Source organism: Cygnus atratus, chromosome 5, assembly GCF_013377495.2.
Source record: "Cygnus atratus isolate AKBS03 ecotype Queensland, Australia chromosome 5, CAtr_DNAZoo_HiC_assembly, whole genome shotgun sequence".
NCBI lineage: Eukaryota > Metazoa > Chordata > Aves > Anseriformes > Anatidae > Cygnus > Cygnus atratus.
Genome location: NC_066366.1, coordinates 12,257,517 through 12,401,695, shown reverse-complemented (window position 1 = coordinate 12,401,695; position 144,179 = coordinate 12,257,517). Strand labels below are relative to the sequence as shown.

General features: G+C 36.5%; 1 protein-coding gene and 1 long non-coding RNA gene across 4 annotated transcripts; both read right to left on the bottom strand.

Moving 5' to 3' along the window:
• Nucleotides 1-5,473: 5,473 nt before the first annotated feature.
• Nucleotides 5,474-21,962, bottom strand: LOC118249767 (uncharacterized). Its single transcript, XR_004779203.2, has 3 exons — nt 21,868-21,962; nt 7,452-7,581; nt 5,474-5,573 (listed from the first exon to the last, which is right to left on the bottom strand). It is a non-coding gene; the product is annotated as an uncharacterized LOC118249767 (long non-coding RNA).
• Nucleotides 21,963-32,489: 10,527 nt separating this feature from the next.
• FUT8 (fucosyltransferase 8) lies at nt 32,490-131,331 on the bottom strand. Of its 3 annotated transcripts, none has more exons than XM_035550088.2 (11): nt 130,900-131,331; nt 113,414-113,494; nt 91,351-91,778; nt 81,961-82,076; nt 81,648-81,813; nt 76,965-77,079; nt 67,931-68,168; nt 52,409-52,655; nt 51,180-51,356; nt 45,275-45,425; nt 32,490-40,930 (listed from the first exon to the last, which is right to left on the bottom strand). In XM_035550088.2, exons 3-11 carry the CDS (start codon nt 91,551-91,553, stop codon nt 40,613-40,615), a joined length of 1,731 nt encoding a protein of 576 aa, XP_035405981.1. In that variant the 5' UTR covers nt 91,554-91,778; nt 113,414-113,494; nt 130,900-131,331; the 3' UTR covers nt 32,490-40,612. The 3 variants fall into 3 exon arrangements, with proteins under 3 accessions (XP_035405981.1, XP_035405982.1, XP_050566788.1); XM_035550089.2 differs by having other exon boundaries at nt 32,496-40,930; nt 113,418-113,494; nt 130,900-131,284; XM_050710831.1 differs by lacking the exon at nt 130,900-131,331 and adding an exon at nt 113,619-113,754 and having other exon boundaries at nt 32,496-40,930; nt 113,418-113,494.
• Nucleotides 131,332-144,179: the final 12,848 nt, after the last annotated feature.

Sequence of the window (144,179 nt, the reverse complement as noted above, 5' to 3'; positions counted from 1 at the left end):
GAACCTCTATTGCCAGTTACACTGTATGCACCATCCCCTGCTCCTACTAACTTTTTTTTTTTTTTTGAACCTGGATTTACCAAGAAACATTCAGCATTTTTCCAAAAGCACACAATGCGTTCTGGGTTAAACTAAAAATAAAAACTAGGGGTCATAATATCACCTCATAAAAATTTGTGAGGACTGGACTACTTTATGTGATTACATTTAACAAATAAAATCATTTGAAAGGAGCATCCATCTCTCTCAGAAGTTTAACTGGAACAAGACCCTGCTGTGCATTCACTATATTACCGTTTTGGCTATTGTAAATTTACTGTTTGGTTTAGAATAGGTCGCTGTGGATACACTGGGCATTTTTCTTTTTTCCCTTTTCAAAGAAAGAAATCTGACATCAATGTATTAATAAAGGCAGAATAATCATGTAATCAACTCCGTATTATGAAGTGACCTTGAAATCATGACAAAGGCTCAGCCACAACCATCGGAGTCATATGGCGTGCTAGAGGAGGGACTGTTCCTTGGCACACATAAAACAGCTTCCAAAGCATGCATCTACATAGCCCAACTTGATTATGGGGACTGTAAATCTACTTACACCTCACCAGAATGGCATGATCTGCTGATTCTCTCTTGCAGTAGTGAAAAGATGCAACACTGGTTTCACAACATTTATAGTGCTCTATGTTCCTAGGCCAAGTATGAATCAGCAACGAAGCCCTGCGATGTGGAAAACAGTGTCAAAACAGGACTTTGGTTTGGTCTGGTTTTTTTTGTGTGTGTGTTTTTTTTTGTTTTGTTTTGTTTTTTTAACAACTGTGATACTCTTAACAGACAGCAACTGCATGCACACCCTTGGTTATCACTGGAACACTCACACTGTAATATTCACAGCTCAACTTAAAATAGAAACATTTTCTTCATTCCTGTCTCAAAAAAGTATCATTTTTTTGTAACAACAGATGTCAAGATGTTGCCTGCGTACACACTATGCCAGTGCCTGTGGTAAATATGTGAGCAATTTCAGCACCCAGAAACAGAGCTTCCAATAGTTCCCTGAATATAAATATCAAACATTCCCCCACCTCAGCCTTCCCCACACCTTCCGAGAATTAATGTCAGCTTCACTCCTTTCAAGCAATACTAAAGCCTCCAGCACCCTATTTGTCCTTCAGAACTATCTCACAGCTTCCTCAATGCAGCATGCTGCTAACACCGTATTGTCTGACCCCACACTGATCTTGTTTTTTATCATGGCTAACTTAGCTCAGAGAAAATGGTTTCTGGCCTAAGAGAACATTTAAGCACTTATGGATCATAACAGTAGAAAAATAGAGAAAGAGGCTGTACCTCTGTTGACCAGAGAGTTCTGCCCCAAATGTAATTTTACCTCCTCGAGATGAAAGAGAAAGAGAAATACTCTGAAATTATACAAACTGAGTAGTATATGGCTTCCAGTACATTCTTATTACTTTTCCAGAAAAAAAAATCGAGTTATTATTCCAGGAACTGGCCAAACTCATCACATTCTACTACCATACCCCTGTATTTTCATTTGAAGAGTTGTTTCTTCTTCATTTCCAATCTCTGTTTTTTAAACGACTGCTGTGGAACATAGCAGAAATGGATGTCCGTCCATAAGGATGGGGAGTGAAGTGAGTTTAGTGAGAAAATCTTCCCCATTCCCCGTGGGATGAATATCAGCATAGAATTGGAAGACAAAGATATTTTAGCAACTTCTGTTTTGTAATTAGGGAGAAGGAAATTTCTTTTCCTTTATTTCATTCTCAGAGCAGCACTGTAGTAATCATCTTCCCCTGTTTCTTTTTTTCCTGGAACTGCAGCATCATACAAGCCCAGCAGGGCAAACTGTTCTTGTGAAAAACTGTTTTTTCCTCTGATCTCTGACAATCTAAAATGGATGGATTAAATGTTGATCCTCTGATTTTCCTTTTCCCTTGTCTCCATGCATACATTTTGCTCTTGCTAGCTTGCTGACCAGTCTTCAAATATATTGCCTGAATGGCTCCATTCCATTAGGAAACTGACATCTCTTGCTTTGCAGTGTTATTAATATCAGTCCTTGAAAGCATTTAACCAATGACAATCTAACATTAGCTCACAATGGGATTTAAAGACATTATGGTTCATTAATTTATGGTTTAATGCTGGCTTCTTCCAATCTGTTGTCCTTTCTCATTACAAATGGCAAAACAACAAGCTATGAAGCCTACAGAGTCCTGCACAAAATGCTTGCATAAGTGCTTCATTTATTTACCAGTATGATTTATATATACAAATTCTGCCTGTTTTGCAAGTCAGTTGCCACAGAATAACTGCTGGACTTCTAATAGATACTATTTTTACTTCACTTTTCCTTGTCTTGCCTTTTCTCTTTCTGCACAGGCAATTTACGTATTATATTTTCCTCTCCCATCATTTCCCAATAAAATATGAGAAACATAACTGATATCAATCAAACTCAACTGAATAAATGCAATAATATTATTTAAACCTTTTGAAAGAAGACCTTCCTGAGCAGAAGGACGGGTTAGTAGTTACAACTGATTTAAGAAATGCAGGCAGAATGATGTTCAATTCTGTCATAACCCTAGCTCTTTGCAAAATTAGATCAATGTAATTGGGTTTTCATTGTTCAAAGAAAATAGAAGGAACAAAAAATATGTCAAAATGTCCTGTTTGGAAATTGGAATAAAATATTTCACGTCTTCATTTTCTGTTCTGACCTTTCCAGTATTGCCTCCTGGTAAGCAGGAAAGTGGCTGTGCTGAACAGGTCCAGGGAACCTTGGTAGACACTGTGCTTAACAGTGTGCCCTGGCAGCAAAGAAAGCCAACAGCACCCCTGGGCTCTACTAACAGCAGTGCAGATGGTGGATCAAAGGAAGCGATTATCTGCCTCTGTTATGCACGTCAGAGCACATCTACAGTGCTGATTCCAGCTGTAGTTCCACAGAACGGGAAAAATAACATGTTCAGCAAAGGGCTACCAAGATTGTTGGGGAATGCAGCACTTGTCCTGTGAGGAGAGGGTGAGCGAGCTGGGCTTGTTCAGCTGGAGAAGAGGAGAGACTGACCTTCAAGAGACCTACTAACAGCCTGCCTGCACCTACACGAACTTACAGGAAGGACAACCAGACTCTTCACAGCACTGCATGGTGCAATGGGCATAAACTGGGACAAGAGATTCAGACTGGATATAAGGAGAAACCTTTTTCCAGGAGGGCGGGCAGGCAGCAGAACAAGCTGCCCAGAGAGGCTGTGCTGTCTCCATCCTTTGCGGTTTTCAAGACTCAGCAACCCCATAACCGACCCTGCTCTGACCAGAAGGTTGGTCTAGAGGCCTCCTCTGCTGCCTTGCGTTCTGAATTGTCCTACAATATTACAAACAAAAGTGAATTCTCTTCCCAAATTCTGTTACATGCACTACACTGGTAAAACTCTGGAAAAACAGGACCTGGCACTAGGAATGAATTTCTCTGATAGATCAGTAAGATATTAGTATTCCAAGGTCAGAAAAAGGATGGATCTATCCTTGTCTCCAAAGTGTCCTTTTTTCTCTTGATATCTTCAGTAAGTTTTGTGTACAATTGCTGTATTTGAGCTTTGGGGACCGAAACACTCTACTTTTTCCAACTTTGCAGTGTTTGAATTCTGGGATTAGTATTTTTTGTATTATAAAAGGTAACAGGCAATGCCAGAGATTATTGTACAGCCTGACTTTAACCCCATGCTGGCTAAGATATTAGAATGTTAATTAAGTATTAGCAATGACAGCCATAGGCTCACAGACAGAACAAACCCCCTGCATTAAGATGCTTACTTAAACATAGCCAAGACTTTTAAACTTTAACATAAAACAAACAAAAAAAACCTCCATGGTTACTTATAAATACATTTTAAATATATTTTGTATTTAAATAGGCCCCTGAATTGTTATGATGTGAATCAGTCCTGCCAAAATTAAGATCCCATTTTGATTGGAGGAATGAGTTTATTCAGCAAAATTTAGAGGTGAAAAAACAAACCAGTGGTAATGTGGTTACACATTAGTGCAACTCTGTACCATTCATAAAGTGCTAATTCTGCTTAAACCTTACTTAAGTTGCTCTACCGGATATCAATAAAATGCACTGCCTAATGGAAATGCTTTTTTCTAATAAAGGGAAGCAAAATATATTTGTGGACAACTTGGGGCAATCTCTTAGGACTGCCAGTACCTTAGCAAGAATGGTCTCTAATACAGGTTTCATTGCCTTTACTACTATTTTTTTTGCATTTATCATCTCCCGTTCTGATTGAAATACACTTGTAATGAATAATTTATAGCATTACATATTTACTCTCCCAGAATATGCAAATCATAACTGTGTCTATATCAATAATAAAATGGGTAATCAGATACACTAAAAAAAGATATATAGCAAATGCTTACAGAGATTCACCAAAATTACCAGCTATCCATTCTTTCATCACCATCTTGTACTGCTCATCACAGACCACTCTAATCCTTGAAAAGCCACTGAGCTACTCAGAGCCGTCACTGTGGATTCTGTGACCAAGCCAATCTCCTTTAAAGTCTATGAACATAGCAAAGAGAGCCCTTTATTTATTTTTTTTAGAAAGGCCTGCCCGTACAGAGAAGCCTGAGAATAGACTACAACTAAGGCACTAAGAAACAGGCTATCTTCTCTTCCCCTTAAACAGCTATACAGCACTTGTTTTTTTTTCTTTGTGATGACTGAAGGCTAGTTTCTATGAAAAAGATATGATCACAGAAGACCAAGAACAAAAACCAGTATTTTTAATATTTTTAATATTTAATATTTTAAATATTTAATATTAATATTTAGTATTAATAAAAATACTGGTTTTTAAATAAAAACCAAACTGTGTTTGCTAGCATACATAAGATGCCTGCAGGCAGGCAGGCATGAAGAACCCAGTCATGGAAAAGCATGGTCAGGTCTGCAGTGATCAACCATTCCTAGGCTTCCCAACAAATGGGTAAAACAACCAATATACACTGTAGTCTACAATAACAATAGCGCATATTACCATACAGAAATTCATTATCTATCTCAGCTCAGACAACAGAAGTCTAAAATGTTCTGGGGAAGTTCTGGGTCATGATTTTTTTTTCTTTTTAAAGGTAGAAGTATCGGTTTTGACTTGAAAATAATTAATAATAAAATTAAGTGCACATAAAACTTCAACAAAGAAGAAAAAAATCATCATTCAGTTTCATCTTTTTAAAATGTCACAAGAATTAATACCTTGCATTTTTCTAGCACCTCCTATTCACAAAGTACTTAGCGCTGGTGAAGATAAATATATTAAATCTTGTATTTTATTTGTGGGTTAAATATCTTACAAGTACAAATTCTAAAGAAAACTCATGGGTTGTTAATGCTTATCTAAGGTGTCTGCAGCAAAGTAAGGAACAGCACTCACAGATTCTGATTCCCCATCCTGAGCTCTTCTTTCCAGGTCATTCTGACTGAAATTCAGTTTCGGTGCAATATGGAAAATGTTCAATGCAGACATTCTCTGCTTTACAGAAAGAAGGAGAAATAATTAAATGGACAATGAGTTGTTCCACTAGAAAAATCAACAGATCTAGCCATCTGCCTCCAACCTCCCAACTGCTATAAGAGGAAGCAGCAAGTTCTATGACCTTTCTGCTGGCTTCCCACAATGAGAAGTTCAGATTACCCCTTCTTTCAAGTGCAGTGAATTACTGAACATATACTTCCTAACCCCTCATACTTTACTTGAATGAATGAATAAATGAAAAAAATGGAGTCAGTCATTTATGATTTCATTTAAGTGACACTGGAGAATTAAAAGTCAGAAAAAAAATCAGAGGAGAAAATAAACAGTAATAAAGGGAGTATGAAGAGGACAGAAGAGTTTGACTTTCTTTTCATCTGTGATCCTTACACAAGCAGCATTGACTTAAATGCTCTTAGATCATTTTTTGTTAACGAATTTACATGCAAGATGCAACAGAGTTAAAGGTGATAATTAATTTCCAACCTTAAGATCATGCTAATAGCGACTTTCTGTCCACACAGTAGTCCTTGATTTCTTACTCCCCTCTGGGACGGATCATTAGGTTTGAAATGCCCAATGCCACTTTCAGAACTCTTATACTTTTGAACCCATTTTTACAAGAGGAAATGTTAACAGTCTGCCACCAAAGACAACTGGGTACCAAAGTAAAACCCAGAACTGCATGGTCAGGTGCAGATTAAAATCTTGAAGCAGCTGCCTTAAGGAGTACACAAAAAAACACTCATTTTTAAAGCAATGCTTACTGATTTTTGTGCTGTACCTACACATCTGGGGAGGGGAATAATGTGATCATAAAGTCCATTTACGCTCATGAAAATTTTTCTTTAAAGCAAACTACATGAACTGCTAAAGAGATACCGTATTTATACAAGAAATAAAGCAAGAAAAATCTGCAAGCTCCTCTGCTACACAGAAAAAGAAAAGTTCACACAAAGCAGGCGAAGAAGAAGAGAGGAAATAAAAAAGAAGATGGGGAAAGGAAAGAGACTGTCTGAAAAGGCATTAAAAAAGAAAAAGAAAAAGAAAACATAGTAATAGTTTGAAAAAAGAACCTCAAGGAAGAGGAAAAGTAACTTCTGGAATTAACCTTACCCATGGGTAATTTGTCTTAGAGGAAGCTGGTGTGAAGCAGCTCAGTTAGGAATCTCAATGAACAGATGGGAGCTACTCTGGTTTTCAGGAGTAAGGGTGAATAGAAGTAGGTAAAATCATTCAGATACCCTTCTCGTAAAATTCAGATACTTTCTGAAGAGGAAATCTGAACTCTCCATTCTTTTTCTAACCAGTTTAACTCCTTAAACAACTCATTGTGGGATAATGAGAGACTCAATAAAGAGTCTGAATGTCCCCCAAGAGGCTTGTAGGAACTCATCTAGTTTTACCTCCAATTCCTAATTCTCTCAATTTCTTAAAGTTTGGGAAATATACTCAGGCCATTCTTTCCTCAAATAGAGCAGCTGAAACAATATTTTCCTTGTTACAGGAGATCTGGGCAGACTGCAGAGACTTGCTAAATAATGGTTCTGTTAAGGCTGCATTTCAGATTAAAGTAATTTCAATTGTACATTTAAAGACTTTAATGAATGGATTTAAAATGTGTTCAAATATGTAAGTATAATTTAAACAGTAAATTCCAACCTACAAAAACTGTATTGAAACTTGGAGACATTTAGCAGGAAAATAAATGACTTGTTTAAAGTTCCAAAGATAACTCCTAAATTAAACCTTTTCCCCTCAGTTTTCATTTCATTGCGCCTCTTTCATTTCAGATGACAATCTTATTCCACATGTGCATGTGCCCTGTTCTGCTCTCTACCTCCACAAGATAGCCGCATTCAAAGTCTCTCTTCCTACCTGTAAGGTGTTCAGTGACCATGCTAGATGTTGCCGTGTTCCAGGACAAATCCAGGGCCAAGAGTCCACAAGAACAGCTCACTACCAACTGGAAAGTTCATCTGTACAGAAGTCAGAGGACTGCAACCAACTGCCAAAGAATAAAAGACATCACAGAATTACCATTTTCTGCTCCAGCTGCTAGGTGCAGATCTGTAACCTTCCATCTCTCAGGAAACATGTTACAGAGTGTGCATTTAAAAAAACAACCCAGTTTTCCTTCTAAATGCCCTATGAGAATAGGAACAAATTGCATGCATGATTTCTCTCCCCTGACCCCTAAAGGATTAGAGAGAAGCATCTGTGCCTGACAATCCTGTTATCTAGTTTATTGTGAAGGGATATTAGTTTTGACTGGATTATTATCATTGTGTCTAGAGCAGAACAGGCTACCATCCCTGTGAATTTTAGCTCTGGTCAAGGAAACACAAATGAAATGATTAGCCATGGTTCCAGGAAGTTACTGTACTGCAAAAAATAAAGTCTCAATGGAGTTAAACTGGTGTGTAAGTCTCACACTAACTCGTCATACAGGGGGCGTTTTTACCCTCAAACAAGTTTCATTCATCTGATTAAGGGTGTATCTGGTTTTAGCCACGCTTCAGATGCATTTTAGTTTTGGTCAGTTACTTAATAACATTGAGGATTTTTCTCAGTTAAGGGACCTATTCATAAAAAAATCTGATATATAACAAAGATCGAGTGAATTTGTCTTTATAGAAGGCAAATCCTTAAATTTGACCTTTAATCAGAGGATATAAAGATGTCTTACCAGGGCAGCTGAGAATTATTATCCACAGACAACATTTGGAGAAGCTAAGGTGCAGAGTCTGTAATGATTTTTTTCTTATCATGTTTCAAGTCACTGGAAAAGCAGAAACTAAGCAGCAGTATCCTGAAATTCAAGAGTTTTATATCAGATATAGTAATATACTGCTTCTTTGTTCTCTGTGTGGTCTGCACTTTGGAGCAGAATAAGGACTAATGTATATAATCACCTTGATGTGGTCTAACAGGTTACTGTGACTCAACTGAACCACACTGTGTGCATTTACATTTATTCTGCTCTCACCATGAGCAAAATCTGATTCAGTTTAAGGTTCCTTCATTGCTGACTAAATAAAATTAAATTTGCTTTTTGTTTGCCACAGGCTAAGCACGAACTCATAAACAAATCAGGCACTATGCAGTAACTTGCTAAATCACAGCAATTTGGTCACTAGGATAAACTCTCATTTTGATAAGGAAAATCATGATAATCTCACTTTGTTCAAGACCTAAAGACCTTCCCTGGTAGAAGTCTATACTTGTACACTGATACCATTATTTATGTTGACTGATCACTGATTATGTTGACTGATCACTGATGGATCGCTATTTTGATCACTGATGTGTAGCCTTTCAAATATATATATAATAGGCACACATAATATACATATCTACAATGTTTAATATGTTCATCAACACATCATTGGAATTGGAGTTCTCAGATTTTTTATGCCCCTGTATCTTGCAGCTTTGTAACTCAGGTAGCTATTCCTGCAGAAGCTAAATATCAAGGCTGGGGGCAACAACAAAAGGACCTGAATCTTCAGAAAATTTATATAGCAGACAGATTTTTGCTCTTTCCTCCCTGTCCTGTGCGTCCACTCAATTTTCCCTTCTGGAATTCTATTTATTTGTTTATTAACTAAAGGATATCGAGAGAGTAATGTGCTATGTTCTAACTGGTTAATCTTCACCTTCAATAAAAAATGCCTACTACCCATAGTTTCAAACTGTAGAAGAGTGTCTACAGACAAGCCATAGAAATCCTGTTTCTTGAGCTCTAGACAGGACAAGGAACAAGTTTTATAGCACATAACTGCTGGGGCTCCACAAGATAGACGGAATAGGATGCAGGCCTCTGTTCTCATCTTTATGACAGGGTGAGTGGATTATTTCAGTTAGATGACGCATTCCACGAGCAAACACAAACACAGAACAGATGTCAAAAGAAAACACATTTCTTTTCATGCAGAAACAGCAGATGGAAGCCTGCATTACAAAGCCTGCAAGGTAGGGCATTCATTTAATATCGGCTCATACTTCCTGATCATGCTTATGCTTACTTTGTATCACCTCATCTGGTGTTTTTCTTACATTTTCTTGCTTGGAACCAGAAAGAGTATTTTGATGTGATAATCTTCTAGAGACAAACCCCCCACCAAATAGTTTCCCATCACTTTAATTAATGGACACCACACTGTCTGGGTTCCCAACAGTCACAGTTTCTATTTATTGGGAAACCTTTAACTCTCAGTGAGGAGGATCATTATCTGATACTCTACAAGTGAAGTGTCTGATGAGAAGAGCATGATTAATCAGAAAGTATTCTGAACAGCTAGACTTTTGGTGACAGGCCCATAATCAAAGAGGCATTAAGAATGTGCATGAAAGCAATTTTGTGATTAACACATACATGATTCTGGCCACTGCTGCATGGAAAACAAAGTGCTGAGAAGGACAAGCAGACAAAAAGTGAACAAAATCTCTTCTTTCCACAATTTTGCAAATGAGATCTGAACTGAGTAGGAATAAAACTGCAGTCACCTACTCTCTTCAGCCTGCAAGAACTAGCTACACAAGCTAGTAAATAACAAACTTTGTTTTCCCATATCCAATACTGACACTCCTTGCTCATTCCCTTATGGCCTACAATGTGTCATGTAGTAAGATTTCAAGAGAAGTTTTATGTTTAGCTGCAAGAAAAGCTAGGCTAGGCATAGCAAACCAGCATTTATTAGAGTCAGCCTGCCAAAATGGGTCTGCTAAGATCTTCTCACCAAATGACAAAAAAGACACCTCACTGTGGTAACTTCCTGATTTTTCTGTTACCTGTTTTCTTTACTCATTTTTGTCAATTAATTAAGATGGCAGCTTGTCTTGCTGTCTTCTAGGCTGCCTAATAGAGAATCATGATCAAGTATTGATTCTATTAATTTGTCAGGGACACCTAAAAGATTTCCAGAAGGTAAATATTCCTGGTATCCTCACTTCAAAGGCTCCTTTTATAACAAAGAAACACAGTAAAGGATCAAAACCTGAAAGATTTGACTTATTTTAGATCATTGGTCTCCTGTGTTCTTTATCATCCCTAAAACTCTTGCTACAATATTGCAACAAGAGAAGTATGCATTTATTTGATCACTAACCTTATCAAAATATCTGAAGGTACAAAGGAGTTATTGCAAAGCTATGCTAAAGTATGAATTTTTACACTTCCACAGTAAATAGAATATGGTTTCGTCCTTTTTAAGCTACCTTAGGATGTAAGAACATGCAAACAAGTAGCTTGCTGTGAAGTAATAAGTGTCCTTAAAGTTTCCATCTTAACTAACATCACACTAACATTTTGTGTGCCACAGTCTGAGAAGGGGACATTTGGAAATACCTATTACAGATGCTTCTACTCTTGAATTAATAGATCTATGCCTACAGGCAAAAGTATCTTGAAAATTATTTGAGACAGACTCTCCACTGCTGTAATCCTTGCACAGCCCTTCACACTAGCATAGAGTGGGTATGAAATACAGCAGCATTTTTCAGCCACTTTGTCCTCATTTTGCACAGATGTAAATGACTGCAAAGGTGCAGAGCAATGGAGAATCTGGCACTTTATAAATATTAATTAGCAAAGAATTACACTGCCCCTTTGTGGTGCTAAACATTATCATTCCCATTTTATAAATGGTGCTGCAGTCACTGAACAAGGTTAATTTAGTAGTGCACAATGGCATAAGACAATGACTGAGCCAGGAATAGAATAAAGGCATCTCAGAGCTACTTGGTAGTACTATGAGCCATACAGTTCCACTTCTGTGCATTTGCATTTTTTGGTTTGCCTGTCTTACTGTGTCTGTTCCCCAAAACAGCTTAAATGACATCATATTGCTGTCTCTTTACCTGGGGAAAATATGTGAGATTCCCTGCAGCTAAAAGCTGTCAGTGTCACAGCACAGCACAATCAGCCAGGGATGGTTTCCCCTGGGACAAGAGGCATGACAGCCAACAAGCAAAACTAGCAGCTCTAAGGGGCTTTTTGTTGACAGAAGGTTAGTTTTAAAATAAGTATTATCATGTTAATTGTGATATTTCCATTGACTCTCCAACTTTAAAAGTCATTAGAACACAGCCTCCACAATCTAATGACTAAGATGCATTATAAATAGCAGGTATCTCAAAAGATTCAGAGGGTTGATGGAGCACACAAAAACCTTGATATTTTGATGAATCTTGGATTTTTGCAACTGGCAATACAAGTCAAGATCTCCTGCATGCTAGGCAGAAATACTGGTTTTGTTTTGTGCTGTGAGGTACAATTTTGCTAATGCCTTCCTGGAGTAAGTGTCAGGACTGTCCAGCATTTCACATTTCAAGCACTCCCAGTTAATATCCATTTGAAGAGTGCTTGGTCCTGTATTGAATTGATCTGTATGTCTCTCTGAGCTGATGACAGACACTGATGTTTTGACTTAGACAAACACATTGTCAATTGCTTTGCACCTTTTATAGTCAGTGCTCCTGGACAAACAAGATTCAACTTTTATAAAATAAAAATGGTTATGTTTTAAATATATGCAAAGAGAGTACAAATTACTATACAATGTGTGTTTTTATTCTCTGTATCAGTCAGCAGCACTATGCCCCCTGTATTACAGAAGATGGTATGCGAGTGCCAGTGACTAATGTTTTAAGGGCAATACTGTCCTGTGGAAAAATACATCAGCACATTCACAGCACTGTAATACACAGAAAGACTTTGGGCTGTCACCTTTTCAAATGCAACAGACTCTATTGTACAAACACTACTGGTTTCAGGATTACAAAACCTGACAGCTTTTCCTTGACCACTAATGGGCACAAAGACTCTAGTATAATTATTATCAAATTATTTATTTGATACAGGCCCTTTTTCTTTAATAAAGATATTAAAACAACAACAAGAAAACACTGGCTGCAGATCCACATAATGTGAAAAAAAAAGACAGTCCTTGCCTTCTCCGAGAAGCAGAAACAAGCAGATGGTGACCTCAGTATTAATGGCTCATAGCAGGCAAAATTCCCATTGGCACAGAGGGGTCTGTGACATTGTGAAGAGCACAGAGCATCTCATAAACCCAGTGCTGAGCACCACAACAGCATCCTTCCCACCATGCTTATGGGAAATTCAGCAGCCCAGTGATCTAGATGTTCATGTTTTCCACTCCAAGATCCCATTCCTCTGTCTCTTTCTTGTTTCAGTTTCTGAATGTGGGTATGTCTCCTTTTCTACACACAAACACACACTCAGAGCCTCAACAAATGCTTAGCAGCAAGAACAATCCAGGGCTACGGCTGAACAGATCTAATTTATATCAGTATTTGACCCAAAAGCAAACTGAGTACTGTGGACTCTACACTTCAGTCTAATACTATGTTGAAGCTGAGAAACACAGCAAACAATGAGAATCAAATGCTACAAAACTTTAGCTGCAAGACCAGTTGTTCTCTGGATACCCGGTACCCTGAGCTGGTGGAAGGGGATGGGGAACAGGATGTGGCCCTCACTATCCACGAGGAAATGGTTGGCGACCTGCTACAGCACTTGGATGTAGCAAGTCGATGGGGCCGGATGGGATCCACCTGAGGGTACTGAGAGAACTGGCGGAGGAGCTGGCCAAGCCGCTTTCCATAATTTATCGGCAGTCCTGGCTATCAGGAGAGGTCCCAGTTGACTGGCGGCTAGCAAACGTGACGCCCATCTACAAGAAGGGCCGGAGGGTAGACCCGGGGAACTATAGGCCTGTTAGTTTGACATCAGTGCCAGGGAAGCTCATGGAGCAGATTATCTTGAATGTCGTCACGCGGCACTTGAAGGGCAACCAGGCGATCAGGCCCAGTCAGCATGGGTTTATGAAAGGTAGGTCCTGCTTGACGAACCTGATCTCCTTCTATGACCAAGTGACGCGCTTGGTGGATGAGGGGAAGGCTGTGTATGTGATCTACCTTGACTTCAGTAAGGCTTTTGACACTGTTTCCCACAACATTCTCCTCAAGAAACTGGCTGCTCGTGGCTTGGACTGGCGTACGCTTTGTTGGGTTAAAAACTGGCTGGATGGCCGGGCCCAAAGAGTTGTGGTGAATGGAGCCAAATCCAGTTGGAGGCCAGTTACTAGTGGAGTCCCCCAGGGCTCAGTGCTGGGGCCAGTCCTCTTTAATATCTTTATCGATGACCTGGATGAGGGGATCAAGTGCACCCTCAGTAAGTTTGCAGACGACACCAAGTTAGGTGCGTATGTCGATCTGCTCGAGGGAAGGAAGGCTCTGCAGGAGGATCTGGATAGGCTGGACTGATGGGCTGAGGTCAGCTGTATGAATTTCAACAAGGCCAAGTGCCGGGTCCTGCATCTGGGGCGCAACAACCCCAAGCAGCGCTACAGGCTGGGAGATGAGTGGTTGGAAAGCTGCCTGGCCGAGAAGGACCTGGGAGTACTGGTTGATAGGCAGCTGAATATGAGCCAGCAGTGTGCTCTGGTGGCCAAGAAGGCCAACAGCATCCTGGCTTGTATAAGAAGCAGCGTGGCCAGCAGGTCTAGGGAGGTGATTGTCCCCCTGTACTCGGCTCCGGTGAGGCCGCACCTCGAGTACTGTGTTCAGTTTTGGGCCCCTCGCTACAAGAAGGACATCGAGGTGCTCGAGAGAGTCCAGAGAAGGGCAACAAAGCTGGTGTGGGGTCTGGAGAACAAGTCTTACGAGGAGCAGCTGAGGGAGCTGGGATTGTTCAGCCTGGAGAAGAGGAGGCTCAGGGGCGACCTTATCGCTCTCTACAGTTACCTTAAAGGAGGCTGTAGAGAGGTGGGGGTTGGTCTGTTCTCCCACGTGCCTGGTGACAGGACGAGGGGGAATGGGCGAAAGTTGTGCCAGGGGAGGTTTAGGTTGGATATTAGGAAGAACTTCTTTACTGAAAGGGTTGTTAGGCATTGGAATAGGCTGCCCAGGGAAGTGGTTGAGTCGCCATCCCTGGAGGTCTTTAAAAGACATTTAGATGTAGCCCTTAGTGATATGGTTTAGTGGAGGTCTTGTTAGTGTTAGGACAGAGGTTGGACTAGATGATCTTGGAGGTCTCTTCCAACCTAGACGATTCTGTGATTCTGTGATTCTGTGAAAACCAATACATTTAACTGTAAGCAATGCACTTTTGGAAATGCAGCATTGCTTCTCAAAAATGAACTCCCTTGACTGTAATTGCTGTTAATAGAAGCAGCCACCTCTCAACAGAATATATATTTTTAATGTTGAATGAGTTGTGACAGGACCTCCTTAACTGCCTACTGACATGTCAAGGAAAGGACTAATAATGATGTCCTCCCCCTTCTTCATTCTTAAGCTTTCCATTACAAATACAAAATATTCAAACATTATGAGCATCTTCTCCTGCCTCCCCTAAATGTCATAACATCAGTGTTACTAATACAGTGTAAACATGGTTTTGTGCTTCTGAATTTGGTGCTGGTGTTGGACAACTAGTATGAATAAACTCAGTGAGAAACCAAAAAGTAAGGAAAGGGAATTTTATTTCAGTCAAAACTCATTTTACTGACTCACAGTCATTCTCTCATAGATTTATCTCATTCTTTTAAGCTCATTCTTTCATATTCACAAGCACCAAGTAGTCTGGCCATGACGAACAAGGACAGCAGTTGTCATGTCTTTATAACATCTTCCAGGTCCTTCTTGGATTGGAGATCATGGTCATAATGTTTGGATGTGCCTTTTATATCCTTGGCTTATAGCTTGTCAACCTTAAGACTGACAATGACTGTGAAATACTCTCTTAATTTTGGCCCACCTCTCTGAATCAATAAACAACAGTGATGATTTACTCACTGCCTTTTGTTTCTTTATTATGGGGGTTTATAGCTTTAATTTTTTATCTTCCTGCCATATTTTCTTTAGATGAGAAAAGCCCAGTAAATACATGCTTATAGGTGAGGAAGAAACTTTTCTGAAAGGTCCTATGAAGGGAGTTTTGCAGAGAACAGCAAACACTAACTGGCTCACCACACAATGAGCCCAGAAGCTCAGGAATAGTACATGAATTGAAAGCAGCTAGGCCATGAAGGATTCTCCTGCTAATTTTTTTTATTTGTTAGTAGTTAGAAATGGCAGTCTTTATGCTGATGCAGTTCCCAAGCACTAGGGCCAGATGCACTGAACACTTGTAGTTCTGAGACCACCTGCCAGCAAAGGAATAGAACTATTGTTTGCTGAACAAGGCAAGGGCACCTGCTGATAAGATGCACCGCTGCATAACAAGCAACCACCCACACATTGCCTACAGCCCTAAATAATGTTATGATCTAAAAAACTACGATGAGTTTTTCATGCAGATTGTCTCACTTGTGTGCAATTGTGCACGTCTATGAATGAAACCAGTGTGAGTGTGAAAACTCAGAGCTGAGCAACAAGAACTGGAACAAGCTGGGGAAAAATTCACTATAGTCCTAAGTGACAAGATAAATACTTCTCTAGTCCTATATATGGCTGAGAAACCTACCCTTAAGACACTGGACCCCATTTCCTTTCACGATCTACACATCCTGGCAAATTTTGTGAAGCAGAGGAAGGGCCCTGCTGCCCACAATCATGCAAACTCAACTTTTGTTCCTTAGGTCTCTTCCTATTTGCACCGTAAAGAAAAGAACTGCATGTTTCAAAAAAGCTGAGTCATCACACGCTTTACAGAGTTAAGCACATAAGTAGAAGAGTAGCTAAGAAAAATATAGATGCCAGAAAAGAAAAAATATGCATTTTCTGTAGGGGCTAATGAAATAAGATGCAATGTTGGTATAGAAGGAAGCACTTAGCTGCTAAACATTTCACTTTCAGGAAATTACTGTCAGTTATACCATCATGCCAAAACCACCAGCAAGCCACACCAACGATCAGCTGAGGGTGTCCTTTACAGACAGGAACTATGAAGATAAATATTCAGAAAAGCTTGGTTGGAGCTTTGACCTGAATCTGCCTTGACCTTTTTCTACAGCAAGATAATCTAAGAGACAAAAGACTTAAACTGAAGGAGTGACAGGTTTTATAAATACTTGTAAAATACAAGTAACCAAGTTTTCAAAGTGTAAAAAAAAACCTCAAAGTGAATACATCAGACAAATAGAAATTAAAACAGTTTCATAAACAACTCTCCCCTCTGCCCATTGTGTCCCTAGAGACAGATTCTTGCTCGTAGGCATAGCTTTGGATAACTAAGTAACTTTCTGAACTGCACTGAACTTTGCCAGTCTCCTCTGATCCCAAGGAAGTTCATTCTGTTATCTCAGAGACCTGCTGTCTGCTCCTCTGAGCAGTCTCACAGTCCTTGTAGGCTGCAGCCTCCCAGAACCACACTGGGACTCTGCTCCTGCTATACCTTACAGCCCTGGAACCAGCTCCCCGAAACAGGCCCTGTAGCTCCCCAAAGATACACCCACCCCCCTGCTGTCATTTCCGAGGGCTCTCCTTTTATGATTACTTCTTGAAGGGATACAGCATGCAACTGAGAACACTCACCCAAAACAAATACCATCTGTCACATCTGGGAATTTTAATTTGTGTATGCATTGACCTGAGACAAGCTCTGTAGGCAAGAACTGAACTAGATGCAGTAATAAATTTGCTTCCCCTAAGCCAGTTCCTTCAGATCTCCTAGTAAATACAAGAAGAACACAGTTTCCGCAGACCTAATATTCTACAATAGGGTGAGTTATTTTTGGAGCAAGCAGTCATATAGGCTTTGATGGAAGTAATGGGGCCTGGACGTCCCCATCCATCCCCTTACAAAGGCAAAGTTACACCACAGTTACTCTAGAAATATTATCATGTTCCACATTGATAATATGATGGAGAATATACTATGTTAATCATATAACAGGCAAACATGTATTGGTGCATTGAGAATGTCCCTGTGACATGGTCTGACAAACAAATGGTCTTGTCACATAGCCAAATCTGCACCCATCACCTGAACTGCAGTTGTAGGGTGGCTGTCATGTCACCTATCAGTTGTGTGATGGGGATGGGAGAAGGATAGACAGCAGGACAGAAGGGTAGACTGAGGAACTGGAGGAAGCCTGGGAGGAAACCTATCATGAGTTCTGCTCCCAAATACAATGGAAGATACCATTGTTTTGGAGGAGTTGGGATGAGGATGCCAGTTCTATTTTTTTGGAAGTTGTAGATGAGGGTATACCTAAATAGTCCTTAAATTAGAAGCCTAAACCTTAGGCACACTCTACTCCAGCCTCTGGGCAACAATGAGCGACTTGACCAGGTTGGCCTAAAATCTGTATCTATGGTTGCATGAGTTTGAATCTCTTTCCAGATGGAATCTCCCCTTTTTTCTAGGGAACCATACCCTGATTTCACACAACAGAACTGAATTACAAAGGGATAGCAACTTCTGTTATCGGTCACGTTACTGGCATCTGAAATGTCTTCAGCAAACAATCCAATCAAAGCTTTAGCAATCGGTCAAAACTTTTTCAACAACTGTGGGCATCTGGATTTTCTTTCACTCTTAAAAAAAAAAAGGAAAAAAAAAGAACAAAAAAAGAAAGAAAAAAGAAAGAAAAAGTAGCAGTAGTAAAATAAAAAGGTGGCTGACAGGACTCACGCAGGAAATTCCATGGAGAGGATTCACAATAGAACCCCGGTGGACAGTAGAAAAGCAAGGCCATTCAAAAATGCCAGCAAAGTAATAGCTCCAGCAAATGATCTGCAAGTCTCGAATATGAGGAAATTGATGATGGTGTCAACTTTCTGTTCTAAAATAAAGGTATGGGAATATGCCAGTAATGCAGATGCAAAGGGGAACTGCATCTTGAATTGAGAAGGGAGACTAGCCTGTATTTCCTCTACTGAGACAGATGCCTAGGACAGTACTTTTTTCCAGCTATTTTTTTTTTCTTTTTCAGTAAAATTATTTGCGTGGTAGGACACAGGTTATGACTCTCCTCAGATACAGAATATTCAATAAAACATCATAGTAACATCTGTAAGTCAGAAGAAATGAGGGCCAGAACTCTAGTCAGCTGATTAAATATTTCGTATTTGCCATTCTCAGCACTTTAAACTGCCACAACATACTCTGAGAAGTCTCTTTAACTACTCAATAGAGCGGTTTCATCGCCTATCACTCCCCAAATATTTCTACTTAAAAGTGTGCTCACCTCTATCACCTGATAATCACCACATCAGTTAGATAAGGCCCGGGTAGCTAATGCCATTCCTCTTACAGTAACAACCCTATCAACACTCAGACGTAGTAGACAGATTTTAGCTGCTAGTTTGTCAAAACATTTCCACGACCAGCTACAAGTGATGAGCTTTTAGGTGGGAAAAGTTGGGAGAAAAGTCACCTAAAATTCAGGTGCTGCATCAAACAAACTTTTAACATGACAGCCATAGGATGATACTGAGCCAGCCTGCAGCTTGCATCACAAATGATGATAGCTGAGTTTGATAGTCTGACAAGCAGCTCCACAGGAATCTTTCTTTACTATGGATTGTGACCAGTTTGTGTTAGTCAATAATTAGAAGAGAAGTAAAGGAACCCTTCCATCAACCACAAAGCTAAGAACAGCTGAGCAAATGCAAAAAAAAGAACAGAGTGATTCTCAGAGGGAAAAAATAATATTTTCATAGCATTGTACCTGAAACACATCTGAAGTTTAAAAATAAGCATCACTGAAACCTACAGGCTATTTAGTCTTCTTTTCTTTTTGTTAAAATTCAGTGTATTGTGATAAAAACCAACCACAGCAGAGGAAATGCTTTATTAGTGTTCCTCTTCTAACAAGTATGTGCATATTAACTATTTAAGAGCTCAGAAAAATAGTGAGACTTATCAGTTTTGATCATGATACGCTATTTGTCAATTTTTAATTAATTGTAATTTTCCATTATATTTTTTCTGACTCTAAACAACCATGAATATGAATCCACAATACTCTACAGCAAACCAAGCACCTCCTCTTAGAGATACACATAATTACCGTATCAGGTGACAAATGTTACAACTATATTGGTATTACAGCCAGAAGTGGTACAAATGTCCCTGCAGCTAAGACTGCTTTTCTCTTGTTGCCCTTTATATTGAACAGGAAGTCAAAGAAACTCTAAGACTCTGTACCTCTGGCAATGAAAAATTATTGACTCATCCAGCAATTTCTTAAAACTCCAGCAAATTCTCAGTACAGAAATCAGGCAGGTGATGTGGCTATCCAGCTTTCATTAATCTGCCCTCTGGCATGTGTCAGTGTTCCGAGAGATTTTTGTATTATGTTTTAATAATGCCTTTCAAGACATATTGAATGTGTAAGTAATTTTTCACTGAAGGACATTTGTGTGGTAGTCCCTAGACATGGGCTAATTATTTTTCCTTGTGTATTTTTTAAAGAATAACCAGCTTCAGCAATGCAAGAGTCATATTTTGACATCACTCAGACTCATGTTATTAGATTTGTTTGATCTTTAGAGGATAGCAAACAACAAATTTAGAAATTTAAATGAACCAACTCCACTAAGTTATTATGCCTATGTTCATTCACCTACAAATTCCAAAGTTATAATGAATAAGAAACAGGGTTGAATTGGATAGAAAAAGAAGCTAGCTCCCTCAGTTGAAACTCCAGAGAGTATATTCAGGGTAATGTTATTTTTTATTTCCACAGTTGCTTCTTTAATAAAGTATCTCAAAATAGTGAAATATCACTGAGAGTAGAGGGGAGATGGAGAGAGGAATCTGTCCACAGTATCTCCAGGGGGGTACATATGCTATTTTTAGCCCAGCTTTGGACTTCTCTAACTTTAATGTAACATCTATTTTTGTCCTCTTTCTGTATCATTAACTGGGTCCTGCCAGAAGAACCTTAATAGCATTGTTTAGAAATGTTCCAGTCCCATGATTTTCTTTATTAGAACCTCTGCCCTCTGCAGAATTATTGACGTAATTCTAATTAGCTTGCAATGCTTACAGTTAGAGAACCTATAGTTGCACAAGTTAAAAAAAAATCCTGGATATAATCACTCTAAAGATTAATACGGACTCAGTATTAATTCTCACTATGTCTGCTCATTTCCAATATAAATTGTATTTGCTATGAAGAAAGGAGAAGTGTGAAATCACTAAAACTGTGCCAATTCAAATGTCTATGGCACACACAAATAAAGCACCAGATAGCCCTGACAAATTCCAATGTTTCAGAGACGACATCTATTTTATTTCTGCTATTGCATGGGCAATTTGCCTAGTTCATGTAGTAAAGAAAAAGCAGGTCAGTTTTTATAGTGTGAGAATCACCTGAAGAAAGGAATAATCATTTAGCACATCTGCCAAGAAGAAGCACCAGAAAGAAGGATTTTGATGATCTATTTCATTTACTCTTCAATTATATTTTCTTTAACAGATGCACTGCAGGACAAAAGTATTCTGTCAATCCACTGTAGATTAAAATCAACAAATCAAATGGACCATGAATTCTCTTCTGCTTTCTTTGTAGATTTTGAGGAACTATTTAGCTACATCTAAGTCTTTGCTGCCTATCTTCTAAACATGTTTTGTCCTTCTTCATAAATAAAACAGCAAACAAACTTTGTGCTTACTTAACAGAAGTATGTCAGGCCAGACCAGGACAGACAGAATGTTTATTGCGCAGAACTGTGTCGTTTTTAATTTTGCTAATGTCTAGACACAGCTAAATGAAACAGCACATAACCTACCCAACCTGACAGCCTTTCAGGATCTCAGGCAGATGTATCCTAGCAACTATGACAACTGATACTACTTCTGTCCTTCCTCTCCATATTCTTTATGATCAAATCTTTGAAGAAACTTGTTTCTAGAGTTCTCCTCTTTTTCCTCTGCTACAGATTTACTGTGTTGAACAAAAAAATCAGTGAATGATTTTGTTTTGTTTAAATATATGATCTGAAGACTGAATTAGGAGAACACTTGATTTTCTGGCTTCCATTCCTCTATGCAGTAGAAAGCAAAAGTTTCAAAAGATTTTCACTTCCCAATACCTAATTTCCCGATACTGTTAGCAAAGCACTGTATCCTATCTAATCTTGTTAAGCTAATGCTATTGGTTGACAGTTCTGAGCAAGCAGCTCTTAGCCACCTGGAAGGATTTGTTTATCAATGAGACACTCAAACTAAGTAACACTCAATCAGCTGCTCAGTCAAAATTTGCTTTGGAAATGAGAGGATTAAAAAACAACAACAACAAAAAAGCATTACTCAGAGAGTGCTTACTCTCATAGCTTCACAAAGTACACACAATTTGACGTATAGACTTACCTCCATCATCCATTGTCTTGCTTTCTGTAGTTCAAACTGCATTATCAGGTACAGGTTCCTTCCCATTCACTTCTCATATAGGCACGTCTGTCTCAGCTCCATCATTTTATCTTTCTCTCTGGTGATATTCATCTTATCTGATCTTTCTTGAAAAAGAAATGGCCAAATGTTATCTTTTATGTTCAATCTGAAAATATGCCCTAGGAACCCCATAGAAAAGGAGCTCTGGAAAAAAAAAAACACACATTACCTTATTTTCAGATAACTTAGTCTCGAAAAACTCTCATCTACATATCTTTGTTTATATGACATGAAATGTAACATTACGTATATATGTGACTTATTAATCTTCTCCTCTCACATAGAGAGCACTAAAAGCCCTCCAAAATAGCCCCTTTCTGTATGACTCTGGTAACAGTAGTCAGAAGATGTACTTGATCTCTGTCCCATCAATTAAAGTCCTATTGGACAGGTATTCGTTATGCAGCCCTGTGAACCATACAAAGATCTGAAAATGACAATGGAATTGGAATAAAGGTGTATAAAGTGTTTATGGTGCATTCTGGAGGGAAATCTTTCACTGTTGCATTTAAAGAACAAATTGCACATCTTGCCTTCTTAATGGGGTGGGTACAGACATTGTGCTGATTGGCATATCTACTCAGCCTCATGCATTTGTAAGGGCATCTGAAAAGATAGTCCTAAATTCAGCTCTTATTGAAAGTACTGAGAGGGTTAACCTATACGCCAACACATGCAGCATGGGGAAAAAATACAAGAAATTAAATATCTGTGTACAGTTTCAAGGTCCTTTCTATATCATGCAAACTCTAATTTTGTAAACTACGTGACTCAGAAAACATTTACATTACAAACACGGAAAGGGGAAAGATTTGTAACAAAAACAGAATATCACTAACTTTCAAGACAATAAACTTCAATAGGTCAGAAATATTTTGGCACTATCACACTATCTTGAGTATTTACGAGAGCTTTTGTTTAAGTTTCAGACTGTTGGAATCAACAAGGTACTTTTTTGATTCTTTTTTCAATTCACTGTCAATTTCTAGCTGACTTTGGGAAAAAAATGAACAGATTTGTAACAGAAACAGAAGATGTATCAGGCACAGGTAGATAATGAGCACTGCTCTTCTTTCTGCACTTCATTAAATTTTCACATTTATTAGTGTCTCAGATGGAATAGGATCAACTCTGATACAGACAGAACAAACTGTCTCCTGTTAGGTGGCTACTACAGATGCTTTACATCCTCCAAGACTGAAAAACAAAGTAGTTGCAGTCAGTCTCAATAGCACTGATGAAAGTGACATTTGCTCAGAGGACAGCTATTCATTAAGCTATGGATACAAAAATCAGGGGAATTATAAAACCAAAGGTTAATATTTTAATGCTTAATCTCAAGAATGGCACATTAATAGGAATTCAAGAAAATTAAAATAAGAACAACAACAAAACTTTCTTCTCAAATCAATCTAATGCATGAAGCATTCCCATTCTCAAACTTAGGGTAAGAAAAGCATCTCTCAGCACAGCTGAAAACCACTGCTGCGACTGTCTTATATGTACAAAATGGCAGAAGAGCTGTACTTGTTCAGCATTTTAGCTCCTATACAAGCATAAGGGATCTAATCTTATTTATTACCTTTGATTACAAGATTCTTAGCAAAGAAAAGTAAATTATATTTGATTTTACTTAGAGGTATTTATCTGGAAAGGTTTGTCTGCACTTCACATCAGAAGCAACCTTGCAAGTACCTTTAACACTTTCAGTGGGATACACAATAGAAAATCCCTACATTTTTTCCCCAGAAAAGCAGCTGAAAGAACATACAGAAAAAAAGCTTACATGAAAATCTAACTTCACTCAACATATTCCTGTTGCTATTAATAAAGCCAGGACTTCACTCACTGATGTATCAAAAGTTGTAATACCTGTATATGACAATGCGTATTATCCACATTCTGAGCTGTGTGACAGAAAGAAAAAAAAAAGTATGCATCCAGTCAACCTTCACAGCATCTGTTTCAAAATCAGAGACAAATGCAAATTTGCCTAAATTAGTGTAAATAGCATTTTCTACTAAGCCTCTCCCTAATATGTTTTCTTTGCTTAGATTCCATCAGGCATTTCACAGGAATCTTTCATTGTTACTAGTGGGTTCAGTATGATCAAGTAGGTAAATATTAGGAATCATGACCACTTAGCCACTGCTTACACTCTATATTCATCAACACTGATATCAACAACTGCATTTGAAGATTAAAGGTGCTAGACACCAACACTCACTGGTGACCCAGTGACCACACCTACCTTCTCAGAATTCTGCCTGAAAGTTGCAGCCTCATTCTTCTGTGATTTGAAGCTGTGGATCATTAGAAAAAAAATTGACTATGCTGCTGCAAGTGTTTCACTGAACACAGTTGTTAATGAATAACATAGAAATATTACAGCTTATGTGACCACATTTAATTTTTCAGTAAATTTCTACCATTTCAAACTACCAGCATTTATTATTTATACTCATTAAAAATTTAAGCTCCTGATATTTATTTTATCTGAGGTTTGATTACTTGCAAATTTTCACAATAATATATGACCCTAGATCACAGCTTTAAGTGCTCACTTTTGTTTCGTTTATCTTAATTCTCAGGACTTCCTTTCCTGTCTCCAACTTCTCTATGAACCCAACAGGTTTTCCTGAGGCTATATTTTCCTCTTCCTAAATTTTCACACTGCTCTTTGAAAATATTCTATACAGTTCTAATACTGAAAACATAGCAAATAAGTTATATAGAATCATGTACTCACTAGCTCAGGTCAACATATGTCTAGACTACTTTCCTTCTGAAAAGCAGTAAACCCTCCAACTCAACTGTGACTCTTTTTCCTAGAAATATATTACAGAATCGCAGAATCACAGAATCATCTAGGTTGGAAGAGACCTCCAAGATCATCTAGTCCAACCTCTGACCTAACACTGTTATTTTATCCATATTGCCTCTTCCCTTAGGACAGATATTTTAAACACAGAGCAATGTTCCACTTAGTTTATTGCCCCTTTTTTGCTTTATTTTAAATGTAAATTTAAAGCCACTGACATTGTTCTCAACAGCTGTTAGCAGCCTTCCTGGCCTGTTTCTGAAGACCTTCAAGATTGTTAAGGTCTCTCTTATACCCACACAGGTAAGCTTCAATATACATCTCTTGGTTAGGGAAGAAAATCTTTTTACTTAAAAAAAAAAATCTGTTATTTTTTTTTTCCTTCATACTCAAAACACTGAGTAGGTTGCTTTCTATACTCTACACTTAGTCTTGTCTGCAGTTTTATTTATGAAAAGTCACTAGATAAAAATAATCCTTTCATCCTATTTCCAGCGTATAATCAGCTTTGTGTACCAGTCTCAATAATTAAAGTAGTAGCTTAACCTTTTTTTCCACTATTATCAGTTTTGCAGTGTCCATCCAGTTTTAAGAGAAAAATCCTGTTCTAGAATGAAGTACAAACGTGGAAGAAGATTCTACTCAATCCAAATTAAAGCATCAACTAAACAGTCTTAACTCCACCCTTACAATTTATTTGATATGGAGGCAGTTGTCACAAATAAACTGAGTTGGGTAATTTTCCACTTTTGGAACAGAATATTCACTTAGGATTCCTTCACAGGACACAATGCTGTTTGCTGAGTTCATCTGCTAAGATGTTATTTTCCTTTCTAGTGAAAAAAAAAAAAAAGTAAACAAAAGCTTTCCCTGTGGTTTTGATATGCAAATAACCTATCCTTTCCAGAATATAATAGCTTGCCAGCAGAATAGGCTAAAATTCTGAACTGACTTCAATAAGGCTCCCCATTCTAGATGATAAGCATATTTAATGAGTGTTTAAACACTATTAGATAGGCATTTTTGGATGGTCCAGAAAGCTTTTCTTATGTTTGATAGCCATTAGGAGTTTAAAAATAAAAAGTGTCTCACACTAGTCTTAGTCTTCAAGAGTGTTCTCAAAAGAACAACTAGCCAGATCTTGAATGTATCAAGTGCATTACAATTATGACTTCAGTGTTGGACAGATATGTTTAATCTAGGGTTAAGCTGAATGAAGGCTTAATTAGGTTATGAGGAGTTTCACTTTACTATGGTTAGATCGCTGCTGTTATCCTCAATGGTGTATTAAAACTATCTGAAATATGTCTAACTATATTGCACTTAAGTATAGACAGTGGACCATTGAGATACAGATATGCATGACAATCAGGACTTTTCTTATAGCTTTACCATCTTATGACACTTATGGATTAAGGCACAATTAAAGCAAAATTCAATTAATTTGTAATTACTCAGCAATAATGACTTTTTTTTTTCTCTGAACATCTGTCAGAAAATGTTTTCATCTTCACTGAACATTAGTCAAACACCTGTTTCTCTGAGCTGTGATGCTGTGGGGAACCATTCTCCAACACGGGGGTTAATATGTGCTGAAATGGGAATAACTATGTGTGTTTTTACGGACAAGGAAGAATGTGCTAATACAAGAAAACAGCTAACACTTCTTGGAAGCTGAAACATACACATAAATTTCTCTTTCAAACTAAATGAGGTGAGCCACATCAAGCCATCTCAAAATAAGTATCAAGGACCAACAGTAACATTTTTTATCTAAAAGAAAGTTTATCTTCACATTTCATAGTTCTTCCTCTTTTTTTTTTTTTTTTGACTTGTTTCATTTTCTATAAAATCAGGACACAAGTATGTCCGAGTAGTAAAAATACTTTCTGCTTTTTCTTGGTTATTATTTGAGACATTCAATTCAGCTCAGACTTCCTATTCTCAATTCTAATTTATAAATGCTACCTCACTTTTATAAGAAATAGTGACTTATTTAGATTAAAAATAGATAAAATGTACATGACTAAACTTACAAAATATTAACATTTTTGTTAATTAAAAACTTTTAAACCTATTAATGTCATTAAGTGGTGAAACAGTATGAACTCAGACTTGAGTTTCACGTATTTTAAGGCTTATATTATACACTAGCAGGTTGGAAGCTAAGAGCCAGTCTGCCACTGCTCTAACCTAAATGATGTCAGGGCTAAGGCAAACAGAAATCATCACCTGATGGCTTTTTTTTTTAGTGAGTAATACTTAGGTCAATTCATATTAGCCTCCGTTCATAAGATATATGCTCAAATTAAGCTCATTTCCTAGCAGTTATAGCCTTATCAGTGTCAATTTCTAGAGACCAATATGGATCCTGAAAACAGAGAAACAGAGAACCACAGTATGCATAAATGATAATACAGTTGAGTAAATGATACTGGAAAAGTGGTGAATCACTCTGAATATGAGTGTGTGATAAACTGATGAAAGAAATTAACAAGCTGTAATAGATAGTTGGTACCCTATTTACCAACAGGAACAGCTCAGCATACATAGAGGTTATATATACTCCATGTCATAAAACACAATGTATTTTTGTCAGTTTTATTCACAATAAATTTACAGGTTACTTCAGCCACATTTACTCCCAGTCATCAGAGTTTGATGCACACTCTCTTTGTGCTTAAAAGGTACGGACAGTTAAGTGACCGACCCCTTTCTTCATTTGAGTGAGTCTGCAGAACACTAGAAATTTACTGTAGACCTCTTAATTATGCATGAAAAACCCAAGGCCTGCATTAAATACAGGGCTATATTTCAACTAAGGAGTGAAGATATATTATCTGAACATAGTCTTCCATCATGAGACTAATGCTAGAATCATGTATGCACAAGTTACTCATTTAACCATACAAAAAACATGTATCTTGTTTTTCCCCTCAAGACACAAGAATATATAGATTGGTGCTGGATGTGAGGGTTTTATTGTACAACTAAGCGAACTGCCAGCTGAGTTGCATTTAGTACATCTCCCACAAACTTCGATAAAGATTAAACTCATTTTTACATCCAAGTGGTTAAATTCTCAAAGAGATAATAGCTTGAGTCACACTAATATGCATTGTTTATCCTGCTGAGCCAGAGAACAAATTCTGTGACTTCACTCAGTGATAAGAAGACCGTATTGCAGTAACAGCTACAGCTAGCTCCTCGCTGATACTGATGTAGTACTAGAATCACTGTGATTAGTCTAAGCAATGACTGAAACTAAACTAAACAAGTCCAGAATCTTGAGACCTGTACTTCAGGTGTCCATGGCACCTTATGACAGCATTACTTCTACTTTAATAACAAGGGAGAAAGAATATTGCTTTTCAAGCAAATAATTGAGCAGTTCCCAAGTTCCAGCAAGATCAAAACAGAAAACTACAGGGATCTCGGAACCAAAAGGATCAGGGCTAATGAGCATCCATTATTTACACTGTCATATAGACACAGACATCTAAAGTGGTCACCATTGTTTATGAATACCTGGACAATAAGGGAACAAATCCTAAGATGAATGAATCAAGGCTTCTCTCAAAAGCAGTCAGTCTCCTCTAACAACATTCTCCCAAAATAGAAAGCCTAAATATAAAATAGACAGAATGATATATAAGTGGAAATTCTAGAACTAGCAAAGATGGATAAATAACCCTAAAGTCAGTGATGTCTAAAAAAAAAAAAAAATGTAACTATGAATTTGGGAACTATGTATTTGGTGAAAAGCACTGCTAACCTATATTGTGAGGAAAAGAACTGACAGAGGACACGTTTGCTCCTCTGGCCCTAAACTCTCAAATATAGCAACTGTAAGAGCTGCTGCAGTCCAAAAGTGTCGTAGCCGATAACTAAAACATCCACAACACTGATCACACACTGAAGAGTAGAATATGCACGTTAAGACAGCTACTAAAAGAAGAGAAGCTGCACAACTCTCTCAATATCAAAACCTTAATAATTAAAAAAACAAAACAAAACAAAACAAAACAAAAAACCAACCACATACCTGTATGGAAGCTTATGTTTTCCAGGTGTATTGCCACATGAGCAATGACTGGGGCTGGGCATGCATTCCTGCACCTAAAGTCAGAGAATTGAGACCCTTCAGTTCATAAATATACTTCTGCCATTTATGCACAGTGAGTGTAAAGGAAACATACAACTCTTATTTTTTCTCCATTATAGACTTCATGAGGTATACAGAAATCTAAAGCTAAGGGGAAAGCTGGATAAAAGTGGAATACATACAGGAACAGCCTGTCACAAAGGTAAAGCTGTTAGATAGAGACAATTAACTTTTCTCTTTCTTAAAGTGGTTATTCCTAATTAATTGTCATTTTCTCTCAACCAACAAATGACTAAGAAATGAGGTAAGAAATCAGTCCTTTTTAGTACTGACTGAAGGAATAACTAACTAGAAAACATACCCAGAACAACAGTTGTTCCAAATGCTTTGTAAAAAGTCTATACAGAAGTCTATGTTACTTTCTTGTATGCGTCAATAAGTGAAATTGGTGAAAACATTTGAATGTGCTGTGATTATATTCAGCATTGGTATTTCTGATCATTCGTAGGATTACGCTCTACTGCACACCTGGGATACATACTTTGAAAATTTCTGGTGCATACTACAGAACTTGTCAGCCTCTCACAAGAGACAAATTTTGAATAGCTTAATTCAAAACCAACTAAAGATTATGGCCACTATGTGTACATTTATCATTGTTTTTAGGGGCTTTAGTTATGACTTAATGGAAACCTTGTAATGATGAAACACAGAGTATATACACAAGTGTATTGGGAGTCTGATAACAACTTTCAAATATCTATTCTAGCCATTTCAGTCTTAAAATCATACAGATATAAAGAATTAAGAAAGACAATACATGCATAAAACACATGGCAAAGTTCAAATTCTTTTAGAAATTTCACGAAAGAGTATAAAGACAAAGGATACTGCCTTGTAAAGGACAAAAGACTCTAATTGCTGGCAAGTGCATACCAAGTAAGTTCCAGGAAAGGCCCAAAGCTTGCAAAGAAAACTACAGCCATCACCAGCAGTAGCTGTAATTTAAAATTATAACAGTAATAATAAAGATTCCTTTCATGTCTATTTACATATTTAAGGTTTTTTTTTGTAGATTTCTTCCTGGTACTCAGACTAACCTTTTACTGAGTATGGTCTGTCTCAGTCAGCAATGCATACAAAAGCAATGTTTACATACAGATGAAAAAGGTTAGAATATGAAACTAATACTATGTCTTCAGTCAAAAAAAATCACTCTACTTGAAGGATATGGGAAGGAAACTGGCAGCAAATCTGAACAGCCCTGGGAACTGAGCTTGTCCTGTCTATATACAGAGTAACAGAACAAGCAGTGCTTTACTCAATTTTTTGACTAGTCTCAGAAACAGAGAATTGTAAGGAATGCATACATCAACACACCTGATTTGGAATCAAAAAGGCATCCTCATGAAAACAGATTCCAATCATCTTTGAAAAAAAAAGATTTGTCTTCTTTCAGTGCAAACAGATACTTAGCTAAGTCATACTACTGTTGAAAATAATCATCATTGATCTAGGCAATTTCCATTTGTGCTTCCTGGAAAAATGTCTACTGCAATTGCAAAAATGCTAGAGATACTTAACTTCAATATTGACATTGTAAACCTATGATGCATGCATCGATTCCAGAGCATTAATATTACTGTATATAGAAAGAAAAAGCATTTGGAAATTTGGAAAACTCATTTTTGCTTATGTAGCAGACTGGTTACATTACTGTACATAATAATAATTTTAGGAAATTCTAAGTAATATTATAATAATATAATTCTGTAATAATATTAGGAGATTCTGAAATGTTATGATAATTGTTAAGAATTATGAAGAAACAGAAGATCAGAGTACCATAAAATTAATAGATCCTCATCCATATAGTAATCAATGGGCACAACACAACGTACTGTCCTGATGTACACTTTGAAACCTAAATATTCCCAAGACAGACATTTTGCAGACTGCAGAGCAGCAACTTTTTTCTGAACTCAGTATGATGCTCTTTGTCTATTTTGGGGAGTTTCCCCAGAGCAATTTGTGTGGCTGCTATATAAGACCAAACTATGTTTTGAACCTTTCTGTAATAATTGATTTTATTATTTATTTATTTGGTCATTTAGTCTGTGACATGATAAACAAGTGACAGACATCAAACTAAGACAAGAGGGAAACCTGTTGCTACTCATAGCTACTTTTCATTAATAATGATGTGACAGTTAAATGGACAATGATTTCACAAATTATTCTTTAGCCCTACTGCTATGCAGTGAACAGTCATACACCTTGCACATCCTGTAAGTGAAATTAAAATGATTAATTAACATGACATATCAATCTATTGCCTTATGCATAGAACGCTGATCCTACTCTTTCCAGATACATATACTTAAAACTCTATCACTCATGTTATATACCACACAACAGTAATGATCTGAAGACCTCAAGATACAAAAATATTAAATGCAATAACAGAACATCAACAGGCTCATTTTCTATTATGATTTAAAATGTCTTGAGATAAAACTTCATATAGTTGTTCTGATATGTAGTCTGCATATCGAAGAGTCTGTTCAGTTCAGCAGATGAAAATTAATGCCGACTCCTCAAAGATAAGAAGCAACTCAGACAAGCTAGATAAAACAACAGGGGAAAACCAGGAAAAATTATAATCCTGTTTATTTCTTACTCTGGCATTCAGAGTAATCTTTCATGCAGTTCTACTTTTAGGACTTTAATGGGATTTCTATTTTTTAATATGTTTGTATTAGAATCTACTGCTTTTAGAAAGGTTTCCCTCCTTCTATAAGCCTTTTTGTCTATTATTTATTGTTTCAGAATGAAGAATTGCTGACTTCTGAGCAATAACAAAATATTTTTTTTGCTTCTGAGAGCTTAAAATTAAAAATGTGATATATAAAAGATAAAATCTGATGAAAAAACAGATGCATTGATAATTTAATTGCCTTTAGTTCTGCTTTCATTTTTTATACATATGCAAGATTGTTTTATTTTTAGAGATTTGACTGAATAGAGTAGAAGAGCATTCTACGTATAAGACAGAGACAGGGAAGAAATCTGCTGGAAACAAAGAAATCAAGTTGGCACCACTGGTAGAGAAGTTGCTGTAGAAGAAATTGCATAAATGAAGAGATGAATGAACATTGTTGTGCCTTGTACTAACAGCACGCTTAGAAAACTCATTTGCAACTGCCTTTTAAGCACAGACAACATTATTGCCCTGTACTTCTGCAACTGTAAGATAAAATTTAAAGCAAAGTAAAGCTGGATAAAATAGACTTAGGCAAAATAGTGATAATGTTTGTAGGAAAAACCATATTATGTAGAATTAGCTCAAACTACTTTTCGAGTACTCCATATGTCCACTGTCAAAGGGGTCACCAATCTCTCAGAGAGCAAAAACAGCCAGAAATACCTGCAGAGACTGTAAACTTACTTTCAGTGCCAAGAACTCCAAATTGTTGGAGATAGATCCTACTATTTGCCACAGAAAAGAAGAAAAAAGCTATGTTGTGGTTTTCTAGGTCAGCAAGGCAAACTACAGGTACCTCAGAAATAAAATATGAGACTTGAATCAGCAAGACTTTTTTTTTTTTTTTTTTTAACTCGTGTATGTCTTTATCAGAAGACAAAGGCTTCAAGGGAGACTTTCATGGGAGATCAAAATCAACTAAGCAATGCAGCAATGGAAAAAGGAAAATCTAGACTGGTTCACTATAGAGGTAGTAGAGCAGAGCGCATGCATTGACAGGATGGATCTTGTCAGGAAAGAATAGTATGTTCTGAAACTGATACCCATCCATCATGAAGTCATGATGGAATAATGTGTGTCTTTTAAATGAATCCTGAAGGGACAGACCAGGAAGATATGAACAAGATCTCCAGTCAACATCATCAGCAGATAAAGCTAAGACACCTTCATGCCAAGCCAACCATTACTTTGGTCGCATCCAGTGGAAAGTGTCTCTGCAGGGGGTTGCAACTAAGTGATCCTTAAGAGTCCCTTCCAATCCATATCATTCTATGATCCTCTTCATCTTCCAGAGGTTTCTTCTAGACTCTTCAACAGATTTTATCCCTTCCTATTACACACAGCTGTCTGCAATGGTGTAAGCACTTGTCTCTCCACAGAATATTAATGCAACAAGTTAACTTGAGAACAAAAAAGGGCATGAGTAAGCTCTAGCCAGTTCAACAAAATGTGACAAAATGTGACAAAAGCCTATTATTCCATTGGTTCTTACCCTGACTCTCCTATATACAATTTTAAAAGCACAGAAATGAATGGTATACTTCCATGTTGACTTTCAAAGCTCTCACTAATATACATCAATCCAATGAGCATTGGCATAAATTAATCTATTTCAGTTCACACTGAAATACGTTCACAGCATACAGTAAGTTTCTAAGATCCAAGAGAAGGAATGAGAGCAAAGTACACAAGATAATTTCTTAAACCACTGTCCTGTTTCAGAACCGAACATATAAATACGCTAACAATAACAAATATCACCACCATGTAGGAAGGAGCTAAGACTACGTTCCTGAATCTGACATCTGACATTTGGGCTTGTGGTTTGGTTTAAGAATTTCTTTTCATGCACATAACAGTAAATAATCAATATAAACATCTACAGAAAATATTGATGCAACAGAAATAAAAGCAATCATTACAAAATCAAATTGAACTGAGCATTATTGATGAAATGTTTAGCTCATCTTATGACTATTATTACTGTATTGTCTAGGGATCCTACTGAATGACAAGGATCCCATTGTGACAAGAGCACTGGAAACAAAAAAAAAAGGCAGGGGGAGGAGGGGGGAAAATCCTGGATCATAAATCCTATAACCTAAACACTGGACAAAAGGAATGAGCAACACACTCAGAAGCATAAGAATATAAGCTAATAATACGAATTGGCATAATAAAAAGCAGTCATAACATGCTAGCAGCTTCAGAGAAACACATTCTGAACAGGTAGATACATCCTGTACATATAATTTATTTTACATTTAGAAAACATTCTTTGTCTTATATAAGCAAAAGAAACATTAAGCAAAGGAATCCATCAGTCCTCAATCTATTATGCAAAGGTTCATTAGTTGTAGCCTCTGTATAATATCTAGTGACACCCAGCTTAAAAAATGGTCAAGCCAACCTAACAGGATTTGTTTACCTTTACTGAATAATTGAAATATAGTCATAAGCAAAAAATCATTTTAAAAAACTTCAGTGCAAAATGAACTCCATCTGAAGCAAGGAGAATTGTTATTTGGCAGCTTAGTCCCACAAATCTGAACTTATTCCTTTAGTATAACAATTTTATTCTTAAGTGAAATCAAGTAGAAGTTAAAAAGTGACCACAGATTTAAAAGTATAAATTCAACAAACATCATTCTGCAGCAACAAGCTGAAGCAGTGAGGCAAACCTACTGCCATCACTAGTCAGTTCCTTTCCAGTATCTTAGTTGGACATAACAGATGCCAGATTCCTTCTCATCCATGAAGAAGGAAGTAGGGTATCCTGCTTTTTGGTCTCCTTCTACTCCTCCAGGTTGCTACTGTTTGGAAAGATATCAGCAAACACATTAGGCTTCGAGACAGATCTTTTGTAGACAACTGAACTGGACAGCAGTTTCCACATTCAGTGCATTCTCACAGCTAAATATGTAATATTCTTGTGGCTCTACTTGCAGTTGAGTCATCGAGAATTGTGCAGCTCTTTATAGCAAAAAAAAAAAAAAAAAGCCAAGGAAAGAGAGCAGGAAGACTAAAATGATGGGGAATGCTATGAGAAGACATATTTCATATGGTCAAGAAGTTTGCCACGGTGTGAGTAGCAAATCTTATTAAACAAGGAACTTCTACACTTTATACCTAATAAATGTTTAGAATGCTTACATCTGATTATGGAGTTTTCTCTTTGATTCCTTGAATATACCATTTCAGGAAAATAGGAAAATGCATCTTGTAAGAAAACAAAAACAAACACAGAAAAGAAGACAAAAACAAAAACTGAAAGAAATATAAATTACATTTTTATGAAAAATCAAATATTTTTTGATGTCCCTTGCTTTTCTGGTCCTGTAATGATCACTAACAACTAGCAAATAAATCAAAAGCCACTAAGCAGAAAGCTTTTAAAAATGTTCATACAAACATTTGACCAGGCTCAGATGCAAGTAGGCAGCAGGGCTAATGGAAGAGCATAAAAATGTCACAGTCTTCAGAAAACATCGATCAAGAAGATTCTGTGAAAATGCTGGGACTGGTAGATGTTTTTAGGACAATTAGAGGAAATGGGGTAAAGTTCTTCAAGAAAGTATAGGATAGTCGGGACTTTGTCTCAGTGTGTTCCGTATAACCTTTCATAAATAAATTTAAAAATAATATTCTTAATCGGTAGAAAGGGGAAAAATCATGCAAAATTGAAAGTAAAACTTGCATGTTACAGCAATTATATAACATGGACTGTATAGCCCAGCAGAGATGACTCCTTCCCTCAGCTGTCTTCTTAGGAGTAAGCCTAAGAGCATGGAGTTAATTTTAAGCAATGGTAAAGACATTTTTGTGCAAATTATTGGCATGCCTTTGTATTAATCCAACGTTGCTTCAAGTGAAGTGGCAATAGGATTCTGCTGACAAGTAAGTTAAGTCAAAGGAAATAAACATGCAAAATAAAGGTTCTACTAAATAGCAAACAGCATCAGCACTGTTAAGTATTTGTACACAGTACCAAAAGTGGCAAAGACCAGCACTTTTTACTGCAAACACATTGTGGAAAGGATTCTCAGTTTTCTGTAGTAATGCTGAAAGACCTCTGCCTCATATACTTTGATTCTGAAATAATCTCGTACACAATGAATGCAACCAGTGATGCAGGCAGACACTAACAATTTTTTTGCAGGCTTGGGAATTTTATACCATCTTCTTACTCGTCTCATGCAATGTCATATTTCATGCCTTTTAGAAACGAACAGAATGCTATGAAGTCTAGCCCAGCCTGTTTATGGTTGGCATTTATACATAACTTTTTTTCCTTCAGTCTTGCTCCATAAAAACTTGTAGATACATATAGGGGACCTTAACATAAGTCTGCGGTCTGCAAAGAGAATTCTAGTGGTGCTTTAGGCAAATGTAATTTTTGTGAGTTTTAAATGCAGTTTTAATTCAACACAATAAGTGAACCAAATAAAGTTTATGCCCTTTGGCAGCCTTCCCCAAAGACTCCATCAACCCCAATAAGGAACAAAAATGTAATACAGTAACAGCCAAAGACCAGAGTATGACTACCACAATGTTTATAAACATGACTGGGAGTTGTATTAGGCAAAATCAAAAAAGGACTGCAAATTGTAAGTATTTCTGGCAAGGAGCAGAATGATTCTGCTGGCAGAGGTCCTTAACCCAGAACTGAAATGTTTACTTGTATACTGTGGTTTTATTAAACTAATTCAGCAACTTAGAAGTATAATATCATGCCTTCTTGTTAGATTTTCTCCTTCCCTAAAGAAAGGAGAATTCCCTAAATGCTTTTTACCTGGATTCTTCAAACACTCAAGAGATTACATTGCAAAGAATCTTATGACCTGGAAAAACAAAAGTTCAATTCATTGTTTTGAAGAAGTTCCAAATGGCAGATGTTACTCCATTGGCATGAAGGAATATCTTCCTCCCCTTATCAAGGAGAATTTGTAAAGAAAATTTTCTATTTTATATTCTATTATGTTCTTAGCTCAGAAGCTGAGACCCACATTTTTTAATTGCAAACCAAAGAAACAAAATCCTCTCCTGAAAATTAAATATGTTTCAGTTCCAGAGAAAATTTTTAGATTATGAATCTCTCCATAAAAAAACATATCATCGTTACTCGTCTCTGAAAAATTAATAAAGAAGTTAAATCTTTCGGGAAATTGCAAGTTTCCTTAAAATTCCATGGTAGAAGGGGTAGACAAAACATTTCTCAGAAGATAAATATTTCAAAATTTTGAAATAAAATATCACCCTTCAAAAACAAATCCAAAACACTTTGCAATTCACCAGAACAGCATGTTAGTAGAGGAGGTTTGTGAATTCCATGCATCTGACTGTAGGCTTGACAGAAAATCAAGAACAGAACTCAGGGTGGTGTAATTGTAGCAGCAAACTGATGATGACCCCAGTCTCCAGGTGTACCAAGGTCACAGAAGACTAGTTAACTGAACTACTCAGAAGAGATTTGTTAGCTCAGCTAGTGAGAAGCATTTAGAATTTTCAGTTTACAGAGACTACATTTACCTAGAAAATAAGTTATTACAAAGAATGTAAGAATGATAATGTAAAAGAGCAAAGAACGAAACAATAGCTTGCTGTTTTTTTGCTGTTTTTTCTGTTGTTGTTGTTTGTTTTTATGAAAACAACACGCACACACTCACACATGCACAAATGCTTCTTAAAGAAGAAAAATTTAATTAAACATTAGCTCACTTAAGAGAGTATAAGGGCTGTCTTCTACGGATGTCAGACTTGGTGGTTTGGTATGAGATAAAAATTACATGACTGGATTGCTGCAGAGCTACAAAGTGAACGGAACGAACAAGATGTGTAAATGCTTGCTTGCAACCATTCTGGCTGGTATCTTAATGAGTTTACAACTTTCAAAAATTCAGTCTTCTTTCAGGTATCTAAGAATTATATATATATATTTGTTTCCTGCTATTTCATTTTTCAGTGAGCTACAATAAAAATTTTGAGGTTTCATTTTCATTTACCCATGGATCCTTTCATATTACCTCAATCTCAGTGTCACTGAGAATCAAGTTCACTTTTAATGTCCCACGGTCCCAGGATTCCAAGACATCACTAACCAGTTGTCTTAAAGGAAACATCTCTAGAAACAGAAGCATCTAGCAAGCAGCCTATTGCTAAGTTTCTTCCTCTGAGAAGTACTCCATTGTAAGCACTAGAGAATCATACAACCCAGGGGAATAAGGTCACAGTATCTACGTCAATACATTTCTTAATTATTAACAGTAATTTTATAATTTCATACTATTTCACTATCATTTTCTCAAGACAAAGAGATAATTATTCACTAGATATTCAGAATATGTAAGGACACACAGGTACCTTGCCAATAATTTGTCACCTTCGTAGTTAGCTAAGCAATTGACAAATTAATTTGGGTAGTTCCTCTACAGCATCAGTGTTTTCATTTCTCTGGTTATTACATCAGAAGATCTGCTCTTGCCTCTGGGTTCATCTTAGATGTTCTGCTATTTATATTTTTCAGTGATATTTTCAATTGACTTACCTGACTAGAGAGGATTTTTTCATATGTTAATTCATTTATGAATACTATTTCTGCATTACTGTCAAAGAAATGAGCTGGGAATTATGATGTCTGAAGCTGTAATTAAAAAGCTTCAAAATAAAACGCTTTGAAAATCTAAAACCATCAAACATATATCGTAATATTTGTGTGGAAATAATTAAAAATTAGATTTCCCAAAGATAAAATGTTTTTATGTAACCATTGAGGAATAAATGTTTTTGGTTTTAGATTTTTTTTCAAGCTAAAAAGGAAAGTAACAATGGATTTATATGTACCATTCAAATTTAAGGAAAAAAAAAGTTGTAAATTAGCTTACAGTTGTGCCTCTGAAAAAACACAAGTTTGGCTTAAGCTAGTGGAAAATTTGTCAGAATCACTTAGACAGGAAACTAACATCAAACAGCTTCCTCAGTAGTTCCAAAATACAGAAATAGTAGTTAACTCTAGCCAGCTTCAGTCACAAAAAAAATCAACTTTAGCATTTCTTCCCCACTTTTTTTCATTTGCCTTTATTCTTCAATCTGTCTTTAAAAACATTCATTGTCTATTCTCATTTTTACTAAAATTCTTATGTAATACTAGCAACAGGCAACTTATCTTTTTCTTGACAGCAGTATTCAACTTTGATTTTGTTGTTCTTTTTCAAGACACACAATAGTCTTTCACTTGAGGAACACATACCTGGAAGGGTTCTACAGGATCTGTCCTGAAAATAATATCACAGAGAACTAATTGGTTAATTCCATTATATACCAATCAAATTCTACCTAACTCACCACTATTTCAATTAGAAAACTATTGCAAAACTTCACACCTCCAGGGATTTCCTTCTTTTCAGCCTAGAATTTATTCATGGCCAAGTGCATCTGCTTGTTCTTGTGTCAAAATTGTCCTTTACCAATTCATAAATATAATTAAATATCTTTTTAACTTTTGCTTAAGGTCAACCAGACACATTTTTTAAAGCGTGGCATTTTTTTCAGTCCCTGAATAGTAAACATATTTTGCACTTCCAGTATTCCAGATCTGATTGCACTACAACCTGTAAAATGCCATTAATATTCTTTCTATTTGGAAATACTCTCTTAATATCTTGTACATTTATATATATACACGCACATACAAACCCCTCAAATCTGCAAATCTGTTTGTAAAATTATTTTTTTTTAAATTATCTCTCTTCTTAATAAAGAGCAGACTAGCAACAAATTTCAAAACACTAAGAATTACTAACAATTTAATGTCATGCAAAAAAAAAATTATCCTTGTTTATATTTTACTGGAATCTACTATTTTCTGGGTAAACTGTTGGATTTTTTGAGTAACAATCCGGTGAAAATTGCATCTACTGATTCTTCTGAAATTACATCTAAATTGGTGGGATTTATAAATAGGAGAACTTGGAACATTTTTGCTTAAAAGCAACTAGATTCAATGCCAAAATGATACATAGCTATCTATAATACCATGAAAAAAAAATCAGAAGAAAAACAGAGAGGGCAAAAGAACAATCCTAGAGAGTAGATGTAAGACATTGCGCCACTGAAATGATCCTGCTGAAACCCATTGACAACCACAGTACTGCTAGCTGTTGTTGTACTACATGCATACTTAAACATTTGATGAAACTCCAGCTCAGCTACTTTTTCCTTCTCTGTTTTTTTTTATTTTTCATTTTTTTATTTTTAAATCAAAGGCAATGTCCAAAAACATTCAGTACTAAAGAATTTGTTTATGGCATTGTTTTACAAAAATTCCTAACAGACAGTGACTATTTTATTGTTGGATGTATCCTTTATTTTATTAATGATGAGAAGTAATCAGTGGAATGCTAAAAATAAACTTGTAAAGAAACCTAGTCTGAAATTTGAATCTGAAGCAAATTCGGTGGTCACGGTAACACCAGTTGAAGATTGACTTTTGCCCATTAGTGAAATAGGCATGGCTCTTTTAAAAAGGTCACAAATCTTTCAAATATAGGCACCATGTTTTAAATTTTGCACATACAAAATATGTTCATGTCACTCAAATTACACGATGTGGCAGTGTTATAAGTCTGAGCATTATTGTCAATTAATAGCAGAGGAAAGAGCCCAAAGCTCATGTAAGACTACTGACTGGGACAAATCTTGAAAAGAGACAAAAGGTATAAAACAACAGTTTTCCTGTTGTATGTGGTTTTGTGTGTGCATGTGTGAGAGCGCATATAACAAAAAATGTTTAGAAGTAAGTTCAGATAATAGCCCATCCATTTGTTCTCAGCTTCTTTTCCAGTTTCATTACCAAAGGCTTTGATTTTAACTGCATGTTAAAATGCAAATTCAAATCCCATATAAACCATTTGTTAGTATGTTGACTGGTTTGAACCAATTAGAAGTGAGAATCACTGTCGAATGTCTTCATTTTATTCTATTTGTCAGCCTCTGGGTACGTAGGGTATTTGACTGTCTCAATTTTTTCCTTAACTTTATAAGATGGGTACAGGCCTGTTCTTCCTAATTTCCTATTGATGCCTTTTGAATAACCATCCCAGTGATTTCCAGCTACTCCAATTATATCTCCAGGTTCCATAGGAATTTCATCAGCAGTTCGTGGATGATGAGCATAAATAGCAATCTGGTTGTGGGCGTTCTGTCCCCCAAAGTAGTAGATATCGTCCAGTGAGTGGAAATATGCTGAAGCATCTGGATGCAATGTCTGCATAATTTCATAGGCAACTCGACAAACCTTGGAAATAAAAACAGAAGAGAAGTCATAAATATTGTGTGTGTGTCTACAATGCATCACGGAAGCCAGTAATCAATGTGTAACAACTACATTTCACAAAATGAAGATAAAGGTTTGGAATGTTCAGTGTCTTTAAAAAAAAGATAATTGAAAATATCATGTATTTGATAACAAGAGGCATACAATTTTGAATAAGTATTCTTGAGATCAGATTTAGCAAATAAATACTTACAATGGTCTACTTTTCTGTAAAAATTGAGAACATTCGTACGAACACTAGCCCTTCTGTCTTTTAAAATGAATGATGCGTAGCCAAATGTAAAAGCAAATTTGTTTTCATTTTCTACCAGCAATAAAAAAGCTTATTTTACTTCTTGTTGAACCTTCAGCACTTGCATTTTCAAAATTTACTCTGCAATAATGGAGCTTTACATTTATGGGGGAGTTGTTTGTTTCTTTAAGGAAACTCCAATTTTCACAAACAGTTCCAGGAGCCCATGGCTTTAAAATGCTGTTAGTATTTAGAATAACAGTAAAGTTATGACTGCTGGCAACTTGGAAGAGAGCTAAATGAAACAATTCCACTAAGATGATGACGTTGGTAAGGAGGCAGATGCATTTTGAAGTTCACTTACGTAACATTTTATAAAGGGAATTTTCTTCAGACTGAAAACATCTCCCAACATCAGAACCATGTTGTGTACCTCAGAGTTGCCAGAAACATAGAAGACTGCCACTACATTAAATGAAGCCCTTTACAACAACATTGGTCAGAAAGCTCTACTTTGTCAGATGTCTGATTTGATTACTGTGATCTGACTTTTAATCTAGATTATATCTTTCTCTGATTTTGTGTAATTAAATCTTTTTTAGTTTAATATAAAACCTGACAAACTAACAGTACTGTAGACTTCTTCAATATGAAGAATCATTTAAACTTTTTCTTGACTTCCAATCTGTAAATATAGTAAAGCCTTTTTTCCTTTTTCTTTTCTCCATCTGAAGATAAGGTGAATAGGGCTTTGCTTTTATCCCTCTTCATCTGATCTTTGAAATAACTTTTCAGAAGTAGCTTTCAGAAGATCAGGCAAAGTTAATTATTTTGAAGTACTTGTTATACCCCGTAATATAGAAAAAAATTTGAATACTATTACACTGGTAAGAGGTTATTTTATAGCTTCTGTGGTTGTTTTTTATGTTTCGTTCTCTGCATGTGTATGCACCCCATGATGAGAAAACACACACGCACTGTGAAAGATTCTAAATCTTTTCAGTATAAGTGCTTTTTAGTCAGTGTTAAGTGTCCTGCATACCTGACAAAACATGCAACATTTCTTCTCAGCAATTACTTCCTTTGTAGCCCTGAACCTAGATAACTAAGCTGGAAGCTGTTGATGGTAGTAGACAAAGAATCCACATGCAGAAATATAGTTAAAGCTAAGTAAGCCAGCCTCCTATTTTTATTCATAGATTTACTTGTTTTGCAGCCTGTATACTTATACGTACAATGCAAAACACAAAGACTAATAAGTCCTGGAAGGAAAAGAGATTATCAGGAAAAATAAGTCAGGCAGACAGAGCTACAATTTCATCTAAATGAAGACTGAAGAGACAAAAAAGCTATTTGTTTTAATGTGCAATCTTAATTCTGCAGCTGTGTTATGATTTGTGTGTGTTACTGCCATGTGGCTTTTCTATACATTTCAATTAGCGCGACATTACTGAAACAGTGCCAAGGTAGGTTATTTCCCTGGATTCCACGTCATTTGACAGGCCTAATTTCTTTAGCAACAATATTTTAATGGAACCTCTATTCTTTTGTTTATATCAGTATTCATTTAGTTTTGGTAACACAAAAAAATTAATATAGGATTAAACCCTTTAGGAAGTCTCCTATTTGAGTATACTGTAATTTTCTATTAATGCCTCTATAGTGAAGATTTTGACTCTTCCCTCCACCCCAGAATAGAAAAAGGAAAAAAGTCAGCATAGATTAGACAGTCCAACATCACACTGGAAATAAATTAGACTATGTTCTCATCCTTACTTTCTCTTCATAAAGATTGGATACAGGACAGTCATTACTAGCATGATTTTGCTAACATTCAAGCCAAAGTGACTGCCAAATTGTTTATTTCATTGATGCAAGGACAGTGACAGTAGGTAAAATGTTACAGACCAAGCTTTAATTCCACAGAACTGAAATCTTTCTCAACAGCAAAAAAAAAAAAAAAAAAAAATCCAACAGATCTTAGAAAAGCACAATATAAGAAAATACTGTAGATGGTAATATTTTGGACATACACCAATGCCAGTCCAATGCTGGACTTGTGCATATCCAGCAAAATTGGCGCAAAATGATTTTTGAGGAGTTTGAATTACTAAAGCAGAAATTGCATAGAATAAATGACAGAAATGGTTAGACCCAATTCACTGTTCTAGTTATTGAGAGTTACAGTCTAATACAGTATTTCCCAGGCTTTAGCAGAATTTTCTACATTTCTAGAAAACCAAATATGTCATCCAACAAACGTGTCTACTATTAAATGCAGGGAGATGGAGAACGAGGATGGCACTCAAGGATACTGTGTACCCCAAAGGTACCCTCAACATCGGGTTATAAAACCAGATGACCTCCAGAGGTCCCCAACAACCCTGATCACTTTAACTATACTAATGTAGTTCAGCATATATTCTTCTTTAGAAAAGATCCCATGAGTGACAAATCAATTACAATATATTGTCGATTTGTACCTATATGTCGACATGTTTCTTCTATGTTTATAGACAGTGTTTCATTTAAAAAGTGGAAAACTTTTACTTCAAAACAGCTATCTGAACATAGTACTAGCAGAGAATGTTTTAGATTTCTTATTAAGAAAAGGTTTTATCCAAGAGCGCATAATTCTTCTTTCAGAATATGAACTACCTATATACTGAAGCATATAGAGCATTTAAGACATATATAGCCCTAAGTTTTAGTTGACAATCACCTCTTACACTGATATGCATTCAGTGGAGATACTTCACCTAAATCAAACGTTTTTATAGAATTGGATGGTTCCTTACAGGATTTTCTTTGTGAAGATTTTTACTTTGGAGCTTATTCATGTCTTGCCCTGAAGTAGCTTACATCAGTAACCTTCTAAATATGTTAAAAAAAAAAAAAAGCCATTTTTTTTGCAGGGTGTGGTGAACAGTGAAAAAAATGCCTCCATAAGTGTGACTGAGGGGGGCTTTTCTATTTCTTTTCTGGTTTTACTCTCTTCTTGCCATAGTAATGCAATTAAGAATTTTGGCTGTCAAGATCAATATATTGCTCTATTGATCGTATCTTAGTATTAATATAACGTTTGTTATCTAATTTTCATTACAGCGCAGAAGACAATTTACATTTGAGGCTACAGAAAGTTTTGTTTTGAAGTGATTTTTAATTTTCAATTTTGTGCCCACTTCCACATAATGGTACAATTGTATGCAATCACAATCTATCACCATCTATAGTAGAATGCTTTCCTAACCAGAGTGCTATCTAGGAGCATACACGATGAAGGTAGATTAAAAATGTTCACTCTGATTTCGATATTTTGCCATAACTGAAGCAGGTGTGTCACCACACCTGACAGAAAATATGCCTTCTCTGGTATTTGGTGCTTTATTTTTGTTGTTTTTTGTTTGCTTTGTTGTGTTTATTTTTTTAAAAAACTTCAAACAGCTTTTAAAAACATATTTTCATGATACATGAAATTAATATACAGTATGACATCATAAAGAAGATGCCAACAGTGACAATATGATGTAGTTTTCCAATGGACTCCAACTTGCTTCATCGGACCACTCAAGAAAACTTACAGCATATAATTATCTGCAACAAGAAGTTTCTATAGCCTGCAGTGGTTAGAATTCACATTTACTGTCCTCCCACCAAATTGCCAGAAATTAGACACTGAAGAGAAATCAAATGTCTCCTTTCTTCATTCTTTGCCATTCCTGCTATCAACTGAGGCAACAGCAGATGCGTTTAAGTTGTAGCAGAGTGCCATGAACTACAGAAATGGATGGATACAAGTTATATATTGACTTTATGCAAAGTTTAGAAGTGTTAAACATTTTAAAGTATTTTTACTTCATTCAAATGCCTTGTTAAAGCCAGTAATTTCAATTGAAGAGAAGTAATCAACCAGTGCTTACAATCATCTAAATGTTCACATACTATAAAAAGTCTTTAACACTGCCATGAAATTTTCATACGAGATCACTGAGAACAAGATAACAGAAGCGTGAAGAAAATTAAGATTTAGAACTGGTATATATAACCTATACTGTATTTGTATTGCAGTTTACCTGGGATGAAAATGTACAGACAAGGAAGTCTGCTTGAGACAAAAAGTGGATATCCAGAATAACGCCTCTCAGGGAGTTTTCAGTGTATCGATTATGAAGTCCTGCTGACCAAGATATGGAGTTATCACTGATAAATTCATAATTTGGATACCTGTGAAAATATAATACACTGTTAACAGACGAGGTTTTTTTTGTTCTTGTTGTTAATAAGTATCGTAAGTGCTGCAAGATAAGGTTGTTAATCTGTTTTAAGTGAGTCTATGTTTTATGCTCTACTATATTACTGCTGCCTCCATGCACACCCTCTATGTATCCAGAAAATTAAATAAAAATATACTGCAAGTCTGAGATATGAGTCTGCAAAAAAAGTGTACAAATATCAGCAAGTATATGCTGTATTCTGTTAATCGTATCGATTTTACACAAAATATACTGAGATAATTTAGCTTTTTCTTCTACTAAATGGAATATAGGACAATCTTTGCTAAACTACATTTTTGTTTATTAATATACTTTCTATTAGATACTGGTTATAATACTGTGCAAGGAAATCAGTCACCTCCAAAAGGACATATTAAATAAATGAATCTAAACTAAACTAAAAAGGAAATTGCTTTTCATAGTTATTAAGGCTGTCCGGAGAACAGATTTTATACTTTACTAGTCAAAAGGAAACATAAGAAACATAAACCTTCATATTAATACACCTTTCTTGAAGTATTAAACAAATTAGTAATACTTCAAGTAAAAATATTTATTTGAAATTATATATAATATATATATATATGGTTTTAAAAAGTAAAATAAGTTTCTAATATTTAACAATGACTTTGAAAGAAATAAAGTGCTTTTTGAAAACACTGAAAAAGAACGGTCTTTCTCAGAATGTTTTCACACTTTACCGGGGAACTGAAATAAAACTGCGTAAAGTAGTGTGGATTAATTAAATTTTAACTCAGTCAGTCACCAAAAGTAAGTTTTACATGAAAAATTCCAGGTAGATGTAACGAAGATGATAATTACTCTGCTGTTACACAAATTTATTTCAATCATGAAGTGCAAATTGCATGACTAACCTACCAACTACATGTTTCGACTACAGGGCTGATTATAAAAAATTTAAATAAGATGTAGTTTTCAAATTTATCACGTCATAGCAATTACAAAGCAATATATTACATAAGATAGTAAGGTCGCTAATACTACATTTGTAAGAATTAATAGTTATTAAAGTGTCTAATAGAGAAAATCAGAATACAGAACAGGCCCCAGTGCTACAGCAACCATAACTTAGACTTCTAGGTAGACTTTTCAAAGCCTGATAGAACTGTGCTGAACATCTCAGAATAATGGGGTTTACACACAGAGTTCTTGAAACGTTACCGAAGTTAACACACATTTATACACAACAGTGTAACATGCAGACATGGACACATGGTAGACATAATTATGACAGCCTCTTGTACAAATATGTCTAATCTATTCCATTTTCATGCTCAAACTATGGGAAAACTGTTTTCAAAAACTGAACAGGTAAATATCGTAGGCCTTTCCACCAAACATTCACTAGCTATGACTATCAAATCAGGAAATTAATTGCAAAAGGCAATTATAAAGGTTTGTGCAAAGCTTTCATATCTAGGATTAAATAATTTGATGAGTAATATGAATTCATCTTTATAGTAACTTTAATAGAATTTTATCTTCCCAAGAGAAATACCTGCTCTAAAAATTAATGTATCTACAGTAAATTTATTTCTTGAACAACCTATTTCTTACTAGCAAGATGTCAGTCCAGTAACTTAACAAATAATGACTTGGAAAAAAAAAAGTATCATATTCACTGTCTTTTATTCTGTTGTCAGAAGTACAAGCAGGATGCACAAAATAATCCCACCCATAACATAGTTTCCCTCCCAAAATATAGTCTCCCCTCCCTAGCGAAGGACTCCTTTATCAGGTAGCTTAGTGATAGGACAAGGAAAAGTTGTTTTAATCTAAAAGAGGGTAGATACAGATATTAGGAAGAAATTCTTTACTATGACGGTGGTGAGGCAATGGTACATACTGCCTATTTAAAATCATAAAATGGTTTGGGTTAGTATATCTCTTCTTCATATCTAAAAATCATATCTAATTCTTCTAAAGCTACCTAACAGATTCTTGATAGCTATATACAGTCCAGGCAGGACATTTTTTCTAGTTAAAAAAAGAAAGAAATCAGAGAAGGCTGGGAAAGGCATTGTTTAAAGACATTGCTTCCTGCAACTAGCAGCCTCAGATAACTATACAAATCAACCAGTTTTATCAGAGCATTTCAAGTTCCCATTGGTTTCAGAAGCTGGTCAACTAGTTCTGTAAATATAGCTTACTGCTAAACTGTGCAATAGGTGCAAACCAAGGAAAGTCTCAGGGTCCTTTTCTCAAATTGCTAGGACTGAAGATATATCCAGAACAGACAATGCATTTTTTTCCCTCCAAAAAGACAGTGTGAGCATGTATGCATATGCACGCGTGTAAACAGATGGATAAAAAAAGAATGTGTTTGTCCAGGTCTTGCCCTAAAAAGAATTGGAAAATGTACAAGCTGTTGAACAAACATAAGAACTCTGAAGCACCGCTAAATTCTACATACTGGATGTAGTGCAACTTGGTCATGAGGGGAGGGGGCATGGAGTTGCAACAGCTAGGCTACAGATATTATACAAGGAGAAAAGACATTTAACTTGCTATTTTGGAAGTAAAGCAGCAACAAAACAGAGTGAAAATAAAGCTTTCATAAGAGCTGAAAAAACTCACTGGAGATAGAAATTACTCCAAAAACTGAAAAAAACAAATTACAGATGACATTACAGGTAAACATACAGAAGAGAAGAATTTAATTTGCTGTATTTTAGTGCTTATTTGGATGAGAAGGAGATGTAAACAGTTTCATATATAAACCAGAAAGATATTGAATATTCCTTATTATTTTGTAGGCGTGTTCAGCTGCACTATTTCGAACACACTACCTTAAAGAGAGAAGGTGCTGTCAATAATAATACAGACTAGAAATACATAGAAAATTAAAGAGTTTGCATTTGAAAACTTTTAGATCAGCCAAAGAACAAGCAATTTACAGCATCCCTAACATACCACTATCCATGAGAAATGCCATGACCTCTGCTTACCAGAGGTATTTAATTCCATAATCATTACGGCTCCTCTCTAATCACGTTCTACGTCATGGTGTTTTGCTTTTTTTTTTTTGGTTGGGTGTTCTGGGATTATTATTATTTTTTTTTTTTAAATCAAGACACACATGCACACAAAAAAACAAAACACAAAGAAACACTCTACTCCTACAAACCGATACTACTGACTCCACTGTCTTTACTACTTGTACTTGCAGTGGGCAGACATCTGGCTGCAAGTCAGAATATTAATGTTTTCATGACTATCAATACTTTGAAATACTTATCTTAATAGAAAGAAAATGCCTATCCATGTGTATGGTAGCTAAATTTTCATTAAATGCCAACACTGTTTGATGGTCAATCACTCTCACGTAAAGAGAATTTCTATTACTTACCAATACTACTGCACCAAATAATAAACACAACGTAAGTTATTGAAGTACAGTGTGACAGTTGTTTCGACCAAAGCAACATGACTAGAACTTTTTTTTTTGGTCAAGCATCAAGTAATTTGTAGCTTTCTTCCCAAGTAAAGGAAAAAAATGGTTCATTATTCCCAAAGCTGGACCTTAACCTGAGTTCAGATATCCTTAAATGATGAAGTACCAAATTGGATCCTGCCTTCTATCACAGGAGGTTTCAGATGTCTTCTGCTCTATTGCAAACAGCTGTTGCATGCAAGAAACTTGGAAAATTATGTTTCAGTGTAAACTACATCGCAATGAAACCTCAGCAAGAATACACACAAAAGAAAAATCTTCACAGTTTACAGACTCTATGACTTACTAAAAGAATACAAAAGAAATGCTATACTAATAGGCTATATCTATTCATATTTCAATAAGAATGTGATTTAGAATGTACCTTGAACTACCATAAAAACTGCAATACTTCATAAAATTCAGTACTGTTTTACTAAGTCACAATTCTACTACTAGGTTTTGTTTCTACAGAGGGCTTGGAACAATATGATTGCATTGGTAGTACATCTTATTATTATTCACAGAGCTAAACAGTGCTAACAATTTAAAGTTGAACAACAAAAAAATATGCATAACTAAGACTGTCAATGCAATATCGAGTTTTGTTATGTTACAAACAGTAATTAAAATTATTTAGGAAAACGTAATTCATTAAATATTACAACCTCAACCTTGTATTGCCTGTCTTTCCATTGTTCAGATACGTATTTTAAATTTTATGCTATCATAATTGTTTCTGCTGCTGTTCTTGTTTCCACATATACAAAAAAGGAAGGATTAGAATGCCATCATCTGTGGAGTTGTACGTGTTCATTTAATTTTTTCAAAACTCCATTAATTTTAAACAGCTGCCTTTTAGAAATAAAAGAAAAATAGAAGTAGCACATCTAAAATACAAAGGTTTGCAATGCTGTAGATAATTCCTCTATTACAAAATAACATTTTCTGCTTACCTTGTATATGCCAAAGAAGATTCGTAATCCAGTATGTTATCTTAAATATTTTTCCAAGCATGTCTAACAAGAATAAAACGGTTCAAAACCTGCCATTTTCAAGTTATCTTAATTTAAAAATTTTTAATTTCCTTGCTTAAAAGAAAAAAAAAATCACATATTCTTTTGCTCAAGAGACAAAAAGTTTGAAAATAGAAATTGGTGCTATTTAGTAGACAGACAAATAAATAGCACCCAAAAGGAAAACATATTAATCTGTACTCAGTAACAAATATGTTTAAACTCAGTGGATCTGAAGTTCATCCTAGTTTCCACAGTCAGGGCAGTAAGCATTTGTGAAATCGTTTATATGCCATGAACATCTCAAGGAACATTATTATTCCATATGCATCTGCTTTCTTTTACTAAACAGTAGGTTTTACCGTCTCAGTAACACCTGGAAAAACATGCAACTTAACAATAAGCTTGTACAGGAAAATATAGGCCATGTTTGGATGCATAGTATACATTTCCAGGTTTAAAGAGTTAAATTTGCTACAATAGACAGGGATGTCATATAGCTAGGACAAGTTGTTACAGCCATGTTCTAAAGAGATAGAAGAGGACAGAAAACAAAAAAAAGGGACCAAGACAGTTGTACAGATCAAGAAACCCACATACATTTAAGAACAAACTTTACATTTATTCAATGGGTAGTGTGAAAAAAACATGTCTAATAGTTAGTGAATATAGAAACCTTTCCAAAGAGTTTTGAGGATTTTTTCAACTAACTTTTAAAGATTTATTTGGCAACTAGAATCATGGAATAACCCGAGTTAGAAAGGAACCACAGGGATGATTGAGTCCAACTCGCAGACCAACTGTTCACAGAAAGGTATTGTTTGGACAGATGAAACTTCTTAATACATTAACTAGTTTGAAACATTATTCCAAAACAGCTTCTTTTTAATACGTATGTTCTATTAGAAGTTTGATGTGTTTATTATTTATATTAATACATTAAAATTGTATTTTATTTTTACTTCCCTTTTAGACCATTGGGTTGTTTTTAGATAGTCATTCTAGGTGAAGTCTAGAATTAAGCTTTATATTTAAACGTACTTGGGAAAAAAATCATCCAAAAAAGAATTTCTAAGAGAAAAATCAGAAACTCTAGAAGCTGAAATGCAATCTTAACTGTATAAATGACAGGAAAAATAATGATACCAAGATCTGTGCCGACAATAGCTGGAAACTGTAAATTGTAATTGTAACCAGAAGAAACAAACTGTAATATATACATAATTCATCTTACTTGGATTTGGCCTCTTGCAACAATGAAGGGTCATCCGTAGCCAAATACACTCTTTTTTTATCAACATGCATTCTGCGAGCAAGAAGTTCAAACCGCTCTTCAACATGCACCATATATTCTTCAATGGGATGAAATGCTGCTTCTGTTCCTACTTTGTCTGTCCTTCGAACATGAACACTGGGAAAGAGCAGAAATTAGGCATTATTAACTGCAAAATCTGAAACGTATCTGAAAATTTTTAACATGAAGTTCAGTGTCAGCCACCTCTTGGAAGCAACATAATTATCTTGTAAAGAAGGCAAAGGATAACTGAAAGAAAGGAATGAAGACGACTTAATTAAAACATACAGGGTGTAATTGTTCAATACAGGTAACAATCAAAATTGGAATATTTGTGTCATGAGTATATTGGGACACTGACTACAAGGCAGGGATTGAATGAAGGTAGTTAAAACATCTTCCTCATATGCATGAAACCTAAGAAGTCTTCAAGATCTGCCAGTAGCCTACCAAGTCTATGGTCAAACACAAGTAGAAGAACTAACACTTGGATAGAACTCCTACAAAAAAAAAAAAAAAAAAGGATTGAAGGAAAAATATGATAAAGTAAGCATTAGCAAAATTTTTCATGCTACATGACAGTAAACTCTCTCTTCCATAAGCTGTTCTTTATTGACCATAGGTGCTTTCCTGCTCCCCACGTCTTCCCCTACAGTCCTTTCCAATCCAAAGCTGCTGCTAACAACACTTAAAACACTATCAGGAAAGGCACATACCACATTCAGTTGCAGCCAACAATAAAATTAGGTGTGTATGGTGGCATGTAAAATGTAGGCTTAGCCTTTTTCCCTCAATTATAAGAGCTATGGTCACTTGAAAAGAAGACATAGATGAAAAAGTATCTACAATACAAACTGTAAGGCAACTCCATGAATGAAATTCTGTATTACATTTCTAAATATCAAAGGATGCTTAAACAAACCTTCTATTGAGTCTCCTTTTATACACCGCTTTCCGACTACAGGTCTAGAAGTACGCTTTGAAGAAATACTTGTGATCAACTTATATAACACACAGTTAAAAAACAATTACTTCATCTAGAAAGCACCCTCTGTCTCCTCAAAACACTTGAGGCTCTTGGACAACCATCATAAAACAATTCCTTATGAACAGGAATAACTATATATATATATCAAAGCACAGGCAATTGAACAGAAAATAATACCCACCCAATTACTGGATGCTTGAAACCAAGTTTCCTTGTAGCTTCCTCTATTTCTTTTTCTAACCAAGGCTGTGGACGAATCAAGTATTTGACAAACTGTGAGACCCACCACACTGCAGGATCCCCATGTACACGAATTAGCCTATCAGCCAGGTCTTCAGGGATAGCCAATGGTAAATAAGGTGGCCGTGGGTGCAAGCTGTCAACAATGGGAAGTTCCACCACCTGAACATCCTTATCATTAGCCTCACCTGTTTTAAAATACATACAAGGATGAAGTCATTTAGTTTACTTCATTAATAAGCTCTACTATTGACTTGTAACATCCCAAACATATCAGGTAAACAGTAGCTTCACCTTCAAAAAGACTACCAAGCCCTTTCTCTACTTTTTCAAAATCAACATTAGAAGAAACACAGTTTCAGACTAGAGTTATGTATAAACTGTATCTAGCAATCTATCCCAATAGAACAGTGTTGAAGGTCTTTGAATTCTTAGCAGCTGGTAATAAATAAAATATAAGTAGCACTTCTGTTCATATATTCATACTTTTTGTTTCATATATATATGACCACGGCATTACTGTGTGCTAAGGCTTACTTGGACGTAACTTGTTATTTAAAACGCTTAAATTCAGTTTCAGGGGGAAAAAAACAACAACAAAATACCTTTAGGCATAAGAAACTGTTTAAAAAAATAACAACTATATAGCACTGCTCTTTTTTTAATGAGTATTTTTTGCTTACCTTCAACTTTTTGAATACATTTTAACATAGCAAATCTCAGCATTTCAGACGTCATTAGAAGCACTGAATTAGCTATTCTACTGACAGAGAGACAATTCTTGTCTTGAAGAACTTAAACTATGAGTGTAAGTAGCAAACTACATAGATCAAGGAAAATATCCAAGCACTATAAAAGTATGTGATTTACTTAAAGATAAGAATTTGTTATCTTTAAAATACCAACTAAAACAGAACATACAGACATTTTAGATGGGACTTTCATTCAAGGCTAGATTGCCCTTAAACATTTTTAAATTAGTTTTTACAAATTACTCCAACGTAAGTATCTACATAACTGATAATTCAAAGGCATTTTCATATACTGAAATAAATAATGTCAATAAATGGCAACATAATATAACGCATTACATTTTTGCATTGAACGTTTCAGATAAAACTTCTCCTCAGTTCATTTCATCTAAAAGAATATTTTCATTTCTTGCAGTGGTTCCTGGCAAAGATGGTTCGTTCTCTGCTTAAGTGCTTACCATCCAGGAAAGAAAACTGTTTTACATATAAGCAAATCAAACTCACTTAACTGCAGATGACCAAGTAAACCTATTGGCTGACAAAATCAATTCAGTGCAAAGATAATGAGTCTCATTATTTTAAGAACAGTTAGATATCACTACGGTTACAAAACTTTTGTATGCACTAAGTCATTCCAGTACATTTGTGACAAAGTCCCAGAAATAAGACAATTGCATGATTAAGTCATACATTTTCTGGACATTACACTAATACAGGAGGGCTTACCAAAACTAGTCAAGATTCAGAAGTAATTCTCTGAGAAACACTTATTTAAATAAGGGCCTTATTTGTAATGTTTAGGTATACTTGCAATCAATTTTTAATAGATTTGGAAAATTTGTCTTTATAAATGTTAATAAAACATCACTGTGCTGCATGACACCACTATGAAGGCATCTTTTAGAATAATTTCCCACAGAATATGTACTGCAGGTATGGATGATACTTCTTAATTCAAGAAGGCAATTCATATTTTTAATATGTATTATATCACGCTTACAGGAAAACATTTAGTAAAAACATTGACCATTTGAGTTTGCTTATAATTAGATAGATGATAGTTCAGCAGTACATCTTCAGAAAGCTGCAATAAATAAATTTAGCCTGAAGCCATGGAAGTGCTAAATCTGGTGCTTCTGCAGCACTCTAAACAAAACTTTCAATGTTTGTAGGAAGATGCCTAATAGGCAAGATTATTATAAATCTAGAGCTCGTCTTACCCGATCTTCAACATTAATGATACAGTAAATAAACTAAACTCGCATTAATAGGTAAGCATATACATTAAAAAACATTCAGAAGCCTTGTTGATTGATACAAATTGTAGCTGTTCTGAAGACCGAAGTTGGATTAAAATGATCTACTTAAACAAAAATTTCACTAGTTTTAGATATGCATTCTCTAAATCTTAAAATATTCATTCTTCTACTTGCAAGTTGAAATCAGTTAAATAATGCATCATGCCATAAAAGGTAATAATCTGTCTTTTTCTCATGTTGATAGTTCAAATCACAGAATCATGTCAATCACAGGCCAATCCAGTCCAACTTCCTACTCAGTTCAAGACCAACTTTGACATTTGATCACAGAATCATAGAATTACTTAGTTTGGAAGACACCTCTGGAGTTGTTAATAGGTCACCTACATTTCAGTAGTCCTTCTAGCTACTTTTTACAATGTGATTCATTTTGCTTTTATAGCTGCCAAAATTTTCCCCTATAATTCTAATTATAGCTTATCTAATTTTCATGTGATTCAAGGTGTTATTTCTCAGTTTGTATTTACCCACATAATTGTCCTCCAAATTTCTGTGACTTAATCAATTTTTCCTTTCCTGGATAACCAAAAGATCACGTCTTTGTAATAATCACAAAGTACTACAATATTTATATTACTCTTATCATAACATAATACTCTGGAGGAAAACTGAGGACTTTGAGGTTGTGGAGTCTTCTTCTCTGGAGATATTCAAATCCCGCCCAGATAACATCCTATGCAACGTGCTCTAGGTGATCCTGCTTGGCAGGGGTGTTGGACTTGATGATCTTCAAAGGCCCCTTCCAAACTCAGCCATTCTGTGATTCTGACTTGTAAAGAAATTTGATTTTATTTAAAGAACCCATGCCAGTTGAACCATCTAGTTCTTCTTCACCATTTTTTCATATGTTAACAACAGATCAGTAATACACAGTTTCAGCTTGCAGGAGTCCCACTGATTACTTTTTAAATACTGAAATCCACTGTGTTTGTTACATGAAGCATAACACTTCACCACAATATCCCAACGTGCCTTAATTGCTTACTTTATAGCTCACAGGACTTTTTGTGATTTGACATAAACTTACTGCCTGTATGCTTTTCAGTTTTAGTATTAGTTTTCCTAACCTAAATCCCATTTAGATCCTTTTGTATATTTGTATATTTTATACCGATTTCTTTGACGACTAAAAAATGTTGGTTTGGCTCAAAATTTGTCATACATTCCGACTTGCTTCCATCTGAATAGCAGCTCAGATCTGTATTTGGATGGACGTTTTTGTTGGGTGTAAATTACTTTCCATTGGAAAATGTTGTCCTTATTCCAAGTAACAATCAATACTATTGGTTAACAGAAAAGACTGTTTGAGCACTTTATACATTCTCCCATTATCTCAAAATTCATCATCTACTTCCACAGTAGTCTTTCAAGAAGCAGCACTTAAAAGTATGCTATGAACATTGTGCTAAGGACATTTATGTTGTTTAAATGAGAATTTCAATTTAATTTGAGTTTGTGTTGCTAGAATCAAAACCAACCAAACTCTGATAAAAATGGAATAGCTTCACTGCTTTCCTGTTTTTATAATAAAGATTTCTTTGAGGTGATATCAACTTGCATAGGACTCTAATCACAGCTCTTCTTAAGTAGCAACCTGAAAGACCTGCTGCCAATTTGAATCCTCAGTCTGAGGGAGCAATTCTAAATTCATATAAGAGGTGTCAGAGTGCTAGGAATGCTGTTCAGATTATCATAAGATAATATGGTGAGAGGGACTGTGCTGAATTCTCACAAGGCTCCTCATTGTCTTACAGGCTACTGCAATGTACTGCAAAGACAGCAGGTTCATGGTTCATCAACTTCAATGATATTTTAATGTTTTTTGTTGCAAAACAGACAAAAACATATCTAATAGAAACTACACAATGTTCTGGTGTGTTCTGCTATTTATGAATCATCAACTAGTTCAGAAGAAAGGAAATGTATCCTTCTTTTATCTGTTCTATGCTGCAGACTACATCTCCTATAACTCTCTTTTGGACATTTCCAAACATTATTATGAGAGTCACCAATTAAGAACTTTATGCCATGTTTGAATTATAAAGTGGAATTAAAATGAAATAACGAATCCTATTTTGTCATAGTACAAGTTGTATTTTTATTTGCTTTATTTCTAAGATTTTGCATTGCACATTTTTAATAAGAAGTTTTTGAAATTGGATTCCACTTACCAATTTTTTAAATTATTCTTTATCTAACCAAACATTTCTAAGCATGCAGGTCTTGAATAAATTTGGTGCAATTCAGTTTTAAAGAAACTGAAAATAGTCTTTTTTTTTCAGGACTTATATGCCATATGGGTAGTGTTGTGCTATTTGTCATCCCAAGTAGCTGATTCCTGATAGCTTCAATAGGGAATAAACCCAAATGCTTTCAAATATACCAACATATGTTTTATTACTTTTTTCAACCCAGAACTTGCAAGGCTTTTCCTGCATGCTTTCCTTTCCTCTCCTCTCCTCTCTTTGCACAACTCCTGCAACTACCCGCAGGGGCTCCGATGTCTCGTACCAATCTCTGTACCACTTGCCTGTTGAAAAGTGACATTTGTGATCAGTCTGTCACTGCTTCTTACTTGCTTGTTGGTCTGAATATTGGCTTCTGTGGCTGCATGCACATACCCAGGCTACCTATTTTGAAGACCCTTAATGGATCTTAACAAAACCTATTGCTTTCTGTCAAATTTAGCTAAAATTGGTCCAATATTCAGAAGTTGTAGGAAGTTAGAAGAAGAAAGTAGCAAATAGGAAGGTACAGCATGATGACAAAACATTTGCTCTCTCAGGAAACAGCTAAAAAAATTCTCTGCCAAGGATACTAGTTTATCAGTTTTACCAAAAGGAAAATCTTTGCTAGTTGACTAATTTCTGCTCCAGCAAAGTATTTACTTCCAGAGCTCTTAAACTACCAGTATGTCTTGTAACATAAGATCCATTCATTGACTTTCAATAGTATTTATTTTCCCATGTCATTTTGGTTCTTTGAAAATCCCACATATAACCAAAAATGCAACATAAACAGTGATCTTACTGTCCTAATAACTAACAAGATTTTGTTGTATGTTGTCTCTCTTGGACCTAATGAAAACATGAACTGGGCATGCACATTTCTGCCTCTGAAATAGCAAGCAAAACTAAAGCAGCAGTACCTATTAATTGCCTTTAGGGCCTCCATTCCGATACGCTCAGATGGACTATGTTATGAGGAACTATATTTTCAAATCACTCTTATCACTTACATATTAGAAGCTGTTTTGGCCATCGCCATGTCACTTTGAGAGAATATGATAAGGTAAAGATTTTCCCTTCCACACTTGTTTAGATACCTAGCATGCCAACTGAAAAGTTTACAGATGAAGACTGTGATTCCACAAATTGACTTCAAATATCAGTGAGTTAAGGTGTTTTCAGTGGACAATCAAACTAAGTAGAACCCAAGAAGCTTAAGAGTAATTTATTTTCCCTTTATCTTTATATATTCAAACTGCTTTTGAACCATGTCCCATTTCTTCTAAACAGCCTATATGAAAATGGTACCTATCCAAGAAGTGTTCAAGCTCACTGACTACTGGAAAATGTGATAAAAATATATTTGCAAAGGCAAATATATATTTACAATGCAAAGGTTGTTTTGACATGTTATACAGGTTTATTCATTCACCCAAACAGTTGACGGAGCTGACAATTTAAAGGTAAGATCTTACACAGGGATAGCTGAAATGACTTAGAAAAACATATAGAAAAGATCTCTACAGAAATATTGACAAAAACTGATTTCAGATTTAATTTGAAGTAATTCCACTGAAGACGATTGAGTCTAATGTTAATTACTATATAACCGAAAGTACTTCCAAATACTTTCTTTGCATATTAGCTTGTCTTTTCTGGAATAGATGATAAACAGCGTTCTTTTCTAATAATCTTTTAACAGCTGCAGGGACTTATCTGCAGGGACTGATCTCTGTCATGCATATGCTAACTGGACGTGCATACAAGTCTGTAACATTTTTAAGTAGGCAAAAAAACAAAACAACCAATATTTTAGGGGACCTGTAAGTTCTCAACAGGTCATGAAAATGGGGTTTAATATCTGGAGTTGGCTGCCCAGGAATCTAGCGGCTAAGTGCTCCCTATTTAGAAAAGACATTTATTGCCTTTTTGAGCTAATGGTTTATAACTTCAGCCTACAATCTTGTTTTGTCCTACATTTAAACACTTGGAACACTCCCTGAGAGCATATCTTCCAATGAATTAGTAAAAATGCCTTCATGTGCAAGTCCAGACGGAACATAACCCTCAAGGTGTACATAGACAAAAAGATGTTTTAGCTGATCATAAATAAAACAGTAGAGAATAAAACTGCTATAGTGTTGGAAATTCATAGCAGTGAGGCACACTTCACCTCAACAGTGTAGCTGAAAGAAACTGATAGAAATGGGGACACATTCTACTTCCATAGTGTGCTAACGTAAAAGGGAGGAAAATAAAGAGAGTAATTCTGTAATAATGGAAAAGGAAATTTCTCTGGTCTTCAGTCATAAAGTGTATGCCTATTTTCAAGTGGTCTGAAGACAGAATTTTGCATTTCCCAAAAAAAGTAAGGGAAAAATGTAATGGAAGAATCAATAACAAGGAATATAACTCCCATTTAAGTACAACATTTTTCTCCACAACTACTATAGTAAAAAAGTATCATTAATTTGCACACTACTAGAAGCTTTTATAAAAAAATAATACCGCTTGTTAGAGCAGTTAAGGGCACTTGCAAAGAAAATAACTATGTTTTTGAGATTTGTCTTGGGATTTATGCAATAGCAGGTAAAGGAAAATAGGTTCTAATGATTTTTCTTCAAAACATGTTAGATGGTATCCAGTAGATATTTAATACCAAAATGATGAGATTCTAATAAAGCTGTGTTGTTTTTTTCCCTAGGAATATTAAATGAATACTGTTTCACATGAAATGTTAACAAAATAATGTACTTGCTATGTAGGTAGAAGATCAATGCACCTTTTTCTCTTGAAATGATTTCTCTTGAATGATTTTCTCTTGGAGAAGTGGCCAGTCACTTCTGATCCTTTTTTGCTCTTATTTAGTTGTCGTACCTACAGCTAAACTTCCCCTGTATCTAAAAAATGTTGACAAGTAGTATACCAAAAAAACAAGCCATATAAGCCAAATATCTTAAACAGGGCAGGGGTTTTAAGGTCAGAGTAATCCTAATTGCAAAGTTGTGCATAAAAATGTGTTGGAAAACTATCCTCAGTCTGAAAAGTTTTCCTAGACTGACAAAATAGCAAGTGAAGAACCACACAAAGTGAATTTTAACCTAAAAAAATAATGTTGAATAATGGCTAAAGACTGCAGCAATAAAGATGGCTGGGGCTTAAAAATATCACGTAGTGAAGTGCTGCTACTGTAGTACAGGTTGCAGCAACTGAAGAGAATATCTATACTAATATTTAATTTTAAAAAACATCTTTTTATCTTTTCTTCCTTAAAGAATGTATTTCATTCTTGATATTCTTACTGTGTTCATGTCTAAAAAAACTGACACTAACAACATTCATTGCTGTATCATCTTCCCAGCAGAGGTAAGAAATTCACACGACAGAAGCAGCTTGATACACACTCTTCAATTTTTAGTGTCTTGTTCATCTTTGAAGTGCCCTGACATTTTTTTAACAGAAGGGAACATATATATATATATATTTACTGTTGACAATAAATACATAATAGAATAACATTTAAAGGACAAATGGAGTAACACTGAATTAATTATGACTTGCTTAAGGAGATAACTAATACCTATATGTTGATACTCAAACCATTTAAGCTTATGTGACATCATGCAGGCATTTTCTGACTGTGGCACTTCCACTCCTTTTGCCTGGAGTCCCTTCAAAGCAAAAGTCCATCTAAATATTTCTGTTTCATTCTTACTCTCAGTTCTCTGAACAGAACAATGCTGTTCTTTTTCAAAAACTGTTTCTATATATAACTACTTGATCCTACTTCCACTCCAGGCATAGAAATCACTTTTGCGAGTATCTTCATTTCTCTGCAATGTTTGCAATGTATGCCAATCTACTAAACAGCAGGATGGGACTACAACCATCAATAATGTTGCCATATACTATATTTAAAAATTAAGCCAAGTTAAATGTTTTCATGTTGATTTCACTAGGTATAGAATTACTCACCCTACTAATATTTTCAGCTGTGTCTATCTGAATGGTCTCAATTTTGATTGCAAGATTTTGAAGTCTATTTTACTATCTGCCTGGAAAATAGGCTGGAAAATCTGCCTGACAACAAGGCTTTTAGGAGCTTCTGTAACAGAAACAATAATAAAGACACCAATTTCCAATTTTCAGACAATAACCTATCTTAAATAAATTTAGTTTCTTTACACTTTTTTTTTTTTACCATCCCCCATCAAACCAAAAAAAAAAATAGCATGGGTATTACAGTAATATCCTTTAGATGAAATATATATTTAGATGAAATTTAAACATTTGTTATTGCTGTTGTTTTCTTTTGTTTTTGACAGACATTTTCATATCAAGCGAAAGATTATAACAAGAACTTACAAATAATTTATAAAGGATAATGTTCTTTTGGGCTTCAGTTTAACTTATTTTAGAGCTAAAAGGAAGCCTTGACTCTTTACTTCTGCTGCAATGAACAGGTGATCTATATAAGTAAACCCTTCATAAAGAAGGACAAAGGGGAAAAAATATCCTCCAATATATTTACCGGGGGCATTTTTTACTACAAATTGATATTGGAGCAGAGTTCCATTATATTACCAGTTATTTTCTCAATGATTTTCTTAACAATGTCCTGAAGATCATTTGTTTATGCTTGTTTTACATCAGAAGAACTTACAGAAACTGCTGGATGAAAATAAAAGTTAATGAGAAGAATTGGTTCTTAGCAGGAAAAAAAAGAAATACTCATGTTTCATAACCAGATCACAATTACTTTTTTAAATTAATGGAAAGCTACAAAAAGCCCAGTGTTCAGTTTCTCTGACATCCTGAAAGCATCAAGTTATGTTTTGTAATTGATGCACATTTCATAAAAAGCAGCACTAAATACTGACTTGCAATGATAAAAAAATTTCCATGCCTAATATGAATTCAGTGAAGAAAATGAAAAAGACAAACAGTACTTCTATCAGGACTGCTGGTGATAGTACTAGCTTAAACATAGTTAAATTTAAAAGAACAAAAATCTTTTACCTGTCTCTCACAATATATAATTTCTACCAGGAAAGAATGTAACTTCTTTTGAAATATACTCAAATTTTTGCCTCATTACACCTGATTGGGCATTACTTTAAACATTTATTGATCTTCACATTGAAATGTACGATTTCAAATTCACCTCTATCAGTTTCATTATTTCTGAGTATTGCATACTCTGAAAATCTTTGACTCAGACTTCTAATCAGAAGAGGATTTCAAAGCAGCTCAACTCTAAAGAAATCAATTTTTAACCATTAGAAAAGAACTTTTTCAGCATTTCTAACCGTCTCAAACTCTTGTTAGGAGATTTGTGGTGACCTCAAAGACAATATATCTCTTACAGTAGGCTCAATAACACAGATCAAGCTCTCTCCCCCTCCATCTCATTTCTCTCTATATGTGAAGTGTTTTCCTTAACTGTAAAATCAGCTGGTTAAATCTTACAAAACACCTTCAAAAAACAAAATAAAACATACAAAAAAAAAACAGAACTGTGATATATCAGTAGCTTGATTTCTGCATTAATCCAACTGAAACAAAGGACGGTTTGCTGTTCTGCTCTGTTCTCTCAAATAACCAATCTCCAGAATGCTACATACCAAAGACAAATTTGATTGAATAAAAATGTAAATAATGGAAGTCAGTGTATAAAAAAGGTATTAAGAATTAGAATAGACATGAATCAATTTCTTCTGTAAGATTCTGCAAGTGAAGTATGGGAGCAAAACATAATACAGTTGTATGGAAGTTGAAAAGGTTTTTTAGGTTAATATAAAATATTCATCGGATTTATGTACAAGGAAAATTACTGTGAAGGAAGACCTAGTTCATGGAATAAAATTTTTGTTTGTTTGTTTATTGCAATAGATTCTCAATAACTTCTTATGGTTTGGGTTTGCAATTTTCATTTAGTCCTTTTGATTACTGTTGCCTGGTCGGCTTTAATAAATTAAAAATTATTTTTGTGTACCCACAGTATCTTCTGTCTTGAATTATACATATAAGCATATTAGTTAATTTGTATTTTAAAATTGTAGGTCAGTGAATACTTGAAAGCTGGCACTACCTCCAAATCATAGAGAATCATAAAATCATTAGGGTTAGAAAAGACCTCCAAAATCTTCTGGTCCAACCATCACCCTACTACCAATGTCACCCACTAAACCATGTCCCTAAACACCAAGTCCAACCTTTCCTTAAAACACCCCCAGGGACAGTGACTCCACTACTTCCCGGTGCAACCTGTTTCAACGCCTGACCACTCTTTCTGAGAAGAAATGTCTCCTAATTCCCAATCTAAACCTCCCGTGGCGCAACTTGAGGCCATTCCCTCTAGTCCTACCACTAGTTATCTGTGAGAAGAGGCTGACCCCCAGCTCCCCACACCTTCCTTTCAGGTAGCCGTAGAGAGCAATAAGGTCTCCCCTGAGCCTCCTCTTCTCCAGACCAAACAACCCCAGTTCCCTCAGCCGCTCCTCACAGGACTTGTGTTCCAGGCCCTTCACCAGTTTCGTAGCCCTTCTCTGGATATGCTCCAGGGCCTCAATGTCCTTCTTGTACTGAGGGGCCCAAGACTGTACACAGTACTCGAGGATGTGTACTGAACATGAACAGCTCTGCCATTTTTTGCCCTCTGGGCAGCCCTGCCTTAAAAACGTTCATCATTGATCAAACCAAGGCTAGAAACAGCAAAGTCAATATTCAAATGTAACCTCAGGAAACTTTGTTTCAGGTTTCCTTTTTCAAGCTATCTTTCATCTTAGTGGCTTGGCACTTTATGGGAGCACATACTGTTATTTAAGCATGTAAATATCATTGTCCACCATGTAATGCAGATATGAAGTCTAACTGTATACTGACCTGTCCTTAATCTCTTTTCTTTTCCCATTTAGTGTATTGTTTCTTCTTTATTTTTTTTTAAACTTGGTTATTTTATAGCCCCCCTTCAATGTATTATTGGAGAATGCAACCCGGTTGTCATAAATCAGCAAGTAAAAATGAGGCCTACTCTTTTTTTTTTTTTTTTTTTGCATGTTACAATGATAACAGAACATTATGACCTGGGAATTAAAAATATTCATGCTCAAAATATCCTTACAAGAGAGTCTTAATCTTTAGTCTTACAAGAGAGACGTGGACTTACAAGAAAGTCTCCACTGAAGGGTCATGAAGATGATGAAGGGACTGGAGCACCTCTCCTTTGAGGAAAGCCTGAGAGGACTGGGACTGTTTGGCCTGGAGAAGAGATGACTGGGGCGGTGGGGGGGGCGGGGGGAGAATGCATGGAAATACCTGAAGGGAGACTGTAAACAAGATGAAGAAGATGGAGCCAGGCACTTTTCAGTGGTGCCCAGTGACAGGAAAAGAAGAAATGGGCAAAAACTCAAACACAAGAGGTTCCATCTGAACATCTGAAAGCACTTCTTTACTGTGTACGTGACAGAACACAGGCACAGCTTGCCCGGAGAAGCTGTGGAGTCTCCATGCTTGGAGATACTCAGAAGCTGTCTGGTCATGGCCCTGGGAAACCTGCTCCAGGTGGCCCTGCTTTAGCAGGAGGGTTGGACTGAGTGACCATATAAGACACTTAATTCTGTGTAGAAGAGATTACTATCTAAACTGTTTTGCCCAGCATAGACTTTGGAAACCTCAAAACTCAATGTTGATAATACAACTAAAATAAGTGTCAAGAAGAATCTATATAATTGATAAGAATAAAGGTAAATATACAGATTTAAACAATTTTTGTCATTATAGGAAAGAAACACCATTTACTCAATTATTATTCTATGCACTGTCTGCAAATTATAGGAAAGCAATTCTTTAAAATGATATTTTCTGACTTTTTGGCCTATTTTTGTAATTTACACTGATATCCTGTTACAAGTATTCACTTGAATAATTTTATATATATAATTAAAAACAACTTCTATTAAAATCTTGTATACAAAGCGTTGTATGTACTGTATGTAGGAGTATATTGTTTACAAGAAATGTAGATAACGATAAATTTTAATGCATTTTCATATATTTATTTTAAAAATCTAGGAAATCCCATGCTGATTTCAGAATATGTTGGAAAAAATGTTAAAGGTGCAGTTCTGCAGACAAACCTTTTAATTTTGGTTAAGAATTTCAGACTTACTGAGAGGACAGAGGATAAAAGAAAAATGAGAGCAAAATCTATACAAATTTGGGGAGACAAGAAAAACATAGAAAACCTCAGGGTGATAAAATATCTTTCAAATTTACTGGCAATTAAGTATTCTCTGCAGATTCATACTGAAGTCACACTGGAAATAATACAACAGATCAACTGTCAGTATCATTCTTCCTCAGTGATCACGACATTTCAGAAGATTAGAATTTAACACACTCTGTAGTACTAGTGGCTAGCCAGTAGGGATCATAGAAGGAGTCTTTCTTTGCTGAATGTTTTCTCTCTGGAGCACTGAAATTCAAAGTACCGGCATTCATTAATTAGAAAAAAATCTGATCATATCAAGATCATGTTCAGCCTTCAAACAAGTTAACCTGATGTAGAGACTAATTTAAAAATATCTGTAGAGAGCTAAAAGCAAACATTATTTGTACTTTCATCAGCAAGAGCCCATATTGCAGGAAATAATTATCTATTTCAAGACTTTTGTGAAAATATGTAGTCTTTTTAAGCCGTGTATGCTTAAGTGCTCCATTGGTTTATAGCTTATTATAGTAAATGCAAGGCTCACAAAACTGCCTGTAACTAAATTCTGGGGTCACGCTGAGCAGGCTACCCAAGACCATGTCCAGATGGCTGTTTCAGTTGCTTACTTTGCCAAGCATGAGTAAAAATTCAGCTGAAATTTTCGATATCCATTTTCCATTTCAATCTACTTACTTTCAGAAAACATTCAACCATTTCTAAAACCTAATTTCTGGAAAAAAATCTCATTTCCAAACTAGAATTTTTTAGTGAAAGTTTTTTAGCACCTTGAAGCTTTGAAGAACAGACCTAAGGTATAAATGCTGTCTCAATGTGTAAACATACAAGTATGTTTAAGCACCAATCTGTAAATTGCATTTTGTAAAACTAAAAAATGTTGATTTCAGACCTCTAAGATGTCTCTTGAGTCCCTGAACCTCTAGGTGAGGGCTGGAGGAGCAAAGTCCCTTCCACTGTAATCGAAGATCAGGTTCAAGATCACATGATGAAATTGAACAGGTACTAGTCCATGGGGCCCAATGACATGCATTCTAGGGTCCTGAGGTAACTCTCTGATGAAGTTGCCAAGCCACTCTCCATCATGTTTGAAAAGTCTTGGAAGTCAGGTGAAGTCCCCAGTGACTGGAAAAGGAAACATCAACCCCATTTTTGAAAAGGGTAGAAAGGAGGACCTGGGGAACTACAGACCAGTGAGCCTCACCTCTGTTCCTGGGAAGATCATGAAAAAGATCCTCCTGGAAGCAATGTCAAGGCATATGCAAGACAAGCAGGTGATCCGAGACAGCCAGCACAGCTTCACCAAGGGTAACTAGTGCCTGACCAATCTGGTGGCCTTCTATGATGGAGTGACTGAATCAGCTGACAAGGGAAGAATGACTGATGTCATTTACCTCAACTTCTGTAAGGCCTTCAACACGGTCACATGACATCTTGATCTCCAAATTGGAGAGAGATGGATTTGAAAGGAGGACCATTCGGTGGACAAGGAATTGGCTTGAAGGCCACACCCAGGGAGTGGTGGTCAATGGCTCCATGTCCAGGTGGAGGCCTGTGACAAGTGGTGTCCCTCAGGAGTCTGCCTTGGGACTGGTACAATTTAATATCTTTGTCAATGATATAGACATGGGCACGAGTGCACTCTCAGCAAGTTTGAAGATGACACCAAGCTGAGCAGTGCAGCTGACAGAACAAAAGGAAGAGATGCCATCCAGAGGGACCTGGACAAGCTTGTGAGTTCTTATGGATGAAAAGCTCAACATGAGCCACCAGTGAGGGCTTGTAGCCCAGAAGGCCAACTGCATCCTGGGCTGCATCAACTGAGGCACAGCCAGGGAGGTGATTGTCCCCATCTACCCTGCCCTCATGAGGCCCCACGTTGGGTACTACATCCAGGTCTGAGCCCTCAACACAAGAAGGATGAGGACCTCTTAGAGTGGGTCCAGAGGAGGGCCATGAAGATAATCAGAGGACTGGAGCACCTCTCCTATGAAGAAAGACTGAGAGATGTGGGGATGTCCAGCCCAGAGAAGAGAAGGCTCTGGGGAGACCTCATTGAAGCATTTCAGTACTTAAAGGGGGCTTATAAAAATGATGTAGAGCAATTCTTTATACAGGCAGATAGGACAAGGGGGAACAGTTTTAAACTAAAAGATGGGAGATTTAGACTAGATGTTAGGTGTAAATTCTTCATGCAGAAGGTGATGAGGCACTGGAACAGTATGCTCAGAGAAGTTGTGGATACCCCATCTCCAGAAGTGTTTAAGGCCAGGTTGGATGGGCTTTGAACAACCTGGTCTAGTGGAATGTGTCCCTGCCCATGGCAGAAGGGATGGAACTAGATGATCCTTAAGGTCCTTTCCAACCCAAACCGTTTTATGATTCTATGACTGATCTACAAATAGAAAGGTCTTTAACAATGCCACTGCTTTTACAACTTGAAATTCAAGTCACTTTAGTTTATATTAGAAGTTATTTCAATCTGGGGTGTGTGTGGGTGTGTGTGGGTGTGTGTGAATGCCTATTGGATTACCATTATCTTTTTTATTTTTTATTGTATTTATTTCACTTTTTATTTCAAACATGCTATATTAAAGTTTACCAGCAATAGCCTCTATTTACTATTCTCTTCCCACAAAAATTGGACTCATATCTGGCCCAAAACACAGATGCAGACTCCTGAAGGACTGTATCTCAAATCTAAAATTTGAACTAAGAAAAAAATCTCTGCCAAAGCACTAGAGTCCTCTTAATAAGTATATTATTTTTAAATACATTAAATAAATAAAATTTAAAAGATGCTTATGTATGCAATTGCAATCGTAGTTATTATGTTCCACATAACAATAAAGGAAGAAGTATTAAAATAGTTGTACATGAGAGAAGCTGTAATAAAAAAAAAATTATAATAATGAGAAATTTTTTGAGTTGTCTTACCTGACCAGTGTCCAGTGGTGGCACCAGATCTGTCAGTACATGTCTCACTTACAGGCCTAAACACAGTTTCCCATCCACCAGTAGCATAGCGCCAATTCTGAGACTCTAAAATAAGTGTTCGCTGAGTGCCATAAGCGATCATGAAGCAGTAGACTACATGATGAAGTTGACAACCATAGCCACAGCCTTTGTTGATATTACACACAAGTTTCTTAGCTTTGCTGCAGTCCTTCGGGTTCTGTAAGTATGGATGAAAAAGTAAAGCTGAAAAGAAGATATACACAAAGGCATACATACTTTTTTTTGTGAAAAACTGTCAAATGTCATAAATCACACAAGTCATCCTGCTATATTACATCTCATTAAAATGAATGAGCAAGCTTCAGCTCCATGAAAATTTTATGTGGATTCTTCACAGTGAACATGAACAGTTATTGAGCATACTTCACTATCCTAATGTAAAATAGAATACCTTCAAGATTTTAAATTATTTTCTCATTTGTAAATCTGTTTGAAGAATGTAACATTTGTACTCAGAGTTCACATTTAGCTAACATGATTCTCAGGCCTGTAATGCGCTTTCTTAATTTTCCTTTGGTGTTTTTTCCAAGTTTATTAGTTATTTTTCAATGAGTATGCATAACTTCTAAAAAAAATAGAAAATTTTCACCTGTCTACAGAATAGAACACTTACTAATGAACTACTTCCCAGACTAACTTACTACACACCATATACAGAACATAAAACACGTAGCTGAACAGATTGATAGAAGTACTACCTATACAATAAGGTACTATTATACTTCTATAATCCAAGAAACCACAACAAAGGAGGCATATGTGAGTAGGATGTGAATACCAAATACCAACCATTAAATATTTTTAGGTATGTGAATGAAACAACAATATAATCTACCTAAGTTTTTCTTTCTGTAAAACACAGTAGTTTGCTGTATACATTCATACTTGCATGTCTCTAGACATATTTCTGCATTCCAAAAAGCTTTTTTTATAAAATCCCTAGGTTGTAAAGTTAGTTTTCAGCTAAACTGCCAGAATACTGATATTTAAGCATGAATATAAACTCTCTCATATCTAACCGACTTTAAATGAAATTTTCTATAATTCAAGCTTTGAACAAATCAGATCTTTTAAAAAATCCAGCAAACACCTTCTGGAGAACTAAGATCTTAAACATAATCTGAATAGTCCAAGTCCTAAAACACTTAATAAAAAAACTAACTTGTGGATTGAAATTTGTAAAGGAGGGGAGAACAGCTCTGATCTGAAAATCAACAAACAAACAAAAACCACACTGCTACTTCAGCATTTCAGTTTTTCATTTTAAGAAAAAAACATCAGGGATGGTGGTGAAGGTGTCCACTAAATGGATACAGCTGAACTCACCCAAATAAGGCAATATGCAATTATTTTCTACCTTTTAAGCATTGCCAGTTTCCAGCTCCTCCTTCCCCTAAGAAGTTGTACAGTCCTTTAGGCTGCAAATGACCTTGTCTGTCTAGGTTGCAAGGCAAGTAGTACATCCAGGTTTCCTCTGCAAGAAATCTAACACCCTAATTTTTTCTTAGTACTTAACAAACTTTGTAAGGAGGTACACGGGCCGTAGAAAGGTAGTTACATAGAAATGAGATACAGAAGTCTGGCTGACATCTTTTTACTGCAGCTGGGAAATCGCCTATTACATTGCAGATCTACAAAACTGCATTAGTGCTCAGAGTGGTGTTTATTCTCAGATTCAATTAATGTTCATTGGTTCGCCTGTTTCAAGGAATAACCTTGAATGCCTTCTTTTAAATAACTGACTTAGGTAGCTACTTTCTCTCCATAAGACTTATTTAAAATGGCTCCTCTACATCTATTTAAAAATTATTTTAGCTGAGATATACCAAACAGGAACCATAAGCCTCTAAATAAAATTATTTAAAAGTTATTTTTAGTATCTATGGTTCACCAGAGAAATGCTATACACTATACATCTTTACAAGAAGAATAAAGAAACTGAAGCAGATTCTACACTTATTTATGACTGACTGCTCTGAATATTTAAGTCTGATTAATTTTAACTGTAGTATGTGTTCTGAAAAGACCAGACTCTGGTTCCCTACTCACTTTCTCCATAGTAATCAAGATTTTGTAGACGTCTGTGTCACATGCCCTTCTCAGTTCTCTTTGACTGAAATCTTCACCTATTAGTCTTAGTTCTCAGAGTTGCCAGTTTCATATATTAGATCATTCACGTTTCTTTCCTCTTCAGATTTTCTAGTTTTATTATATCATTCCTGACACTAAGGGGCTAGAACTGCAGAGTACATCCTTAATGTAGTTGTGCTGTTAAATACTGTTGAGCATGGAAATGATATTTTCATAGAATTACCTGTGATAACTCCAAGATCCTGTTACTCAGTGGTATTAAGTCAACTGTATATGTGTATCTGCACTGATGACTGCCTTCCCTCATGTACATAACACATAATTCAGTGCAGATGACTGTAATCTACAGTTTTCTTAACCAGTAAGAAATACCATGACTGGATTATTACCTAACAGTGTGAGATTCTTCTGCATCTGTTAGTCTCAAAATGTTTAGAATGCTCATGGTATTAAAACCAGTTATCTTAAATAAATGATTTAAAATGCAACATCTTTTTCTCAATTTTCTAGCTCTAATTAAAACCAAAAAGAGAGAGGGAGAGAGAAAGACTGAAATCCTGGAAAGTATTAATGTAAAATGGTGTTTAAAAAAAAAAAGTGAAAACATGGAGAATGTTTGGAGGGAGATTATACCTATAGTGGGAAATACCCACTACTGAGTGGGTATTTACTTTTCCCTTAAACAAACAGCAATATTTTATGTGGAACCACCAGCGAGAATGATGAGATCAGACCATATTTCTAGTCACATATATTCTAAATAAATCAAAAGACTAAATAGATCTCATGCTCTCAAACAAATTATTCATGCCATGATTTCAATTACTGTTTCTTATTCCCAGGGAGTGACTCTTGAATAAAACAAAACCATGGTCCACTAAATTTGTAAACCACTGAAAGATAATGAAACACAACAGTACTTTCTTCATGTAACATGTGGCTCCAAAACTAGATTTTCTGCTATTTTTCCATTCAGGTTATTAGCATACAATAGTAGCAGCAAAAATCAAATAAAGTCAAAACTGTCAGAAACATGATAGTCTGAAACACATAAACATAGGCTATACCTATACTGGGAAATCAAATGCGCTTGATACTTATTCTTGCTGGCATAGAATATACTGTACCCATGTTATTAAACTCTAAATCTCTTAGAATAGGGTAGCCACACAAAGCAGATTTATAAAAAGTGTCTCATGCTAACTCTGAAGCACAGCCAAATAATTGTTTGGGAGAAAACTACTTCATATGAGTCGAAAGCATGCCAGGAGCTGTTCTAACTATTTAAGAGTATAGAATATTATGTTCCAGTGTCTGGGAATGTTCCTGTCATTGTTTGACTAGAGTAAAAATAGTCTTAGGACTATTTCCCATCTCCCATCTCCCACTTGGTGCTCAAAGAGCCTCCTTCTCCAGGGGTCTTTTAATTAGCATATTCACAGAGCCATCAGGATCAGATGGGAAAGATGTCAGAAGTAATGCTTAAATGCCTCATAACCAAGTGGGCAGTTAGCCACCAAAATACATGACAAACTAGCACAAGTAAACACTGCTATTTAACATACATTTTACTAAGAAAAACGACTGTTTTGTTTGTATATGTTAAGTGTTTAGAGAAATGCGTTATCACCTAATGAATCAGGACAGCTAAGACTGGAGTGGGCGAGCAGTCCGCTACAAATCACAACGTAACTTCATAAACACAATAATGTTAATTTTAAAAGGTGTTGATTTTTATATTTTCAATAAATACTTTATTGCTTAATGCTACACAGTCTCATGGAGGAGACAGTCCCACCCAGATTTTGTGGAAAATCCCAGTTTTTGAGAGAATGATGTCAATGAAAGATCTTCCTCATCTTAGTTATCACAAACGCAATTCACACAATCTTCTATTCCCCTTTCTTTACGATGGCACTTTTAATGGGTAATGGGTCATTTTCATACTAGCTCCCCTTCAGTACTGGGGGGGAATTTTCTTCCTTTGCTAATCAGAAACAGTATGAATTTGATCTTACATGTTATTACTACCATGTGTGTTGTAGGGAAAGAGAAGAAGCCTAATCTGCCTCTAATGTTAATTCCTCTAACTCACACCTACACTCCTACAATAAACACACTTCAGAAGAAAAACATTGCAGCATGCAGGTGGGCTACACATGAAGCTCCTCAATCCACTACATACAAATTCTGGAAGAAAACTTCGTGTAGATATCAGCAGTGATAGCACTTTGTAAACAAGTTATTACCCTAATACTATACTTACAGATACTGAATTTACTAAAAAGCTAATGAAGATGACACAAGACATGTCTCAAGAAATACTCAAATCATTTTTACATTTTATTTAAAGTATGGAAATGATAGAAAAAACTCAATTCCTTTCCATACCTTCACAAAAAATCAGAAAAATTGGCTTGCCGTCTGCTTTTCCTCTTTAATTCTTTTGTTTTACTTCTAAATCTTTCTATTTTGCCCACAAAGATTAACTTTTAAAATGCTTGGATTCATTCCTTTGCTTAAGTTTTTGTTTTCTTTTCTAGTCTTATAGGGAAGTAATCAAGTCCACTCTTCCATTACTGTGGAATTAATTCAATGATCTGACAAAGATGGGAGAAGAACTGAAAAAACAAGATGAGCTTGCAATATCAAACAGTAAAGACGGTTCAATACACAATGAAACTGTTTACAAAAAATTTTAATAAGTGCCAGAGATGTGCAACCAAAATAATCCACTGACCACTCACTGAACAAGAAGTCGTATTACAAATATAATCACATATAAATGTGACTGCAAACCTGAATCTGAGACAGAATCTGTTCGTCTTCTGTTCAGTGATGTCCCCTTAGATACAAACACAACTGTCATTATCTCCTTTCAATTCTGTTGATGACTAGTGGCACTGACTCATTTCAAATTAAATGATTATATGTAGGTCAAATGTTGGAACTTTAACCAGATAAACTTGACAACCTTGTCTACTATTAAAGACAACTACAAGACTGACAGTTAGTTGTGAAGGGTACATCCCTTTGTACATACGCAGAGTGCCCTGAGCCTTTTTGTTGCTGTTATTTTAACATGATTGCTTTTATTAAAAACACCTATTATTAACTTTAATGGGGGGAGGGATGAGAAGAGAGAAAATTTAATACACTTTCTTAAGACAGAAAAAAAATAAGTTACAGATTAAATCAACAAAAATACTGGTAAATCCAGACACCTTTGAACAAAGTCTCTCTTATGTATACATACACCACCCCAGCTAAGTAGTATGAGTATGGCAGACTATGATGTTATTGACTACTTTAATAACATTTTTACCTGGCTAATATTTTTAACCTCCAAATTTGAACAAAATGCCAGTTTTGCATATTTTTTTTTAGTTGGAAGCAAAAAATATTCTGCTATTGGAAGACAGCATGGTGAATCATAAAATCCCTAAAATACATAAAACAAAAAAGTAAAGAGCAAGAAAGTAAACCACCCCCTTTTTTATCGTTTGCTCACTCCATCCTACTTCTAGAATAGAGTACTATACTACACAGTACTATTGGAGCCCTTGTCTGACAATTTAAACATCAGACTTCTCTTCAGACTTATCTCTGAATGTACAGTCTTTTGCTTAAACGTAAGCTCCTAGCCTTTTAAGTGTTGCTCTAACTACAGGGAACAAGCTAAATGTAGCCTCATTAAATCAAATTTATGGTAATACCATCCAAATGAAGTAGCAGTCATCACTGTTCACAATCATTCAGCTGAATGATTTCCCAGGGAGACGTCCCAAAATAATGCAGCTATCATGGTTCAGCATGTCCCAGCAAGAAACCACACAGTACTATTATTCTTCACCACCACCACCACCCCCACCACCCCCCCCAAAAAAAAAAAATTACTTGGATTTTCCACATCAGAGTTTTTGGTATGGAGTTGGGAAGGTTGTTGTTTGTTGATTTTTTTGTACACGGTTATTTTATGAATAGAGGTGCATATCTGTAGTTTCAGACCACGGACAGCTTTACATTGCTTACTCACAGTCAGCACTACACTCTTCAAATTCCTGAAATCCACAAATGTATTTTTAAACATAATTACTAGAAAACACATCTATTAGTCTTCAAAATGTAGTCACAGGTACATTCCAGTTTTGGATCATCAATCAGTCAAGACAAGAGATATTTTAAGCTTTAGAAGTTCTCCAGAAGCTTATGTCTAGCTTGGTGTATAGGCATGTAGGCAAGAGTTTCTACCTTCAGATTTTTTATTTTTTTTTTCAGTCAGAGGAATAAAGATAAAAAGGCAAAGAGAGATGACAGTAATTATATATGAGAATGACCCACTTCAGACTGTAACTACTCATAAGAAACTCTATTTCATAGCTTTGAAGAGTAGGCTAGATTTCCACTCCGAAGTCTGGGCAATATTGCACACATTCAGAATTGCCATGCCTTAGAGTCTGAATCTTTTATATGGTAACAGTATAGACCTGGAGGTAAATTACCATCCACAGTTTCTTGCTACACTGTAATTTTTCTGGTTTTGGTGGTGGTGTTTGTGTGTGTGTGTGTGCATGCCTGTGTGTTTTATGTTTTGCTTCTGTTTTTTAGCAACCAAATTTCAAAGAAAAAGTAGGCTTGGAGTAAGGGCCAAAGTGTTGTTAAAGATCAAGAACAGACTACAAAAAAAAAAAGGCAAAGCAGTTAAATATCAACAAAATTTTAAATTATTTAAGTCTAGAGAAAATTGTCATAAATTCCAGAAGAGAATCACCAAAGTTAGCAGAAAAAAAGCACAGTGGAACAGAAAAAAAATTGTTTCAAATTCAGCTGGATTAAAAATCTTGGTCATCATTTTCAACAGCTCCTCCTTGTCATAAGGTTAATGGAGATCTATTGATAGCTAAGGAATACCTTAGACTGTATAAAAAGGTAAGGAAAAACATATTTTGGTGATATTCTATAAAGCAATGCTATTGTCCGCTACTGAATGCTCACTTCTAAAAGGGGAAACATCAGGAAGAAAAATTAAAGGTATTATAAATTCTCACACATGAAGAAAGACTGAAAAGTTAAGGTATATTTACCTTGAAAAAGAGATGTATAAAAGAAACACAGTAAGCATATGAAAGAAATAATAGTTTAGTGAGAGAAGGCTTATCACATATATATATTTCATGTTTTAGTACTAGAAACCCTGAGTATTCAATATGGCTAAAATGTTTTGAATTCTAAACTAGAAGACATACAAAAAAAAAACACAGGGTATTAATACCTGTTCATAAAATATCCATTTAATTTGTTTTAATGTGTTGCTGCTTATTTTCTAAGCACAAAAATAGTGATATTTTTAATGACCTGTTTATTTGCTAAAAATATCAACCTTTATCAAAGCTATAGCTACATTTTTTGGAAAACACATACTACCATTTTCAATTTAAATCTCAAAGACAAGTATTAAGAAAACACATGCCCTTTCTAGATCCTTCCATGTAAAACGGCTGCATAAAATTTGGATCTGATGTACAGCTTCAATACAATGTTCTTAATCTCTACCATCTACCAGTCATGAGTTAATAAAAAACAAAAAAAAGCATAATTCCTTCTGTAATATAGAAACTGAAGAAAAAAAATGAGAGAAGAAGGAAAACACTTTATTATATGCTTCTCTCTGCTATAGGATGAACCCATAATGCTTAATTTTATATTTTAAATACATGAACAAATATGAAAAAATTTTCAGTTCGTTCTTCCCATGTGAGAAATATTACTATTGATTCCTTTTTAACTAATTTGTAAAAGAAACAGAGAAATGAAAACAGCCTGTATGATGGAAATTGAGCCAAGTATATTAGACCCAATTCAAATTCTGAACCTAATGCCACAACTTTCTATAAATCACCTACTCATTGTGATTATCAGGTTTTCTTCTCAATGTAATGAGATAAAGACACTTAACCTTCCCAGATGTACTTGGTGACATAATATACTTTCTGAAAGTCTTTTACTAGTTTTGCTACAAATACAAAATATTATTTAGTATTCTGTGTTTGTTGTGAATTGGCATTGGTTTCATTCTTAGTACTGTTTTTACTTTTTTATTAAATAAGTCACCTCTATATGGAGGAAAGCCCTTTGTTATATACTGTACATACCTAAAGAAATTTTAGGAGGATCTAATTGGGCTTTCAGCTCTTTGTAGGTAATTTTATTTCAATTTCACTAGAAAATAATGTAAGCATTTAAGTTTTGTCTAAATCTTATAGACATACACAAGGCATATATATACATTAAAAAGGCTTCTTGAGCTCAAATATTATGAGTACCTGTGAGAAGTCTCACACAATTCTTGAAACAGACTAGGACTGTACAGCATTCCATACAAGCACTTCAATTTTGTGTACTCATTCCTCAGAGTGGGCTGCTTGCTCAGAATTTTCATATGAAGACTTTCATGTTTTATTTTTAACACTATGAACATATATATGTTCTTATACTCTAACAGATGTAGATACAAAGCAAAGATTTAACTTTTGTAATAAAATAAAGAATCCAAACAGAAAAGTACAACCAAGTGGAAACCATGGATACAGAAAAAAAAACACAGCAGATATACTTCTGCCCAGTTACAAACAGAACTGTAAATAGCTGTTTCATATTATCCTCTCTTGCCTGAAATACTACTATTCCACATATGCATAAAATAACTCTCAAAACAAATGTTCTCGTTTCTATTGTATTCAATTCATTCATATATAAACATTTACTTAAAACTATCATGTAATTATTCTGTTACAAAGATATAGCTGTGTTCTATCAATTTTTTTTAATGTTTCTCTTGATTTAAAAGCTGTATTGTTCTTACCTGTAGGTAAGTTATTCTCCTCTGTACCAGATCTGTTAGATCTTTGGCCTCTTTTTCCCGCCAATCTCCTGCTCCATCTGTTTGACTGAGGTAGTACAAGTCCGTCATTATTGACCTATAAACACCAACGGGAAACAATATTGAGAAAAGAGGAAACAATCCTAACTTTGAAGGATTAGATGAAATCAAAGAAAAATGAAACAGTTATTCCAATGATAGCCTCAAAACCAGTTTCTTCATGCCACCTCCTACCCTACAATCCAAACAGCAACCAAGAAAGGCTGTGTCCTCCATTTAACATATGTTCCATAACGATAAGTAATTATAGCATTAAACAGGTGATGGGCTAGAAAATACATCCTGAATCATTCTTGTGGATACTAGAGAAGATGCTCTTTGAATGTAGTCACAATACTGTGACCAACAGACAGTCAATACTGTCTTGAGACCATGAAACTTAATCTTATGAATTCATGCAAGAGGTTTCAGAAAGTACCCACAATCCTTTTTTAAAAAATATTTACTCTGTAAAAGTCTGAAGTAAATCAGGAACAGAGAAATTCACATGTGTTATCACACAGACATGATGATAAGTTACTGCAGATTTAACATGTTTACAGTCATGGAGACCTCCTTTCTTTGATTGCTCTTGCTAGGAAACATGCATTCTTTAGCCTTACTTCTGCTATGTTCTTTTGCATGCAGCAGACCACCACAATAGCTTAATAAGACAGATTTATAAAAGACATGGACAAATATCAAAGAGCAGGGCCGGGCTCCATATAGAGAGCCAAAGTAGGTGGACTGGTGATCACTTAGCCTGAGATAGCAAAGTGCAGACAAAAGATGAGCCTGAACAGGATTATTACAGGATATTGTGGATAGCAAAATGGCAGAAAGAAATAATTTCAGATATTGGACTTGTAGATACTAATTAAGTCAAATTTAGTCTTTCATTGTGTTACTAACGAACAATATCAACTGGTTGTTGCTATTTTTGTTTCGTATCATAAACTAAATCTTGGAGCTGCTCTGAAAGCATTTTGCTCCTAGAAAGCAGAGTGGAGTAAAGAATCTGGCTCTGTATTTCATCTGCATTTGATTGTCGCACACAAAAAAAGGCAGAGGGGGGGTGGGCATCTTTAACACATTTTTAAAGTCTAGACATTTATTCTAGCCACATGCCAAAATCATGTATAAATATCCTAGACACTGTACATCAATAAATAAAAACCCAGAGGAAAAAAGATGTTAGATGTTCCACTAAACTGAAATAATGTGAAAATATGCCCAACACTATGCATCAAACCTTGGCCAGCTACCACAAATCTACCACAAATACAACGATGACAACTGTTCAACAGGATGAGAAGGAATGAAACGTTAACAGCCACTTTGCAGACAATAGAAAGCCAACATAGAATACAGTCATGACAACTAGTAGATTAATCTGTTCTTTTTTGTTAACTCTATATCAAATAGTCTTTCCACTGTTAAGATGAAGCTGCTCTCAAAGACCCTCTTCCCTATGGCAACTACAATAATATAATTACATATTCCAGTGCAGGAAACTCTGCATTGGGCTACGTTGTTTCTTAAACAGGCTAAGTAGTGAAATACTAGACTAAAACATCTATCAAGACTGGCACCCTTACTGAGAAAATCTACACAACCCCTAGGGTAGAGCCAAGAAATAGCATTTAAGGTATCAGACAGTAGAAGTGCTATCATGTTAGCAATAGACCATTTGCACAACAGCACTAAGGTTACCAAATAACTCCAATACTACTTGCTGGAGACACAGAAACCGTCTTTAAGTCTATCATCTCTAAAAACAAGCAAATTTTTAATATGACACAACAAGTTTTCCTCACAAGCAACAAGAAAAATCAGATGCTTTACTTAGATAGCTATCTTGTCACTGCATGAATTCCTACCCCCGTATCCGCTTTCCCTCATAATGAAGACACTAGAAACTGCCCTAAGTACTTACACTTAACTCTAAGCTTTCTAACCCAAATTAGATTATATGTAACAAAATACGTAAGTAAATTTATGTATATATATAAATATAGTAATAGCAGCTTAACATACAGTATTTCATTTATCTCAGATATATAGGCAACAATATTTTCAATCAGCAATTACCAAAACAACCAAATTCCAGTGATTCTCAGAGTGACAGCATCTGATTTGCTCGTTGTAAATTTACGTTCCTTTTTAGGAAAAAGAACATATGGACTGTGTGCAGGAAAAAAGAGACTGGGTAGCTACAGTGCATCCTAAGGAAAAAGGACATCCCATAAACAGCATTGCTTCACAGGCTGAAGGATGTGCACACAAGGAGCTAGGAATCTTCCTGCAGCTTAGGAAAGACTGAGACCAAAATGAAAGGGGCAGACAGACTTCAAAGGTGAAAGAATGAACTTTCTAAGGAACAGAGGCAACCAAGAGGTGCATTCTGCAACACAAGATCTTTTTTCTACCTGAAGCCAAAGCAAATACACCAAGTACACAGACTGAATACTTTAGGAACATTTTTGTATATTTTCTCTTACACAGTTGCTTTGAATTTCCCTATTTCAAAAAACTTAGTCTACACTTTATTTATTTATTTATCTTTAAAACAGTTTCTGGCTGTTTGGTTTTCACTTGAAAAGCATCAGAATTCTTTGGGGACCTCACTACACAGGAAAGTCTACACAGATCTGCTTCTAAGACTCAACAGACTCCATGACATTCTTCTTTTGATAAACACCATGTAAAGACTGATCTTATTCAACAAGAAAAATGTTAAAAAAAAAAAAAAGCAGAGCTGTTATTCACTGTACCATATATACAAACTTCTTCAAGTACCACAGACTTCTGTGGTGGGACTTAAAACTTTGAGAGGTCTACAATGTACAATTTTCATATTAAGTGTAAAGATGTATTTCTACCAGGAGTTTCATCTCATCCTTAAGTAAAGACAGATATGAAGATAAGGCTGTCAGACAGAAATACAGATAACTTGCAAGTTGGCCTTAATGAATTAATAGTCACTGGTGTTGGAAGGAAAGGAATAAGAGAAAGATTCATCCTGGGAGGTAGGGACATGAAAATATTCTGGCATCAAAACAATATTCAAGATTCCACTGTCGCTACTGCCTAATGCAATCTAGAGTATATAAACACATCAGTAATGTGTACAGAAGTGATTTGGTCCCCATGATGGATATCAGTAAGTTTGCCATAACACAATGTGCTCCAGTTTCAGCACACGCAGTTTAAATGATATGTCAAAAATCAACGACCTGCAGCCCACGAACCTAAGAGAAAATAACTTCTTTGGAGGCAAGCAAACATTTCTGAGTAGAAATAACTATTGAAACCATAGGGAAGTGGCAGCTTCTCTGTTGGTTGACTGTTCAATAGAAGATCTGAGGTTTTTCAGAAAATTCTGCTTGGCCAAGCACTACTTCAGTCAAACATGCATTATTGCACTCAGCAGAGAAATAATTAGATGAAACATAATGGCCTATTTTATACAGATAATAACTCTAGATAATTGAATGGTCCCTTCTCACTTTAAACTCCATCAATCTGTGACATTCTGGAGTTTGAAAGATTAAATTACAAAATTAAATAGACTGAAGTCTTTGCCTACACTAATGATCAAACTCATATTTTTAAACTATTTTTTTTAAATATTGTTTACATGACTTCCAAAAATTTCTTACCAGGTTTTCCTTTTACTACTGTAATATCTTCAAAGGCTCATGCTTTACTACCGATGTTCAAACATGCAGATCTCTCAGATTTTGGGGGAGAGATACTTGTTTAAGGTGGTATATTTAGTTAACGCCAAAATTTATTTTGACTGTTTACTAACGAGACAGAAATTGCCACTAAATCCTGTTGGGAACATAACATTTTAAATATAATAGGCTTACAGAGATTTTACTGAATTTTTGACACTTCTTGAAATAATTTTGTTGAGCATGAACAAGACTTACACTGAATGTTTTAAGGTATTTCAACAATGATATTTTAACAAAAGGTATTTCAACAATGCGGAGGCCAGAAGATCAACAACTGAAAATATAATTCCAACATAATAATGAAAACTTAAGTAAAGGTAATTTCTATTTGATATATTCTCTGCTAAGTTTTAATTAGGGGGAAAAGTGACTTTTCAGAATGACAATTAGTCCTGAAATTAAGATCTTACCCAATTTTAAAGTAATTATAATTATATAATATCCCCACAATCAATGGAATTTATATTCTAGTATTTATGATCAGATACTATATGTTATGATTTTTATATCAAAAAGAAATATATTGAAGGTTTTCTCACGGTTTTGCTGTATGTTCAAATATACATAACATGTACACATACAGATAGATGCAATTGAAAAGATACAACTGGCATTCTGAGACACAAGTCTTCAAATTAAAAAACAAATATCAAGTTAAAGGGTCATACTCTAAGCTACAGTGACATAAGCTGAACATATAATTTATATCCCATTAAATAAAATTATAATTTTATTTTCATGCTTCAGACATGCTATTTTAGGCAGTAATATCACACCAGTAATTTATCCTAAGAACTTTTTAAAGCAGTACATCAGTATTTTACTTACTTAAATCAATCCACAGTCCTTCCAATATAAATGCAGAAGCAACTAATACAAATACCTTTCCTGATGACCCAGATCAGACAGGAATTCATCAATGCGTCTTTGCAGTTCACTTCCTTCTAGTTTTTTTAACTTCTTTAGTTCACTCTGGAGGAAAAACCAAAGTTCTTTAGCCCCATTTTCGATCCTTCTCCTCAGTATCTCATGGTCTTTTCCAAGGCCCCCTATTAAAAATTTTTTTTTAAAAAAAGAAGAAACATAAAAGCATCAGCACTTGTAGCTCAATTTTTTATTTTTATTTTTAATAAATACATTAGTGATATGGAATGCCAAAACTAGTTTGAGAAGTAAAAGAAAATGTATCTACCAACCATCTCCTGGCCGCTTCTTATAGTTTTCTATCTGTTCTTTGGCCTTTAAAAGTTGCTCCTCTAAAGCATGTACCTTTCCTGCAGCTGGTACCTGATCAATGGGACCATCTGGTATCCTAGGATACAGAAAATAAAGAAATTATATGATTTATAAATGTAAGTGATATTTGCTAAATTATGTGTGTTAACAATTCAGCTCTCCTCTCATTTTTGTTCCATGCTGTTTTGCTGATAACGTTCTTGGCATTTTTTTAAACCAGAAGAAATTAAATATATTAACACAAATTAAGATTTTAAAACCTTGGATTCATGTGAAAAAGTACATAACATAGCTGCAACACATAGATTCAGCCTAGCGTTATGCTGTTTACAAGGCTTCCCCTCACTGAGGGTAACAATACTAGGCCCTACTTATGAAACCAGTATTTGCAGCAGCTCAACTCTTTTCCTGTAAGAAACAGGATAAACATGACCATTTGCTAGACTGACTGGCACACGAGCAAAGCCAAACTGAGGGGCGTTCCTTTACAAGATTCAAGTTCTGGGTACTTACAATTTTCACACAGGAAGTACATTCTAGTCTGGAACGCTGGCTGTGTATTGCTAGAGAACCAGGGTTCCAACACTGCAACTCCACCTTTTAAGTTAGCCTTCCTACATATAATCGCAAGATGATTTCAGTGTATTTTTTTGGACTCAGCGCAAGATCCTAGCTTCTCAAATGCATCATCGTGATAATTTTTCTTGACAACTCTAGTAATATCAAGTGCTGGTGACCTGAAACAATACTAAAAAATGTGACACCCATTTCTGAAATCTCTGGTATGTGAGCACAGGAGAAGTATAGAAATACTTATCCTAAAACCTGTAAGCCGCCAATCAGCCCTGAGGGTATTACAGATATTTGCTCATCATCTCAAATTGAATCCACAAATTAATAAACTGAAACTGTTGAGGAATAAAAATTAGATACCACCGTCTGTTTACCTTGTGAATTACAAATGAATGGATGGAAAAACATAAACCCTTTTGTCTATGCGAAAATGAAACTTCTGGTGGACCCACAGGATAAAAAGTATTCCATCTTTTTGTAAGATTTTTCTACGAGCTGATCTTGCATAGGAAAAGAGGAAGCAGATATGTAATGAAAAGTTCCCAGAACTATGAGGAATACAGAATTCTTAGAGAACATGAAGATAATTCTTCATTCATCACGAACACAACAGTATATGATCATAAAGAGATATTCTCTCCACACACGTGTACACAGAGTTTCAAGACACAAAAAGGGAAGATCCTTTGCCAGATCACAGATGCCTCTAGCACAGAGAAAATAAGTGCCAGAGGGAGTATCTTCACCCTAAAGCTAAAACTGCATTTCAGTAGGATCTTTAGGAGGTTGTCATTAACTTTAACATGTCAGATCTGGATAGTTAAATATCAACATAAATTTAGGTGCTGATGAAAAATCCATTATCACTTAAACATTTGAAAGGGATAAATATCTAATGTGAGCATCAGAAAGGTATGTAACATGAAGCATACCATTAATGCCCTTTTTTTTCCAGAGTGGGGAGGGAAAGGTAAAAAAGAAGGTTGTGCAATCTGACAGAAATTTATTAAAAAAAATTCTACAATCAAAACTCCATATTAGAAGCTAATTAAATGAGCGCAAGATATTTGTTTGGGTTTTAAAGCTCTCACCGTTCATTCTACCATGGTAAACAAAAAGGAGTGATCAGTAACTGATCATATATCTGTATTTTTATGCACCGAGGAAGCAAGCATGACAAAACCAGAGAAAATATTCTAAGCTGAAATATGTGTACTCCCAAAATATACTCCTCCTGAATGAACAGGCAAAGACCACATATTCGTGAATTTGATTCTAAAGCAAATACATAGTTAGATACTATACCAAGATACAGTACTGTATTGCCATGCACAAAACAATACAAACAAACCCTTAAAAAACATACTGAAACTTATTTAAGTTCTTTCAGTAGTTTAAAACTACAAGGTTGAAATCTATTTGTGATCCACCAACTTGGTATCCCACTTTGGATTGTGACAGGACACCTAACCACAAAATTACTGCAAAGTTTCAAGGAAAAAAGGAATGGCTTATCTTATATAATTCCAATTCCCTAAATGTAGAATTTGTGAAGAATATTAAGGTAAATGGTACAAAATTGTTACCGTAGGAAATCTTCAGACAGCCCATAAACCATCTGAACATAAAGTCAGTCTGCTAAAGTAGCAATTAGATCCTACAGAAGGATGGATAATATGCATGAAGCACAATAACTGTGGTCATCTGATATAATTCAAATTTTAAAGAAGAAAGTTATATGCCATTTAAATTTCAACTTGCTTTGGCATACTGCAATAAAAATGTTTACAATACTTATGTTGTCAGATAAAAAGAGCTAAGATGGCAGTAGGGAGGGATTCTCCTAAGCTAGTTGTTGTTGTTTGGATTTTTAAAAATCACATCATTTTAGGATAAAACTAAAATAACTTTTTTTTGAAGTTTCATCTCTTAATCTGTTACCTCATCAGACTTGGAATTGCTGTCTTCCTCACTTTCATCCAGTCTCAAAATTAAGGAAAAGGTTCTTCTCTGCAACCAGCACAGCTTTCTTGTTACTGCCCTCTACAAGTACATCTACTGAGTTGGAGATAAGGCAACATTTGAGGGAAAAGTGTTTGAATTGCAATCCTTATCTATACTCATGGCATCTATGTAGATAACTTACAGTGCAGACAGTCCTATGAATAACATATACTTATTCATAAGAACTCCTGTTGGAAAACATATGCATAAGTTCCCATGCCAAAATCAGCCCTGACAACTGACTTTCTCCTTAACATTTAAGATTTGAGTTTCAAGTGAGTTAATCTAAATTATGATTATTCATACCAACAATAAAAGAACATGTCAGGAAGCATCTAGCACATACCCTTCATTTATTACTGTAATAACATTGTAAATTAAGTTATAAATACAAAATAAACAGATTTATAATCCACTCACATGGGCAGCCATGATAGTACATCAAATAGCAATTTTGTTTGAATTATTTTTCTCAGTACTTACAAGTTGTGATTTTTGCATACCACTTCCAACCATTTTGAAGTAAATACAAATGATCTTTTCCATAATAAACTCATAGCAAATAAAAATATTACTGTATAGCTTTCAATATCAGAGGAATTATGTTATACAGATAAACAGTTTCTGCTTTGCCCTTGTTTAGTAATCCAGCTGCACTCCAAGACAGAAAAAAGAAATCTGTGTACACTATCCATATCACTGAGGCCATTTTCTCATCACCTTATGTAACAGAGGGACAATGGTAAAGTAGCATCTCTAATCTGAATCTCTGAAAGCAAAAAGAAGCACTCAGCAATGTAATGTAGTGACTTCCAATTTAACTGCCATATTTTCTAAAATGCTTGTAAACAAATTTTATCCAAAAATTACAAAAATATGTTAATCTTTTTCTATTTCTTATGTATTTAAAAGTTTACGTTAATTTACCAGCAAAAGGAAAAATATAAGATTTCAAAAGCTCACATATTTTCTCATTCTTTTATTTATATCTTTCTGAGTTCTTTGCGTAGCACTGGAAGGCTTATAAATAACTAAATCTACATTATATTTGGCATTTCTTCTTTCTACAAGAAGAAAATGATGTTTGATTATTAATGACTACTAACACACACAAACAAACAAAGGGAATTTAAGCTGTCACTTCACCCTTCTAAGATAAAAACATCCCCAGTAAATAAAACTGAAAGGAAATATTCAAGGTTACCTGCAAATAAATAGTGAACAGGCTCCCTAGTCAATTTAAATCAGCATAGCCCTGACCAGTGCTGATTTATATCCCCTGAAGATGTGTTCCTTCCCTCAGTTCAGAATTGCACAAAAAAAAAAAAAAAAAAAAGACCAGAGATGCATACCACATAAGTCAATTATTTTCTCCTTCACCCACCCCTTGGCCCTGTGAGCTGACCTCAGCTTTGAACATGAGACACTTAAATACATCTAATAGAAAATATTTTAAAATAATATTTTAAATTTTATCAAACTAAACATATTCTTGTATCCAAGTACCTTTCAATGCTTACCAGGTTCTACAGGCTTACTGGGCCCAAAATTGCTCAGAGTGATTGACAGAAGAGCTTTAATAGATTTGCACATGATTAATTGATCCTGAGGTTGGATTCTGTCCCAGACTCAGCTCCAACTACATTAAAGCAGTCATACTGCTCTTTCAAAATCAATATATTTTAGTTCTTTGCTCTGAAGCTACACTCCAAAATATGAAAGCAGTGTCTAGAAATACCAGTACTTGTTGTTTTTTGCTGTGTTTTTGTAACTACATTTTGCCCTTTTTCATTCCCATTCCGCTTTGTAACATTTGCTCCTATTCAGATAAGAAATAGGTTATTGTACTTATTAAAACAATTGCATTTTCCACAAAATTTAATATTTAATAGACTCAAGGGAGTAAATATATATCCTTAAATATAAATGGAATGTGACATATTAGTAATATGAACACAGTATGAATACATTTAACAAGATTCTCTGTTTCCCTGAAGAGAACTCTGAAACTGCTGTTTCCTACACTGCCAGGCATATCTGCCAGGAGAGGATACGACTAACAAACAATGTAAGATAAAAATGTGAATGTCTTTCAGCAACATACAAAGGAGTATGTGAATATTATGAACCATTAATCTATTGTAAAAAGGAAGTCTAGGGGATAGATGAAAGCTTACACAAAACTTTTCCAGCTTCCATTTAAGAATATCAGATATCACAAAAGTAATCATTTTAAGTTCTCCTCCTCATAAAAGCCTTGTATCATCTAGACGCAACAGCAACAGTCTTCAGCAGTCTTATCATAATCCTACTAGTAAATTCGAACTTCAGGTAAAACTACAGTACAGGATGATAATGAAACAACATTATGCAATACTTTGCTTTGATTATTACTCCCTAGCAAGTCTCTTTTAAGTAAAAACAAAATTTGTAGTAAAGGTTTCCCTTTTTGCTGCAAGACCTATGACATCTATAGTAACTGTTCTTGAAGGGCTCTTTCAATTCTACTAGAAATAGAATAGTAAAATTTATAAAAGAACTCCATGTTATTACTATTTTGCACTAATGAGATGTAGGCTACTTCTAAAATTAACCCAGATGTGCTCACACCAATATTGTTTATAAACATGTAAGGATTATGGTAATTCTCCAAATGTCATTATGCCACAATAATTGTGCACATAACTTCTAAAATCCAGGCAATACAAAACACCTTTAATTTCATGTATCTTCTGCATCACTGGTATATTTCTGTGACTCTTTATAGCTCACAAGTGAAGTTTTTAAAGAGCAGCATATTAACAAAAGAAAAAACTACATTAACTTTTCACCTAAGGCTTTCCAAATGCACTATAAAAAGGAGATGATGCCTGAAGTCATCAGAGGTGCAATACAAAAGAGCACTTAATTAATAAAGGGATATCTTAAATTCAAGCAATTTTCAAAGATAGTACTGCTCCAACTTGCACTATTGCAAGGTACCACAAAATCAAACATACAAATGTTAGGAAAACAAAACAAAACAAAACAGACTTCTCACTGACCTAAGCCCTAATTCTACATCCTACGCATCCTGCATAGGAGAAAAGCAACCAGGGAAAAGTTACAAGATCTAACGTGTTTTTAAGTGTTATAAAACAAAAGAGGGCTAAGCAAGGTTTTGTAAAGTTTTGTCATGGATACAGCATGTCTCAACTTTTAAATGGTTGATTTTGCTTGCATATAAGGTATGTTTCACAGGGTCTGATTTCTTGGTTTTGGAGATGAAGGGCTGCTACATAAATTGGCAGCAAAAGAGCATTCAAATCTCACAGTGGAAAGATCACTTCTTGTTGCCATGTGCTGGCCTGCATGGATGACCAGATGTCATCCATGCACACCCCAGCTCTTACTTTCTACCGTCTCAGGGGACTGTGCTCTTTTATCATGGGAGTATGAAGTCAGAGAAGCCACAGGAATCAATGATAATGGGAAATGATGGGCAACTGAAATGTGCTATATTGAAATGTATTTTACCATATAACTAAGGTCTCCATGTAACTAAAGATCAAATACCATTTTTTCTCTAACTTCCAAATGGAAATTGTTTCAGTGACTTCTAATTTTATTAAACTATACAGTTTTTGTAATCATATTTGCTTTCTGTCCATTGCCCCCTGCCCTAGGTATCTATTATTAATGGCACAGCTACATATGATGGGAATTTTCTGCCATTCACAAAGCCTCTTCGTCCACTGAAATAAGTTTACTTGGGGCTTCTTTTCCACCCACAAGTTTTATCTAATTATGTCAAAATATGTTTACTAATAAAGTTAGTCAGATTCCTGTTTATTGCTGCAGTAATAAAAGAGTGCTCCAGCTAGGTACTCTTGTGTCTAAATTCCTAGTGACTTTAACCTAGAATTACTGTTCAAAGATGTTTAAATTCATGAGTTAGCTTAACTCTGTTGTACGTTATAATATACTCTGTATCTAGAGTAACAGTTATCGTCTCTAATTCTAATTTTTGTTGTTTTTTTTTTTTAATACATATTCACAGCAGCAGTAATCTCTTACAGGACACATACCGAAACCACAGTCTGCTGGCTACTGCCTCATTGTAAATAGCCATATTTAAAACTATAAATGGGCTATTTTAAATCCAATAGTTATTTTTAACACTGCCTGTTCTATTTGGCAAACATAGAAAGGAGGAACAGAAATCCTTTATCACTTTTTTGATTTAATAATGTGGAAGGATGACCAAGAAACATATCTCAAACCTATTTGTGAAGTTTCTACAGAAACAACATTGTGGATGTTGCACAACAGAAATAATGAAAAGGCTTTACGTTGTGATATATTATTCCCCTCAGAGTCTAGTATGTCACCAATCTCAGATCACCTCCTTTAAAAAAATGTGCCTTCCAGTCGCATGATGACTCATTTCTAGCCAGCACTGACTACTGAACATGTAGGCGTACTGCTATTCAAATAGGTCTTGAAAGTCATTTCAGGTTTTCTTGTGCAAGAGTTTCAAGTTTTCCTGTGGTTACATTGAACCACTAGGAAGAAAGGTTTCAGAAATGTCTTTCAGCAACATATTCACACAGAAGCTGTACTGAGTCCAGTTAAGACAGTTTTGGATCACCTACTTTAATTCTAGAAAATTGCAGTAATTACCTGAAGTATAGAGAAGGAATGTTCTGTTCTAACATGCTTAGATTAGAAATAAACTAATGGTTTTATTTATATAAATCATGGCAAATTATCAACGATATAAACTACTATTTAAAAATTGGCACTGAAAATACAGTATTTTTCTGAATGTACAAAAATAAAGGAAAAAGAGAAAGGTGTTTAAGAAAATCGTCACTGCCTAAAATATACTTTATTTTATGTCTGCATCACAGAATCAACTGCCTCCTCCTTAAAAGGAAAAGAGTACCCTGTCATCTGTAAAATCAAGAACACTTACTCTTTTCTAGCCACTGTGTAATTTGAAATGGTCATATTTCAATGACTGTGTAATACCACTCATTCAAGTCAGCCAAAGGTGGGAAGCTGAAAGCATGAGAGTGGAAATCTTACATTCAGGGCCAAATATTTCCCCTCTTAGACAAGAAACCCTAAGGTGGTCTATTATTGTGTAATATTGAATGAATTTAAAGCTGCTGTATGCATTCAAATACAGAATCTTGCTTATGTTTCTTTACAGCAACGTACTCTATATTACTCCATTTCATCAGTAAAAATATTTAACTTTTGGCCACTGTAGTTGTTACCATCTGTTAATTAATTGCGTTTAGTCAACTACAGCCCACTCAGGTATTCACGGCCATATTACTCTAGGTGAAAATCACCTTTGCTTAGGTCAGCAGCATTAGTGCACCTCTATGCCGCACTGCATGAATGCTGAGGGGCTTCAGGGCTAATACGTCCAAAACATTTTTCAAAACACAGAGCCTAAGCTAAGAAGTCTTGTCAGCATGCAGCTGTATCTACAACACATTCCAGAAACCAGGAACACAATACAATTTTAAGATATTTCAGTAAGATGGGGAAGTCAATTCACAGCCTAGCAGATCCTAGCCCTGGAAATGCATGAAAGAGAGGATGCACAAGAAGAAATATCAGAATAGAGTTAAAAGAAATGGGGTTAAAAGGAAAGGTGTTCATTTAACTGCTATGGAGTTCATGTGTGATTTCATTCAAACGAAGAGAAGTAAAAAAATGCAAAGCCAAATAGTGAGGTAGAAGCTCCAAAACGGTATCTGCCCCTGAAGGGTATTAAAAGGCTAGTCCAAAATTAGTTTCTCACTGCCAACCAAGAATAATTCAGGAGACGTGATGAGGATTCAATAGCCAAAGCCCTGCGTCTACCTTGTCTGCCCAGGTTATTCTGGTCAGACCACTTCTACACATGTCCTTGTGCCTGTATGCGATTGTGATAGAGAAAGTAAATGAATTCAGCTCACTTTGAGATTAAAAAGAATAAAAAATATAATATACCATCCTTCCATTCACTACAATATTGTATAGAGTTTTGCTCCTCTGTTTTCTTACAACAGCACATGAAGCCTCTGCACTTGCAGGACGTTTAGGTTGTGTGTGGTGATGTCCACATACCTATATACAATCTGACTGTGGCATCACATCCTGCCTAAGAAGCTCTCTCTTACAAGTATTTGAGAAATTAATATAGAGATATCAGAAGTCTATGTCAAGAGTTGTCTGGAAAGGTGAAAGAACACTTTAAACTGTAATTGTATCAATCCATAATATAACAAATAATTATAAAAAGGGAAATGATCATACTATTCCACAAGTATTGCTGCAAGTTTAGCAGCTTGGCAAGGAGCAAACTTAGCAGCGAATCTTGAACAAGTTCACATATATCTTCAACAAACTATACAAATTCTCACCACTTTGAAAATAAATGCTTCCAGTTACTGCATGTAGAAGCATAGAAAAGTTGCTAGCTGTTCTAATTGGTTTAAATATCATACCATTTGCACTTGTTGACAGTGAGAAGTTAGTCACCTACAGAAGTTATTGGTTATTGTGGCAACAGCACTTGGACACCATTAATTAATGACTATATTAGAGCAAAATTAAATGTAAAACATTATTGAATTTCTTTAAACATTTTGGAACATACTTTCATTTATAACACTGATTGAAACATTGACTTATACTTTAAAATATACTAAATATGAAGTTTAAAAAAAAAAACTTTAATTTTTGATATTTCATACAACCATTTTCTGAACAGTTTTATTTTCAGATCCTACCTGAGAGATTCTGCCATCCTCCTTAAGTCTTCATTTTGCTGCTTTAAACGTTCAAGTTTAGCAAGTATCTTGGATAATTCACGACTAGAATGATCTGGGTGCTCACTGTCTCGTACCAGGTGTCCACCAATATAAAAAAGTAAAGTTCCCCAAGCAAAGAGGATGAGCATAATCCAACGCCAGGAACCAGTCCATGGCCGCATTTTCAGATGTTCAATTCACTCCAGAACTGCTTCTGCTCACAAAATAACAAACATTTTAAGTCCTTAGCCTGTACAAAAAAGTGCACAATTTCAGTTCCTCTGCTTCACCACATTGTACCGGAGCAAAATTATTCTCAGTGTTTGTCTTATTGCAACTCCTTAGAGAAGATCCTTACAGAGCTGTACATAGAAAGCATTAACATTGTATCATTCTTGAAGTATACTCTGTGAAAAGAACAAAAAAAAAAGAAATTATAATTCTGATATATAAAAATATACTTGACTGCAATTAAGCTAAGTGTATTGTCATTCACAATCAGGAAAAATGACTGAAAATGTTACTACATTCTGTCAAACAGAAAAAGAAAACATTTTTAACTTTCCACACTAAATACACTGAGCTCAGGCACAACTACAAAAAGAATATTCCATTAATTCTGGGTTTGAAATGGCCAGAAGAAACATGACTTTTTGTAAGAGAAATATTTACCAGTTAAAGTGTCGCTTCAAACCTTAAAATACATCAAACATCATTCCATGATAAACTTTCTTTTCCTTTCCTTTCCTTTCCTTTCCTTTCCTTTCCTTTCCTTTCCTTTCCTTTCCTTTCCTTTCCTTTCCTTTCCTTTCCTTTCCTTTCCTTTCCTTTCAAATTCTCCTTTATCAACAACAAAGAGTTTTATTCAATTATAAATTCATTTTCTTTTTTTTTCAGCTTTTATGAGCTCTCTTCTCCACTATCTTATAACATGACTAATACTCTGTAACAAAACAGTTATTGCCATTTCTAACAATATAATGGCATGTAGATTGGCCTAGGAGCAGTTGTAACACCAATTAAGCAACTGCAAGCACTGCAAAGACTGTAAGCAATAGTTTCTACACAAACAACCCATTATATATCTTCCTTTAAAATTTCTAGTGACCACTGAAATGGCCATCTAAAATTAAAGCCAAAATTTTATTTCTTGCTTAAAATTGTAAGACAACACGACTTCCCTCTTTACCCTTCCACTGCACTTGCTGAAACAGATACGAAGAAACACTGAAAATTTAAAAAGTAAAAAAGAGGGGGGATTTCAAGTAAAGCCTATGCGGCATTGTTATGCTCACAGATCTGAAAATCAGGCTTGAGCTTAGAAACGTAATTTTTAGAAATGGGTTTCTTCTGCATTAAAACTACCAAACCCAGTTTGACAAGCATTATTATTAAAAGTACAAAAACACTTAAAAAGTAATACCTTCTCGCATCAATAAGCACTGCATTCAATTTAAAAAAAATGCAAAATCACCTCCTCATTTTCTACTTGGCAAACATCATTTAATGACTGCAAGAATTTCCTCATTTTATCTAGAACAAACTAAGCTCTAACAGATAAACGTTCAAAATCTTCAAAAGTGCTTCTCACACCTCTTCATCCTTATGCCTTTTATAATCAATTTCCAAAATAACCTCTATTTCCAATTCTCAAAGCTGGAAGTCTACCCAATTTCTTCTGAGATGTTATCCACACCCACATTCTCCCAAATTATTATTCTGCTTAATCCTTCTTTCACCTTAATTTCTTTTTCCTTTCACTGAGATTTTTCTTTTGTTTCAACTCCATTTCAAGTTTAGAGAAAAGACTTCCCATTAACTTTCAAACTCACCCATACTCAGAGCACTTGCTTCCAGATAGAAATATTCAAAGGTAAAAAATATTTTTAAATGCTGAAAAAAATTATATTTATTTTACTGTAAGATTTTTGTTTGTATAATTTTGAAAGAGGCACAAAAATTTCACTTAAGACTAGTAAGATGGCACACAAGATAAATCATTTAAAAACTGAATGCTACTAATGAAATGGAAAACCTTTGTAGTGCCTCTCTCAGGCCTTTCCATTTACTGCATCCATGACAAGATGAGTTATGAACAGATTTTTTTTTTTGAAAGCAAGGCCAGATTCCCACGCTAGGAGCATATCATCTTCTACAGATCTCTAAGAAAGCTTAATACATGTTTTGCTTTAACTTGGCAAAAGTGTGGGACTGCCTCTAGGAATAGTGGCTTCGTCTACAATCTTTTAGACCACTGCACGAATAAAAAGAATATATAGAGAGTATAGGCCATACCCAGACCACAGAGGATTGTTGCTGTAAGCAAAGCAAGCCTGGAGTTAAATCAGTTACCTGCAAGCGCAATTAATATAAAACCCCTATGGACTGAAGTTCAAGTTCTAAGTGGAAAAGTGTATGCTTACATCTATACTTCCAATCACCCAGAAAATGGATGACAAAAAGTTAAAGTTAAATTGAAAGTAAAGTATCACCTAGTAGTAAGCTACTTCTCAGGTCTGATTTAACCCTGTAGCTTTATTATAAAAACTCAATATAAAATGCATTATTTAATGAAGTAAAAAAGTTTTGATAAGTACTTGCTATTATAAATCATTAGGAATACACAATCTTTAATGCATCAGTTGAATGGAAACTAATATTGCGAGAAAGGAAGTCAAATTAAATTGTATTTACTGGCAAATGCACAGCACATAAAAAGTGGTTAGTGTCACAAGTTTATTTAGATTCCATTAAAAAGAAAACAGAATATTTACATAAAAATAAATGTCTGCTTCAATGACTTAAAAATCAAATTGCTCACACTACACATGTAAGCCACAATTCATTGTAAGCGTACAAAACATTCTGTAGTCAAATTAGCATGAAAGGTTTGATTAAAAACCACTACTTCAAACGAAAGAATGCAGTGTTTACAAAATTACTAAAGGAAACAGTAAAAGAGAACACTAACTTAATTAAAATGGTTAAAAAAAAAAAAGATTGAGGTGTAGCTCTGCCATCAGAAGAAATAATATGCATCCATATTAAAGTTCTTTTGCTACAGCAAAACAATTAATGAATGAAAAAAAATATATACTATCTTTCCTCACCTTGCCCCCCATAATGTCTTCCTTTAGAAGATACTTACAAATCAGAAACTTGAATAACTCAATACCACCATTTTAAGTGAAAGCATGTCAATGATTTAAATAAGAACTTACTGTTCCCAACATGATTTCAATAACAAATCCAGTGATAGAGTGGAGACTTCCTGCTTGCTTGTTTTTGGTTGCCAGTCAGAATTATGGGCCTAGAATAGCATTATAGCCTTTTCCTTGGCAACGTACAGTTTCAAATTATTCTAGACTCACTTCAAAGCAAGCTAAGCAAATGTACTTTTGGCTCAACTACCTACTGACCTGGTTTCAAGCGTACCTTACATAAGTTGAAAAGAAAAAAACTACTCATGAAGTAAAACTCATGCATCATTAGAGCTAATACCTATACCATTATATTTAATAGCATGTAAATTATCTAAAATTCTTTTTCAGAGCATGAAATACGAAATTCACTCCACTGTTAAGGACTAGCACAATGACTTTTTGATCACTAAATGTGGAACACTCAAAAAGTATGTTTTACTGTACATGCAATTTAGACTGGATGCTCTTATCATTGTTAGTTTTTCTTAATATGACTTATCTAAGTCAGTATTTTTAAGATTTCACCTGGGAAAGCATGCCAGTCCAAGCATATTAACCTGTTCTGCCCTTAGGAGAAAGAAAAAAGCAAACACAAAATTGCCAATTCCAGTTCCTATGTAACAATGATGTGATGGCAGTGCTTCTGACAAAGGACTGGAGACTAAAGAAATAATCCTTTTAGAATTAAAATGACTAGGTAGCGTTTGATACAAATAAGCAAACAGATTGCAAATATTATTCACAATGTGTACAATGTATTCTTCATGAAGGGTTAAATACCATTTGTTTAATGAAAACATCATGTTCATAATCTCAGCTAGGTAGTAAATAGCTTAGAAAAGATTTCTTCAGTCACAATCTACACCCTGACATTTCAGGTAACCATGTCACAGAAACCTGTTTATAAACCAATTAAGTTCCACTTAAAAAAAACCAACAACAATGTTTTTCTTTAACACGTTATTGGAACACTGTTCCAAAACTCATTCTTCTAATGCTTAAAGGCTGTCTTTAATTTCCAAACTAAATCCATACTTAGCATATCTATACTAGAGCTTTCTTGTGCTAGTATAAACTCGGTTTATAGAGTGCAATTCCTGTCTTATTCTGTACCCAGAAAATGTCTACAGAAAGCAGCCATATCCTTGCTCAGACTTATATGCTAGTCTAAATAGAACAGGCACTTCACTATGAGTGACTTACAAATTCTCTGCATCCTGGACAAGCTCCCTTTCAGATTAAATCTTTTTAGAACATCAGGAATCAGAATTGTATACATAACATGCAAGGTGTTATCAATATGTTCTACAAAGCAAGTACTTCCTTTTCTCTCATGCATCCTAGGACTGAATTTGTCTTTTTCATGGTCCCATTACTTTTAGCAGTCCTCAACCATTTTGTGAGGACGTAATAGCTCCAAATCTTTTTGCACATGTATCTCTTCAAATTGATGAGCTCCTGTTCTATGAACAGAAACTCTTATTTTTAATCCTTTCACTTGGTGTTATCATACTTGATCCTATTCTAACAGTCCAGTATCCAAAGTAAAACAATTCCTCTTGCACATTATTCTGACTCTCATCACAACCCCTCTGTACTTTGTCATTTAATTTGCATTAGAATCTGTTTTTGGAACAGTCACACTATTTGGATATCACGAAAAGGTTCTTCACCAAGAGGGTGGTTGCACACTGAAACAGGCTCCCCAGGGACGTTGTCACAGCACCAAGCCTGTCGGAGCTTAAGAAGTGTTTGGACTGTGCACTTAGTTATATGGTCTGAATTTTTGGGTAGACCTGTGTGGTGCCAGTAGTTGGACTCGATGATCCTTGTGGGTCCCTTCCAGCTGGGGATATTCTATGATTCTGTGATATCATCATAAACCTGAGATGGGTTAACAGATGCAATCCACAAGGAACTGCACTAATATTGCCTCTCCTCCAGTCTAAGACTCTTCCTTGCAGGACAAGTCACTGTCAATTCATGCCTTCAGCCACTTCCTTTTCTAATACCTTTTCTGGAACAAGGACATAAATTTTGTAGTATTCCATACGTACATTTAATTATTGTATAAAGTTGCTTCTTTTTTTTCTTCTCAACTTCTATCTACATGCATCACAGGACGTAAGTAAACATAATCATGAGGCTTATTTACTATTTACTTCTACATCCATACCTTCATCTTTACTACTGTTTTTGTAAAAGCCTAATTTTATATCTCTGTGGATTTCTCTGAGCAATCTGTGTAATTTTCTCTCGGTATACTCCCTTATAATTTTGTGTCAGATGAGTGGATTATTTACACAATCAACAGATTATTCTCTAATTAAACATTTTCTTAATGGAATTCACCATCCTTTTGAATTCCATTGCAAGTGTAGATTTATTCAATAATGAAGCTTTCAAATACTACAATTTCTGATCTTCACCACAACAAACTCCCTGGCAGGAAGATATACCCACAGCGCTTGGGATTTTTAAGATGAAAGTGTATATAGGACACTGAATTTGAAATAGTTCAACAAGAGTTCAGAATTAACCAAAGTAATAACTTTTTAGAACTAGGGATGTCACCAACCATCTAAACAGATACTGTTTGATAATATCGAGCAACCCTCTGTTTTAGATAAGGTAATAAAAACAAGTGATTACAGTTTTCATAACATACTACATTTGAAAGCTCGAAAAAAGATGCAGTGATTTCTAAGCATTTTTTTCATGCAGACAGCTGTTGAAGTTTCAGTAGACAACTGATGCAATGTTAAACAAAAGAGGGGACTGTACCTTAAAAGGAAAAGAGATATACAGCTTGCTTTTCAAACACTCTCAAGGTTCTCTGTCAAACACTTAGACAAAAAGCAACCGGAGATTTTTCTTTTAGAAAGAGAGGAGAGTAATCTGCAGGAACAATATGCTTCTCCATGGAAATTTTATATATATAGACTCATTTTAATAAGCAATGGATAAAACGGTCTTCGGTTTTACAATTCCTTTTAACTATTAAAATAATACATTAACCAGAAACACAACAAGGTTAAAAATTGTGTTATATGAACTAAGCAAATGTCTCTGTAAGATATAGTCATCTTAGTAAATGAACAGGACAATTACGTAAGAGGGGAGGTTTATTTATTCCTGTTTGCTTACTGAATTAACACTATACAACCCTAATCTAGCAGTCATGGCCAAGAATGAATTATAAAAATTCGAAACACCAAGCATGATCTTCCTCCACAGTAATAAGTTAATAATCTACTAATAGCCCTTGCAAAAAACCTCATTCCAAAAGAGAATAGGAAGAATGAGTATTAAGTCTGAGGAAACAATATAGTAAAAGAAATGAAAGTTAGCAGGACACCATAACTTACATTAAAAATTAAAGGATTTCTGATGATGGATTGCTTCTTCCATTTGCAAACAAAGGCCTAACAAAACCCAAGGTCTAGGAGTTTAACCTAGATAAATTAAGCTTATGAGAAAGGGGAAAGGACAGTCTACATCTGTAAATGTATAACAGCTAAAGGAATTAACTGTTGAAATGGATAACGTAATGAGATAATGGATTCTCTGTCACTCATTCCATTTAAAATGAAGCTTCAAAAACGCTTACAAATATATAGTAATCACTCAAAAGTTTGAAAAGAATTGAGTTTTCTGGCTTGCACTAGTCAGGTAAGAATCGATGAATAGAAACAGCCCATCCCTTTCTTTACAGAACTTAGAACTTACTATGTTCTTAACAGAGCACAGAATTTAATACCCACAGTTGTGTAAAACACCACTGGAGATCAGTAGAAGTCGAGAGCAAAGAAGGCCAGTCTTCTTAGCCTACCAAGCTGCATACCAAATCTTAACATGGTCAATAGCCACCTACTATGCCATGTATTTTGAAGAGATGAAGAGATCAGAACAAGACTCAGTGGAACATTTGATCAATGCAATATGCTGCTGGTTGACTTCTTCCAGCAGCTGAGAATTTATATTAACCCACAGCCTCTGTCAGCATGACCGACTACTGGTCACAATGAGATTCAAAAATGCAAGTTGCATTTAAACTGCATGTAAGCTACACATTCACTATCGCTTCTCAGAAGAGTGGATTGCAAGGCACTCTAGCCAGTTAAAATGTATTCACAAATGCTTACTGAGCTTAATAATTTTTCAGACAACTTTTAGCCACAATGGCCTAACTTTTGATTTTTTTTCTCCAAAGGCACCATCAGGAATGGATATTTGCCAGAGGCAGAAACTGGAGATAATGGTGAGGGATACTGATGTTGCCCGGGGGGCAGCACAGCTGCCAAATGCCAGTATAATCTCAATACCTTGGGTAAGAACAGAGTGGCAGGGGCAGGAATGGACAACCTTTAGCTAGTATTTGATCCTTCCATTCTTTTGGTGCTAAACCAACTTTAAACTGCTTCTCTGCCACCAGCTTCCCCACAGCATTCCTTAATGGCTGCAAACATCAGAAGCAAGATCAGAGATAGGATATTTCTTCTTTGGCTGGCATCAAAACAATATGCAACATCTAATAAACAAGAAACTTAGCAGCAGCCTGTTCACAACTCAGCTGGATGTTTATAAATCAAGCTGAAAAACAGACAGATAAGAAAGCTACGGAGTTTGTAATTGTTATGCAAAACTGCATGACACTTGGCAGCCACAAGAAAAGGAGTGCTATTTGCAACCAGGAGGTTTTTCAAACTCCTGGTGTAGGGAAGGCTATACCATACTCAGAAGCTTGAAAAGGAGTCACAGAACTGAGCTAAATGCCTTCCTTGCTACACTCAGGAGACTTGGAGATTGGATGATTTGACAACAAAGTAAAAGAAACGCTAGAAAACAATTTTGAGTTAACCACATCAGACAGAAAATATCTGCAGTGATCATTATTGAAATATTATAGATTCACTTTGTATCACCATCTTCTAATTTAAGACTGTTTTCTACCATGTTTTTACTAGAAAAAAAATGTTGAAGACTGTTGAAATACTAATACTGCCATATGATAAAGGAGTATTTGCCTTAAATTTAATTCCATTATGCCACAATATATGTATCTTAATGTGTAAAAATTCCCCTCAGCACTCCACTTTTCTTTTAAACACTTTTATTTTTATAGATAGAAAACTTTTACTTTGGGACACTGAACCTTACACACCACAAAGACAGTAGAGATATCTGATCTGTAACTAATGAGTTATTTCAAGTATGGGAAGCAATTTATCTGTATTAGCATACAGGTTCATGTTGCCTAATTTACTCTGCTGCACAGCTTTCACGGAGCTCCATGCCACCAAAACCAGACTGCTTACTGCATCTGATCTTGGCCACACTATGTTTAAGTGCATTGCTGATCTGTGATCTAGTTTTTCTAAATTTAAAAATGAAGGAACTAAAACACTCAAAGAACTTCCTACAACAGCAAGGCTATGAATAAACCAGGACTGTGAAAGTTGCAAGTCAAAATCTCAGATAAAGCTGCCAACAGCTTTTCCTCTCAAAACTGGTGTAACACATTATGGGAAAATCACAAAGGACTTTCAAATCTGCTGAGTTTAAAGCACCTGTGAAGTTTTTTGTTTAATTCTGTTTATATCAAGCATTAAGATTACACTATTAATCAGAATTCTCATTTTTGTTTTTAACATAGCTATTAGTAATTCATAAATTGGCTATCATGGGGGTGTTGTTAATATGCAAGATCATTGTATTTATATTTGTCTATATCAATCACTTTACCAATATGAAAAAAAAATTTAAACAAGGGCTATTTTACTTTATAAACTGTTATAAAAATATGACTGATGTCATATAAAGCCTGTAATTATGAAAACTATATGAATACCATATTCTAAGGGAGGACTTAAAAGCTAAATTTGTATATTTTCTCACAGTTAATTCTAATGAAACACCATTCAAGTATTTCAGATTGGTAACAAGGAGAGTAATTTACAGGCTGCCCAGGGAGGTTGTGGAGTCTCCTTCTCTGGAGACATTCAAGGCCCGTCTGGACGCCTACCTGGGCAGCCTGCTCTAAGGAACCTACTTTGGCAGGGGGGTTGGACCCGATGATCTTTCGAGGTCCCTTCCAACCCCTTCAATTCTGTGATTCTGTAATGTGGAGTCTGAAATATGGTTGTAAAAAAAGGTCAAACCTGCAGAAAAAAACTACAGTTGTGTTTTTCTTATTTCCTAGGCAAGTTTACAATACTATTTACAAAGCCATTAAACTCTTAGAATCCTTGCATTTGGACTCACTATTTGGGAGAAAAGCAGTGTTTTCCTTTGTGGTGAACACCCTGTTCACTTTGTAATACAGATCTAGCTGTTTCATGGTCAGTTGTTCCTATGTTTAGCTGTCCTTCAGCTGCATCACACAATTCTTGAACTTGCAAGTTACATTTCTTTCATCTACTCCCTACTCTTTTATACCAGATATTATCTTCTCATTTCTATTTTCAGCACCATTTTTGTCAGCCATTCCACTCAACTTCCTTTATCCCTGAACCGTTCAGCCTCACTGTAGCAACTGCATCAGGAAGGATGAGACGCCCACCATTCCACGCGCCGGTATTCAAAGAGCTCTCCGTGGTTCTGAGCCACCTCCTGCCGGAGTCCCTGCTCTGGGAACACTTCTGCTAAGGAGTTTGGCCAAGGGCCTGCCACAGATAAAAACTGCGTGCCAGTGTCACAGACTTGTTCCAGCACAATACATCCCAACACAGAATGATCTAGAAAGGCAAAGGGGAGTCTGGATGGTGCTGGAGTTCAGCTCCACAGGATGGGCGGAAGATAAACGATTGACTTCGTCACTGCTGAAGTTATTCACAAAACCAAAAGGCACCACTAAATCAAGAAAACAAAATCCTTCTATGACCCCCATTTGAAAAAAACAACACAGACTTACAATTAAAACCTAAATGGCAGCAGAAGCTAAGTGGAGGGTAGGGGCTTCCCATGAATCTCTCAAAGATATACACAATCATCTACCTTGAGATATTCAGGAATTAATTCAGTTCTTTGAAGGTGAATTTGCTAAAATAGGAGATTTTAGATAGAGAAGAACACCAAAGAGACTTTTAAAGACCTTCAGCAACCAGCTCCAGGTTCACGGATCAAGGGGCAACAAGAAGGCAGAAAATTTTAAGGCAGAAGTGGTCTCATAAATCTGGCATTAGATGGTATTGATGTCACTCTTACATGGAAAGTAACTTTTTGATGACAAGGATTCTAAAGGACCCAGGAAGGTAGGTTATATCTGTGAGATGTTAAATTATCACCCACATAGATAACCAGGTGTTTAATGATAGTGAAGGCCCTATGATGGCTTGCCTGAGTCCAAACACTGAGAATTTTATAACAAAACTAGATAGTCTTTTAGAAAATACTGAGGTGGAGCTGGTGAATTCAGTTTTTAAAGAAACTCAGTTATGCATAAATATAGAAACATTTATGTGTTGTCAAAATCTGGAAGTGACTTTAAAAATACATTTTCATATTCATATTACAATACACAAAAATATATATATGCAATAAACAGCAACAACTGCTAGACAAAATGTTTCACAGTTTTTCTTAAGCAATGCATATTAAGATCATAACCAAGAAAATGGGAGCATTTAAAGCCATTGTTTTGAATTATGCCTTTAATGAAGTGAGTTGAATTCAACTCCTAAAAATTCACTGAAAATCTTACTTTTCCTTGAGCCAGAAATGAACTTGAAGCAGTATTTTAACATTTTGTTAAACCTGAACCAAAACAAATTGAACTAAACTGAAAACTGTGACGGTTGTTTTAAGTGCACATAAAACATATCAATGAAATACAGAACAACTCAGGGGGCCGGGGAGGGATAGCTTGTTTTCCGCCCAGTGAAGATTTATGTTTATGGAATGTAAAGTAGTTTCAATTGTAGTTTGTTGTTGTCATTTGTTTTAATGTTTTCACATAGTATGCAAAAAATGCTTTCACATACCATACTGAGTAACATAAATAGTGTTATTCTTCACAAAATACTATATGCATATGTTTATTTAGTATCATTCAGATTTTATTTCTTTATTTTTAATTCATTATCTAACCAGAGGAAGACCTTCTCCCAAATCTCAATACATACTCCTTGCAAACTTTCTTCACTCCTACTCTATGTTAGAGAAGAGTACAAAACATTGACACTCAAAATGTAAGCATTATGTCAAAATTATTTATAACCAAATATAATGCTAAGGTTTCCTATACTGATTCTGTTTGGAAAAACTCAAGACACTCTGCTTTCCAGATAATTTATTCTAATGATGACACATGATTCAGCACAGTTCCTTGAACATTATAAGATCAATCTGTGCACTGCTTTATTATGAAAAATAATATATTCCATCTTTTTCTGTTCCCTTTGATTTACAAGTTCACAAAAACACAGTTTCTCTTATTGCAGCAGACCTTCATTTTTCTAACAGTGATTATTGAAAAGCCTTGCCAACAACAGAAAATTTAAGTACAGTTTATTGATAAGAACAGGTCTATGTTGGTGATATACTAATATAACACACTCAAGCATATATCCAATAACTCTTTTTCAAAGTTTCTCCAGATTTTCTTGGTACAGAAATGAATCTTACAGATCTTTTGCCTCCAACACTAGCTTTGGAATTCTTTATTTAAATAAGGTTCTGTTAAATTTGTCATCTTCCATTTTTCTGGTAGAGATATCAATATAATCAATAGTTATACAATAAACTTCGTTCAATAAATGCATATGAATAGGATCTGGTCCTAGTACAGAACTATAGCCAACTAGAATAAGGTTACATCTTATGAAAACAGCACTTATATTACCAAAAAATAATGTAGGCCATCATTTCAGCTCTGTGGAAGAAGCCTTCTCACTTACAATACAGGCCTTTGGAACAGTTTTCCATGAGCTTTTTTTTTTTTTTCCTCTGCTTGACAAAAAAGGTATTTTATAAATCAAAACCACTGACCATTAGGATATAATAAAAAGGCATGAAACTCAATAAATCATCACAATCAATCATAATCAAAACATTCTTTGCATAATTACCATTCTGATGATTTTATAAATGCAGATGATTTTAAAATGTTCAGGAGACCATTATCAATAACAAAATGAAATAGGGCAAAAAAGTGAATTTATTCTGATAATAAAGTAAGAAAAATGCCAGGTTCCCCTAAACACTTTGTACTGTGATACCTTCTACCAAAATGATCCCAAAAGAATTTTCAAAATTGGTATTTTTTTTAATTTTTTTTTTTTTTAGTGATTTTATAACAAGCTGAGAACCAGATGATAACTCCTCTTCCCTGTTTACTTAGGAAAAATATATTTTTCTAATCCATTCCTGAATCTTGTACAATAAAATGACAGAAGAAAAAAAAAGCAACACATAGAACACTCTCCAAAATTTGACTCCACAAACTGCTCCAGAGGAAGAGGAGGAAAAAAGTGGCATAATTCCTCTTGCTTTGAGGAATCCTCAGCTCCTCAGCAAGCAGTCACATTGAGCAATTGAGCTGCTGAAGGAAGATAATCAATTCATAAATACAGCAATCTTTCTAGATGAATGAGACAGTTGATTACTCATCATAACAGGCCAGGAATTAGACCAAAATCAAAAGGAGTTACAGCGTTAAGCAGAGTAACATAATAAAAATGCATTTTGGAAAAAATACTGTAGGTGCGTACAGGAAAAAAAAAAAAAGGATAAAGCATTTGTTTATACTCTGGCTGCTAAAAAGAATATAGATTCAAAATGCAAAAATTATTGTATGCATGAGGGCTGGGGCAATCCCAAGAACAAATACAGGCTGGGCAGAGAATGGATTGAGAGCAGCCCTGAGGAGAAGGACCTGGGGGTGCTGGTTGATGAGAAGCTCAATGTGGGCAGACAACATGCTCTTGCAACCAAGAAAGCCACCCATATCCTGGGCTGCATCAAAAGAAGCATGGCCAGCAGGTCAAGGGAGGTGACTCTCCCCCTCCGCTCTGCTCTCATGAGACCCCACCTGGAGCACTGTATTCAGCTCTGGGGCCCCCAGCACAAGAAGCACATGAATCTGTTAGAACGAGTCCAGAGGAGGGCCATGAGGATGATCAGAGGGCTGGAGCACCCAGCCCCAACAGAAAAGGCGGCTCCAGGGAAACCTTAAACCGGCCTTCCAATACCTAAAAGGCACCTACAAGAAAGCTGGAGATGGGCTTTTTATCAGGGAGTGCAGTGATAGGACAAGGAGTAATGATTTTAAAATAAAAAAAGGTAGATCTAAATGAGATATTCAGAATAAATTCTTTACTGTGAGAGTGGTGAGGCGCTGGCACAAGTTGCCCAGAGAAGCTGTGGATGCCGCACCCCAGGAAGTATTTAAGGTCAGGTTGGATGGGGCTTTGGGCAACCTTGTGTGGTGGGAGGTGTCCCTGCCTTTGGAAGCCGGGGGTGGAATTAGATGATCTTCAAGGTCCCTTCCAATCTAAACCACGTGGGCACTCTATGTGGGCACATACTTGCTTGCAAAGTCACTAAAGAAACAGCAGAGAAACGTAGCTGGCAATGACTTGGTAAAAGTACAGGAAAAGTGGATTCGGACAGCACATACCTGCATGGAAGTAATAATTTCTAACAACATTCTGTTTAAATTATCAGTAGTTAAGTCTTCTGATGCCTCTTTGTAGCCTGTTTTGAGTCTCAGCACACACAGAGGTAGAGAAGATCTACGGATTTCAGAAATTCGTACAGAACCTAACGATTGTACTTGGCATGCATCAGGAAACTGTCTCATGCTCTGTCATCAACTCCATCTCCAGATGATTTGTTTACAACCAATTACTAAATTATGAATGAGTAAATGTAAACGAAAGAGTGAAATGTAGGCAATGAGCAATCCTTCAAAATAAGGCAAATGGAGAAAAAAAAATCTGAGGGATTTATAGAGCTCAAGCCTGAGAGATCATTGCTCCAAAAGGCATGTGGAAGAAACACAAGCAGAGTGAGGGGGTGGGAGTACTTATGTTATTAAGATATTCCCTGAAGCCATCAGAATGCATGAATTGCATTCCAGTAATTTTGTGAGCAGAGCTTGAGTTTTCCTTTTTCTTGGCCTTGCTTTATGCTATGCTCCCCGCTACAGTGAAGCACCAAAATAATAATGAACTCTAATATGAATGCTGCTCAGAGCAAACTCAGAGATTATTTTACACTGGGCACATCCTAGTGACATTCCCTAGAACACTGCTATTGTACTGAGCAAGCAAAGAATAAAGAATAAAAAACTAAAAGAATATACTAAAGAATATAAGCTACTAGTTGAAAAATGCAGGAATCAATTGAATAGTTCTGTAGCGTTGATTCTGTAGTGTGTTCGGAATACACATGCATGCTATTTCTTTTGATTCAAAGTGCACGTTCCAGAACAGAAGCAGTTTTCAGAAATGTATTGTGTCAAAGGTATTACAAAGCACTGATGTAGAATGACTGTTCAATTTTCAGTTTGTGCAAAAATAATTTCAGAAGTATCAGCATTAACTTTTCCCCTCCTACAAAGCTTGGTAATACATTCACATACAAATCATTTCATAACACAATACAGTTGAGGATTATCTACTAGTTAACAGCAACGATTATGAATTAAAAATCAGAGATTCCAAGTACACATAAATTATTTTTCTGGAATATCTTAGGAAAAACAGAAAACAATGCTATAAAATGGTAAGAAAATATGGAAAGCAGCATACAAAGAAAAATAGAAGAATTGCTTGAATGAAACCAGTGGGACAAAATTAGTGTAAGTATCTGTAATCTGGATGTTAATTTAAAATAGAAATGGTTTAGTAATAGAAAAATACAAACACCATAAAGAACCTATTCTAATAGTATTGCTACACTAGAAAAAGTTTCATTTAAGAAAGTATCAGTTGCCATACTGCTGCTACTAGTGACACATGACGGCACACACACTTGTTTTTGCCACTGTTCCAGCTCCTGTTCACAAAATCTTGCATCAAGAGAGATGCGCAATACAGGTAATATTCCAGAGCCATCTTTATCACTGCCTAAGATACAATTAATAGATGGTTTTACAATGCTCTGTAGGGTACTAATCACAGCATTAAGGAAATTATGAAAACTCAGAGTTCCCACAATTCTATTCATTGCTTCTTAGTGTGAGCTTTTCAAACGTGGAGTTTTCATTTTGTCATCCTTCTCAGTACACAAATCCTTCTGAGATGAGTGTTATGTACATATAACAATAGCATACATAATTTTTCCATATTTACTTGACTTCAATAACTACCAAATCATGCCGAAATGAAGACAAGATAATCAAGGAGAAAGGATGCATGATACAGATGGTGCATAAAAATCACCAACTGCTGCAAGCATTCATGGGCCAGCTGCACAGTGCTGAGTGGTGCTTTTGGGCCTGTGAAAAAAAAGCACCTAGTTATAAGATCATTCACTGTTACAGTTATAGGACAATGAGCAATCCCCTCACATCCTTCTGACAGAGAAGTTTACATTCATGACAAATACAACTGCCATGTAACACCAGTGACAAAGTCATTTGACAACAGGGAAAAATGGGACGATCGCCCTCTGGAAGTTTGCAATCCCAGACTACTATCAGTCACCAAATAATCGATTTGGTATGGAAAATGTGAAGTCAATAGCTATCCCCACATATAAAGAGCCATAAAATACGTGACATCCTGTGCAGCACTGCAATTCATGCAATTCCTGCAATAACATGAAGGAAAAAGAACGTTTTAAGGCAACAGACTTCTAAAATGGGATAGATCATGAGTGAAGAGACATATACCAGTTCTGCTTTCCTAAGCCAATCTTAAAGATAGAAGAAAAAGGGACTTCTCTATGGTTAAAAAAAAGGAATATCATTAATATTAACATGGTTGGGCAGAAAAGTGCAGAATGCATCTTAAAAATAGGACTTCCTGAAAACCAAGTAGTATTTTTCCTGGAAAAGCATATATTCAATGGCATAATTGCAATGTAAACATTTGTTCTGAAATATTCTACCTTTAGTCTGATAGGTGAAATTCTATAGTGTCTAAGGAGAAGAAAGGAGTGATACAACTACTGCATACAAAGAGGAAGCATGACCTTTGAATATGCATTTAGTTGAAAGCTGGTAATGCCTTGAGAGGAGGATGGGTTTCACAGAAATTAATATTTCTGTTACACATTGTATTTTACATAGAACATGTGACTAAGGGTAAAATGTTCCCAGTAGTAAGTTGAATTTCGTAAGGGTAAAGCTATGTTGATAAGCTGTTGACAGAGTGGAACATGGTACTGAGAACTGTAATGGTATTGCTTTGCAATATTCTGTAACACACTCATTCCCTCAGCAATAAAATAAGGTCCCATTTCCATCTCCATAGTCAATGACAATCCTTCTTCCTTTTTTTCTTCCCAAGTGGATGGTCTACTATACATAGTCCTGTTGCACTGCCTCTTAAGGCATCATACCTCATCTCTGCTTGCTGAGCAGCCTTTGTACCAACAGAGAAGCTCAGAAAATCATTTCCTAAGCTATTTCTTCCTTTTTTCCTAATCAAAATCCTTCTTTCAGGCAAGTGATACCTCAGCCAAAGGCCACTGATGGAAAGCACAAATTTATTTCATTCACCACATTAAACAAGAGAGGGGGGGAAAAAGGAAAAAAAAAAGACACAAATACCATTACATTTTTCCTAAGAGAATCTATTTGAATTAGATCAGTTTGTTCCAGGAGTGGTTTGCCACCGCTCTCAAGAGAACTGTATACAGTCAGCACAGCTTACAGCTACAAAAAGGCTGCAGGGTGAACTGTTGAGTTGCTGAAGATACAAATGTAGGAATAGCACACTAATGGTTGCCAAAATTTTAGAGGCAGGGGTGATTACAGCTGCTATATGATTTTGAGGGCAATCATGGCACGGAAAAGGCACCTGCTCAAAACTTTTCTGAAATAGCACAAAAAAGAAAAACAAGAATTGTCTTTCTATTATTCATATTGCCAGTTTATTTCCAAATCTGGCTTAAAAATCAGTTAGTTTGGCCAACTAATTACTATTTTGCTTTCACAGAGTATTTCAAATCTCCCATGTATTGTATTTTATGGTATTGGTTTCAATATATTTATGTTCACAATTAACCATTTTGGTAATACAAAAACAGAAATTCTATCTTGTTGCCAGAACACAATAGCTTATGAGCTGCTTCATGGGATTTTTATGGCCAACCAGGTTTTTAAGATACTTTGAGAGCTAGTTCTTTTGTTTCCTTTTCTCATCACATACTCAGAGCTGCAACCAGAAGCTGGGGGCAAGAGAAAACATCAGGCTTCTGCAAGAACAGAAAAGCAACAAACTACCTCCCTGAACTCCCTTTAACCATTTGTCAGGCTTCGTGACGGTATTCAAAGTCTCCTTGCTTTCTCTAAGGGTCTGTATGCTCTGGCATGTCTCAGTTCAGTGAATTTATTTTCACAAATGTTACTTTGGTACCCTCTTCTCAGTCTTAAAAGAAATAGACAGCTGCTCACAAGAAAATAATGTTTCTAATAGATTCCAAACAGAGATAGTATGAAACTGTCATCACAGTTTTTGTGACAATCACAAACTTATGTTGTGGAATCTGCATTCTTGTCCAGACAGGACTGGACCTTGAGCAAGCCGCTCTAACTGGAACTGCAATTGAGGGGCTGGACTAAGAGAAAGTCCCTTGCAACCAACATGATTCTACCATTCATGCATGCCGAAAAGATCTGTGCAGTTTACATTACACAGACTGAAGCATAAGGCCTGTAGCAGGAAAAAAGTTAGTAGCAGACTTTTTCATTTGCAAAAAGTTTATTTTTATACAAAATTCATCTTTATCATCAGGAGCTGAGTACTGAAACTGAGATAGGCAAAGTTACCGTAAGTGTTGTTATTAAGATCAAAACGTTGAACTGGGGGCTTTGCTACAAATATGCATACAGATTTTCTTCCTACTTCAATAAATTGGTTTAAAAAATATCAAGAATATGTTTCTAATAAAAAGCCTATTTAAAGCTCAGCCACTTTTACACATATTTTTATACAGTAGGAATGAAGGCTAATTGCTCCAGTCACAATGCTTTCTGGAATTCACGTTGAACTAGGTATTGTTAGGGTTAATTTAAAAAGCTTGCAAGGCAGGGGAAGGTATTGTTTATTCAGAATGTATTCATTCTGTCTCCAACATAACTTGACATCCTACAGACTGATCACTGAAATCCAATAAACATTGAAACTCAATTTTTGCATCAGAACCATGCATTTTGTCCGAGGTAAGGCATGTGTTTTACTACACACGTTCCATCTGATTTATCCACGTTAAATGAGAATGACAGATTCCCACATAAATTGATCAAATATTTAGTCTATGGTTGGTAACTAGAATACTAGAACAAGCGTATTAAATCTCCGAAATGAGACATACTTTCCCAGACTTTGAATGACTCATAGCTCTTTTCTAAACCCCTTCCTACTTTCTACAATTACTTCTGAAGACTAGACCTCAGACCTTACCATAACATGCCCAGCACAGTCCATTAATATTGTACACAGCAATACCACCTCCCCTCCCATCCATCCTACTGTTGTTTTATTCCAAAACATTTTGTCTCTAATCTGTAAATGCAATCTACAGTGTTAGTCTCTAGGCTCGGGACCACACATTTGATTCTATCCAAATAGAAGTTCTTCAAATAAGCCCAGCTTACCAAGCAATTTAACAGTGATCTCTTCCTATTATTGAACCTTCAACTTCTATAGATTTATTTTGAGCCATACATTCTCCCCAAGAGCTAAAAAAGACAATGACAAAGAACCCACACACACTAGGCAGCCTTAAAGGAACCTTCCTGAGGGTGTGAAAGTTCCCTGTTTACTGACTTTTTTTTGGATTCATTAAGCAATTTTAATACAGTTAGCATGAATTACAACAAATATCTTCAGGAAAGATCAGTCTGATTAGAAGTTAGTATCATTGGGATCCATTTCAAATGAATCACCCTGTAAGCAGCGAGGCATTTCATTTTTCTCCTTCCCTTTAGAACTAGGTTATTTGTACACCTCTACAAAACAGGACACCAAAAAAAAAAGCCATGACTGAAGAGCAAAAACAATTAAATGAAGACCTTTTTAAGTTAACAGGGTTCTACCAGTTTCCAAAGAGTTTATTAGCCACCATTTAATAATAAAAATATAGACACAATGAAGTACAGAATTATCAGGATAGTATGATTACATCTTTCTTTAAAAATAAAGAAAGCCAAACTAACTACAGAATATTTTTATATTGTGGATGTAACCTTGGCATTTGTCTGCATCTGACAGGAGCATTTTTATCTTCTTCCACTTTTCTAGCTGACAACTACCAAAACGAAGTCACGCAGAACAGGTCATTGGGAAGGTTTTACAGAATAAAGAATTTGGAATGGGCTCAGAAGGTAGATCCAAATATGCTATCACAAAAATAAGTTCAGTTCTCATGTTGATACAAGTTTTCCTCTGTATGTAAGATCCAAATGAAGACCATATGCTACATACATATGTAAGTTTGTGACAGACAAACAGACATTTGGCAGGAAAAAGTTACAATCGTTCAACCAGTCATATTACCACTTATACTTGAAATGTTATTTTTCAGGCACTATGGACATATTAAATTATAGCCAAATAGCATTCACTAGGATAACTTCTCTAATCCCACCAAATTCACAATTAATGTGTAAGATCTGGAATATATAAATTTAAAATTAGGTGCATTAAAGATCGAAAGTTACTTAAACCCTTACATGAAAATGTTTCAGCTAAAAAAAAAAAAAAGCTGAATAAAAAGCCATACAGGAACACAAAAAGCTGTAAACCAAGATATAGACCAATTGCTGTGTTATGAAATTATACAACATCGTGTACAAGGGACCAGCCAATCCTGATAAGAAATGAGGTTTGCAAGGCTCATGCAAGTTGGTACTTATTTGTCATTCATTTCCAGGGCCTGGAACACACAGATATTTCACTTAAGCTTTTGGGGGGAGCAGCGGGGGGAGGAAGGGAGGGAGGGAAAACGAGCACATTAATGCTTTTCCATTTATCCACTAAGAGTTTTTAAAAATTATATTCCCCATGTATCATTGTTTCTGTTCAGTACTGACTGATCACTCCTACCAACAGCAAGGACTGGTAAAGATCTGGCGAGATTACTCAGTTCTAATCTAATGCTATCACAGAGGCTGTATCTGTTCTACTCAAAAGTAAAATTGGCTATTTCTGATCTAGTGACTTTGATACAGCCTTTCCACAAACTGCTGGACAGATCTACTAACTTGCTGCTGCCTAAAGGGTCAGGTTATGCTCCCACGCTCATTGCTCCTACCTGCACGTTCTCATTTCTTCCTTTTCACCATTTTAACACTTTCTGAACTCTTATTTGAGCTGATCCAACTCACTAAGCAAGAAAAAAAAAGTCACCTTTTTGCTGGGTTCGTGAGATAAATCAGTTCACAAGCAGGAGTCAGAGACTGAGCAAAATGAAGTCAGAGCTGGGCTCAGGAAATGGAAACAATGTCTTTCAGCAACAGCACTGACAATGGCTAACCCAGTTTCAGGAAACCTAACTGGGTGCTTGGAAAGCTACCTCCATACCCTTTGTTCTGTCCCGGCTATGAGATCTTCAGAACTATTTGTCTTTTTTTTTTTTTTTTTTTTTAACCATCCATTAAATTCTTAAGCTATCAAAGTACTTCAAGAGTTATGACTGTATAAATAGACAGTAATTCAAAGTACTTTAGCTGTCTTCAGATTAATTCACAATCATTACTGAAGTTGGATGAACAGTAAAAGCATCTCATCTGCAACAAATTTGCTTTGAACTAGTTGTCTAATTTGTTTAATTTTGAAAGGTCAAGAAACTTTCACAACTTTATCCTTGCCATAATTCACAATGTTAATGATACTGATCACAGCAGTCTTTTCTACAGTTGCATCAAAAAAGAATGTCATAAAATGCTTGGGTTCTAAGTTCACAACTCAGTTCACATTTCAGTGAAGTTTACTTCATTCTCTAATCAATTTTCAGAAAGAAGAGTTACTATTTTAAGATTTATTTTTCATTATGCATCTATTTAAATTAATGTTATAGCCCCCGCATAGACTTTTAAAAGCATATGGATATGTAATACTAAGTTTTGAATACATGTCACCATTTGAGATAATCTAGCACTGGATTTAGAATATCCCAGAGAAATATCCCACGACGGTTTCCAGCCACAGTGGCCTAGTTGCTCACAGTTCTCACAGAGAAACCTGAGAGAATCAGGCATGTGCCTCCCTTCTACGGAAGTACTGCTTATCTATGAGAAATGCATGTAATATCTGCAAGTCTGATAAAGATGAAAGGGCCCAAGAATACTGCCAAATATGGGCTTTACACATAAGGCAGAGGATACATAATGCATCTATCAAAGAATTTCACTTTTCAGAGGGGATAGGAAAAGAGGAAGAGGGAGAAAAATGGGTGCTGTGAGAAAAGGAAGGTGAAACAGGTGTCTGATTGACCCAGTTTAGTCAATAATCTGACATTAAAAAATGCATTCTTCATAAACTGGATCAACAAAACATCTAGCAACAGACCTGACCTCTCAACTGAAAAGTTTGTTTCTTCCAGCTGACATGCATTTACAATCAGAAGGGTAGTTTTCAGTTGTTACTTAAGTAGCACAGCTCTTCATCTAATTTCTTCACATATTGTCTCAGTGGCAGCAACTTCAAAGAGAAAGAAGTACTTACCTACCAGCAATAATTTTTGTTCAAATTGATACTTTCAGGGACTCTTCTTCCTCACTTTCATTTTGAAGCCTAGTTAATTCTCTGAAAATAGAAGAGGAAAAGAAGACCATTAGTTTTTAATCTGTGTTTTCATCCTTTGTCTGCTACATGCAGTATTCAAGAGATGCATGTAAACATTCTTATTTAAAAAGTTGCTCAGTTTTACATGATTTGTGATTAGACAACTGACACATAGCACAACTCTTATGAAAACAGAAATTAATACACATGAACAACAACATTTTATATTGTGGTTCAACAAAATAGCAACTGCCTGCACCGTTGCCAAAAAAAACAAAGGTTAAGTATAGGCCTTCAATGCGGCTGGGAAACAAATTCAGGAAGTGAGAGGGAAAAAAAAAAACAACAGTGGAGTAATTCTTAGGATATATATAGACAGGCTTTAAAAGAAAAAAAAATGCAAAAAAATATACAACCAAGATCCTAAAACCCAGTGCCAGATGCCAAAAACTAAAATAGGAAACTACTCAAACATTTGCTACAGGGAAAAAAATAGGCTCTACCTTTAAACCACATGTAAGAAAACTAAGCTGTTCTGTACTACGTACTTATGTTCGTACATAATACACACAGACTGTACAAAATAACACAATATATTTTAAATAAAATCTTAGTTTTGGGTTATCAGGGCATGGAGTTACTACATCATGGTAGTCTCGCTACTCCAGAACAGTTGTATACCACTGAACGAGGTGTCGATTGCTGGCCATCTAATAGAAAAAGCAATCAAAAGCTGCAAATAGCGGACTTTGAGATAGCGTAAATTGGATATGGAAAAAGCTAATTTATGAACTTAACTTCAAGGAAGGGAACAAAACTGTGGAAGTTAGCAAAAAGAAAAATAAATAGGAAACCAATTAGACTAACAATAGTACTAGGAATAGGAGTGAAGAGAAAACGATAAGTGCTTCTGATAACTGTATTTTACTGCAATGAGGACTCTGCCAAATTAATCTCATTTTTGATTGAAAGTTATTAAGTGATTTTATATTTCTAAAAGAAGTTCAGCAATGGTACTGTCAAATGAACAAGTTGAACTGGCAACTCTAAAAATCTCAAGCAGCAACAGTGATAAAAAAATCAAAAATAAAGAAAGGGCTGAATTCTGTATTTTTTTCATTCACGCAATAAATTATTTAAAATAATCTGCACCTACAATGTCAGAGCCCATGAACTTCCAAAAATTGAATGCCTGGGGGAAACAGTGAGATGGCCTATTTTCATTTCCATTTGAGATTGATAGTTCCAGTACACTTCAGCTAAGGTGGCACTCAATAAAAATGTACAGCTTTTCCCATGATAAAGAATCTCAGAAATCCAAAGCAAAAACACAACAGTTACCCCCACATACAAGCAGTAACAACAGGATTTCAGCTTTCCAGTAAAACTAAACTAGTTCTTTTATTGCACCTCTCATCAAATCAGTTACACTGCCTGTGTCACAACAATGGAGAATTGAAGCTATTGGCTAGAGGGCAGTTGGCAAGCCAAGAAAAACTGAGTATGGAGCCCACCTGTTCCAAGAGCCACCCCTGTAGGGGAGCCATTAGAGCACAGCCCAGAATGATGGTTAGTACTAGTTTCACGAGGCATTAGGCTGTATCTTCTTACAAGTCCATATTCGCAACTCCAATACCAGGTACAAAGCAGCATACTACATAACCCACACATATGGAAAAATAGATTTAAGCAGATTGACTCATAGTAAACAAAGTGGCAATGTTAAAAGTTCATGTAATGAAAAGAATTATTAGTAAATTTACAAGTTGATGCGTCTATAAGCAATGGAATTACAGGCAGTCCACCAAAAGGCCAGAGTCATACTAGGCTGGGCACTTCACCACACCCTACAAAAAGTTCCACAAAATTGTCAGCTGTGATATACTAAAAAAGATAAAAACAGACTGGAACAATAAAAAGGAAAAAAGTATATATTTCCATCCTTTTTCCATACAGACATACAAATCAACTTAAAGTAGCTACTTAACAGTTCTTGACAAATGTTGCAAGAAAAAAAAAGTTTCAATGTATTTTATACCTCTGCTCCAAGCAAATTTTTCCACAATGTGAGTAACTCCAAAAACACTACAAAACAGTGAAATATATATGTGACAGTGAAAAATATACTGAGTCGGTTTAACATGAAACTGTGCAGCCCAGCTCCACTTAACAGATTCTATCTGTATGGCAATAACATTTTAACTCGAGTTTTGCATACTGTTTTGCAACCACCTATGCACTGGTTGTAGAATGTTTTTGTAGCCCATAACCTGCTCAGAGGAAGTTGCAAAGTAACAAATGTTGTACTAAAGTCGAGGTGTAGAAGATGAGTAATTTTTTCTCTATCAATAAATCTATTACTAAGAGGAAAAAAATTAAACCCCATATTTAAGATCATCCTAACTAATGTAAAGGGACTACTTGCTCCCAGATTTCGCTAGGAAACCGTGGAAAAAAATAGCCAGCCTATTCTGTCATTAAAAAGTTAACAGCTACCCAGAAGCTTACAATTTGCCAACCTGATATTATTAATACATCCTTGAAAACTGATCTTTATAAATACCCACAACTATTTAAAAAATGTTTGCATCTACTGTTCAATCACCTTGGCAAAATTTACAAACATCACTAGATTAATTGGACAGAGGTGCTTTCCAGACAGGTCTGCCCCTACCCCGTGCACATCTTTTTGATGATAAAGATCATGAAGTGACCTCACCATAGGAAAACTTTGGTTATGTGCCTGATTCTGACTTCAAATTGCTGGGTACATTGTACCTACTTGCTACCTTTTATTTTTTATTAAAATGAACTTATTTATAAAAATATATCCTTTAAGAGGTCCAATACTAAGCTTAATCCAATTTCTTGCATTACAGGAACCTATTCAAAACAAAGTCCAAAACACCTTTTCAATACTTTTCATGTAGTTTGAATGAATTTTAAAAACACACAAAATTTGAATGCACAACAGCATTCAAATTCAGAGAACAGAATTCAAGGATGCCAGCTACGCCATAGGTCCCTGCAATCACAGAATGTGTTAAATGAAAATATTCTCATCACCTCATGAATACAAAGGAGAGAAAAAAAAAAAAAAAACACTTCTGTCCTCCCTTCTCCATCCTACTGTGGCAAACTCATTTAAATTTGAATGCAGACACTAGACCCCCATGCCAGGCCTGAACTGTTTTCCCACTACTACAGGGAGAACCAGACACCTCAACTCAAAATCCCTTTGGTCAGTGGCAAATTGCCTCTGCTTCAGAAAAAAGATGGATAAAACACCCAAATGTAAACTATGCACTAAGAAGGAATAAACAAATAAATAAATAAATATTCTCTCCCGTTCCCTGCAGGCTACCAGTAGAAGCCCTGAAGAACAGAATATGTAAAATTGTAAACGTTATGACAAACAACAACCAAATCTTTTCTCAGCTGTGCTATCCTCCTCTGAAATTTCTATTATTCTAGAACTAAAAAATCTCAGATGCATATCTTTAAGTTTTACCTCTGGGATCAACTTTATCATCTTACAGAGTCCTACTACATAACTGTACCAAAGACCATCTTGAACCCCTGAGTTTCTCCCTGCTACTATTTTTTCAAGACTAGACTGATTTTCAAACTAGTTTTGTTACTAAATTTATCCCTTAGATGCAGTTATTTTGTATTATTTCTCTCTCCCATATACTCTCTAACACTCAGCAAAGACTATTGTTATTTCTTTCAAGGCTTCGCTTGCCAAATTCTCTTTCATTCTCCTTTAAGAAGGCAAGCTCAACTTTAGCATAATCATGCTAAGTTCTTTTCTTTCCTTGATCTTTTGAGAGACTCGGCCTTTTCTGAGTGTGACTGATCAGAGCTATATACCATGTCCTAAATGCAAATGAACCAGTGCTTTATTGGCTGGTACTAACAACCTTTTTTAAATGCTAGAAACCACCTCATGTGGCTTAGAATCACGTTACTGCTGCAGAGCCACATCATCTGAGAAGGAAACAGATGAGGAGCTGGGTCATACCACAGCCATCTATCTCCGATTAGCAGCCTACTTATGCCAGGAGCTCTTCTCAGCACTTGAGTATGTGAATTTGCAATTTTTTTTATAACTGTTTTCTTTTATTGAACTTAAACCACTGTTTATAACTCCAAACACATAAACCATCTACTAAGCATGATAATCCCATCTCCTTGGCATTTCAGAAGCAGTCAGTCCAGCTTTTTAGCAAGGTCAGTAACTTGCTCATTTCAGTGTTGGCTCTATTATTTCAAGTAGCTGGCAGTGAAGTGACTAAAATTATGTTAAGAAAAATATTACATAAGACAATAAATTTATTCCAACAAAATCATTAAAAAAAACAGAACAACAACATGAGCTACATTGTTACAATGAACATTTTTTTCCACTTTTGATAAACAAAAACAAGGAAAAAATTATTCCTCCAGTAAACCAAGTGAGGCTCCAAACAAGTGCTTTCAAGTTTAAAATGAGAGAATGTTACTTCAATGGTGAAACATTTATTTAGCTGAAAAAAAAAAGAACTCAATTTCTCTTACACCCATCAACCCACCTGTCTGATACCAGCTTTAGTTGCTAACACTAAGTAGGTTTCCTTAAACAAACATGGAAAGAAAATACAACCCATGGGAACAGAGAGAAAAATAATCTTTATATGGGTGAAATAATCTTTATATAAGTCTAAGATTCATTACTGCTAAGAGCTAAAGAAAAGCTAGAATATACTGAACCCATAATATTTAAGGATTCAATCCAAAACATCTAACTTATCCTGCAGAGAGGATAAAGGCTCTCAGGAATTAGCTGTTATGCAGTGAAGTGCAAGGGATTCTTTCCGCTGCTCAGTTTGTAGTAAAGGTTCCCCTTTAAACAAGCTTTGACTACTGCAGGTTTGAGAAGGACACAGAATTGTTTAACAAAATTCTACTTTAATCAGACAAGATGCAGATTTAGAAGCATTATATTCCCCTCCAAGTCCTCCAAACAAGCCTAAATGACACGGCTTTCCTCGCTTACATTTTCCCCTTTTCAGGTAGAACTTTGGCACTTTGACTTTATTCTATGCCAGTGCTGTTTTCAGTGGCACAAATAATAATTAGGAACTGAGTTCAGTATCAAAGTGCTTATCCTTACTGGAAGAAACCATAAAACAGATGCTCTAAGATATAAAGTCACTTCGTGATACCAAAAATTTCACACACAATGGTTTCTCAGAGCATAAATATAGAACAGTCAACAAAACCGATACAGTACCCAGAGCGGTATATAATTAACACATTTCCTTTATGAACATATTTAAGCGCCTAATAACTAAGTTATTAAACAACATCCCCAATATTAAAAACATGTTTTAAATATTCATTATGCATCGGTAAATCACCCTAAATGAAATAAGGCAACTGGACACTTTATAGTTTTGCTAAGCTCTTTCTTGCTCCCCTCTTTCAAGAGGTATTAGGCCAGTTATTTGACTCTTTTTCCCTTTTATTTCAAAAATACACGGCTCTCACTGACACATCACAACACTCCCAGAAGGAAGATCTGGGAGTACCCCTACCCCTAGATTTTTTACTCTACGAAGTTTCACGTATGCTGTAGTGACATTGCTACTACATTACACACTTGCACGTGTAACACAGATTTCGTGAAAATTAGGGAAAAGGCAGGAAGCACTGGACCTCTCTTAGCTCTCTCAAATCCAGGAAAACGTATGTTGTGTTTCATTTCCCCAGAGTTCCACTTCTTTTCAACCATGTGAAGTGCCATCTGTGCTTCTCAGCCTGGCAAGCTAAAAATCTGCTGTCATTCGTATCACCAATGAGCAAACTAAAGGCAAAGACTTGCTTCTTTAACAAAATAAGAGGGCTTACAAATGCTAACCTAGTTCTCAGCTCCAAAGTGAGGAGTGGAAGCATAGTTAAATGATCACAGGGAAGGAAAGACAGCAAACTGTAGAGTGTCTTCAGAATTTTCTTGATCTCTGTAAACTAATGATAAAACTTTGGAGAATAAAACAAGAGCTGGAAATCTCAGAATGTAAACAAAAATATCACTCAATTGACAACACGTTTAGTGGGGTACTACATAAAGTTAGAAGGCACAGTTGGCTCAGGAAGGACAGATATAGCTAAAAAGCAAGTAAAGCAAGAAATTTTGTCATGAATATCTAAGGTTTATACCCTTGTTCTGAGATCCAGACTGTAACAGAAGCCAAACATTCTGAAAGTCTCCACGTAACATTAAAATGAGAATGTTACAGTGATGAAGAGCAAAGAACAAGAAAAATTGCCAAACAAGAAAATTTAAGTGGATGAGGGAGAGGTGGTTTGTTTCTCTTTGATTATATTTTTCTTCTAGACAGCTAGCACAATCATTCAAAGCACCAGAGTTAGTATTAATGAACCACAGAATAGGGCTTTCAGGAAGCAGATCACAGACATAGTTGAATTTACTTCTAATTAGTAACTGGGTTGACTATTGGTTTTCTGAAAGCGAACCTAAAAGTCTGCATCAATATACTAGTGCCTGAAACTTTCCCAGACACTGAAATGCAAATCATCACGTTAGAACAAGCCCCAAAATACTTTTGGTAAAGGCCAACTGCACTCTTCTAAATAACCCCTGGGAACACTCTTAGGGTTATCACATAGCCAGGAAAACTTCCAAGTGGTACTAGGCATGCAACTACCTGCTTTGAAAGCCGAGAGATTAACAGAATGAGCAAATCTCATTCCATGCCAGCTGTCCTCAACACCAGACAATGGTTCACTTTATTAGTGTTGATGCAGCCAAAAGGGATTTGAAATCAAACCAGCTTAAGAAAATAAAAACTAAGTGCAGATAAATCTGGAAGAGTACACAAAACTAAGAAAAGGGAAAAAGTGCAAAAAAAGAAAAGAAGCAACCATCTTCAGAAATCTAACAACAATTCAGAAACAAGGACAATGAGAGAACTGTCCCTAAACAAAGGCTACTAAAAGAGAAGACTGGAAAAAAAGCTGTCAGGAAAGCCAAACTAAGAAATTTCTTAACTGAGAATACAGGCACCATGAAGAATGAATAAATGCTGAAACGCTGGCAAAACCCATTGTCTTCAAATAAGGTCAAGAAATTCAGTAAGAAGCAAACCTCTGCTTAAACCTGAGGAAGGAAATTATTTGTGCAGTACAGCCTCATGATTATTTGTTATAGGTTACAGTTATTAGCTCAAAATAGAAGGCCTACCCTATAAAAGGGAAGGGTAGGAAGACAAAGTTTGACAGTGCCAGCAAGAAAAAAAATCTAAGATGAAAACCAGCAAGTTTCACAGAGGAAGAAAGAAAGTACCATGCAAGTCACTGAAAAACAATAGTGATGTTAAAAATGCAACAAAAAGGAAGATAACTGTAAGCCAAAAATATTTTTTTTCAAATTTTGTATTTATATATAAAAAGGTAGTGGTCCTTGGTATTAATTATGAGGAACTATTTTAAGCTGTGGGGTTTGACTCAGCCTATCAAACCTAAGATATTAGGGAGATAGTTCTTTTAAAATTAATACATACACACCTTACTACCCACTACAGAGACCTGTTATCCCTACAAATACCAAAGCATGCATTACTCGGGGAAGTTAACACATAAGTGCCAACAGAACTACTAAGAATCCTTTATTGCATATTAAAACAATTCATATAGTAGCAGATTAAAAGAAAAATAGCATCATATTTTGTGCCATAGAGGTGTTCCCTGTTGCTTCCTGTCTTTTTTTTCTTCCTTTTTCAAAAGGTAAGTAATTCAAACCTACTCACAGTAAGCCCCCAGTTTGATATTGTTATGGAAATTATACCAGGAACTAGTATACATAGTAATATCCCTACATAATGTCATCTTTCACTTTAAGTTTTTCAAACAATAACCAAATAAAAATCATAGCACTTTATTCCAAAGTCTATCATCAAACAGCTTCAGTGACTCTGAGTCTGCTTTTATTAACTGATTAGTCAAATAGCAGTAAGGTGACATTAACAAGACTGAGGTTAACTCTACTGCTGTGATTCAGAACCATCCCAGCAGCTGTGCACATTTCAAAGATGGTATCAATTTCATATTGCTGCTCCATGGGAAGGCTATGAACAGCTGCCAGCAGCGTTCAGCATCCAGGAAGCTGAGAAAAAAGGAAGAGACAACACTACTCCTTCCCTCGGGGCTAGACAGAGCTGCAGCTTCGTGTTTATCAGACACATGCTAATAAAAAGGTAGATCCTCAAAAAAAGGTCGAGAAGACTATTAGAGCTGAGACTCTATCAATTAAGATCAAAGAAACGGTCAGAGATTTTTAATAAGAGACAGCTCCACGAAAACCTGAAAGACCTTGTCAAAAGTTGTTAGGTAGCTGATGGTGCCCAATAATGAAGGAAGCTGAAAATTTTTATTCAATATAATTCTGTCAGCATGAATATTACACAAAAAAAACATGAAATTTCTATGTTTCAGTACAGCAAAAAAAGTACAAACTTCAAGGAGCCTAGATGTTAAGGGAAAAAACATGTACTAATACTAAGACAGGTTTAATTTCAGAGAAGTTTCGGGTCTGTCAAGTTGCTCATTTTTGCACAATCATTTTGTGACATACCTTTTCCTTGAATGTGCATACCAATAAACAGACTGAACTAGTATGATATTAAGAAGAAACTATTGCTGAATGTATGCATGAAGGTTCCTCCTGAAGTGCTTCTGCTCCTTTCTTATCCTCTTCTTTTACTATCCATTAGGCAACCTTGCATTCCTCTCTTACTCTTTTGATGCTTAATTTTTGAAGGAAATTTCTAGAAAATTATACATCTCTCCTACTTCGTGATAAAAAGCAAATATCACTTTCAAAATTACATGTTTAGTTTAATCCAGCTGAACTTCATCTACTTCTGTCTTTCAGTCTGCAGTGTATGAAGCTCCCCAACTAAGAGTCCTTCATTCATTCCCAAAACAAGTAGGTATCTGTAGCAGTGTAGGTTTCCCTGCACTACCCGATGACTGTGTTACAAGCTACCCTAAGTGACCCGTATTAGATTAGAGGATAATCCAGCTTTTATACAGAAAAGAACTTTGTAAATTACACCAATCACCTCTGTTTTCCTTCATAACAACTTTTTCTTAGCCATAGATCACTCTTTCCTATAGCAGTCAGGAGGCACTGACAGAGGCACTAAGACAAGGTGGTACTCAGACACTAAGGAGGAATATAGAATTACGAAATTGGGTTTTCTGCTAAATCCTGCTCCCAAGAAAAAGGTAGTATATAGGAGAAAACAGGGAAGAATGAAAGAAAAAACACTGAGATGCCATCTTAAGTCTGATGTAAAAGCACATTTTGTAGTAGCTTTTGCTATAAGCACAGTTTTACAGAGATGCAGTTTGACAACAGCGCTGTCCATCATTGGACTCATTAGTGAGCCTACTGGATAAGGAAGGACAAACCTGTCACTGTGCTTCAAAAGTCTGTGTCAGGAAATAGAAAGTCTAAAGCTGAAAGGGGCTAGATAAAAGATAGCAGAGAGACAAAACATCTTGTTGAGGCTCAGACTGATTCTTCAAGAACTGATGGCTCCTCTTGCCAAGTATCTTTTCTCCACAGTACACATGCTGACCAAGTAACTCTCAGCAATTACCCCAATATTATAAATGCCACTAGAAATCACAATGAGAGAAACAATATTCCATTTCAGTTTAAGCAGTCCAGCAGAAACTTTTCACACTGATATGTGCTACTAATACACTGCAAAAAGTCTCTATACTGATTTTCCTTAAATACTGCCATACTGTTTTTGTTTTTTTTGCTTGTTTTTCATATTACTTCATGTTAACTGTGCACACCTGGGACTGTTCACCTTCATAATACAGTAAGGTCTTCACACAGTACATCTAAGCACAGCTGAAGAATTCTCAGATGGGAATTCGCAGTTCACAGCACATTTTTCTCTATAATTACATTTAACCTAGCATAGCAGTAAAAAAAAAAAAAAAAAAGGCCATAGTCTAAGGGAACCATTGAGCTCTAGATACCCTTCAACACCAAGTGATGGCAGTTAATAAACACTACGTTGGTACAATATTTTTGAGCAACAACCAAGAAATGAGCTGTCCAAAAGAGCATTCCATACATTTTCATTCCAAAGCACTTACTATTTCAAAAAGGACAGTTAAAGCTATCATCTCTTCCGATAAGAAATGCCTAAACCAGATAAAGAAATAATCGATCTACCTGTCGTTGCTTCTGCCAGGGAAGTTAAAAAGCTTAAACAACAATACTACACATTTGCAAGAGACTTCAGGAGAAAAGCTGCTACCAAAGGTTATCAATCTACAGATCCTCTGTTTATGACTTGGAGGAGCACTTGAATAACAGAAATGGTGCAGAGTACCATTAAGAAAACAAGCAATTCTTTACTGCATTAGAAGCCAGGTCAATGGAATACCCCTCCATATGCCTAAAACTGTACCAGCTGAATATGCTTAACCTGCAGGTGCTACTGAATTACACCCACTACTCAAACTTCTCAGCAGGAAACAACAATCTTTATGAACTCCCAGGATACATCTTTGCTGTCTAAAACAGTGTGAACATATTGCAACATTTCATATCAGTGTCAGGAGAAAATATATTTAAATAAACTGTGAAAAAATGTTTCCATATTTACATTGACTACATAAACATTAAGAGAGTCAGAGGAAGGCTCCTTAGACGAATCCTCATGAGCTCTCGAAACAGCAGTCGAACTAATGGGATACGATTCTGTTTCCTATTTTTCACATTTATTTTCAGAAATAACCATGCAGTTGATGTCTTGGTTGACACTTCTGATGGGACACTAAACCATATCTCCATTCACTAGCTGAGATTTTCAGAAATAAAAAGTTAGACAAATCTACAAAAACAATAAGCCATCAAGATCAATCATTTATTTTCCTAATTAATTGGTTGAAAGACACATTCAAAATTTATATGGATGTCTTCACCAAGTCAGTATGACTTAGGTATAAGTCAGAATTATATTTTCAAAATATAAACAAGTAAAAATACAGAAAGCACTACAATTATGTCTTCAGATAAATGAATGAGATGCCTTCATTTCAAATATTAAGCCCCATCATTCTACTTCCCTGAGCAAGACAGCATCATGCCTGCAGAAACGCCATACTGCTCCCTACCAGTTCCCTACGTTTGGCGATAGCTGTCACTAGCTCTTGAACAATTCACTTGACTACTGCAAAGAGGTGTAACCTAGAATAAAAACTCTTTTACAGTGACTATAGTAAATGACAACATCATAGGAAAATCAAGTCTTATTACACGATAATATATTTACCAAATATTTTTTCAACAAGATTGAACCATAAATGCAAGAAATATTTACCAATATATCAAAATTCTGTTACGCATTCAAACCTTTAGCAATTACATGCCAAGAGACCATTACTCAACAGGGAGAAAGAGAAGACCACCATACTACATATACCGCAACAGCAAAAACTGTTCATTCTCAACTACGCAACCATCTAATGTGTGAATATCCATACGGACTGTCAGAGGAAGTTGCCTAGCAAACACCCAGAAAGAGGCTAGATGTCAGCGTAGCACAGCACAGAAGAAACACATACATATTTTTCAACTATATTCCATATTTTATCATCATAAATTGAGGCAGGGAGCTAAGGACAAAGGCTCTGGGCAATTTTACTGAAACTTCACGTTTTTGAAAAAGGTCATTTGCTTCTTGGTCAACAGAAACCTCCTCATTGGCAAAGAGTTTAACAAAGAAATTTATGTAATTGAATACACTGATAATGTAGCAAATTCATTTTTTAAAAAACTAAGTTCTATGAACCAGTCAATAAACAGCATGGCACATCTTTTTGCTTTACTACACACACACACACACAAACACCTCCAAAAAATTGAAAAAAATCTCCGAAGAGCTTGAAAAGTACATTTGTAGTCATGAAATCAGATTTATCATGAAGAGTTATGACACTGTTCAAATTCTATCTAGCCAAATTATGGTAAAGTTCAAGATAAGAAATTTAATAAACTAAAGATAAACATTGGGAGGTTCTTGGAATAGAATTCTTAGTTGTTTTACAAAAAACTCATGGAAGAGCAATGTTTTGAAGGAAGATTCTCACACACAGCAAGCCAGAATTAGGTTCCATAAGATATTCACGGCAATATTCCAAGGCTTCTAAAAACAGTCTTTACCTTGCAGAATTAATAATGTCATGGTGATATGCATTGCTATTACTGTCTTGCAAAAGAAACTTTCTAGCATTACAGAAAATGATTCACCTTAACATTATAAAGTAATGAAGCAAATAACGGGGTGGGTGATTCAGGGGGGTGTCCTAAGCACTACAGTTTAGCACATACAAATAACAGGGCAAAAACTTCAGAAAAGGATTATTCAAAGACTTCCTCAAGCAGTATCTCATACTTGAACAAAAATAAAATAAGAAAAAATAAAATAAAAAGATCCCCAACCTATCATTTAATAGTAGCTACAGACAGCTCTCCTGATTTGCAGATCTGTAGTCCGAAGTCTTAAAATGACTACCGGGCTTCTTGCATCTTAGGACAGCTTCTCCTCCTTTATTTGATCCTCATCCCTTCATGAAAACTTGGAATAGTGGAGGGAGGGAGGTTAGAAAATAAGAGGAAGGAACAGTAACTATGTGACAGAACTAGTATATCATGTATTAGGGAGTAGGGGGGAGTGAAGGGGGTGAAAACTGGTTGCAACTGATTTAATAGATAGTCTGAAAACCATCACCTTGAAATGATGCATTATGAGCTGCATAATATGAATTAACTTATCTATCATTACAAACGATCCAGAAAGATCACCCATTTTTAAGACTGCCAGATAATACCCTATAGAATTTATTTTTTTTAAGTTCTCAATGGCTTTCCAAGATGACCCACTCTGCGCCAGGTGTCCATATCAAAGCTGAGCTCCTTCAGTGTTTTCTTTTTATGTGAAACATACTTTTTTTTTCCTCCTTTCCAAAGAAAGCTACAGAAAGCTACGCTTTTGCACTACAAAAGGTTATCTTTTCCTTAAAAAGTGCTTGAAGGTCCACATGCATCTTCCTAAGAGACAGCAAAACTTATATCCTGACACACAAATGATGCTTTTGTCAAGTTCACTGCAACTTCATTGTTGTTTTGTTTTGATATGTTATAGCTGAGCCACCTACACATTTTCTCTGCACCGACTGCGTTCCAGCACAAGGCCCCTGGGAGCTAGGCATCGGCAGTTTTAGACTCATATGACAGCACAGGTTGGAAGAGGCCTCTAGACGTCCTGAGTCCAACCTCCTATTCAAACTCCAGTCACCTATGACATCAGACCAAGTTGCTCAGCTTTATTCAGCTGGGTCCTGAAAACTTGTAAGACAGAGGCTGCACAGCTGCTCTGAGCAACCACTTCCACAGCATGACTACAATCATGTAGAGGAAGTTCTCCACCCAGTCTGAACCTTCTTTACTTCAACTTACGACCACTGACTCTTGCGCTCCCACCATACAGCTCAGTAAAGAGCATTGCTCCATCTCCTCAGTGATCTCCTCGAAGGTACCAGCAGGCTGTTGTTAGATCCCCCTGAAGCCTCCTCTTCTCCCGCCAAACAAACCCAGCTCTCTCAGCCTCTCCTCACAGGGCAAGTGCTCCAGCTCCCTAACCCTCCTGGTGGTCCTCCACTGAACTCACTTCAGTTTAATCAATCTTCCCTGTATCGAGGGTCCCAAAACTGGACAAGGTACTGTAGATGTGGTCTAATGAGCCCCAATAGAGAGGGATAATCCCTTCCCTCTATCCACTGGCTGCGCTGTTCACACAGCCTGAGATGCCGCTGGCCTTTTCCTGCAGGGGCATGCAGCTGCTGGCCTACGTTCAGCTTGCTGCCCACCAGGACCCTCAGGTCTTTTCAGCAGAGCTGCTTCCCAGCTTGCCAGTCCCCCACCTGCATAACTGCAGGATGCCCTTCCTTCCCAGGGCAGGGCATCTGCCCTGTCAACTATAGTTGACACAGTGAACAAAATCTTGAATTTAGGATGCAGAGCAAGTCTGAGATAGGTGAGAAGACTGGTAGGAAGAAAGAAAAACTCAGATGAAAGACCTCACGTACAAGGTGCTTTTGCTGTATTAATGAACAAGATGTTAAAAGTGTAAACAACACTATATTATACAAGTACTTTGCTATATGTGCTGCAAATATTGGCAAGCATGAGATTAGTAAGATAGGTATTACACAAAAAGAGAGGGGATTAATATTGTCCTGGAGGATTCAATTTTCTTCTGGTTCCTCACAGGCAAATTCTCTTAATGAAAAAAGTCTTTCGATGGGCACTCAAAACTTCTGACTTAGTATCTTGGGGCTAACTTTACAGCTCTAGATATTTATACTTGCAGTCTAAATCAACAGACATCAAACTACAAATCAAACAGTGAGATCTTTTGTAGCATAGCCATTCGCAGACCCCAGTTAAGTGACCTGTAAAAAAAAAAAAAAAGTAATAAAGAAAAGCCAGGTTATTGTTAGTACCTGGGAGACAGACCTTCATGAGAAAGCATTTCAGAGCATGCAAATCATTAAAACACTGATAGATTTTGAAAAGTCATGTCAAAAGAGCCCTGAATTGGGTATTCAGCATGAAGGTACACATAACACATCTCCAGAGAATTCTGTGAAAATGTTTCTAGTGAAACGTGCAGGCACTAGAGACTGAAGGTAATGAAACAGTAAAAGAGAAAATTAACAAGGTACGGTACGAAAAGCACATAACAAATAGTAAGTGAGGCCACATATTATTTGGGACCAAGAAAAAAAGATATGTTGCTCACTGAACACAATCTATGCCATTCTACTCCATATACTAAAAGAAACATTGTAAGGAAAAATGCAACATTTAACCACATATTTACAGGCTGGGTTACAGTTTTACAAGAATCTCTGGCATTTCATGATTTATGAGAGCTTGATCTTGAAACTTCTAACTTTGAAGATGGCTGTTGTTATATAATAGCAAAACATAGGAGTGATTTTCCTAAAAACCACGCACATCACCTGCAGGTTATATTCATCCTATAACAGATGCATATTAATGTAATCATACATAGCATGCATCATCTGCATTTGTTTTCCTTATTGTATTAGAAGCATAATCTATGACCAAACAGCAAGCTTTTTAATGAGTCCAGAAAAAAATGAAGTCACATTTTGCTTTGACACTAGCTCCCCCTCCAGACCAGCCTAACATTTTAGTAATTATTTTTTACTTAAAATTCTGGTTTAACAAGATTTAAACGCCTAAGTCTAAATCTTCTTCACCTTGATCCCCTTAAATTTCAGTGAACAGACTGATCAGATAAAAAATAATTTTGTACATACATTTTTTACTGAGCATAAACTCCAAGACTAGAAAAATCATTCAGTTTAACACAGATCGGACAGATAAAGCAGCAATTCTATACAGCTGCAGAGAGACAGGAGTGGACTGAAAATACAATTTTTCAGGTTAATCCTGTGAATGGTCTGTAATATCTGTAATATATGCAAACTTCCCTGTACAATCAAGCCACTGTTTGCAGAGCCACAGATGCCAAAACAAAAGGAAGTCACTATGTGGTTTAGTATTACCTTTGCTAATTCATTTTGTATCCCAGCAAGCACTGATAACACTGTTTTTTCTTGTTCTAATATTAGCTATACCTAATATATTTTAAGTTGCTCAGCTATTGTGTCTTTGTTTAGAATTTTGCAAGTTACGAAAGAGAGTTACTACTTGCAGCCTGACCTGCTGTGCTTCTCTGTTGTCAAGCGTCCTGGCAGAGACATCACTGAGCAAGTGAACTTGCATGATTTGACATTCCAGGTTGATTCCTACTTCCCTCATTACTGAGCTGCTTCCTCAGAAAATACGAATAATTGATTATACTTTGAACCTGAAAAAAGGTTGTCTCATTATGTTTTGTTGGGAAAATATGCCAACTCTGCAATACGATAGTTTGCCAGTTACAGGTACAGATAGGTACGTATCCTACCTAACATGTATATAAAACCCTAAAAAGTATCAATAAAAATTTGGTAGTAAGCATGTTTGTAATAACCGGAGAAATTGATATTACTGGAAATACATCAAAGTATAGTCACTAATTTTATAAGTTCTAATAACTAGCTCTCTTTAATAATGGAAAGAATTATAACAGAGCCTTCTGTAAAACTGCCCAAAGCAAGAGCCGCGCAGGCAATGCTGACTTTTTTTTTCAGCTCAGACTTCTCCAAAGTTTTTGATAATTTACACTGGAGAATGACTTAGAACAAAAATTGACTAATGCTAGAAAAGCCAAGAACCTTTTCATGCTTAAACACTCTTTTTGAAGTATTTACTCCATCAGCTTTCAATTAATGCCTAGATAACAAGACATCAAAACACTGCATTTTGGGGTAAAGGAAGCATGTGTGTGTGTATACATCAGTGTTCACACACACACTGTATTTGTCATACAGAAAGTGAAGAACATGCTAAACACTTGGTTGTTTCCCCCACCCACATCCACACCACATATGGATGACAGGGCGCTGACCACGTTATGTTACCGCAGGTTATGCTGTGTGCGCTGCGCACACTGAGGCAGGTATTGCCCCAAGGAACTCAGTCCTTCAACAAGCAACGCGTCAGCTGATGTCTGTGCCTGGAGGCTGTTTGGTACAGCCTGGACCATGCATGATGCGGTAAACGCCACCGAATAACAGGATGAAGTGAGAGGATGCTTAGGGCAATCAGCAATATTTAGCTTGCTCTCCGCTGCACCCTTTCCTCCGGTCTCTGCCTACTTCTGAGAGCAGAGGGTCGCAACCCGGTCTTCGGAGAGCACCGGGGGTGCGCGCACACGTGTGACAGACCCGAGCAGACGTTAAGCACAAACTTGAGGGAAAAAAACACCTCACCAGCAACAGAACCCGAGAGCAGAGCAGAGCAAGGCGCTGAAAAGCGGGGCAGGTCGGGGAGAGCCGCGAGCAGCACCCGCCGGCTCCGCAACCCGCACTTCCCCGAGCGGCCCGGGCCGTGAGGCGCGGCCCCGCCGCCAGCAGCCGAGCGGCTCCCCTCAGGCGGCCGCGGCTCCGGGGATGAGGGGACCCGGAGGCCGCCCATCGCCCCCCGCTCCCCGCCGGGCTCCTCCCGGGGCCCGGCCCCGGCCTCCCCGCTCCGCCCGGCGGCCCGGGCCCCCTGCTCAGGTGCGGGAGCCGGGCTCGGGGCTGGGGCTGCCCCCCCTCCCGGCGGCCGTTGCTGAGCAGCAGCGGCGGCGCCAGGCCCGGGGGCTCGGCGCCCGCCTCCCCCGCTCGCGCCCCCGAGCCCCGCATCCCCTTACCCGAGGGCCGGCGCCGCTGCCGGGGCCGAGGCTGCGGAGAGACGCCGGGGCGAGAAGGAGGAGGAGGAGGAGGAGGAGGATGGGGGGCGGGCAGGGGGTGGGGAAGGGGGGCAGCGGGGCGCGGAGACGGAAGCGCGCAGCCCCGAGCCGCCGCGCAGCCCCAGCCCCAGCCGGACTGCGAGACGGGGCGCGAGACGCTGACAGCGCGCGCGCGAGCCGAGGGCGGGCAGCGCCCGCGCCTGACAGCGAAGGCAGCGAGGGCGTGCGGCGGCGGCGCGCGCGACCGACGGCTCGCGCGCGCGCCCCCGCCAGGGTAAAGGAGCTGGGGGGGGGAAGAGAGGGAAGGCGGCCTATGGGAGCGCGAGCCGGCCTCCCGCTGCTGCCCCAGCGCTCTCGTCATGGAGCGCTGGGAGCGCGCATGCGCCTCGAGGGGAGCATCCAGCCCCCCCCTCCCCGCGCATCTCCGCGTGCCCCCACCCCAACGGGCGGCGCCCGCGCGGCATCACCACGCGCACACGCACACACCGCCCCCCCCCCCCCCCCCCCGACCCCGGTGTGTGTGTGTGTGTGTGTGTGTGTGTGAGGGGCTGCGGCTCCCGGCCCCGCTGCTGCCGCCCCGCTTCCTGCGGGGGACGTGGCGAGGAAATGAGGCGCTCGGAAGGGGAACTGCGGAGCGAGCGCCTCACGCCGCGGCCGAGTCCCCGCCAGCCCCGGGCGGAGCTCGCCGGGCCCCTAAGGCGGTCACCCGGCCCGGTCCTGCCCCGGCCCGGCACCCCGAAACGTTTCCTCAGCGCACATAAAGCCCGCTGAGCTCAGGCAGATGCCGCATTTCAGGACGTTTAACGCCGCAACCTGATTCACTGCGTGTTCAGCTGTGGAAACCGGGCGCCTTTCCGAAGTTGGTAACGTGCAGCCCAAGCGTCTCATGTTCCCGGGAGATGAGGTGGCAGAGATGGGAAGGAAGCAGGAGCTTGTTTCGGAGCTCTCTGGTTTGTGTAAAAGCCAGAGCTGGTAGGGATGCATCTTTGTAACTGTATCACACCCTTCTTAGAAGCCCTCCCAGTCTCAGAAGAGCCATCCTGCACACCAGCACTCTACCATGTGTTTGTTCACACGTCTTCTCCAGCTTGTTCCACGCGAACCCTCATTTTTTTCCTCCAAAATTAATAAACGTTCACAAACGTGCTTGTAAGACCTATGGAACTGGCCCTGGTTTTCCTCTTTTGACTTTGCATGGCAGGGGCCAGTTGCCTGCTCATGTGGAGCTTGGGTCACAGTCGCTGCAAGCATTGTTTGGGGGACAGAAAGAAAAATTATAAAGTTCTCTGCCTGAAGCAACCTTCCAGAGAGGTCTGGAAATGCAAAACTAATGAATGTATCTCTTTTCCCTCAGGTTTTAATTCCTAACTGATGATACAAGAGATTAGTTTAGAAATTGAAAGAGTAAGCAGATTGCCAATGGCTCTCAAATATTGAGTTGCTGCTGCTAGTCCCTATTACTGTGATAGTTATTAGTATAATAACTAACAATTATATTGCAGTAATGCCTGCAGTCAAGGACGTGGATTCCAAAACCCACTGGGTCAGATACAATGGTTTAAACAGTTAAAAGAACAAACAGCTTGCTGCTTCAAAACAGCTTACGGAGGTGATGTAGACCCATCAGTAAACTACTGCTAATACATGCATAAGGAAAAAAAGAAAAACTGAACTATCATTAACAAACTTAAACTTGTTAACCTACCACCCCTTCAAAGAAAAAAACGAACAACAAAAAAAAAAACACAGTGCAACAACTCAAAAACATTTGAAAAGTCTAAATACATGCAGAAAGGCCAAAAGTTCATGCAGTGCAGGTAAGGGAAGGAAGTTGCATCAAGATAATCCAGAAACTAAAGCACAGTTTTCCAAAGGACACATTTAACCACAGACTGCATTTGCTTGGAGGATCTCACCTAAAGGAAGATTCTGAATGAAAAGAAAATTGTCCAGGGAGACATCTGAAAACTGAAGAGCTTCTCCTAATAGGTCTTCTCTGTCTAGTGGGAAATTACTATTTTATAGACATAAATAAATCTGGCCCCTAACCCACAAAAGATGAGGGTACATTCCATGTGAGTGCTTCTGAGATACAATGTCCACAAACTGGCAGAAAATCAAGGCTGAAATAAATGGGCTATTTCATTAATATGCTTGTGGTGGTTTCAGCAGTACCTACTATGGTGTGAAATTAAATGCATTTCAAATGATTACTTAATGTGATAATGATACTACTGCTGGTTTATCTGCTTGCAAGTCCCTTATATTCTGTGCTATAGGCATGCTATCTTAAACCAAAGAACACAATATAGTACTAGGATTGACTCGGTATCCACTAGAGATACCAGTGGATGAAATGTCATCAATGTGCCCATAACTTGCGCAGTCAGGAGTTATTTCTATTTGTATTCTAGTTCTAACCATGCTTTAGCAGCTACTGCTATAAGCCTCATTTTTATTTTGAGGTGATGGAATTGGTGACCTCAGCAGTGCTAAGCCATGACATAATGAGAGAAATGAAATGAAATGAGGACTGAGAGATGAAAAGCTTACTGATGAAAATGTTCTTACAAAGTGCTAACTTTTTACAAATGCTAACTGCAGCAGGTATGTACATTTAGAAGTACATTTCCCAAACCAGACTAAAAGGCCAGTAGTTGAATTCTTTTCACCACAAAAAATCATTAAGTGTGGAATCTCACCTGAGACTCCAACAACAGCTCCTTCATCAGGTGGCACAGGGTCAGAGCCTTAGTTTAGGGATACTCTGATACCCTTGATTGTCTTCATAGTAATGGTTCAGCATAGAAAGACTTTCTCCTCATTGAGTTATTTGAAGCTGTTGTTGATGGGCATATTCAAAAAATTTGAGCTCTAGTTCTTCAAATTCTCTGAGAATCGTATAGCCCCCAGAGACAACGAATATCCATTTCTGAAGACTCTTTTAAGTGACTTGACTGATGTCAATCAGTGTCATAAGCACAAAAACTTGTCACAGCTTTCCTTATTACACAATCTGTCCTTATTCATATCTACCCTTTGCATTGAGCATAATTTTTTAATGGAAATTTTAATGAGAATTAAATGACATTTTTTCCTTAAGAAAATATCAGTAATGGTTGGATCTGTGATTTTTAAATCTACAGCAAAAGCTTCAGGTACTTGAGCTAACAGGATTTCTAGTAATACTGGTAGGGTTTTTATTTCTGCACAGACTTGGTGGAGCTGCACGACTATTTTCAATTCACCAAATAGCACTGGAATGCTAGAGGGACTGGAGGGACATCAACAATACAAATTTTATCTGTTACCAAATTCAGTAACAAGTCCAATAAAATCTGCTGTGTGTGGGAGGGTCAGGATTTTTATATATCATATAGTCTACCCAAATCTGGAGAGACATTTACGTTGAGGCTGTCCTCAAGCAAAAAATAAATGAATAAATAAATAAAATCAAGTGCTTTAGTCTAAGTTCCTGACTGCAAAAGCCTAAGCCAAGAATATGAATTTGAAATCAAACAAAGATTAAAGTGAAATTTAGGCAAAAGTGAAATCATAAATGACTAACCACATATGTTTCTGAAGTCTAAAAGCACCTACATTTTCATCACTTATGTTCCCTGAACATCCCCAGAAATGTTTCATTCTTTTCTAACTCATGCCTAATTCACACTGAGTTGCACAGATAAAGGAGGCTGCAGCACATTCACATGGGGATTCTCCAAGTAGCATCAAGACTGTGGCTACTTTCACTGCAGCGTCAGTGAAGCTATGTGCCATCCAATGGACCAGTGCTAGAGCATTCACCGAAGATATGAGACCCATCTCCAGCTGTCTCCTCTGCCATATATTGCAAATAGACCACAACTTGGCACAACATCCAAGCCCCTTTATGCAACCAGCTCTGTGATCATCTCCAAAGTTAATTCTCTGATCTCCATATATATAAAAAAAAAAAAAAAAAGGCTGCCTTAATGTTAATATTCCTACATTTCCCTAGAGCCTTCTTTCACCCCCCCAAAAAAAAAAAAAAAAAAAAAAAAAAAAAAAAAGCCCAGTGGCGAAATTGTAATTAAGAATCAAATTACCAGTTCAGGAAAAGTTTAAGTATCTGAGAAGGGATATTTTACACTAGAACCTGTGTCACTTTTTCATGCTTATGATTAGGAAACAAATCATGTTAAACAATTCTGCAGTTTTAAGGTAGAGGCTTCTAGGTTTTGTTGCCCACTGCACATTTTCTAGTTCTTAACCTCACAATCTTAATACATTACCTTTAACTGATACAGACTCACAATCTGTTGGCATGAAGGCAGTATCTCCCTTCATTTGGCAAGAAAGTGCATTCAGGTAGCAGGTGGAAGCTCAGCAGGGCGACCCTAGTTTCACTTCAGTGAGACATCCTGCCACCTGTCTCAGAAGTTACTGAGTAGCATCTTAAGGCTAAATGTAAAGATGTTTAACTTTGCCCCCCAAACACACAGAGACTATCAAGTCCCCAGTCAACGCTCAGAGGATACAGACTTTCTACTTGTGTGAAGTGTTTCTCTCCCTGTGTTAGCTGTCTCCAGCTCTTCACTACCTACAGACCCTAGTGTCATAAAGGAGTCCAAGTGGACACCACCAATTCCTATAAAAACACCTAAGTTTTTAAATCCTTATCCCTTTGAGTTGTATGAAGGCCTCAAAATCTTTAGAAGCAAATGAAGTTGTTAACTATCACAGAGCTAGAAGTAAGCTTGTAAGCAAGAATCACCAGTGCTAGAAAGCTTTTTAAAAAATATTTCTGGAATTGATTTGGGAATATTCATTAAGTGTCAATTCTGTGGTTTTCTTTCTTTCCTTTTTTTTTTTTTTTGTTACCTTTGCCTTTCTGTACACCTTTTATTTATTACAATATACCTTGCAAATACTTCACCCACAAAGATGTCCAGTTTTGTGCCACTGGGATTTAAGGGAAAGTCAAGCCACTATCAGCAGGGAGATTACAGAAACTGACAAAGTTAAATACATGATTTCTTTAAATTGCCTAAGAATACTATCCACTGTTTAATGTAAAAAATGATATCTTTTTTATTATTATTATTCTAAAGAATGTTTTAAAGGGTCCCTCAAATATCTTTTTCTAGCCCTCAGAAGTTTTCTTGCTTTCTCCACAGACTTAAAATTTGATCTTGTACTTGTTGAAATCTCAGTTTCAGATAAAACAGAATTTCAAGTAATTGAATAAAATGTGAGTTAGTAATGTTGTAAGAAGTTTTTTTAAACAATTTAACTCTGACTTACATCCACATCAATGAAAGTGAATCACCAAAATCCGTATTTCTTATTTTCCAGGAAATGCCATCATGTATAGCCAGCCACAGTAAGTGCAGTACAAGGTAATGCTTCCTCCGCTGTGGAAAAAAAAAAGGGGGATAGAATTACGAAGAAGTATTGCTGTTGCAAGATATAAGCACTTTAGCATAACTTACAGAAGAACTTGCAGCTGCAGATCAACTCAACAAACTTTTCTATCCCATTTATCAAAACACTTTTGGTTTCCAGCTTAAAGCAGGTGAAACCATAACAAATATTGCACAAGGAATGTTTATCTGTATCCAAAGCGTTTGAATAAATTGTTTATAGAAATCAGTGTAAACTTGATCTTTCTTGACACTTCCACTTTTACAATACTTTACTTCAAATTCAGACAAGTTCTGTGGCATACAACTTTGTTTCTGACCACACACTGGTTTTACAGCAAGCCAAGACTTAAAGGTCAAAAGGAGAGAAGTACAAACACTATTAAAATGAGCTGCGCCGGTCACATAATGATACAATCGCATTGTGGATGTTCAATAAAGATCGAAGGTGCCTGTGGCTATGTGGAAAAACTGCTGTAGAGTGGTATCTTTTCTGAGTGAATGAACCAGGGACAGATCTACCATCACAGCAGCAACCTGTGCGTCCCAGCAGAACAGAGACCATCTGCTCATAATATTGGAGAGGCAGGACTGTAAATGCAAAGACAAAAGGAGCTTTTCTATGTGCATTTTTTAGAATAGAGCCATAAATAACAGCTATATGAACTTAATCAGTTGTTCCATGCAGATGAGCAATTAAAATACAAAATACTTATAAAGTGTTTTGGATCATCTCATGCACAGTAAGAGCTGCTTCAAGATTAAAGCTCAACCATGCTACTTGCACTCCAAGCTGGGCTGGCAGCAGTGTGAACACTGCCACTCGAAGTCTGCCCAACACTTTAAGATCCCTCTTCAGCTGCTTAGAGCAGAAATATTTGGTTTCATAAATTGTCAACTATTTGGACTAGCATTTTCAAAGCTCCGAGTTTTTTTAAATTCTTTTTCTCTCTTTTTTTTTTTTTTTTTGGAGTGCCTTAAGCTTTGGAATAAGAATTTCAAATCTGTCAGGATTACTCTGCTGAAAAGAATGTGACTTCAGCTTTTACTCTAAAAACCTACTTTTATTTAGCCAAGCTATTTGTATAAGGAGCAAAGGGAGCATATATATTTTTAAAATCAGATTTTTTGCAGAAAGTGAATACTCAGGAGTAACATATAAACAAATTGTTCATTGTGGTTTAACCCTGGTAGGCAGCTAAGCACCACACAGCTGCTTGCTCATTGACTTCCAGTGGGATGGGGAAAGAGAATTAGAAGAGCAAAAGTTAGAAAATTCCTGGGTTGAGAGAAAGACGGTTTAATAAGAAAAAAATACAATTAAATATAATAAATAAATAAATAAAAACACACACAACCAAGAAAAAAAACACAAGTGCAACAAAAAGGAACTGCTCACCACCAGCAGACCGATGCCCAGCCAGCCCCTGAGTAACAGCAGCCCTGGCAAGCTCCCCCCCAGCTTTTATTGACAAGCATGGGGTCATATGGTTTGGGATACCCCTGCGGTCAGTTGGGGGCAGCTGTCCCCATTGTGTCCCCTCCCAGCTCCCTGTTCACCCCCAGCCTGCTCGCTGGCAGGGCTGCACAAGAAGCTGAGCTGTGCAAGCACAGCTCAGCAACAACTAAAACACCACTCTCTTATCAACACTATTTTCGTCACAAATCTAAAGCATAACACTGTACAGGCTGCTATGAAGAAAATTAACTCTATCCCAACCAAAAGTAGAGTTTTGCAACTATCTTTTCCAACCAAATTTCCCCAAAATGCAGAACATATTGTATATGATCTACTATTTCAGTAGGACCTAAGCTGAAACTGAATTGCTGGTCTAGGTGTGTATGGAGACTAGAAGAAAGAAGTCTTCAGACTCATGTTTCAGGTAGTCTCCATGAATCTCTGACTCATGAAAAGCTAACACATCCTTACAGACGAACTCATCATTTTTGCAGTGTAAATGACCAGGAAAAGCAGCATTACTAGAGCTGATCAGTGATTACAAGACCTAAATATGTAAATGTGGTATTACTAAGACGTGAATTGCTACAATATTTGAAGGAATCTTTGTTCAACTTTTATTTTATAATAACCAAATGCATGACACTCAGAAGAGTTTAGTGTCTGCATGATCTCCGAAGTACATAAAGCCGTATTAACTCTGTCTTCTAGACACTATTTTCCTCTATGAAGCAGCGGAGATATGCTTGTTCATCAACAGCACATTTTTACATGAAGATTTTCCTAGATCGTATTTCTCCCAACAGAGGCAAGGGGAAAGTGGCATTTGTTTTTGAATGCTTATCTATGCAACGATGTTTCCTCCAGGTAGTTTGCATTTTGTATTCACCTACAGAGAAATACAAAGCTGCCAGACTGTCGGTATTTCTGTAGGCTAAGTACAAAAGGCCACTCTTTTCCTTTAAGAAGAGCTTGGCCCTTGGATTTGCAATTCTTGCTCACTTCCAGTAACTTATTCCAGATTGATGACCTGCCTTTGACTGGACTGGACATTGTAATTCCTACTTGTTAATTTGCTTCCTCGCTCAGATCAAGTTACCTACTCCAATAAAGTCGTGTAAACACCTTTATCATTTCTTATAGGATTTTCAATATCGAAGCTATAACAATAGCATTATCGGATCATTTCTAGGTATTCACGCCTGTTGGAGAACCAGGGCTTATCAGAGAGCTGCATCTGTGTGCGCAGAAGGGTGAGGTGCTCCCTCAGCTTTCCAAACAACGGGCTTCCTGTGGAGGTAAACTTAGCTCCAGAACAGCCTGGTCTATTTCACAATCTGAAACAGAGATGTGGAACACTTTATCTGTGGTTTACAAGGAAAATATTATCACCTACCCAAATAATGACCCCAGCTGTCCTCCTTCTCAGCACTGTCTTTGCAAATGGTTTATGCACACACTTTCAAAGGATCAGCTAATCAAAGATCTGCTGCAGAAAGATGGTCTATAGGACTGGCCCAGCATGTCAAGTGAAGCTCTGCTGAGTTCTGGATGTAAATATGCCTGTAAACCAAAACCTGTCAGGACAAGCATTTTCAACTCAATTAATCTTTCATTAGGTTTGATTACTTTATTTTGCTTTTGACTAAGTTCTGTGCATTTATTATCATGTTAGTGCCTACAGTTGAAATAGTTCTTAAATTTCTCCTGGGCATTTCATTGTTATTGCATCTAGCAGTACTTGGCGCAAAGGGGAAAGCAGCAAATAAGCAAGCAAAATGAATTTATCAGTTCCATTTACTTATCAGCCCATTCTCAAATCACATGCCCCACATGTAACTTGAATGACCAGTTTTTCTTTCCATTAGCAAGTACCTTAAGGAAAAGGGATCTACCTCCTGGCAAGTGCCAGATAAACTAGATACTGTATCCTACCTGGAAATTAAAAGTTATATGCAGGGCCTCCAGCAGGCTTTCAGTCCAGTTTCTAGCAACATCAGCACAAAGCAACGACTGTGGCTAACAAACAAGGATAAAGTACGACTTCTTTATCTCCCGAAGTAAAATAACCTCCATGCAATCATAAATTATCTACCAGAAAAGAAATGCAGCCTTCGCTTCTAACAGCAGGAACTAGACCAGGCAATTCTCCTGCAGTACGGAGCCACCCCAGCAGCTGGGCTCTCCGTCTGCCACAGCCCTGCTCAAGGACAGCACCGGCTCTGTCCCCCTGCTCTCAGAAGAACAGGGGCATTCCCAGAGCCAAGATATTTCCAGGCAACTGAGGTAAAACTCTGGGAATGGGTCCTGCTACAGTGAGAGATGCATCTCTTTCTCAAAAGACCTGCTTTCTTAATTATTAAATTCCATTATGCCTGGAAAAACTCTTGCTGGTTCAAAACATCAATTTGCAGGGAATGAAGGACAATTGTGAGCGCTCTACTCTGCCTTCTGCAGTGGCTCTCTGCCAAATGTCAGAGTTGTTCAAGGTTGTGCTTGTACCATCCAGCGTTCCCACCTGCAGAAACTCCCATGGTATCCCACTGCAACCAGGGAAGTGTCAGCCAGCGGGAACAAACCAAGCTTTTGTCAGCAATGCTACACAACTTGCTTCCACCAAAGAGTGGTTGCTGCACTGTTACCAGCTTTCAGAACTGGTTATCTCATGTCTTAATTTTCTCTGGATTCTTTTGATAATCAATTACTTCTAGCCTTAAGGAATGAAAATAAAACCAAGATTCAATATAGTTACAAAAAAAATTATTTAAACTCTCCTGTAACTTTGAAGAATCTTATGTTGCATAATATGAGGGGCTGAAATTGATGTTCCTCACTAACCTTTCACATCAATCCAAGTGATGACTTCATAGCATCTCTGCCAATCCACCAGACTTTCAGTTTTGCTTATCTACAGTTACTTTTTGAAAAGTCTGATCGTTCTTAGATAAAGTATTTAATCATGTTTGTATGATTATGTTTAAGTGGTCTTTCTCTTCTGGCAGGCTTGCCACAAGGCCTTTTAGCAATACCAAAAGAAGCAGGACACTGATCTGTTTAGGACCTGCTTACCACCAAATTCACCTTATCTAAAACGGCGGCACAACAATTTGGTTGGCACAGGGCATCTAGGGAAAAGCAATTTATTTATTTGAGAGCTCTGCCACATCAGCATGCAGTGTGTCAGTGAGGATTCCTTTCTCATTACGACTCAAAATGGAGAAGCCTCTTTTTGTGCTCTTCTCTTCCCTTGTATACTGCAGGTGGTAGACAGATGGAAGGAGAAGCCCAGATAGAATCTACCTAGTCTTACATCCACAAAGGTGAACCAAAATTCATTACAAATTCCACCTAACTGAATTTACGTTTGCAGGGTGGCCACAGAACACCTGGTAGGTAGCAGTGTATTTTACACTACCTTTTATCACGGTTACTTCAGCAAAGCAATCTTACACAGTCCACGCTGTATCTATTTATATCACATTCAAGTGAGACTTGCTATTTGTTTGAACTAAAAGTTGCCTCCAGGGCAGGGTGGAAGACAGCTTAATTCCACTATCATTGGAGACATCAAGGATGAAAAGTTTATATAATCTTTTACAAATATATTTTAAAGCAAATTATTATTTCCTTTTGATGTTTCTATTTCCTGTTGATCCTTCAGCCAAGTCTATATGTGACAACAGAGACAGGAGTGCCACGTGAGGGAACTGTGGAAAACTGGTATGTAAAAAGTGTGTTAATGACAACTCGGATCTTGGAACAACAACATTAATATAGCATGTTTTAATCATTCAGTTGTATCTCTATAGCCACTCCAAAAAGGATAGTCACTACCCAAGTTGACTTCAAACCTCTAACAATTACTATAAGCTTTACTTTTTTATTCTTTCACACCTGCGTAACATGAAACTTTGCACAGATAAAATAATGCAGTTTCAGAAATAAATAATACTGTTATGAAGTATATAGGCACACATTTCTAGGTACTACAGATGTATCAACAACACAGTCAAAAACCTAACAGATTCGGAGGCAGAAGCCACCAGAAACAGAGTCCTAGAAGCTGACCAGCAGCAGCTCTTGGAAAGAAAGGAGCACAGCCCTCAGACCAACCCAACACCCTCTGTGCCCGGAAAGAGCAAACCAGTTTCTGTTCCCATCTCAGCAAATGATGCCAGCAACATCCCATCTGCCAATGGCTCTCTCTGAGTCCTGCATGGCAGCCAGCCATACCTCCCTCTCTCACCAGCAACACAGCTATAAAAACAGGTGAAACCTTTGACCATTTCACCTCTTGAAATGGGAGGGGTGTTGACAATAGCAGCAACTGTTACACAGTCCTAAGTATTCTTAATCAGAACATAAGCATGTATAAGAACATTTCAAATCTCTATTTTAATAGTTGCAAATGTATCAAAATGCCAGCTCACACGCACCCAGTATCTCCTGTTGACTGAAATGGTCACTGACAGCTAGTGAAGAGAAACCTTCAAGCCGTTTGGTTACTCAAAGCTTAGGTAGTCTCCTTCCTACAAGGAAGACAAGTATGTGAAGTGGCCTTTGCTCGTTGTGCGGGATAGTCATGCTGTCTTTTGGTAAGACCAGCTGCTCCAGTCAGCAGGTGGGCCTACCAGCTTCACCAACACTGGAGAATTGTTCAAGATTTCTTCTCCTAGTATCTTTTTTCCAGTTCACTCTTCTACTTATTGTCTCCAGAATTTCAATTCATTTGATTTGGCTACTGTTGAGATTTTGTACAAAATAAATCATAAAATACAATTCTATTACTCTGAGAGCAAGTACACAATGCTACGCTGTAGTTCTGCAGGACAACCCATGTCTCTAGTATGCAGCAGCACAAAAACTGACACATCTTAAACACATTAACCTGGCAAGGTAAAGTCTGTGCTAGAAATATCTTACAAATACAAATGAATGCAGCTACAGCAGATGAACTGGAATCGGGATACCTTGTTTCTCCTATGCTGCTGTCAATTTGTTGTGTAAACTGTGATTAGCTTTATTAGTCTGTTCATCATTACCTTCTCCCACTCTCATCTGCAGAATGGCGAGATAAGAACCGTGTCAAAGGAAGAGAGCCAACATTTGCAATAAGAGCTCTGAGATCGTCGGCCAGTGGCTCTTGGAGGACAGCAACAGGATGTAATAAGTACTGACACTACAGGTTCTTTATAAATAATACTGGGTACTGGATTTTTGTCAGAAGTTACTGCCAAGCTTTATGTATCTGTTGGCAGGAAAAAATTGTTCTTTTATTGCTATCCTGGGAGGGTTTTAATTGTATTGGAGGATTTTGTTTGAGAAGTTCACGTCTTCAGTGAATGCAGGTGAACTTTTTTATCAGAAAATTTCATTGCCCTTTCCCAACACACCCTATTCCTGGGGACTTTTCCTGACTGATAACAGGTCCATTGGCTCAAATGTCATTTCAGTAGATTTTATACTGTCTGGCAATGCCAACTCCCTTCAATTCTCACTGAGACTCACACTACATAGGCTGTGACTTAGGTTTTAATGAATGGGTGGCATATTTATTCATATGTAAAATGAAGATGTTACTTATTTAATAAACCCCATACAGAGCTCAGTAAATGACACTTGTATATTATTTTGGAAAATGCTCTGGGATCCTGCAGGGTGAATGGTTAAAAGTATTAGCTGTTACACAGATGGCATTGCATAACAGACCTCAGTTACTACTGAGTCGGTTTAGAAGTTGAAACAGAACACAAAGCCACACTTCCCAAAGCACTGCTCTGTGTGCCCAAAGGGAAAACTCCCCGGCTACCAGTTTTCTTAAGGAAAATGCTAGAAACGTGGACACAGAACAACATAAGTATAATCCCAGCGCTCAAGCGTGAGTGGCTGCAAGCCCCACGGAGCTGCTTCCCCTGACACACCACGCTCTGCACGTCCTGTGGCTTGCCTGAGCCTCCTGGCACTCCTTGTGCTTGCTGAAAACAGCACAGGGGGCTCTACAGTCCCCCGTGAAGCTGAGACTAACAGACCTATTGTAAAGAAACACGTTTGCTCCGCTTCTGCAGCAGATACATATTTTCAGATTTCTAAGCAGCACAGGAATTGCACACTACGTACTTCACAGAGGAGCCTAAGAAGGTTCTGCCACCAGCAGTTACCAAATAATCTGCCTCCCAGAGCAAGCATCTCCCTTTCATTTTCCATCATTACAGACATTTAATTACTGAAGTATGAGAGTCTATAGCCCTGATCAACCTTTGATTTCATTGCTTATATAAAATCAGCTGGTTGAAACTGGACCTCTGGGCCTCTGAATGAACAGAAACTACAATATGTCAGCTAATTCTTCAGGCTGCCATATTCTGTCTGAAGTTTAC

Coding starts and splice junctions, on each gene's coding strand:
- FUT8 (XM_035550088.2), bottom strand. CDS start 91,553: ATGCGGCCATGGACTGGTTCCTGGCGTTGGATTATGCTCATCCTCTTT. Junction 81,814..81,960: donor TAAGAAGCGGCCAGGAGATG/GTTGGTAGATAC, acceptor AATTTTTAATAG/GGGGCCTTGGAAAAGACCAT. Junction 68,169..76,964: donor GGAGAATAACTTACCTACAG/GTAAGAACAATA, acceptor CCATACTTACAG/AACCCGAAGGACTGCAGCAA.